Consider the following 140,997-nt stretch of genomic DNA (forward strand, 5'->3'; position numbering starts at 1 on the left):
AGATTATTTAGAATAAGAATTTTGACTGAGTTTGCTGGAGTTCAATTCCAGAAAATACACCCTTCTCAATTTGGCAGTAAGAAAATTATCTTTCTTTTTATTAATTCAAAGCCTTGAGTTTAAATGTTAATAGTGTCAGAGAAAGGTGACATTCAGAGAGATGATACATTTCTACTGAGCATGACATTGGTCTTATTAATCCCATGCTCTGAGCTTTTCTTAAGGGTAGTGACGTTATGCTTTATTACCCACATTCATCTCTCATTCTGAACCATCCGTGTCCCTCAGACATCCTGAATACACACTCCAGATCTTTCAGGAAGTATGTAATACCGTTCTCGGACACTGCTGTCACAAAGTTGGAAGAACAAAATTCTCTTACTTTACTCTGAAAAAAACCCATTCTTCTGTTTTGGTGTTGTTTTTCATTTAGAGCTTATTGAATCTTAAATATTGTACAAATCTAATAGTTTTATAAATTGGAATTCTCACATCAACTTAGAGCAAAAGCAACAAATGCCAAGTGGTGAAACTACTAGCCTCAGTGACCACCTGTGAATATAAAACACTCAGAATGACATACAGCCTGATGTGATCATTGATCTTCATGGTGGTGGCCTTGAGTCATCAAAATGAATTGAATTACGGTCTATGCTGGTTATTTAAGAAAGCATGGAGATATGTAATCATTTCTGGCAAGATTTCCAATTTTAAAAAGTTCAAAAATAATTTATAAAGTGATTTTCTAAAAATCTTGATCAAAACTTTAAAAAGAAACACTGTATCCATAGAAGAGATGTGACAATTTCTCCTTTCCTTTGGCGCGTGTGTTCCCGGGCACCGGTGCACTCGAACAGGTTGTTTACGAAAGGATCTTAGCATCCAGGTGCCCGGTGAGGCTGCGACAGTCAAAGGCAGGCAAGTCTGCACATCTTACTGGTATTACTAGTTCCTGTGTGTTTCAAACCTACCCTCAGACTAAGTCTATCTCGAATTTGTCAATTTAACTTCCTTCCTCAACAAACTAATTTAAAACTCTTACTGGAGAGTAAAACTTGTCCTATGAGGGTCAGATGAAATTTACTTTAACTTCAGTCACATTCTCACCATTTGCAACCCTCATTATGTGAAAAATACGTGCTGGGATTTTTTTTATTACCTCTGGGCTCCAGAGAAAACATTGGGCACGTTTTGAAACTAAAGAAACAATAAATTCATACAGTTTTGACATTGTACAATAGTTGTACAATATCAGATATTATATAATCCTCTTAATATCTGTATAGTATCTGATATTGTACAACATCTACTGTTGTAAAATTGCCTTATTAATATCTGAACAATACCTGATATTGCACAATGTCTGGTTTCAATTAAGACAAAAGGAGAATTTTTACTTAATTTGCTTTATGATTACTAATTCAATCCAGAATGTGAACATATGACCTATGATTACTGTTTCTGGATATAGAACTCCGTAAAGGTTGGTCCAGCTACTCACAGTGATTGCACTCTATTATTAGAATTATGACAAGAGCCCTATAGGGTTTGAAGGTTGGCTTATGGTTCCAATGAATGAATGATATTTGAGACTTAATTAAGGCTTATGGTTCCAATGAATGAATGATATTTTGAGATTTAATTACTCGACGCCATGCGCTGAAAATACAGTTGAAACAATTTCACAATGTTCTGTTCATTCCTATGCATGACTCACCAGTCTCATGTTGAATTGATAGATTTTTTCCAATTCTTCCATTTTTAGATTTTTATGCTGTAACTCATTGTGTCTGGGACAACTTTTTCCAGCTATGTTTGAAACTATGTTTGAGTTCATAAAATCAATTTTTAAAAATAAGGCCATTTTGCAAATAATTGAACAAAAATATTATGTGTCCTCAGTTATCTCAGCATCTTAAATGCATGGTTTCATTAATATAGTTATGTCAACCAAAAATAATTAAACACTTAAGTTGTTGACTTTTTTTTTTTAACTTCTACTGAGCCATCTGGGCTACCAAGATGATACTGTCGAGATTATCTGATATTATGAGCCTCATCGTAGTTCCCCGGAATAAAATGATATAGTATGTATTATATAAATAACCCAAACTATTTTGAGTTGATTTTTCAAAAGCTTATATATATGTATGATAACAGTAATTGTATATGTATTAGATAAAATCGCTATGAATTGCTTAATTTAACACATTTCTATGTATCTATTTCTTACAAAAACTGAACCCTCTCCATGTTTACGAGGCAGTTTGGGATAACAAGCAAAATAAACAAGAGCCTTTCTGAGTAAGCGTGTCCATATGCCAATGCAGTTTAGGTCTGATTCAAGACACAGAACTCATTACCTCTGAAAAAATGAAGGCACATTTATTACTGACCAGGAGAAATTCCACCGTATGTAGAATGGGAATCATATTACACACATTTGTAGCTAATTTTCAGTTTTTAAAAACAAGTCCAAGGAAGTTAAAATATTCTTTTAATTAGATGCTCAAAAAAATGAAATAAGAAAAACTGATGCAAAGACTCCTTCAAGTTAGGATTTGCAATACAAATATTTTCATCTCTTAACAGGGCAAGCTGATGTGTTCACATCTCCGTTCCAAGCTGCCTCTCTCACTAGGAAACATCAGTATTTTTAAAGCACATTTACAATGCTTTCCCATCACCCTTGCTGTGTTTTTGTAGCACCTATAGCCATAACTGGCACCTGGGGGCCCTGCATTGTTGGCAGTTTCTCTCTCATTTCTTTGGAGTCTATTCAACTGCTGTGGTTTTATTCAGAAGTCAGTGCTTTTGCATATATGATTTCCTGAGAGTGTTTGAATAGTCTTTCTCAGAAAACTGTGCCAGTCTGGCTGTGAACAGCTCTTCGAGGAGCTGACAGCAGCCTGGTCGGGTCAGCAGGCTTGGACTGGGGTTCACAGCCTCGCCCTGCCAGCTTCTCTCCCTACCCCCTCTTTTCTTACCCCTGCCTCAGTGACATCATGGCCCACATCCTGCCATTCCTTCCAAGAAGAGAACAAGTCTAGTCCAGTTAGAAAAAAATGCTGCCCAGGGAACCTCTGCAAAGCTCCCATAAAAACCATTCTTATTTGTTGTTTCACTAACTGATATGGAAGTGATTTTAAATAATAAACAAAACCAGACTGAATAATTCAAACTTCCGTAAGGTAATAATCTGTTGCGAAGACAGAAGTCCCTACTTTGGGTTATAGATAAGAAATTGGGAACAAAGGTAACCTTACATTTCTTGATTTGAGTGTATTTTTTAACATCATCATCTTGATGGTGCAGTTTTGAGATAATGAGAGCGAAAGTGGCTTTTCAGAAGCTTTAAATGGCATGCTGTTCCAAGGTGCTAAGGTAGAGAGAAGCATTGCTTTAGGAAGTGGCTCATGTGGGTGTATATGTGTTGGTGTGCTGTGCTACTGGCGATCGCATGGTCTTCATCTGTATACCACTGGAGAGAGAAAAAGAAAGATCAGAATTAGGTAGTCAGTTGTCTTTTTTTTTTTTTTTTTTTTAACCCAAGTGAGTTCTCATGAGCGTACATGGAATAACACAGGATGTTTTAATTCTTCAATCAGTTTATAAACTGAAATGTGATCAAAGAGGGTTTCTCATTTCCTCCCAGAGCTTTTCCAGGGCATGTAGTTCTGTCCTGCAGGAGTCTCTGATCGTCCTTTGCAGGTGCTGAGACAACTCACTGTGAATTTGGCTTCACTGCATAGTGCTTTAAGGATATGTATAATTAAAATATCCAAGTCCATTTTCAAATTTGACTCAAAGGACACTTAGAAACACATCATGCATAGCAGGGAATGTTTATCCTGTAAAGCCCACTTTAATTAAGTGTTTTCAGCTGTTAAATTTCTCCTACACTGCAGTAAGATAAACTATTAAAATAAATGAGTTTTTAGAAAGCCATTTTTCCTAATATATATCACTAAGGCACTAGAAAAAAATGTATTTCAATATTCCATATACATGTTTAGCATAACATATGAAGTCAAAAGTCAAATGTATTATTTGCAAACACTTTTTCACTGGAATTTCACTGGAATCTCTTATCTGCATGTCTGACATTTATGTAGGATGAGTTGATGACCTGAGGCAAAAATTTATCAACTCATCCCACCACGTGAAACAAGTAGAAAGTCACTGCCAGGCAAACATATATTATGGAGACATAAATTACCTTTCAAAAATGGCTTAAAGTATCACGTCTTGTCTTTGAACAGTGGAAGGATACACCTCAACCTCATAAGAATCTAACCCCCAAAATATATGCCAGGTTTTGTGGTATCAAATGACTGTCCCACTTTTACACAGTAGGCGCTGTTTGAACTGAGCACGGAGCAAAGTGTGTACGTTAAAAGAGAGTGAGGGAAAGCAGGCTTTTTAAGCTAAATCAGACAAGAAAGGACTCAACACAAAAATGTTTAGTGCAACACACACATATATATAATCTTTTTTCTTCTTAATCTGAAAAGGTCTAGTGCGTAAAATGAATTTGACTTAATACCTAGAAACATCCTCTGAACAGGCAACAACAGCTCTAGCCATTTCCAACTTTATAAAACCAGCCTAATTGTTTATAACCTGTGGTGTTCAACAAAAGATAACAGGGAAGTTGCAAAAACTGAAGCGCAGTGATTACTGATACCCCACTGTTGTTAGAAGAGCTAGTAACACATCCTAGAGATGGATTTGCATATTTGACCTGAGCTATTATCATGCTGGTTTCACTTTAGAATTACTCTGCCACAGGTTCACTGGGTAAGTGATTAATTTTTAATCAAAATAGGGAGAGACGGGACAATCACAGGACTAGGGTTTTGACCCTCTCAGGATAGGCAGTATTGTGCTTCTTAACCCCCAATTGTATGATATTGAACGTGACTCTTTATGACTCAAGGACATCACTTCTTCAACTTCTCATTGGAAAAATGACTCCTTTTGCTTCCGTCCCTGTCTCCTGGAACCTCTGTGAGGAGAAGTAGTTCCAAGAGGGGAACCAGACCCCACCAGGAAGTTCCCTCCCCTTGCAGGAATCTTTGCTATACCATTGACTGGAAATCCACTCCAGCATCCACCAGGGCTTTGGAGATCTGAGCTGACTGTTGAAAGTGAACGTTATCTGCAGGGAGAGAAAGGAAACATAAAGTAACTAAAAGCCGCTCCACTTTTCTGGTAGGAAGGGTGGGAAAGGCACAAGAAGAAAGGGACTGTTTGAAGTTCTAGGATTCAGCATCCCATTTAGGCCAAGACAAGTGAGTTGTGGAAAGCAACACTGTTTTATTGAAGTAAATGTAACAGTCTTGCCCCTCATGCTTTTGTTTTGTCAGTAGTGAAATTGCAAACCTGTCTGTGATACTAAAAAGTCTAATTAACTGAAACTCACCATCTGCTGTTCCATGAATAAGGAGGTACTCAACTTGTTTAAAATTTTCAGCTCTGCTCATGACTGTTGAATTCTGGAATTGGGAAAAAGAATGTCATTATTCAAAAAAAGATCTGCCATAAACTGATTTTTCACTTCAGTTTACAAAATAAAATGTTTTCAGCTGGGGCCCCCTTTGATACAAAATATAGCAAACCGATATTCAAGCAAATGCTGTCTCCATGCATGGCAGAATGTACAGCATGCCCTGTCCCTGTGAGACAGGACAGGAAAGGGAGGATGCCACATCTTCCCTGCACATGCAGAAGAGGGCATCTGCCCCCCAGGCTGCATGCGAAACCCCTTGAGTTCCAGATCCCAGATTGGCTGTGTCCTATGCATTAGCACAGGGCAGAGTCTCATATTAGCAATGTATGTTCCATGGGCTTATGCTGTAGTTCAGCCAAAAAGTGTATTGCCATGGCAACCATGTGTCACATGGTGCCATACATGCTACATTTCAAAGAGCCTGTACATAGCATTTGCAACTAAACATACCCTGCAATATGTCATATGAACTTTGGTCCACATTGCTAGGCTCTGAATGAGAAGCAAGCATTACCTTTTTTGGAACAGATGTTTAAAACCTAGGCAAATGTAACATATGGGAGGGGAAAGGGGTGAAAAAGATCAAGTATGGCCTTAGAAACTCAGTGGGTGGTTGTTGTCTGCCTCATTCTGCATTGAGGAAAGTGCTGCTTTTGGATCAAGCCAGGACATTAGGAGAAAACACTGGGAGGTCAGGTTTTTGAAGGCTGTTTAATGACCTTGGACAGGTAGGACTTCTAGAATGAGGGTGGAAGCAGTCTTTGGTGGAAAAGCTTTGAAAGTATAGAACTAGTCATCTGATCTTAATTTGGAGATGTTTGCAGAGTTGGGATGAAGGTAAGAATGTCATAGACATTGTAGCAACTTTGGGAAGGGGTGAGCGGGACTCTGCTTCTATTGTTGGGCAGAGGAAGGGCCAGTAGCCTCCCTATGGGTTTAAAATCAGCCAGCTTATCCTGCAGCATCTTGGTGAATCAAAGTCAACTTTATGAGAGGCAAGGTTTGTGTTTTACAGATATCTTTGTAGCTAACATCAGCTTAATATTTTGATGGGAACCCTGAAGGTCTGGCTGGAAGGGGATGGGGCTAAGGTCCTAACGTTTCTATTCTAGCCCCAGCTTCAATATCAGAGAGCTGCGCACCTAGAGACATGCTGCTGAGTGTTGTTTTCTTTGAAATGGGAGGAAGATTAACTCCTCTTGCTCTCACTGAAACAGAAATCAAGAGACATGGCTTTTTTTAAGGTTAAATTACAGTGATGTGAGGATGGTGTGACAGTGTTTCTGGAAAAAAGACATTCTGTCTACAACTTTCAGGACAAAGTCACCCAACATATTTGTGTTGACTGAGGCTATCAAGGTGATCTTCTCCTGGAAAGCTTAGAGCAAAGGCCCTCCTACTCCTGTGCAGGCTGGGTCCCAGTTGTCCTGACCATATGGCATTTCTGACCCAAATTGAGAATTTACCCACGAACTTTCAGAATAAACGCCTAGGACTCATTAAAAGTCACACTTCTATTTTACTTTAAGAAACGTGTTATCTGGTGAGATGTCCCAGATGAATCCACACATCCATCCATCCATCCATCCATCCATCCATCCATCCCAACATTATACTCCATTCATTCTTCCATCCATTCATTTTTTCAAGTCGATCAATATTTATTTGTCATATACCCAACTAAACAATAAGATCCATGAGAAGAGGAATTTATATCATTCATTACTCTATCCTGATCATTTAATAGCTAAATATCAATTAAAGGAATAAACCAAAGAAATGTAGGCACTTATATTGTACTCTTCTCTATATTCGGTCCTAGTTTTGCAGAGGCAAGTGGGAACAGCTAAGGGAGGTGGGATAAAATATTCTCATTCTGAAATTTACCAAGATATGTTTTGCCCAGTTTCAATCCATACACCATGCCATTAGTAATAAGAGCTGATACTTATTGTGTACTCTGTGCCAGTCACTCTGCTAAGCATCTTAAAGGATTTATAAAAGCACCGTTCTATTTAATCCTCATGACATTCCTGCAACATAGGTCTATAGCAATCCCACTTCTACACAGAGACAATAAAGTACACCAGGTTACATCAGGAAGAAGTCGGACCTGGACACAAAGTCTGATGGCAGGACCTCTTTTACCTCCTATGCTGCACTGAGTCTCCACTAAAATTCCAAGCTGCTCATGATGTGGTCTTCCAGCAAAGATACAGGGAGCAAGAAATTGTTACTGAACTGTTCTGGGATTTGCAGTACACAAACACACTGGGTGTTCTTTGCCCCCTGCGTTCTCATGCCTTCTTAGAGTGAATTCATTGGAAGAGAGCTGGCTCGCACAGACCTTCGAGACTTGTGAGGCGTTTTGGACTGTGTGGTTGATGCAGAACCTAATGAAGCAACAGAACCCTGAGCGATGAGCTGCCCTGGAGAGAGGAAAGGGTCAAAATCAATCTCCCAAAAGGCCAGTGTAGGATTCAAAGCTGGCAACAGCAGAGGCTGGGGCTGAGCCACCAACAGTGAACACTGCCAGTCTGAGCCCCAGACCCGGCGCCCTCATCCGGGTCCTCCTGCACCAACCTTTCTGCGGCTACACGGCTGTCTCCTCCACCTTGTTTCTCCCCACAAGAAAACCAGCCCTACGCGTGCCTAAGATAGTCAACTTGAGCACCTAGACGTGGCCCAAATATCCAGCTGTGTCGCCTCCCCTCCCCTCCAACAGCCTCTCGGGCCTTCCTTGCGTGGCAGAGTGCACAGCAAAAGCTGCTCCACGACCTCCCTGAGCCATGAGACAGAGAAATGTCACTGAAACATAGAGTAATAGTTAGGAGACATATAAATACGCAGGACAGTTAGCAAGGAATGTGATAACTACTGGAGTTTGGACCAAAACAGTTTCTGGCTGCCTTTTTTTTCTTAAATGGAGTGAATACAGGCTGAAAGAAGACAATTTTTATAAACAAGTAAAACCCTGAGCCTAAGATAAATGTTGTGATGTACACACTGTAGCTGTGATGAACTAGACATGGTGAGAAATGCAACATACTGAGAAAAAGACGAAAACTGTGATAAAAGTGTCATGATGCAAATTGTTTTACATTAACAATATTACACTACAAAGAAAGAAAGACAAATACTTTAATGCAGCAAGGGAAAAATAAAACAAAAGCTTCCCCTGCAACCACAAGATAAGTGTGTCATTTCCAATGCACGTGTCCCCCTGCTCGCTGGGAGTTGCGTCAAGAGGGACCTCGCAGTGCACGGGAGCCAGGCAGCCTCAGGCATGCACCCGTTTCAGGGCTCGCAGGCTCCTGAGAACGTTTTGCCCTCCTGGAACGATGCAGCTGTGTCACCTTGCCTCTGGAACCACCAGTCATTCCCTACTAGACTGAGCATCCTGGCTTCTCAATCAAGAGAGACTCTTGACAGTCCGCTGTATGGCACACTTTAACCCATGAAAGGCAGCCAAAGTCAGTGAAAGAAATGCATGCACTCAGTTAAGGGAGAATTAATGACCAGAAATAATTCAATTGTGCTATTTCAACCCACCAAAACAGGATAATCCCCATTTGCCTATCGATGGAAACAGAAATAAAAAAGGAAATGGATGACTAAGTTAGAAGCCGAATAGTCTGTCACCAGCTCCTAAAAAGGAAGTTTAGAGTGATAAATGGGCAAGGATGCAATGGTGGTGCAGTTGGCACTCTCCCGAGGCTAGAAACTTCCGGAGAGCCCCGCTGCCAGCAACAGCCTGGCAAAGTGAAGTGGGAAGGATGGGTCCAGTGGCAGTGCTGATCCACAGCATCTCTGCAAGGAGCTTTTCCTTCAAGCCCCAAGAAGAACCATCTGTAGCTGCTCGTTGGATCATGCTGGTTCCTCAGTTACCTTCCAGCAAATAAATCTTTGTATTTTTGAAATAAAAGAGAGAGCTGATAAGAGTGGCGAAGTACTGTGAGAAACAGAAGGTCTGACAATTTTTAAGCTACCCCTTGCGCCATCCAGGAACCATACGGACAATTTGCTTCCTGAGAATAATGGTGGCAGCCTCCATGCTTTTGTAAGCTTATTTCATGGCAGGCATAGGTGTCTCATTGAATCCTTTCAATGATCCCATGAGGTAGCTCTGATTCTCCCCATTATTCAGATGAGGAAACAGAGGTTCCGAGGGGTTTAGTAACCTCTCCTAGCTAATAGGTGGTGGAAACAGAATTTTAGCACAGGTCACACTCAAAAGTCCATGCCTCTTAACATCATATTCTAGTGTCCCTCCACTTCACAGCCAAACAACGCATTGTCATTTCCAAGCTCTGGTAGAAAAAGCCAACAGCCACAGGTGTAATGGACACCCTATCACTTCAGTGAAACAGTACCCCGAGTGTACTGACTTGCTCTGTGCATTCTCCCACTTGTGACCAAAGCCTCATAAATAATATTAAGTGAGGCTGTTTGGGCAAGCCCCATGTGTGCCACAACAGAGGCCACAGAAGATGTTTAAGGGAAATTAATTCAACCCACCACAGCAGATGTTTTACTTGTCCGTATCCATCAAACAACTGTACCGGTGAGATGCCAAGGAAAGAGCTCCCATCCGCCTACAGGGGGCCCTACCTCAGGCCTCACCCAGCAACACTGGCTTCTTTAAAGATCACACAGCAGTCAACATTTTATCAGCACTCAACAAACAAGTTAAGGTTTGGCTTAAATCTGAAGGTCTCTCTCCCTTTGGCATATTCTAGGATAATAGAACAAATGTCAAATCAGTACAAGATGGCATATTTACAAAATTGCACCCTGTTTTGCATAACCTAACGATGCAGCAGTTCTTAAGGATTGAACATTTCAAATCTGCTAGCAGAAGACTGCCAAATCTATGACTGTTTCGTACACTTGCCAAAAGCCTATCAAATTCTGAGCAAAATGCAAAATAAATCTCCTCTACAAGTTAAATCAGTCCCTTCTGTGTGTTCCAGGCTGCCCTCTTCTCTTGGCAACGAGGCTCAGGCCTTGGGCCCCGTTTCTCTTGCCCTTGATCTGATGCTGCTCTCTGGAAGTCCATTCCCTCCCTGGTCTCCCATCCTGCCTTATTAGCCACCATTTGGCCTGCTCCTCCCACATCCCTGCTCTGTGTTATCCCTCGGTTCACCCAACCTGCTTCACAGATCCCCAGAAAACCAGCTCTGCTTGCTGCCACTCATGTGTCGACTGTGCTCCCCTGCCTCGTCGGTCCCTCTGGCAGCCTGTGGAGAGCACCTACGCTCTTCCACTGCATCTCCCAGAAGTCTTCCTTAACTGGCTCCAGATAAGTGCCCTCTCCCTTTCCTACCCCTCAGTAGCTATATCTTATATAACTTTTTGTGCCTCCGTTTCTGGGTCAATAAAATGGAGATAATTAGAGCACTTATCTCAGAGAATCTGAGGGAGAACTGAACCTAATAACCCATGGAAAGAGCTTAGAACAGTGTCTGGCCATAGAAGCAAGCACTTACTAAGTGAATTAAAAAAATGAATGAAATAAATGAAACCAGATCCCCCCAACTGGTTGAGAGGAGTGGGGGGAGGTGAAACCCTAACTTCTCAGCCACTTCCCTTCCCTCCCTACATGCTCAGAAGGCACAGAATTCCTGGGGCTCCAGAGTCACAATTTGGAACTACTAGTCTTTTCCATACATACTGGGCACTTGGTCATGTTCAAGTTCATGCTTTCTTACTACTCTCTTTTGTTTTTTTAAAAAATTTATTTATTATTTTTTTTTTGGCTGTGTTGGGTCTTCGTTTCTGTGCGAGGGCTTTCTCTAGTTGCGGCGAGTGGGGGCCACTCTTCATCGCGGGGCGCGGGCCTCTCACTATCGCGATCTCTCTTGTTGCGGAGCACAGGCTCCAGATGCACAAGCTCAGTAGTTGTGGCTCACGGGCCCAGTTGCTCTGCGGCATGTGGGATCTTCCCAGACCAGGGCTCGAACCCATGTCCCCTGCATTGGCAGGCAGATTCTCCACCACTGCGCCACCAGGGAAACCCTATTACTACTCTCTTTTATTTCTCTTCAAAAATTTTGCCTGTATGTTTTGTCTCACCAACGAGGTAATCAACTTCTGAACAACTAAAACACCAGGCACCTTGAATGGGTGGATGAAAGTCTACCAGGTGTTAATTTTTTTTTTTTTTTTACAGGTTTGACTAAAAGACCTGTGATTGACCAAGAGACCATTCATCAATGTTAGTCAGGAACCCACTCCTCAAGGTGCGACCACGGTTGCTATCTGCTTATCGCTATTGGGGGTGAGGGCTGTCTCATTGTCTATCTGATTCTTTTGCTCAAATCTGTCGCCATTTCTGTCGGCTGTGGACTGAGACTCGGACTGAGACTCACGGCAGTGAGTCTGCTTATACTTCTTATTAGCTACACTGTCATCCCTCCACTCTGCCTGCCTACTTAGAGCTTCTGGGACCAGCTTCTTGGAGTTTCAGGGAGATGAACAGCTTCCTTCCTCTTTGAGTCCCTGGTATCCTTCAACGTGCTCCTGCCCTACCACTCGGCAGTGGGTAGGTGACTATCTACAAAAAGAGTATTATGGAGTCACTGTTTGTGTCATTGCATTGGGTCCAAGCCTTAGTCCCAGGGTCTCCTAATTTATATGGCAGCATTGTGAGAATAAGAAAAGGCCCTCCTTCCGGTTAGATGCAGCCTCAGAGGTGCACACCTTAGAGAATGAAGCATAGACCAGCTTCCAGCAGTGCACAAGCTGAACAACTATACATGACATCCCTGCCTGTTCCATTTGCATATAGAAATGGTTCCTTCAACTTCCTTTCCTAAATAGTAAGTAGGACCTTTATTTCACAAAATGTGCTTCTCTTGCTGTGCTTGTCTAAACTCTTTCAAATCTGGGTCATCAGTGACTTAAAAATGAATCCTCTCCTCATTTGAATTTTATTAAAACTTACATTCTCTTCCAAAGGCTGTAATTCTGGCTACTGATAATGACTCTATAGCTGAAAAGGTGTACAACGATCACAGCACCTTGCTTATTACACACTTCGATCATTCCTATCCTGGATGTGCTGAAGAAAGTCAATAGTCTAGACTACCTGGGACTCATTTTCAAACTATTTCCTCCTGACCTACGGAAATGCACAGAGCAGCGAAAGCCAGTAAGGAATTGTCTCCTTTGTCTTTTCCAAGAGGGCAGAAGGAGGGAGGGAGAGAAGGAGAGAGAAAGGGAGGAAATAAAAACAACCTGGGAAAGAGAAGTAAAAGAAGACAGGGGTCCAGAGGGGCAGCTGGGGCCTTGGAGGAAAATAGAATCTTTGAATGTATTCCTGCCAGAGACAAAAGCACAGGCTCATTTAAAAAACAAAGGAAGGCAGCTTTATTCTAAAGCCTGCTGTGCACCAAATATAGGTACTTAGATTCAGTTCTCCACTTTCTGAGGATGCAACTTACAGGGAGGAAACAATACAGTGAGTGCATTTGCCTCACTTTCTCCTACCCACCTTAACTGTCGCCCACCCAAATAATTCCTCTGAGTAACACATTGGGAACCTTTAGCTCTCTGGTACTGGCAGTTTTAATGTGTCCATTGCCAGCAATGAATTTTGTGCCAAGAAAACCCGACTCCTGGCGTGGAAGGATTAAACAGTCCTCGGGTGCCATCTGTGCAGTGAAGTGAGACAGTGACTTTGTGCTCCCAGTGTTCGTGTATTGCCATTGGTAGGAGGAAGTGACTTCTATTTACATGACTACCTCATGCAGAGAACATCTAAGGGGAGAGATGAAAATGGCCACCTCCGTGGACGGTAGAGTTGGAGAAGAGGGGGATGTGTGTGGGAAGGAGAAGCCTATGGTAAAATCTGGAGAAAGATACAGGTTGACATGGCAGATTAAAACTAATTATCCTCTAGGGGGAGGGCTGGTTGAAGAGGAAACACCCTGTTGGCTGATGTTCTTGAAGTGCAGTAGGGTAGGTGCCACGGCCTTCCTCGGATGTCAAGGTTTAGACTTGACCCTGTGCTTTTAGGTTCAAAGACTTTCAAAATGGGATTTTTAAAATGAACTTTTGACTCATCATCCACCAGGTTCTAGAGTCAGGATGAGGGTCCCGGGCAGTACACCTCTGATGTTTTGGGAGTTTTTAGTACTTTAGGATATTTGAGAATACCCTTTAGCCATGCCCCAAATATGGCACACCACAGGAGGGATCCTGGTCGGGTCACTAGCAAGAAAATTCCAGCTGTAAAATGAGAGAAATTATGGAGACATACAATTTTTATCACAATGTTTCCCTTCCAAAAGTTTTAAAATTAAATCAAAAAAAGGTTTTAAGGTTTCTATTTCATACTGGGTGATCCAAAGAATACAATGTTGAGCAAAGCCTTGAATGACTAATAATACTGCAGAGGGGAAAAAGGAGTACAAACTAACTATGGGTCCAAGATGGATAAATTGAGGATTAAAGATATACAAGGAAAATGTCATGGGAGTCAAGAGAGAATGCTAGTCCTCTGGGCGAGCAGGACAAGTTTCCTAGTGGATGAAGACAGAGGGGAATGACATTCCAGGTCGAGTAACAGAGGACAGAGGCACAAAAGGGAAAAGCCCAGAAATATTCAGAGAACACTGAGCATTCCAGGTAGACTGGGCCATTCTAAGAAAGGTGTTGAACACCTGGTTAAAGAGTGAGGGCTGGACTAGTTGAGTGCACAGGAAAAGTCCATGAAAGTGTTACGGGTGAGGGTTAACCTCCCACCTCTGTGTGGTACAGGCTGGAGTGCAGAGAGATAAGCTAAGGGGGGACCCATGGGGTTACTGTTGTAAAAAGAGGTAGTCATGTGACAGCAGCAATGTGGTTATGGAGCAGGGAAAGGATGTCTAAAGCAGCTTATTGGATGTGGAGGAGAAAGAATGGGAAAAACTGAGTCCAAAGTATCATGTGGGACACTCAGCAGAAATAAGGACAACCTGATTACAGGACTGTTTTGTAGGGGAAGATGATTGGTACATCACACTTTACAGGTTGTTACTTTTCTACCTTGACTGAAAAACAGAGATGAAAACACACACACACCCAGGCACAAACACAAGCATACACCTCCCCGCCCCTCCCCCACAAGCCTTGCTAAATAAAACTGAAAGGAAGAGGTAAAACTAAACTGTCTGTACATATCTTGTAAAAGTAGAAATTTTATTTGCATTTTCTTGTGCTTTGATCAAATGGCTTCAGAACCCATAATAATGATGACATCTTACAAAAATGTACAAATATGGCTCAGAGCGATGTATGAATAGGGGGTCCAAGCATTGAGAGCTGTGGCACAGATGAGGAGAAATTGTGGTCTTAAATTGTATGGGTTATTGTTCTCTTTTTATCCTGGGAGGAGTTTTGAATATCCTCCGGAGAACGTAGACATCAGATGATTGACCTTGTCATCTGTAAGTTTCAGGGTTTTCAATTTACGTGACAGAATCAGGAAAGTTGTTTTTTTTTTCTGGTTGGGGGGCAGTGTGCTAGAAGGGTCGCTAGTACTTTGGCTGACACTTCCAGCTGCAGCAGGCTGCCACCAAAGAGAGGACCCTGGCTTTGCAGTGGCACCCACACTAGCACGCGGGGGTCGCCAATGATGGCTACACCCAGACCATATTTCAGATGCTATAGCTCATCTGCACAGCAACGTGCCCACTGCCTCTTCCATCAGGCAAAAAGCCTGTGGATGCTATTCAGTAATTTGGGTTCAAGGGCTTTTCAGAGTATTACCCTCCTGTACCTACACCTTGTGTGAAAGAAACTGTACATATTTGGCTATGAATAAGAAAATTATAGGCTTGTACATACAACTTAATTATGATAATACCATAAGAAATTTTAATATGTAGTTAAAGGTTTAGAGAGTCTTCTGGGCTCTAAAGGAATACGTTGAATTTGACATGTTTTCTGAACTGAAATTTTTATAATTAAAGTAATTATCTGGTATTGCTTTGTATTTCCAAATGAACGCATATTGTGACCTATATAGCATACGATAAAGGCTGTAATTATGCAGAATATAGTACGGGAAGCTATTGGAGTATCTCTAAACCACCTGTGTTATTTCCTTTTAACAAGAATTTCATTGGAAATAAAAAATATATATTTTCTGGAATAGATACACTTAAAAATGTTCTTATACCACTTATAAATAGGTTATAAAATGGATCTAGTTCACCATCTCTTACCCTGTAATGGTCAAGGTTGTCTTCTGGAGTTGGAAGACCCATGTAACGTTCTGTGTACACTGAGTCTGTGATGGAGAAAAGAAAAAAACTTAATTCATACAATAAAAACGTTTTTCCCTTTTTTGGGGGTTACTTTATATGTTTTCATATTCTTTACTTGTGCCAAGGTCTATAGTGTTACCCTCAGAAGTATCTCCTCCAGATCATCTCTACTTGGCTTTTTAAAGCAGCCAGACTCCTGCCTTTCCATACTCAGCCCTATAGCCCATTCCCTTTTGGGAATTCCTGTGAGGGCAGAGGGAGATCAAACCAGGTGATCTAAATCCCAATCAACAACCCGCCTGCAGAAAAGTCAAATGGGAAGTGCTAAGTGCTAAGGACTCTACATTATCTTCTGACCCTCTCAAAGATCTTGATTAGCAAGTCACGTAATGTCTCAATTGTCTTGAATTTCTTGGTCCTGACATCAGTTAGTATATGCTCTACTTTAGGGTACTCTCTTTCCTACTGGAAACTCCTCATAATTTTCAATTACTAGTTGCTTACTTAAATCGTATATTTTTTTGGTGGGGGGGAGACAGCTCGAAAGGAAAGAATTCAGTTATCATTTATTTGCTGTAAAACCCTATAACGGCTCAGCTGCTCCATCATAATGCAAGTTAAACATCTGTTTTCTCTCATTTTGAGGAGAGGCCTCAATTCTGATGTTATAACTATTGAGTATCGAGAAACAGATTATATTAGTATCTGTGCTGAAGTGACATAAGCTGTTTTATCTATAGATATGGCAGAAAACCTATGCATTGTTGGTTTGGTTATTTTGGATATTTAAACATATTTTTGACCTAATTAAAAAAAATTAAATCATATATCAAATGTATGTGTGTGTATATATATATGTGTGTGTATATATGTATTTCCTAAAATATCAGTGAGAAAATTTACTGTGGCTGAACTCCAATATAACTTTAAAAATCTGAAATAACTGTTTTTGAAACATGACCAGGTTACAGTAACTAAATAAGTATAATACGTTTCCATTGTGCTACATAGGTTAATGGCTTGAATTTCTTGGCGTTTCAGGGAGATGAACATCTTCCTTCCTGTACCAGTATTTCAATATTGATTTAATTAATTATTTAGAAGAATATATCATCAAAACAACAAGCTTAAACAACATCCTAACCCTTTGTGAATGACTGGCATTGGAGATTAAAAACTACATTGATAACTAATGTTAGTTGTTCCATGTGTACTGCTCATGCTTTTCCTATGGAAACCAAAATATTTTCCTCCAAAATGAGTAACAGCAATATTTTATCATTTTGATTAAAGTGAATACAGACTACAAGCAAGTTTACATATCTAGAGGACACTAATATATAAAATATAGTATCTTAAAGTACACTTTTAAAATATAAGATTTTCCTAAAATGCTCATCTTTTAACATTTAAATATGAATAACTTAGGTTATACATTTAATGGAGGGGGGTGGGGGGGAATAGCTTTTAAGGGCAAAATAAAATTTTCCCCAAACAGCTACAGTTCTTCTTGTCCTAGAACATAATACCCCTTTCTTATTATGCTAACCAGGTTTACATGTGTAAGAAGGTCTCAAATTTTAAAAATACTATTTAAAAAATGCTTAGTGTTGTGGTTGTAAACTTTTAGAAGTACGTCTTGCAATACCACTTATGTACTCCTTCAATTTGATTTTTGAGTAATATTGTTCAAATTTGCACATATATAAGAATTCTAGAAAGTTCCCAAGTGTTAGGTTGGTCCATATACGTTTAATAAAGTTCTCTTCTTACCATTATGTGGTTCCAAACTCACAAAGACTGTTTCTATTTTATTGACCACCAGAGGTCTCCAAAAACAAGCCTTCCAATAGAACAATTAATATTAAGCAGGAAAGTATTACATGAAAGCAAATCTATTGTTTGAGGATCAATCCTAACTATGTTCTCCAATTTTTTTTGAAACTAAAAGACAGTGTTGTGTCTTTTACACATTGGCTTCTCTTGACTTGGAGAGGCTTTAAAGAAGAGTTTTCCACAGGACTGGTACTGCAATATATTAGGACATTAAATATTTAATGAGCATATTCATTATGAATGATTCTATCCTTATACTGAATAAAGGACTTGAGATGGGGTAGGAAAAGATACAGGAAAATAATTCATCTTCTCACCAACTCTGGCTCTTCCCCCCCTATCTAGTGTTTCACTGCTTACCCGCTCCCACTTGGGAATTATACCTTACATGTGTATGATAGAACAATACTTTCTCAGCAATGAACAGGATATTCTAGAATGGCTTTCACCTACTCAGAGACAGTGCAAACGAAACCCCCAGGAATTCCCCTGCCCTAGTCTCTTCTTTCCACCCAAAGTCCTACTTATATTTGACTTTTACCTGAAGGGAAAGAGATACATACTTCTCTTATTGTTCTAATATGTGAAGCTTCAAACTCAAGTTAGAATAAAAAGAAGGAAGGGTTTATCTAAAGAATTGTAGCATTGGGGATGTTTTAAAATGTGGAAAACTGAATTTGTTGATAAGACATTTAGAAAACAGAATTGGTTGGTAACTAAACGTGTTAGATGGTAGCATTTACTACCATCTAACATTTCACAATGGCAGAATAAGTGAGACTGTTTCATTACAGGTATCCATAAAGTACTTCTAAGATGAATCAGTTTATTCACTGTAGAAACACTGAAACTCAAAAAGGAATGGTTTAGTCATTGGAATGTGAAGGTTCACATGCAGTAACTCTGTACCTGGGAGTGATCACTTACCATAGTACTCCCACTTTGACACGGGCGCCACGGCTATTCCACACTTGAACACGCCACTTCCTGCTCCCAGGACCATTGAGGTTACATACCCTCCATATGACTAAGAAATGGAAACAGTTATTTTTATGGAGGTAAAGGAATTAAGGACATATGGTAAGCAAGTCACAGTTTCCACATTTCTCACATCTTTATATACTGTGCCTCTTTTGAGATAGAAAGCATGGTAGAGAAGGTTTAAATTGTCCTTAGTTGGGTAGTATCTAAAGACTATACTTTCAGAGCCCTGGTCCCTCTTCTTGGTAGGTGTAAGCGGAAAGTATTGAAAATTTGCTGGGTAGTACTAACTGAAGACAAAAAACAAACCAAAACCAAAACCCAAAAAAAACCTCCCAAAATCATAAAAGCAACAAACGCTAAATCTTTACTGACTTGGACACATGAGAAAAAGTCTCCCTCCTTCCCTCTCTCCTTCTATCCTTCTTTTCCTTTATCCCTCTTTCTCTCCTTTCCTCTTTTTCTCCCTTCCTCGCCTCCCTATCCCATTGTAATAAACAAAAGTGTAAGCCTGGGGGGACTCAACGCCCAGAAATCTAAGACATTGGACCTTCTTAGATTGAAATGATTGACATGATTTTCACCTCCAAATATGTACAAACAAAAGTAAATTATCCTGCTCTGGGTTATATTCACTAAGGAAGGCATACAGATTCGTCAGCCAAACTACTCACCCAGCCCCAAATTGCAATCCGTTTGTCATCCACAAATCCCATTTTTGAAAATTGTCTAAAATACATGGAACAAGTCCACGAATTAGTATCACACTGTGTATAGAAAACTAAGATAACTGCACAAATGTGAGAAACCCTGCCATTTGTTCTCTATTTCATTCTATTAGAAACAAAGATTAATTGCTGCCAGCAATCAAATAAACACCTGAGATCGATGTCTATCATTTTTAACTTGAGCCAGATGAACAAGGTTTACTTGTGTTGGAGTCCATAAAAAATGTGTGTGTGTGTGTGTGTGTGTGTTTCACAGAAAACAAATCCTGGCTGTTTTTTTCACAGCTTTATATAAAAATTTGCAGCCCAGATGCACTTTTCTTTACATAATTGAATTTAAATCTCTCCAGATGTTTTACAGTTTGAGAGAGGCTGTCCCTGCAATGGAGAAGTATAGAGGTGTGTAGAACATCTGGGTAGGGCTTAGAAATGTCTCTGGGCCCCCCTACCTGAGAACTTAAACACCATTCTCTAAATACATCCCTTTTTTTTTTTTTTTTTTGCGGTATGCGGGCCTCTCACTGTTGTGGCCTCCCCCGTTGCGGAGCACAGGCTCCGGACGCGCAGGCTCCGGACGCGCAGGCTCAGCGGCCATGGCTCACGGGCCCAGCCGCTCCGCGGCATATGGGATCCTCCCAGACCGGGGCACGAACCCGTATCCCCTGCATCGGCAGGCGGACTCTCAACCACTTGCGCCACCAGGGAGGCCCTACATCCCTTCTTATGATGGGTGTTGATTAGATAGCTCAGCACTATTAAATAAGAAGCAATTTTTCCTTGATGGATTAAGAAGTCTTTTTGTCACTAAATTGTGTTCAGGATTGGAATCCAGGTAAAGAAAGGAGAAAAAGGTTCTTTGCGTCTATTTCTTTCTTTTTTCTTTTTTTTTTTTTTAGACCATACTTCATTCAGATTTCTTTTGCTTTTTTTTTTTTTTTTTATTTTTTTTATTTATGGCTGTGTTGGGTCTTCGTTTCTGTGCGAGGGCTTTCTCTAGTTGCGGCAAGTGGGGGCCACTCCTCATCGCGGTGCGCGGGCCTCTCATTATCGCGGCCTCTCTTGTTGCGGAGCACAGGCTCCAGACGCGCAGGCTCAGTAATTGTGGCTCACGGGGCTAGCTGCTTCGCAGCATGTGGGATCTTCCCAGACCAGGGCTCGAACCCATGTCCCCTGCATTGGCAGGCAGATTCTCAACCACTGCACCACCAGGGAAGCCCGCGTCTATTTCTTAATCCTAGCCTTATATCAAAAGGCAATTTGTTTACTTTAAAAAAAAATCTAGCAAATGGGGCCCTTAACTTTGTAGTGTCAAGGGAGGAAGGGGACCCTTGCATTGACTTATATGTGACTTTAAAAATCTTTGTTTTCAATTGATGATATATGTCTTAGACTGCCCTGAGTTAAGCAATATTAGAAAAAAATCAGTGTAAATAGTTTTCAACTCATTATCCTCTCCACGCAAACTTTTTAAACTTAGAACACATATGTACAGAAATGTGCACCAAATCATGCCTGTACAAGCTGGTAAACCTTTACAGAGTGAGCATACCTTGAGCCAAAATATAGGGCATTACTATCACCCAGAAGCCTCTGTGTCATTTCTCTCTTTGAAAAAAGAAAAAAAGAAATGTCTTCCTTCTATTGGATTCCATAAAAATTTCACCTGAATTTATACCAATATAAATCGGGTCGTGCAGGATATACACTTTTGTTCCTGGCTTCTTTTACTCAACAGTCTGCGAGATTCATCTGTGTTGTTGTTTATAGTTCCTTTTAGTTGCTGAAAAGCAGCTACTTATTACTTTTTTTTTTTTTTTTTTTTTTTTTGCGGTACGCGGGCCTCTCACTGCTGTGGCCTCTCCCGCTGCGGAGCACAGGCTCCAGACATGCAGGCTCAGCGGCCATGGCTCACGGGCCCAGCCGCTCCGCGGCATGTGGGATCCTCCCGGACCGGGGCACGAACCCGTGTCCCCTGCATTGGCAGGCGGACTCTCAACCACTGCACTACCAGGGAAGCCCCTCATTACTTTTTAAATGGAATTGTAGATTGTGGATAACACAATTCTATCATTTTAGACTTGAGAAGACCTGGAAATCATGCCCTCTCTCACAGAGGACCAATCTGGATAAATAAAAATGCGTTTGTAAAATATCAAAGCCTCATTCCTGAACCAATTTATCCTCTCTCTTATCTAACCTTTTTTTTTTTACTTTCAAGGATAATAGCTAATCATTAACTTTGATGTAACAGACTTAGGGATACTTAATAAATTGTCATCTTCTCTCCTCTTTGGTTGTTCCTTTTTTTAAAGGCATTTTCCTCCATCCATTTAATCATTCACTATTTTTCTCCATTTCCTAGTTTACGGTTTCACAACATTATTTAAAATCACTAACTTACTTTACTTTCCAGACATCTATGCAGTTGGTTATAGAAACTCAAAGACTACACTTCCCATTCACCAGTTGAATGCAATTGAATGTAAGTTGGAGGGAGACCTAATTTCAAATCCTGACCAGTCTTGGCAAATTACCTAACCTAAGAGCCTCCATTTCTTTACCTGAAGTGTAAGGTATGAACACCCACCTCTCAGGGTTGCTGTGCAGCTTCAATGAGAATGCAGGTAAAACACTGCCTGTTACATGTGCATTCCAGGGTAACCATCATTCATGACTAACATCTTTCTTAAGCCATATCACATCTATTTATAGTCTCATAACTGATGTCATTCATCCTTAACGAAGCCCTTATAATTGTGAGTGACGGTCGTGTTCCACAATTTTCCCAAATTGAGGGAGTAACCCTCACTCAGCAGAATGTAGGAGCCACTCCTAGGACTTCATAGCTGTCACCCTCCTCCAAGGTAAATGTACACCGAACTCCTCTACTTATCCTTGACTACAGGGTTGGCTTGCTTGTTTAGTTAGATGTTTACTCAGGGGTATATTTATCCCTGTTTGTCCATGTGTTTGATGAATTCTGAGTCTCAATTCCTAGAAGGTAGTAGCACATATGTCAACTCGCTTTCTAAGTCTAAACATAATATCTTCACTAAAAATCCAGCCCAAGAATGAAAGATTCATCCCACCACACTTTAAATTCTTTACACTTCACAACTTTAAAATATAAATGGAAGGAGAAAGAAATCAAATGACGTTTGAATTCATCTCCTAGTCACTCACCTGGCTGCTTCAATTTGATCTTCAACTTCAAATGTTCCCAGTCTTCTGTTGACTGCGTGCATGATCTTATCTCCTTGGTAACCACTTCCTCTGCCATCAAAGCTAGCTACTATAATGTTTTCTGTGCTTGCAAGGTAAGTAGCCCAGCTGAGTGTGAAGACAGCATCTGCTTTTTGACTACAGGGGCCTGCATATCTGTGAAAAATCCCAAACTGTTAGCCTTTGTGGTTTTCCTGAATCAAATGAGGAGTGCTTGCATTTCTATCCCCTGTGGACAGGAAGTGTACGTCTTCCTGTTCATGAGCCTGAAATCGTGCCAGCCACCGGGGGTGTCCACAATGGGTCCTCTAAAACTTGGCAACATGACTATAATGGCTGTGTGTTTCCTCCAAAGAGGCCCATCAGTTTTATCTTTGAAAACTGTTACCAAACACAGACTTCACAGGCCAACAGTTTCTAAGTCTTATATATCTTGGAGATCAAAGAAGTAAATATTCTAATAACTGGGATAGGGGAGTTGTGTTATGAAAAAACAATGAGGATGACAATAAATTCAGCTTTGAATATATCTTTCTGACTGAGCTTACAAACATTCCTAGACTACAAGTTTCCTTGGTTGGAACTTCCTTAAGGACTTTGACTGCTGTAGGATATGCACTGCATGTGCCTCAGTGCCCAGCACAGTGCTGCTCACTAAGCCTCCACAAGGCACTGTGGAATGGGCCAAAGTATGAATGAACACCATTCCTTAAAACTTCAAAGGAGAAAGAAATAGACTATACTGGAAGATGGGTATACTGTTTGGCATTCTATTTATTAACAAGTTTAACTCCCTTATAGCTGCATTTCTTCATATAGACTACAACTTATCCATACACAGCTGTGTGTACAATCTCCATCAAGCCCTCTCATTTTCATTTGTTAATCAAGAGACACTCCCTACAGCTCATTGGATCTCATGTAAATACGTCTTCTTTGCACCATCTACAGGACTCCTGGACCCAGATCTTCTCCAATAAGTCTTCCCTCCCCAGCCTGTCTCTCCTATTCATCTGCTCACTCTCCCCTCCACAGGACTGGACAAGTCCTGCTTGGACCACTTTGCTAACATTTTCCTCCCTTTCCTTAGGGATGGCAGTCAAAAGAACTTTAGTTTTAAACAAAATATTATATGACTTTAATTTTACACTAGATTTTGCAACATTCTAACTTTAAAAAGAAGAAGGCATTCATGAATATCTTGGGCAAGTAAACATTTTTTAATATGTGAAATGCCTTGGTCCTTTCAGTGGTCTTATATTTGGTAGAGTAATAGCTTCCCTTAATATTAACTATGTATCAAGTTACCTAACCCTGTAAGATTAAACACGTCATTTTTAAAAATAGAAAACAAAGATTTAGACATATATGAAAATGAAGAGGAAAGTCACTGAAGAGAATGGGCACCAAATTTACCATATTTTTTTAACTTTCCTAATGAAGGGGAGATCTAGTCATTACTTACTGGGGAGTCCAAGAATATAAAAATATAACTTTTTTTTTTTTTTAACAAACGCTTGTATCAAAATATCACTCTTTTTTAAAGGTAAAGGATCCTTGTTTAGTATTGGGGCTAAGGCCCAAAGCAAGTGAGTGCTACTGTAGTCAACATTTGACTAAATTAGGTGTAAGGAGAATCAAATAGCATATCTGGAAGTTTAAAATACCTCTTTCTCTTTCTTTGAGCTTTTATGTTTGGTTTACATGGAACTGTAAACACAGCTGAACAAGACCATGCCTGATGCTAGTATCTGTATCCCTTCTTTTTTTTTTTTTTTTTTTTTTTTTTGCTACTAGCAACAGGAAAGTATCCCTGAGTTCTCAGTTTTCCTTTCTGTATAATGGGCCCAACAGAACTTACCACATCGGCTTGCTGTGTGGACAAAATAAGGCAAATTACCTGGCATGAAGCAGCCACCCAGAACTTTTATTGGTTTGTTTTGTTTTGAATAAAGGAAATGAGACAAGTTGGGACAGGAAGAGTGGCATTGTGGCATTATGTGTGAGGTCAGGGCAACTTTGGAAATATTGAAGTAAAATATGTTCCTAGTAATTATCAAAAATATTTTACAAAGATGCCATATTTAGACCTCACATGAGCTCTTATTTACTGCTCAAAGACTTGTGATTTCAGAACTTTCTCTAGGACTTAGAGAAGTTTGAATTATAATGAGTACTTTCCTGTGTCACATCTTCTCTTCACCAAAAAAGGGAATGGAAAATACCAGGCATATTTCAGGAACTAAAGAAACAGAAACCTGACATTGGAATGAATTAAAGGCTACCAATGGGAGATGTTTGGGCAAATTTGGAGATAAGGAAACTGTGAAGACTGTTAATACCCATCTATTGCTTGTTAAAATGTCCGTGAGGTAAGGATGAACATGGGGACTTGAGAATCTCTTTGGAATTCCCTCGGAGTTCAGGGGGGAAAAACAATCAAAACAAACTCCATATGCCATTATGATAGAAGAAGAGTGTCTACCTTCTCTATTAGAAAGATGGTAGAAAACACAGGTTTGGATTTGCAATTACAGAATGGAAGAAGAAATATTAAAACTGCTCTACAATGATTCAGGAAGAGAGAAAGGATGCATTTGGCTCTATTTTTCAGTAAGCTGCACCGGGCAAAAGATGTACAAATGGTTAACTTCTAAATTATTCCCTTATCTTGAATACTTACACATCTATTAGCAGAGGATATTTCTTGGATTTATCAAAATGAGGAGGCAAGATCATCTGATACCAGAATTCTAAACAAACAGAAAGGTTAATTAGTGAATTAAGAACACTTATTAGCACATGATTTTGGTTCCTTATCTTTGTCAGTGATAAATAACATGTAGAGTTTAGCAGTTTGTTAAATTAGAATAGAAAAAGAAAATGAACCGATTTGATTCAGCATGTTTTTCAGATATAAAAATATTCTCTTTCAGGTTAAAATACTAGTTTAAGGTTAAAACAATAAAGTTGTTTCTAATGGATCTATTAAATACATTAGTGCCTTGTAAAATAAAAGGGCATCTTAGAATTGCTGATGTTTTGTTTTTATGATTCTGTTCTTTGGCATCTGATCTACTTATCTAGTTTGTTTATGGCTTATGTTCTAAGTTTTCCTCCGAAATGTTTTCCTCTTCTTGAATTTCTTTGAAGATGTTTAGGATTTTTAGTTGGCCTTAACTCTATCTTAAAATTCTGATTTAATAACATTTTTGTAATTCTTATTGCCATCCCAGACCGTAAAGCTGAGTTCCCATTTTCAGCTCTGTGTTTCACAGAATGAAATCAGGTTTATGTGGGGCAAACTGTTCTGTACGATCTTGTGCAGGTCTGTTTAATTCTCTGTGCTTTATTTAACTTTAACATCAGTTTAATAAAATTTGTTCCTAGATAATAAATCAGTTACCTTTGCTCCTAAATTCAGGCTAATTAGTTAGACTAATCTTTTTTTTTTAAGAGAGCGAGAGAAAGAGAGAAAGAGAGAGAGTTGTTTCATATTTTAATAAGATTATTTCCAGCTTCAGTAGATTTAACCTGTATGGAAAAAAATCCTTATCTCTAGAGCTGTTCTTCCTTATGTTTATCTTTCTTTTGTTTTTTGTTTATTATAATTATTTTAGTTGAGGAAAAAATAAAAGTTTAAGAGTAAAATCTTTATGTAGATAGATTTTTCTTCAATGTGTATTTTGCTGGTTATTTTATGCCTTCTGATTAAATGTGCTTATCAGAACAAAAGTTTTAATCTTTATTATATTTGAGTAGAATGTCAAACTATCAGTTGATAATGATGTTTTTAATAAATATGCCAAAGTCAACACTTGATCTCCCCTTTGTCTGAATCAACACTAGTTGATTGGAAATGTTTTACTTCCTATCTTTTGGAAGATGCACCGTCTCTCCTTTGGCGGGGGGTGTCACATCCTAATATTTAACATGTCACATCTTTATATTCAACACCTTCTGTACCAGGTGGTCCAGATAGCTCTCCAGGACTCTCTCCAGAACTCTAAGCGCTTGCCAGTCAAGCCAGATTCAAGGTCCAGCAGCACTGGCATCACATAGGAGCTTATTACAAACTTAGCATCCTGGGCCTACCCTGACTTGCTGGCTCCAAATATGCATGTTAATAAGATCCCAGGTGATCCATAAGCACCTGCAGTTTCAGTAGCACTGCTTTAAGCTCTTCTTCAAAAGTACCCTCTACTCTCCATGCTTTTCCTGACATTTAAAATTGGATGACCTGAGTTTCTTCCATTATTATCCTATATTTTAAAAAGAATCTAAAATAAATCAGTCTTGATGGATTTCCCCCCCCCCATGGGTTGTTAGCCCTTAATAGAAAAGACAAGCAAACAAATAAAAATGACAACAACAAAATTACAAGATTTCCTACTCAAAGAAACCCCTTGTTCTTAGTCGTCCCTGAGCATAATCCATGATCAGGCCACCAGGCCAGGGCCTATCACGGGGAGGAGGTTAGGAAAAATTCAAGACTTCTGTGCTGAGACTGAAGTTTCAACATTTTATAGCCAACCCTATTTTTTTATACAAGTTATTTTAAATCTGTTTGGGTTAAAGGTAAAATATATTAGGATATCATTAAGTTAAAAACACAATTAATACTTAATAGTAGAATAGAGTTACTAATGGGATGAGACTGAACTAGCAATAATGCATTTTCTCCAAATATTTTCCTCTTAGAATAATATATGTTACATAGAATAGTACTGTATTTTTTAATTAAAAGAAAAGTAAAACTAGTGGTTCTTGTGACAGAACATTTCGTGGAAAAATAACCTTACATTAGATTTACGTATAAAATAAAATACATATTGTCAGATAAACTTATATTTAGTTATATATTTACTGGTGTTTCCATGAAAAGTTATGTTCCAACAGAAATTTAACTTACTTGTTTTGTGCAAATAAATGAAGTCCAGTTTTTTTGAGGGCATCTGGACATCCTGCAGCATTTTATCCAAAGCTGAATTGTCTTCCAGGACTCTCAGTTCTAAACAAATAATTGGGACAGCAGTCATTTGTTACAACGTGAAGAATCTGGATTGTGCAAAGCAATAACAAACAAGTGGGCGATTCACTGATGGGACTACACGTACTTCAGGTTATAAGCCTTGTGTTCAAGTCATTGTTAAGACACTCTAAAGCCAAAGAAAATCCCATTGTGTTAAGTACATGTTGCTTCTATTCACACACACTTTCCTGAAAAGCAAACGAGGGTGAAATATGAGAAAGTACCTTTATCATTGCTGTTGCTATGCAGAGTAGAGAGGGGCAGACCAGGGCCTGTTAACATAATCGGGGAAAAATATATTTTAGAGTTCTGTTTTTTTTTTAAGAAGATAACATACTTTTCAAAAATAGCGTTTGTTACCATTTAACTTTGATATAATTTTGACACCATTTAGCTTTGATAGAATGAATATCACAGTGGATAAGAAGCTTACTGTTAGCTGATTTTCCTTTTCCTTAAAATGAACGCAATTTGAGTGAGAAGTATTACCGGAGAGGCACAGGGCTCTGGAGAATGAAACAGAAAATGCACCTCTGACCCTGCTGGGCGCCTTGCACACATTACTATGCCTGAGTCCAATTTCCTCTTCTGTGGACTAAGCCATCCAGACCCAACGAGAGCCGCTATCCTTCCCAACTCTTAGCACCGAGGTCCAGCGAGTACCACAACCTCTCTCAGGCCCCGCCCCCTTAGGGTGAAGCTCCAGAGCCAGGTTCCCTGGTCCCCAAAGGGCAGATTTCCCTCCGCTGCTGCCCACACTGCAGAGTCCTGGACCAGGTGGCACATCTGCACTGTGCCTGACTTGGATAAGCAATTCCTTCCTGGCATGCGAAAAGTGTTTTTTCTCACACACTCAGATCTTCACTATTTATCCCAACTGTGGTAGTTGCAGAGTAGAAGGTAATGTATAGAAAAAGCTATCTCGTGAGCTATTTAATTTTGATACATTTGGATCATGATATTAATTTTTACATTTGATCAGAACCACAGTGGAGGCATTATAGGGACATGGGTTTGAACCCCTGGCTTTTGTGCTTTGTGACATAAGATAACATACTTATGCTTCAATCTCCTCACATGTAAAATGAGGATAATGATATCTGCATTATAGAGTTTTCTTTTTAAGGGATCAACAAGATCATGAATACAAAACTTGAGCACAGTGCCTAGTATATATAAAACAGGTGCCCAAGAAATGGTGACTGGAAACAGCCATAGTAAAGAACTACAAAGAAAATATGATATTAAAGAAAATGTGCCAGTAAAAAAAAAGGTTCAGATAAATGGTTTGGAGACCTCTTTTTGGCGATTCACAGTTCTTTTTCAGAATATCCAGACTTTTTCTCTCATTTTGAGAAGTAATCTAGCTTAGTGTTAATAGCAGAGGCCTGTGTTTGAATCCCATTGGGCCTCTTATTAGCTGCGTGACCTGTGAAATCACATTGTCTCTCCTTGTCCAGATTTCTTCACTTATAATAAAGAAAACAATAATAACAATAGCAACAGAAGATGAAGCTGTGAGCAGGTTGAGTCACAGGCACCACCTACATACATTTTTCTCATTTCAAGGGGCAAGTGCATAAAATTATAATTTGTTTTAAAAAAATGCACAGCAGGGCTTCCCTGGTGGTGCAGTGGTTGAGAGTCCGCCTGCCGATGCAGGGGACACGGGTTCGTGCCCCGGTCTGGGAAGATCCCACATGCCACGGAGCGGCTGGGCCCATGAGCTGTGGCCACTGAGCCTGCGCGTCCAGAGCCTGTGCTCCGCAACGGGAGAGGCCACAACAGTGAGAGGGCCGTGTACCGCAAAAAAAAAAAAAAAAAAAAAAAAGTGCACAACATGTATGTGTATAAGGATGAAGTGCCTCTGTCATACATAAGCTCTGGGATGTGCTTTCAGTCTAAAGCAAGCCTCTTGGTTAGAAAGGGAAGGAGAGATGGTTAGCTCACCACTTATACATGAGTGAAGGGAATAGGACTTATATGATCTCAAGAACTCAGATTCAATAGGAGAGAACTGAGCAGGGATGAAACTGGGCACTGAAAGGAAGGCTTCAGGGATGGAGACACTGAGCCAGGAGGGTGGTAAGAAGGTTGTCCAGAGAGGGTAGGGGATGCAGGGAGCTACTCGAGAGGGATTTTGGGGGTACCCCCTGCTCTCCCTCCCTGTCCTTCATTCATACTTACCAGAACATCTCAGCTGATAATATTTCGCCTCTTTACTAAATGATACAGAGTAGTACTGACACCTTTCTGGATTCAGGTCACAACTAAGGCACGTCACTTTTGTGTGGTTATTAAGTTGGATTCTGTAAAACCAACGGTGGAAGTTAAGTACTTGATGAAAGGAAAAATGAAAGAAGGAATTGAATAATGCTGTATTCTAGTTTCAAAGATATCAGAATGCCAAAGCAATACTCAGAAACTTTTAAAATGTGAAAAAAAGGCATGAATTAATTCATAATAACCTCAAACCTCCCGTTGTCTGGAAATATCACAAAGCATCTAATAAAGTCATGCTCTTTTGTTGACATGTGGGTTGGTTTATCGAGGAATGAAAGCATTCGATAGTAGTTCCAAGTTAATATATTAGGACTAGGCCAAAAATAAAAATAAAAACACGAGAGCCAGAAATTGTTCATTAGCTAAAAGGTCAAGTCAACAACTCGATAAAACTCTTACTTATAAAGATTTCTTCCACCTGGCATTCCTTTATGTTCATTACTAATGTAGTATCTGGGAAGAAAACAAATGAAATATATTAATTCTGTTTTTAAGAAAAAGTCAAGTACACTCCATTTAACTCAACACCAAGCACTAGTGTTCACACAAGTGCATGTGCATTAGTGCTTGCCCTTCCTTTATCATTCTTCCCTGCCCCCTCATCCTCAGAAACCATTTGACCCCCATCATCTCTAAATAGGGGATTCTTTTTTTAACAGACTAAAATATCTGAATATGGTGATTACTCCCTTAATTAGAGTCACAAGGAAAAACTCAAAGAAAGTCTTCTTTCAGAATAATATGACTGGACAACTAGTCTAAAGTTGACACCCCATTTATCTACACTGTTTTCCATATTTTCTGTTTCATAACACAAACCACACGGCGGCAGGAGCCCCATCCTCCTAAGAGTGGCAGAGCCACTTCTAAACAGGACCTTCAAAAACTGCTTTGAGCAATGGCAAAACTCCTCCGTGGTGAAACCAATAAAGAATTATAAAAAGTGCCTAAGATTCTAATGAAAAACAACACTCCCTATCCCATCAATTCATGCGTGGTAGTTGACAGCCTCTGAAAAGCTTTCCATTCGCCAAAGAGTAAGGCCGAGACATGGACAAATACAATAGCCTCTCCAAGCCTTCCAAAAATCCAGTATCAGTTGAAATTTAACAAAATGCCCCTGAATGCTAGTTCAGTGTTCCAAGACGTTTAAGAAAAAGAGGCTCCAGCTCTTCTAATGTAAAGCAGGTAAGAGCAAGAGGTAGAGCTGCTTGGTGGCATGGTATCAAGTCTGCTGAGCATATGTGAAAATCATTAAGGCTTCCGTATGTTAAAAAGAAAAAAGTCCTGAACACATTCCAAATAGACTACTCTTTATTTGTAGAAGATTTTTCCTTATTTCTGGGCAACGAATGGCATGATTATGACAAATATATTGATATACTACTGATTATTAGAATACTTACAGGTAATCACTGGTAAGAGCTTCTATTCCAATGACCTCCCAGGCTCCTTTTGTAATAAATGTGCAATTCTGATGGGATTTTTTTAAAAAAGAGGTTTATTAGACTCTCTCTCTGATCAAAGTTAAGGGGAGGATTAAATCATTTACATCAGGAATTGGGATAATCTCAGTTCTTTTCCCCATCCTACCTTACTGCAGATACCACTGGGGTATTTGAATTAGTCGGATTATTGGTACATAGTGATCGACTTTACCAAATGATTTCCACTTCAAGTTAGTTTCAAAAAAAGGAGATCAACCTGAAATAAATTATTTAAAAATACTCACTCTCTTATCTGTTTGGAAGTGACAAATGTGTTTGTAGCCCTCTTCGTTGCTGATGATCTTGTAGAAGCTATTCCCGTCAGAGGTAAAATGAGGTTCTGCAGGCCTAAACTAGAGAATAATAGGAAACACGAAACATGTTAAAGCACATTAGCCTCATCTCAGTACAACTTTAGCCTCAGAAAGTCCTCCCAACACCTATGCTCAAAACACATATTTCATTTACTTGCCGATTGCAATCAGAGGGTCTCAATAGAATATTCTCCTCCTAGAAAATGCAGACAAAAGATCTAAGTCCTAGGGAATTTTTGGTGGGGAGTAAATGAAAGAATAAACATGAAGAGGCTTACACAGGACACTCAACACATAGCAGTGGTTATTGTTACCCTTAGGCATCTTCTGTCTATGGAGGATAACGCTATGGTGTCTTGATATGTGTGAGAAAATTAGCATCAGCCTTTCAGTTCTAAGAAGTCAATTTCCTCGATGTCACAATGTGCTTTCTTGAAACAGACTAATATTATTTTTGACTGTTTCTAGTTGGAGGTGGTTTGTAATTTGAGGGCTTTCCCCCTCCCCCCTGTTTCTTATACATAATTTTTTTGAAAGTCAGACTTAGAAACTCTTTAATCATTTCTGGACTAGATACCATAAGGAATGTCTGTCGTATATTTCATACGGAAACATTCATATAGTTATCATCTCTATTATAAGCCTTTCCATTTTGCTAAATAGGATCAACAATTTACCCAAAAAAAATAGTTGTATGGAAATATAGAACAAAATTTCCATTTTTTACAGTTCGATAAAAGATAGTTCTCAGAACATAATGTCGTTTAAGCAGAAGAGGATCTATCCCAGCCTGAAAGGAATATATCTCTTTACGACTTCGATTTCCTTACTACATTTGAGAGCAGGTAGGAGATGGTCTTTTAAAACTGTTGGTTCACTTCACTCTCGCTGTTTCCTCGCTCATCAGCTCCCATTTTGGGAAGAAAAATGCTTCCCTCTTCTATTTAGTGATTCAAAACGAATGCATTTATGGAGCAAGCCGAGGCGTGCAGTACACTTGGTGTTCTCATTACAGAGCTCGGAAACACATTCCCCTCTCTAGACCTGTGTTCACAGCCTTATCTTTTTAATACATTTCCCTGTTTCCCCTGGATGGAGTTGTGCCTAGTAGAAATGTGTGAAAAGTGGCATCTGTCTGGTTAAATACAGAGAGGAAAAAACATATTTTTTTCAAAGAGTCGTGAGGAAGTGTAGCATGTCTCTTGCCATGGAGGAAACCACTTTTCATGTTGGCAAACCTCTCCCCTCTGCCCAATCAATGCCTGAACAAAAAGGATGTGTGAATGCTAGGGGGCTCTGAGCCCAGCTGGAAGGGGTCGCATTTCTGGACCAGGGGGCTGCACCTCTGTGTTCTGGGAGATGAGAAATCCTTACGTTTTTTATGTCACTTTGTTTCCCTCTTAAAGGGGCTTAATAGAAGTGGCCATACAAATTAGGGGCGATTCACTCTTCCTCTTTCACACGAGGTGCCATGAGGGCTGCAGTGCCTTCATCGGTTTGCTTCACTCCACGGGCTTGTAGCATCGTGGCTGGTATAAGTCTGCACAAGGTGTAGCGTGAGGCATGGGAAGTCATGGAGGGTCACGTGCTTCCTTGGAGAAAGTTCTGCATCCAGGGTATAGTAAAGTGTGAACCCACGTGTGTATGATTCCTCCAGAGAGAGGTGCATAGCGGGTGTGGTGTGAGTGCCACTGCGTCCTTGCCGGGGGAAGTCCTGTCCCCTGTGTTTGTGCAGAGGCTGAGGGCGGAAACCATGTTTTCTGCCGGCAGAGCACCTAACTTCGAATGTGAGGTCAACGAGGACAACTGGTATCTTGGCTGCCTTTCAGCAACGGTTGCTTTTTAACTTTCCAGGAGCTAGAATTTGCCTAGAATATGTCTTTTATTTTATCTGCTCTTCTCTTGAATTTTCACTTGTCCTTTTACTTTTTTCAACCAAGCATGTTGTATATTCTCTATAAAAAGACATCTCTACAGGGGGCATTAAAATATTACGTGACAAAAGGTCTCTATTAATAGCAAATAACATAGAGGCCTCGTTTGGTATATCTGCATATTAAATAGCTCTGAGTATATGATCCATACGACAGAAAAACCCATAACTCTCACAACTTACTCTTCCAACCCAGCCAGTGGTACTTATTTCAATGTGCTGCTGTTCCTAGGGAGGGAAAAATACAGAGAGACGTGAGATATGAATTCTACTCTTTAGCTGAAATTTGTGGCAATATAAGCAAGATTGTACTTGTAATAAAATAAAGGAAAGCTATCTCCATTCACATATTTGTATGTATGATAGTACCTTTTACACAGCTACATTAGAACATTTACCTCTCTTGCCTAGAGCTCTGTCCTGGATGTGTAACTCGTAAGCCGTCCTGCAAGCTCCTCCACATTTTCAATTCAGCAAGTCCAGAAGAATCTTTCCCTTATCCCCACCAGCCTGTTCTTACTCCTTCGCTCTTCTCTGGGTTAGTGGCACCATTCACCCAAGGCAGAGACCTGGGAATCACTCCAGACCCCTGCTCTTCTCTCAGTAACCCCCTCAGCCCCTGTCTTCTAGTTCTTTGATTTCTCTTGTTCTCCTCCACCATTATTGCCTTAGTTTGTGTCCTGTCGGGTTTCCCAGGTCCAGGGCCCTGACCTCCTGCTTGGAGACCCTGCTGCCCTGCTCTCCTTCCAGTCTGCCCTCCACCCTGCTCAACCCACAGCTGAACTCATCAGGCATCAGTTAGTTCTATCTCATTATAATTCTTTCCTACTTAAAACCTTGAAATAGCTCTGAGTGTCTTACAAGGTAAGGTCAAACTCCTCACAATGGTGCCTGAGCCTTAGCATATATCTCAAACCTCAGTTCTCATCACCGTGCCTCTGCCTCAACCCCTAGTCCTGTGCACCCCCAGACCCTGCAGGCTCCAAGCTCTTCACCCCAGATGCCTTTGCACAGCCTCTGCTCATAGGGTCCACATGCCTTCATGCTGCCCCGAATATGACAATTTACCCCAGGCTGCTCTAGTCTCCTCCAGGTCATCTCCTGTCCCCTTCTGCCTCCCCCCAGGAAGGTTGATTATCTTCTTTTGTCCTACATTTCCTTTGTACCTTGCTTATACACTTTTAGAGCACATTATGCTGATACTGAGATGATTTAATTGGCAAGAAGCAAAGAGCTTGGTTTTTTAGTTTGGATTCTGGCTGTCACTGTGACCTAAGCAAGCTCCTTGACCTTACTGAGCCTATCTCCACAGTGTCTGGCTACTGTGAGCGTTCAAGAAATGGAAACTAATATTATTGATTTTCATAACAGTCTTCCCTACCAGAAAATAAACATTTTAGGGACAGGCATGCTGCCTAATTTTTTTTTCCCTCCAGTGCTATGCACAGAACTTGGAACAAAATAGGTATTCGATGATTGCTATATAAGTAATGAATGAGTGCCTCAAGATATAGGGGCAGGCGGTGGAGGGCAGGATTTCTGAGGCAAGAATCTGCCGTGTGCCCAACCAGGGTGGAGCAGGGAGAAGAGGTGTGGGCACAGAGCCCATTACCAGAAAAGGGCTTGTCGAGCTGTCCTTGACATATGCCAGCAAGCCTCCCCCAGGCTCTACCCCTCCTGAGGGTCCCAATGGGGCTTTAATTTTGATCCACCCCCTATACCTTGAGGTCTCTGGGCTGGAAACAACCCCAGCACTTCAAGGTTGGATTAACACTTGCCTTTGCCTTAATGTTGCCACCCTCTTAGCCTGGAAGTTATCTATTTACTTTCTAAAGCTGTTTACTGCTGAAAGATAGTCACAGAGTGGTAATAGATTTGTGGCCTCTTGGTATTTGTTTTGCTTCACTCCCCATTTCCTGAAACATGCTTCCTTGACCTTGCGGCCCCTGGCTTTCTTGGGCTTTGTGAATTTTGACATCAAATTCTATTTTCTGCCTTTCCAATCACCACCACCCTTTTCCCAAGTGATAGTCTCCATAACTAAAACAGTATGACTAGTGAGAGCAGATGAACTAGACGTACCACCGGGTAATAGCAAATTATCTAAAAGTCAGTCAAGACTTACTCACTGCCTCAGGGTCAGACACAGAGAAAGAATAGACATTCAAGCTGTATTTCCTGACAGCACTCTCCCTGTTTTCCTACAGCCCTCAGATCACATGTAGCTTTGGAAGCAGAACATCCCGATTCAACTTTACCACTGAGGAAATCCATCTTCCGGTGGACTCATCGTAATCACAGATATCCATGACTGAATAGTTCTGAATCCTCCGGATCCACTGCAAAGAAATCCTTTCTTCGGTTACCCATGTCACATCACACAAGTAGTAATCCCTGAAAGGAGGGAGGGAAGGATGGATGGAGGGATGGAGGGAGGGGAGAAGGAGAATAACTATTTCCAGACCTTGGTACAAATAGACATTCTGCTCAATGAAATCAATCTTAATAGGAATACAGTTTTAAATAGTTGTTGAAGCCATTTAACACCGTAGTATTTTACCCTTTCTTAAAGCTTAAAGTGTAATTTAATTTTGAATGGAAATGCAAATATATCTGACAGGAAGAACAACAGCTAACGTCCCACAGAGGTGTAACATACATGCCTCACACCATGGCTCAGGACTTTGCAAGTCCACAACTGGCCTTTGGTGGTGCCAGGGTGTCAAGGGTGATATTTTCCCATCTCTTTTCTGCTGTCTGGAGGGACCATTACAGGGAACCCAGGGACACTGGTTGAGATTTTATTCTTTTCTGGCAATTTGATATGTTTCTCTAAAACATTCTTCCTACTAGGGAGAAACTACAGTTGACCCTTTTCTCAACTTCATTTTCAAAGGGGAAAAAATGGACTCACATCTCTGCAAAGTTTGAAAACCAAATAATTATATCCTACAAATCTTTTCTCAAGTGTCCAAATATAAATCGTGTGAAGAAATTAAGGAAACTTTTGGTATTTTAACATAAATTTATATAAATAGAGATATCTCGAGCAGTACAGCCTCCTCCAACAAAAACCTTTAGCAGTGTTTGAAACTACATTTTGAGAGATAAGTGAGATGCATGGAATTCCTAATTTACCTTTCTGCTAGCCTCCCTAAATATTTGCTCTGGATAATTTATTTTATTTTATTTGCTCCCCACACCCTCGTGCGATTTTTGTATGACACTTCTTAAATCATTCCTGTCCAGTGTGTGATCAAAACCTTGCTCCCTTTGGTCAGAAGAATTCCAAAGGAAATTCTTCGTTCCACCCCTCCCCATCTGACGCTATGGCCGTATCTGTTCACCCTAAACAGACTCCTTTGCTATTTCCTTCACGGGCTGTGCCCACCCCTCCTCTTGTCAAGGCTCTCCTTGCTTGACTGCAAACTCTCTGAGGCTGGGCCACAGCTGTCTGGTTCACAGGGTATCTCCAGGGCCTAGCAGACTACCTGGCACAAAGCAGGTGCTCAGGAAAATTCTGTGGAAATGTAGCACTGAACAGAGGGGGAAGTCCTGTCCCATCCTCCTGACCTAAGTAGCTCTGTCCTTCCTCAGAACTCACAGATCCCTTCCTGTCCCCACTCCCTTCACAGACACTAAATCAAACAACAAATATTTGTTGAGTGCTTAGGATGGATCAGGTGCTGGATAAAGCACTTTAAGCCCCTCACCACTTCACTATCTCCCTTTGCGGGGCAGGACAGTCATGGTGTTAATACGCCCAGGGGTACCCGGGCCTCCAGGCTGTCTCCGCTGCAGGTGGCAGGCACTGAAAGAAGACCAAAACCCCTCACTGAGCAGCAAAGCACCACCTTCACACAAACAGGGACTCCTCTCCATTTCAGTCCTTTCTCTTGCTTATTAAGAACTGTAGGGCTTCCCTGGTGGTACAGTGGTTGAGAGTCCGTCTGCCAATGCAGGGGACACGGGTTCGTGCCCCGGACCGGGAGGATCCCACATGCTGCGGAGCGGCTGGGCCCGTGAGCCATGGCTGCTGAGCCTGCGCGTCCGGAGCCTGTGCTCCGCAATGGGAGAGGCCACAACAGTGAGAGGCCCGCGTACCGCAAAAAAAGAAAGAAAGAAAGAAAGAACTGTACACTGTCCAGTCTGGCACGACTGGTGTCCCCTGAACACCCTATGAGGCTTTCCACATGCCTCCCTTTGTCAACTTGCCCTTCGGTCTGAAATAACTGTCATGCTTCAACTTCTTCAGGATTTACTCAAATATCCCCCGCCCGTGAGGCTTTCTTGAAGACCCCCTCCTTCTACACCGCTATCACGGGTCTCATGGTGCTTACACGAACCACCAGGCTGCGGAGTCTGAGAGGGAGAATGCTGCTTCACCGGCCCAGGAGCAAGGGCGCCTCATCTAGTCTAACTGCCCGGTACTGAGCCCAAGGCAGAGGCGTTAAGTGAGAAAATGGAAAGGCGAACCGGTCATCCCGGGGGGCAGGGGATAAATACTTGCAAAGGGAATGGAAGAATGAAATACAAGATAGAAAACAAAAGTTTTTGACATGAACTCTCTAGACCTGGGGTCAGAACCATTTTTCAGAAAACGGCCAGCCAGTAAATAGTTCCAGCTTTGCAGGCTACATGCTCTCTGTCACAGCTACTCAACTCTGCCTTGGCAGCACCAAAGCAGCCAGAGACAGTGCATAATGTGTGAGTGTGGCTGGGTGCCAACGAGATGCTGAGATTGGAAGTTCATGTAAATTTCACCTGTCATGCAGTATTATTCTAATGATTTTTCTTCCCAACCATTCACAAAGGTAAAAACCGTTCTTACCTGGCGGACCATCTAAAAATGGGTGGGGGCAGGATTTGGCCGGCAGGCCCAGGGGTGCTAAGCCCTGTTCTATACCAGTAGTTCTTATTGTTTTATGTACCTGTCTCTAGGGGGAAAAAGGGTAGCATGGAGTCTGCGGCCCGCGTTGGCAGGAGGCCCTCTTACCTGCGTGGTTCATTGAGTTAACCACTCCACCATACGCAGTTGCGCTTAGTAGTGGTTTTCTTTGCAGGTAGTAATAGGTACCTTATTTTAAGTATCTTTAATATACCCAAAGAAACATTTACACAAATTAGGGGAATTAATATCACACAACAGACCTTTATTACATGCCTACTCTTTGCAAGGCAGCAGCCACTTTACAAAGGGATACCCTGTGTCGTATGACTCTCAAGCACAAGTCTCTCCCAGTGCATTCAAATACGATTTGCTTTATAAAATTCAGTTATTCCGTCTATATACACTCTCGAGGAACAAATAGATTTCATAGAGTGAGGAGTTTTATCCTGAAAAGAATTAAAAGGGTGAAGCTAACCAGCAATGTTTACCAGAGGGATGGGTGGAGGCTCTACAGAGGGAATGACTGGGAGAAGGAAATCTGAAGCCAACTGCTTTTTTTTTTTTTTGCGGTACGCGGGCCTCTCACTGTTGTGGTCTCTCCCGTTGCAGAGCACAAGCTCCGGACGCACAGGCTCAGCGGCCATGGCTCACGGGTCCAGCCGCTCCGTGGCATGTGGGATCTTCCCGGACCGGGGCACGAACCCGTGTCCCCTGCATCGGCAGGCGGACTCTCAACCGCTGCGCCACCAGGGAAGCCCCTAACTGCTTATTTTGAATCCTGATTCCAACCCTGTCCAGTGTGTGACCTTGAACGAGTTACCTAACCTCTCTACACTTCTGTTTACTTGTCTGAAAAACATGAACTCTAACATTCCTCCTGAGTTCCTGGCCCAGAGTAGACTCCACATGGGTGTGAACTCTCCTTATGTACAGAAATTACTTCATTGCTTTAGTATTAAAATCACTCGTATTCCTCTTGGACTAATCCTGTTTCAGAAGTTAGAAGATCTTGTTGAATCACTGGGTCTAACCTGGGAAAGGCAGTCAGTGGCTCAAGGGAAGGCCAGGCTGCCTGTACAGTCCCTGGTTCCTCTTCCACCCCTCCCCCAACCACTCTAACCAGTCTATTCAGTATGTGCCTCTCTGTTTTTACAGAATAAAATTGGCATGTTGTGGAAAGTATACTTGATGATCCTGCTTGTTGGATTTTTCTGGTCTTAAGTGGGGACTTAAAACTTCCAGTAAAGACTACAATTAAGCCCTTGGTTTCCTTATATCTTTTTCATGACTCACTGACATCCTAGCCTGGTGTGATCGCAGCTCCAGGCTGGGTTACACACTCTCATTCTGTCTCCCCTCAATTCCAAATCCTAAAGAGAAACTGATTGAAGAGAAGCACTCCACTGGTGAACCGCCTTTATGGAGCCCTCACAGGGTGCAGAGTACACCTTGGGCTGTGGAGAGTGACAAAGGTAGTGGAGGATACAGGTTCATGAACCTTTGATCTAGAAATGGGCAGGGAAGATGCCAGAGGCATGTGAGTTTCCTGGCAGACTTCCCAAATTCCATCGCTCAATGTTTTCAAATGGGGAAAAGTTACTTTTATGTGGCTGATTGCTGAACCTGAAGCATAATGTTTGGCTTTTAGTAGATAAAGGTATTTAGGACCAGGAGACCCACTAATCATGTTAAAGCGTTTTCTTCCCACCTCACCTGCCCCTTTCCACTAGGCCACTTTAGAAAAGAAGAAGGCTATTTGGAGTCCACTTTCCTAAAACAACCCTTGGAAAACGTGTGCATGTGTGGGGAGAGCCTCATCTTCCTGTAGGATTTCAGCTGCTGGATGCTCTGTGATGAAAGGATGAGGCCTAAGGAGAAAATGAGTGATGGGTGCGCAGGCAGAGGAGGGCCTGTCTCCAGGAGTGAGTGAATTACTACAAGACAGAGCAGAAGGTGCCAGGCAGCTGAAGAGGCATAACTTGCCCGCATTAACTTGGCCCTGCTGATCTCTGTGTGAGGCTAGAAAACGAAGCACCGCCGTGTACGAGAACATTTTTCTCCAGAGGGGCCCTCAAGCCTGCTTTTAGCAAAGCTGCAGCTGTACTGGTGCCAACAGAGACCAGAGCTTGGTTTGCAGTTTCATACACAGCACATTCCTGTAGCATTTCCAGAGATGCTTCTTTGGTGAAATACGTTCCCCAGAAAATACCCACAGCGAGTAAGGCAACCCTCACCATGAGTGTGGCGTAAAGAACTGCAAAGAACAAAGACTTAAGGATTCATTCATATAGGGTGAAAAATAAGTCCTCAAACTGCTTAAGTTTCCCGAGCTCCGAAATTCACAACTGTGCCTTGGAAAGTGATTTCTAAGTGGGAAAGATGCCACCTCTTCATCTGTGAAATGGCCGTGAAAATGACACCATAAGCAGCGTGTGGGTAATAAATGAGACAACGTGAGCAGAGCGCCAGGCACAGTCCCCCACACAGGAAGCACCCAATACTCTTCAATTCGACTATTCTATTGCTCTGGCCCAGCAAGTGTGGGCCTCTGTCCTATTCCCAAGCTCCCATGCTAAGTTGCTGTGTGATCTTAAGCAAATGGGTCTACCTCTCTGAGCCTCAGGTCTCTCATCTGTGTGTCACAGAGGTGTTCTCAGTGTGTTCTGGAACCCCGGTAGGTTCTGTCAATTCTGAGACTCCTGGGGGAAGGAGAAGGCACAGGGGCTGGGCCTGTAACCTGAGCAGCCACCTGCCGTTTGCTTACTGGCACCCCACCTCTGTTGTCTCTCACTTGCACAAAGGTTTCTCGTTCCTTAAAAACATTTGTAAGGTCCAAAGCCCCTTCCAGATCTAAAATCTTTCAGTGTGGGAGCTCACGGCTCATCCTCCCTTCAGACAGATGTTGGGCGTAGACCAAGAGGGCACGCAGGGCCTGCTGCTCTTTCCTGGGCAGTCCCGAGCTTGTGTACGCTCGGTGATCCTTCCACTGCAGTCCTCCTCCCCCCCACCGTGCCCTGTCCAATTCACTCATTCTCCAGGATGCTTTCTTTGATCCCCGGGGTCACGGAAAACCCATCTCCCCCTCCTCAGAATGCCTCCAGCCTTTTGTTTATGCCTCTGTCATAGGCACTTTGGGAGTCATTTATTGACATGTCTTATATCCTCCACCCCATCATAAGTGCCAGAAGGCAGACTCAGCCCTACAGGACATCTGTGAGTGTAAATAGTGGGTGCTTAATCAATGCTGATGGAAGAGACGGCTGGATGGGACCAAAGAGCAGATTTTAGAACCTAAAAAAACACTTTTTAGTTGACTGATAATTAATTTTCCCTAGGAATAAACAGGTTAATATAGATATTTCTAAGCCCTCCAGCATGCCTGATGTAGTAAATGCAACCCTGAGAAGGAAAATGCTTCCATATGGCTCTGATGATAACTTCAGGCTTCTGAGGGCACCAGCTGAATTCACACAGAGGGAGAGAGAGGCACCTCGAAGAAGAGTGCTTACAAGCTCCTTCTTTCAAGTCAGAAAGATTTGAATACAGCCCCCTACTGGGTCATTTTCTTAACCTCTAGGCCTCATTTTCTTATCTGTAAAAGAGTCATATAATAATAGTTGCTGGAAAGAGTTACTTAAAGACTAATAAGATAAAGCATGTGATGCCCTGTGTCTGGCACACAGAGAGTGCTCAATAGATGCTAGTCATTATTTAGAAGCAATGATAAAACCAACATAAGTAATGGAAAAGAAGAGAGAGCAACCTGATGGCCAAAAGTTTCATGCAGTTTGGTGTTTACAGGAAAATGAAGGAGGGGCTGAGAGTTTCAAACCACCAAGGATCATTCAAGCAAATGACATCTGGAGGCCCATCGGTGTTGCGGGGGTGCTTAAAATTAATCCACGGTTTCCCTGAATTACTCTAGGTCTTACCAGGCCCCGCAAAGCCCCGTGTGATCTGACCTTCCTCCCATCACTCCCCTCTCCACTCAGATGCTCCAGACTATGTGGCCTCCTTGCAGATGCAGGTGCCTCTATTGCACCAAGCACGCTCCCTCTGCAGGGGCTTTGCACCTGCTCTTCCTCTGCCCGGATACTGCTCCCCCAGCTCTCCATGTGGCTAGATCTTCCCCTCTTCCTTCACATCACTGCTCACAGGCCTCTTATTAGAGAGACCTTCCCTGGCCTCCCCCCAACCATCAGCATCACGGCTGCCTTCCTTTGATCGTCTTCACAACATTTCACGTAACTTTATTTGTTTACCTGGTTGTTGTCCGCCTCCCCTACTTGAGTGGAGGCTCCATGACACCAGAGGCTCTGGCTGCTCTATTCATTCTGCACCCTCACCCCTGGAACCATGGCCGGCCTGAAGGCATGAAGTTGGAACTCAGCAGAGTGTGTATGGGTCAGGCCACCCAAGATGGCTCTTCTCTTGCTCTCTGTACATCCCCTGCTCGACCAGTGCCTGCTCCACCTACACCTACTCCCCTGAGTAACCTTCCTACATACTTGCCCCAGGCTCCAGCCAGTGACTATTCTTAACAAAGGGGAGGTGAGGGGCGTGCCTCTCCGCTGGTTTCCTTGGTAAATAATGAGCCAAGGGCTTCCCTGGTGGCGCAGTGGTTGAGAGTCCGCCTGCCGATGCAGGGGACACGGGTTCGTGCCCCGGTTTGGGAAGATCCCACATGCCGCGGAGCGGCTGGGTCCGTGCGCCATGGCCGCTGAGCCTGCGCATCCGGAGCCTGTGCTCCGCAAGGGGAGAGGCCACAGCAGTGAGAAGCCCGCGTACCACCAAAAAAAAAAAAATAATGAGCCAACCTGATGTAATCCTCCCTGTAACTGGCAATCTCCTCTTCCCCCTGGGAGTGAAGCCTGCTGCCATGTCCTGCCCACTGTACGCAGCAGCACACTGTGCGTTGTTGCTCCAGGACCTTGCTTCAGATGTGTAAGCTCCCTCACCCATTAAACCACTGATGTCTTTGTTGCTCTCTCTGGGTTCTTTCTTTGGTCTTAAAGCTGGGCAAGTGCAGCCCAGCAGAGTGGTTGAATGGAAGAATGAATGACGGGCAGGGCCAGGTGACACCATGAGATACTGCCATTGATTCTGCCATTCATTTTGAAAGTGTTCTCCCGGGGAGCTGTGGAACTGTTTACAACACAAGCATTTGGGTCAAGAGTCTTACCCTATTAACACAGAAGCAGGAGGAACGATTTGCTGGGAAGTTGCATTGATGTCTGGGCTGAGGGTGGTGGTATTTACAACAAAGAAATTTACAGTTGGGTTCACAGCTCCTGCCTAGGAAAAAACAATCACAGAATTGGTATTGACAAAAGATATATACATAACATCATCACACAAGTTTAAAGCTGTACAAAAATGTCTGCATTATGGCCATAAAATTATAAACAATCAGACACTTTCAAACAATTTAATACAGATAAAATGAACATAAGGGAGAGTCATGAAATGCAACCTTCTCATGCTCAGGCAGAAATACATATATGACTCCTGTTTAAGTAATGAATGCTCATAATTTATGCACTTTGAGCAAAAAAGGATAAACTTGTTAAAATCAATTCTTTTAATTTGTAAATATACCCTGACTCCCGAAGACAGGAAGACTGATGGCTGACCACTAGGAAGAACACCCTGGGTTCAGCCAAAGACACAATCCCCCAGGAAAATTAGTTTACCTGAGCCGAGAGCCAAAATGCTAATTAGGAAGCCATCACTTCCACTCCAAATTCAGGTTCAGTACTTTGGAGTTTTACAATCAATATTATGACAGAAATCTATAAAATCGTTTTATATATACACATAGATTTTCAATTGACAAATTAGTTAGAAATAATATGATATTTTTAGTGAGAACACTCTATGGTATTTCTTTGCCAGTTGCACTCTTCAAAAAATAACATTCCACTGAAAATACATCTCCATATTTAGTCTCTGATTTTTTTTCTTTTAACTTCCTCTGTCTCCCTAAAATGGCAGCTCTTCATAAAGCAAATTGAGGGAGTCGGTAAAAATAAAAATCCCTTCTCCCAAATTGCTTACAGCAAAAACACTTTCCTATTAGATTTTCCTATAGATGATACTGTGGCCATTGTTATTATGACACTAGTGAAGTGAAGAATCCTGGTTCCTTCCTAAACCTCCCTCTTCCTTGGTTTATACTGCTTAATAAGGCTCTTCAGTTTTCATAAACATGCATCCCGGAGGGGGAAACAGTCTTGAAAACCAAGACATGACACTATTATTCCAAATGTAGGATGGGTGAAATTTACATTACTGCCAAATCTATAATAGAACTACTAAAACTCGTCATGTATCAGTTAGTAATACAACCTGATATATAACCCCACTCTTCAACTTTATCTAGGGCACAATCCAACTTCTACAAATGAGATGAGCTTGTGATTCAATCACAGCCTCTCTTTTCCTCCTTTCAAACATTTTCATTCCCCCTATTTCTTTCAAAAGCATTTTCCCCATCTTTTTCGGCTTGTCATTCTTCAAAGTTTTTGGAGAAATTACAAAACCTTAAATCACACTCTTTCCTGGGATAATAAAAATACTTTAAAATTGCCACATGCTGTTGACTTCAGCAAGAGTAATCACACAAGCTGTTGAAGAGAGACTGACAATATTTTCATTAGCAGGAAAGGATTAAATGAAACCATTCTCTTCCCATCAAATCACGGAACCACTATATGAACGGAGCACAGACCTTTGGATAAGGAATACGCATGGTCTTTGGGTACTGCAGTGACTCATCAGAGTAGAAGGAGTATTCAATCAGCGGGACTTCTGTGTCGTTAAATTGGGCATATGCTAAAAAAGTGCCGTTTGGAGACCACCACAGAGCGGAGTAAGTACTGAAGACTTCCTCTGAAAAAAGACAGAAATTTTTCTGTTACAAGAAGTAGCTGATAAATTGGCTTTGGCATTCAAAATATTGTTCTCATTAGCTTTAGTAATTACAGTAGAGTTCAACTAATGAACCACTTTGCATTTGCTGGGCTTCCAAAATCAGAGTAATACAAACGAATAAAAATAAAATCTTCAAGGATAGAGCTGGATTGTAAAAATAAGTAACCCGTTGGACCATTTTTGAATATTTTAGCACACAATATTTAATATAAACTCTACATTTTTTTCTTTATCTTATAATCCTCTAAATTTATGCCGCAAAACATACTAAAAGTAAATTTCACACAAGGGGCTGATTCTCCTTTCTAATTTTCAAACAGTCAACATGCCAGCATACGCTCCCCCAGTGGGCTCAGTTTGTACTGAGCCCGCAGGGTACTGGTGGGTGGTGTGTGGCTCCAGGCTATCAAACCAATATGGTGCCCAGAGTTTACTACTCTTGGCACAAAAGGCGTGAGAATGATGGATTTCGAATGGAAGGGAGCTCCATGAGACCCCTACCAAGAAACATCTCCTTTGCCTAGTCTAGAAACTGAAGACTCCCTTGGATTAACACCCTCCTCTGGTCTCTCAGCTGATGGGTGAGGGAAGACGGTAAGATGGAAGCAAAATGAGAGGAAAGATTTTTCTTTCTTGAACAATGTTGCACTTTGTTCTCAATTTCTGGTAAAGGCAGCTCCTTCCTATGTTTATTATGGAGTCTATTCATGGGACTTCCAATCTCTGCCTCTTAAAATGCCAAAACCTCTTTTACCAACTGGGAATAGAGGATTCAAGTAGACTTGATGGAACCTCCTAATCCTTTACACGGAGTTAATCCACACATTTCATGTTGTGCTGCAAGAGGAAAGGTAAAAGCAAAAGCATAAAAACTTGAATATTAGAGTTAGGAAATCATTTATCCCAATCATTTTTCTGATTCTTACGGCTTCTTGACAAGTTTCTTCCCAATGCTTGCTTTCATTTATGACGATGGTAATGGTAGTAGGAGTAACAGTAATAAAAATGACAACAATAATAAAATATAATAATTATAATGATCAGCAGCTGCCATTTAATGCCTGCTGACCATACACTAATAAGTAACTGACATCTATTATCTTGGTTAATCCTCACAATAACTCCTATGCAGATGAGCAAAGGGGCAGGCAGGCTTAAAGAGAGTAAGTAATTTACTCAGGAGCACATGACCAACAGTTGCTAAAATCAAGAATGAATCCAGATTTGTCTGGTTGGAGTCCATCTTCTACTGTTCCTTCCTGCCTATTTCAGCACTTCTAGTGACAGAAAACCTTCTACTTGATCAGGCAGGCTGCTCCCCCTTTGATTGCTTTATATGTATATCACTGGGTTACATTTATGCAGCAATTTAGAATTTACAAAACACTTATCTAATTGAACCCTGCATGAGTCTATTCATAGGCTATTTTACAGAGAGGACAACTAATGTTTAGAGAGATAGAGTGAATTGACAGAGACAATTCACTTGTGATTCTAAGCCAAGGGAGTTTCTCACTAAGAACTTCTTCATATACTGAGTTAATGTCTCATTCCTTATAGTTTCTACCCATTGGTTCTAATCTAAGATCAAGATGCAATTACATAAAATGAATACAATGACAGCAAGGTAATGCTTTGTAAAATCACTTTTAAGTACAGGTTGCAGGTAGGAGTCTATGTTTTGGATTAGTAGTTATTTAGAATACTGAACACTTTCTATCTATCTATCTATTTATTTATTTATTTTTCTTTTCCATTATGGTTTATCACAGGTTATTGAATATAATTCCCTGTGCTATACAGTAAGACCTTGTTGTTTATCCATTCTATTTATAATAGTTTGTATCTGCTAACCCCAAAGTCCCAATCCATCCCTTCCACACCCCCCAACCTTGGTGACCACAAGTCTGTTCTCTATGTCTGTAAGTCTGTTTATGTTTCATAGCTAAGTTCATTTGTGTCATATTTTAGATTTCACATATAAGTGATAGCATATGGTATTTGTCTTTCTCTTTCTGCCTTACTAGAATACTGAACACATTTTTCCATATCAATGATGTGTCAAAACCATTATTGTAAAACTACACTGGTCAAACTCAAAGCCCTAAGAATGAAGGGATCATGGGTAAAGAGAAGGAAGAACAAAGAAAGAAGGAAAAGATAGCCAGCCCTTCCTGAAGTTGGCTATGAACACGACGGGTGTCTATGGCACTCCCACCACCGTCCTGGGATAACTCCCATCCTACCAATCACTCTGAATTTCCTTAGGTACCCCTGGGACCTAGTTTCCTCCCTCTAATAGGATACTTAATTCACTCCATGACAGTTTTTCTTGGCTTCTTTGTCTCTCTCTGGGCTGAATTCCCTGAGAGCAACAGTTAGGTAGCATTTGTCTCTATGTCCCCAGCACCTGGCACGGCACCTTGTAGGTGGTTGACACTCAATGTGAACTGTACTGAATTAATCACAACCCCCCCACCTCTGCCACTGTCAACACTACTGCCTCAGGGGGGTAAGGAGTGCTCCATCTCCCTAAATTATTTCCTTCTCTATCCCCTCTCATCTCACCAAAATTCTCATTTTCAGCTCTGGGTTAGGTAAACTACATTCATACTCAAAAGTGACTGTAACGTAATTAACTTCATCCTAGGAGATAAAGTATTATCCTTTTTTCTTTTGAAAAAGAAAACACTTATTAACTAAAGTAAAATAAGAATCAATTAGAAAATCATAAAATAAAGTGAAAACAGAGAAATTGAGAGAGAAAGCTATCTGGGGACCCAGGGTGGGGTGGCAGCCCAAGTCCCAGAATATAGGCTCCTCTGTGAGTGTCCCTCCCCAGTGTGGCACGTGGCCCTGTTTAGACCTTGCACCTTTGTTTGTCCATTTACTTATGAACCTACAGATTCTCAAAATGTACTCTCTTTTGATCCCAACAGGTCTTCATGGCTACAGTGGAGAGGGTGGCTCCAATAGGAAGGTGATCCGATATACGGAGAAGCAGGTATGCCCTTTTCTAAGTATGGAGCATTCGTAAATGTACAAAACCAATTGTAGGAATTTCCCTGTAGGGACTAAAGTCCCATTTTTAGAGACAGGCCCACATTGGAACTGTGAAGCCATTCTTCTGCTTGTGAATGGCTTAGTCATGAACAGGCAAAATGAGATTCCTCCAGCTATTATCTACCTTAGAAAGAACCTTAGTGTCGGAGTGTTTTTATCTTAGAGCTGCCCAGCTGTTCCAAGGAAGGGTCAGTCACAGCTTTGGGAAGAGGCTTTATCCGGCTCACGTTGGGGATCCTGGAGGTTGTGCTGTGCTGTCCAACAAGTGTTAAAGATGTTTTTCAATATCTAAGTGACAAGTGATGGTAAATTTCATTGTAAGTTTTAATCAAACACTTGTTTCTGGGCCATGGGAATTTATCTTTCTTTTAAAGTGTTTCCTGTTGTGGTTCTTATAATGTTATCCACTTAACTGAACTCGATTTGAAGTAGTAAGAACCGAAATTAAGTCATGAAGAAAAACTTTTTTTTTTTAAGTATGAAGAAGAAATAACAGGCTAAAATAAGGATGAGTCTTTAATAAGCATGAGGCAATCTTATGAAGGGTTTGGAATAGCCTCAAAATGCTTTTTACCTTGGCAACTATAGACATGAATAATGTTTTCCTAATATTTTCTAAAACTCTTTATCCTTAAAGAGAGAATCATTCTTTTTAACTTTTTCAGTTCTGTTTTTTGAACCCAGTTTTTCCTAAGTCTTCTTAATTATTTTTTTCTTCTTTAGAAACAGGAAATGCTAATTTGTTCAAGTTCCAATGAACACAAATCCTCTATAAAAAAAGGCATTTTCTTACCCTTGACTCCCCAATCTCCAGACAATATTTTGTCATCTTATGGAGTGTTCTGGGAGTATTTCATTTTCTTTAGTGACTTCTGGGTTAGGTAGGCCCGGTTCGAGAAACATCTGATATCAATCTGGAGGCTTTTATGCCCCAGTAAAGCAGAAAAGCTACCTACACAGAAAGGCCCTTTTGTAGCCCTAGAGCAAAAACAATAGGAGCATTGAAGAGACAGTGAGGATGTAGCAGCAGTAGCCACTGTGAAGAGATTCTTTGTCTATGAGATACCTAGTGTTATGAGTGCTAAAGGAGATTTGATGACATTTTTCAAATGCAACTTATTTTGACTGCCATTGAATTTCCCATTTTAACTGTTTTTGAAAATGTACAGATTTTCTGATTTGAAAAAGCTGTAATGTCTCTACCTTCATAAACCCAGTCAGTTATTCCATTATAGATTACATCTTCTTTCCCAGTCCATGTGATCCTCTGACTTGGCAAATTTGGTTCATTTTTGACATAAATATCATTTTTCCAAACGTACGCCTAGAAAGATTGGGAAAAAAAGATTGATACATAATATATTTTATCCTGGATTTGAAAAAACTTATCAATTATTTTATCCTCAAAAAATATTGGTATGCAAGTGTAATGATTACCTAAGCTTATTCCATTGAGCAGGAGGAAGAGTCATTTACTCCCTCCTCTCACATTCTTAAATTATAAGTATAGATACAGAAGCCCAAGAAGCAGCTCACAACCATGCTATTTGGATACTAAAGTGTATGCGAAGCCTAGGAAGACTGACCACTTCTATAGCATGATGTGTGCTATGCATTTCTCTCCAGGGAAGGTGAGTAGATGTAGGGCAGCTGCACGCCCAGAGGGTGAAGTCAACTACAGATAAACAGTCTGTCTTCCTGTTTAGATTCTTCTGGACTTCTCACATTCTCCTAAGACTATAGCACATGAAGGTATATCTACACACAGAACTATCAGAAAGCAGGAATGCCTCAAAAAAACAAAACAAAACCCAAAGTGCAACAGAATTAGAATTTAAGAGTTTAATGAACATTTTCCCAGTAAATAAACAATTCCCTAACAGTAGTTCAGAAACTTTCAGGAAGTGTATTTACTCTGTTAGACTAATAAAATATTATTTTAGGCAATAAAACTCTATTTGATAATAATGTACTGGCTTCCTAAGTATCTGCTCTGTATCATGGTTAGCAGCTTCTGCATATGAGAGATTTGAGCCATTATTTTTCTGACAAGGGGAGAGACTCACTAACCAATTTATGACCCACTGGTGACCATGTGATGCACTGTGTATTGTTTGGGATTCTCTCTTCTGTAATTAGCTGCCTGGAAAAAGAAAAAGAGAAACATTTCCAAGTGAATAAATCACAGTGGAATTTCTTTTCTTTTTAAATTATTATTATACTAGAAAAGCATAACAGATTTTGGGAGGAAGTCACTGACCTTTTATTTAAGTCATAAATGTCATACGAAGCTGTGTAGGAATGCCTCCATTGCTGCAAAAGAAAACAAACATTTCAGGCTTCTGTGATTCTTGGTAGTTTGACCACTTGCTATAGGAGCCCAGCTGAGAGATAAAGCCGTATAACATTGTATAATTCTCAAATTTTATACCTTATAATTCCCTATTTAGATTCTTAAAATTTTGGAATTAGAAAATATCTCAGAAATCATCTAGTACAAACTCCTCTGGACTTCACCTATAACTTTCCTCTGGCCTCACCTCTGCAAACGAGACTTCCCAGGACCACAGTGGGCTGAGGTGCCGCTTCCTGTGGCACACATTATTCCCAGCACTTACCACAGTAATGTTAAGTTCACCTGTTTAAGAAAATGCAAATTTTCCCTTTTTAACCATCTTATTGGCAAAATATCTTAAAGATCTCTAATTCTATTGCTGGTAGTGATGGGGAGAGATGTTTTACTTTCCTACATTGATCATGAAAATATAAAGTGCTACAGATTTTTTGAAAGCCACCTGGCAATGTTTTAAAATTGAAATACATATACCATCAATATTTTAAATAACCATCTCAAGAATCTAAAAAATGAAAAGCAAACTAAATCCAAAGAAATTAGAAGAAAAGAAGTAATAAAGGTAAAAGCAGTAATCAAATAGAAAAAATACAATAAAACATCCAACAAAGCTAAAAGCTGGTTCTTTGAAAAGACTAATAAAATTACTAACATAGAGTAAGAAAAAGAGTATGAATGAATAATATCAGAAATGAAAAATGGGATACCACAATGGGCTCTACAGACATCAAAAGATTATAAGACCTTATTTTAAATGTTTTTTACCTATAAATTTTAAAAGTTAGAAAAAAGGACAAATTCCTTGAAAAGCAGGTTATCAAAAGTGAGACGAAGGAGTGAATCTGAATAGTTTTACATCTAATAAACAACTGAATCCATAAATAACCTCTGTACAAAGAAAACTCCCAGCTCAAATAATTTTACTAGCAAACTCCTTGTCATTTATCCAAATGAGCTGGAAACTTATACCCACACAAAAAACCTACACACAAATGTTTACAGCAGCTTTATTCATGTTTGCCAAAACTTGGACATAACCAAGATGTCCTTCAACAGGTGAATGTATAAACAAACCATGGTCCAGGCAGACTATGGAATATTATTCAGTGATAAAAAGAAATGACCTACCAAGCCATGAAAAGAAACAGAGGAAACTTAAATGCATATTGCTAAGTGAGAGAAGTCAATCTGAAAAGGCTACATACTGTATGATTCCAACCACATGACATTCCAGAAAAGACAAAATTACAGACACAGTAAAGATCAGTGGTTGCTAGGGGTTCGGGTGAAAGGAGGGACGAACATGTGGAGCACAGGGGATTTTTAGGAAAAGTGAAAATATTCTGTATGATACTATAGTGACAGATAAAAGTTATTATACACTCTACATTTGTCAAAACCCATAAAATGTACAACACAGAGAGTGAACCCTAATGTAAACTATGAACTTTAGTTAATAATAATGTGTCAATATTGGCTCATCAATTGTAACAAATGTAATACACTAATGCAAAATGTTAATAATAGGGGAAATAACAGGGTTGGAGGTGAGGTGGGGGGGTGGTGAGGAAGTATATGGGAACCCCCTGTACTTTCCACTCATTTTCTGTAACCTAAAGCTGCTCTAAAAAATAAAGTCTATTAATTCAAAAATAAATGAGCTAGAGCCATAGCAGATGACTTGGAAGAAGTTCCACATGGTACCACTGAGTGAGAAATGCAATTTACAGAAAAGTATGGAAAATAGGATTCTATTTTTATAAAATAAACAATAACTAAAAAGAATCTCTATCTTCCTAGAATTATATGAATAGAGAAACAAATATAAAATATGGAGGGGTATACAATAGATTCTCCACATGGGATACCTGGGGAAAAGACAGAGGGGTGAGGAGTAGGGAGTCAAGGAAAAATGGTAAAAGAATAAGACTGAAGATTTTTAAAATATATGATCACAGATTTGCATTTATGAAATATTATGTTTATATGTGGATACATATATAAATTAAAGATTTTTTTTCAAAATTACTTGTCTGTATATCTGTCTTCCTTACCATATTCCTAGAGGTAAGAAATTGTGTCTTATTCATCTTTAAATACCCAGAGTCTGGTCTAGCACAAGCCACATAGTATGTATTCAAGAAACAGACCAAACTAAAATAATCGAAGTTTACCTATGAGGCTGAAATAGATGAAATAGGTAGCCCAAGACCCCCAGCTGTATTAGCAGAGCTGAGACACGTCAGGTCCCTAATCTTGAAAAATATTTCCCACTTATCATTTATCACCCTCCTGTCCTCTCATGTCAACAAATATTTATTGTCTCCTCTTTTTTGCAAGTCATACATTCTTTTTTGAATCCTGGATTATTCTGACACACTCCATGCTTGTTTCTGGAAAGCCCCTGAGTATAATACTCGCTAGAGCCAAAAGTTGTGGTACAGGCTAAAAATATTAAGAGATTTAAGAAGTTCTGTGATCATTTCAGGGTGACAGATCATGGGTTGTAAAGGGAAATCCAAGATGTTTGTATATTCACTTCATCTTCTGAAACAGACTCATCAGTCTATTTAGGCTACAAACACTGGCACCTATCCTCTTGATTAGGCATTACTGGATAAGACAGGCTCCCTCTTTTTGAGGAGCTCATAGTTGAATGGGGGATATGGAGACATAAACTACAAGAAAAAATCACAGCGCATGCAATGGAGATGGGTGGGGAAAGGCGGGAATCATAAATTAAGAATTAGGGAGGGAGAGAGGCTTATGGAAAAGGTGATTCTTGGACTGAGTCTCAGTGGCAGAGGACTGCCACACAGAGAAGGGCAAAAAAGTGTCATAGCAGAAAGAGGTTCAAGCACGAAGATAGGAAAGATCATGTTTAAGAGCACAAACTTTGGAGTCTTCTAACCTGGATTCAAGTCTTGCTATAGACTGAATATTTGTATTCCCCCCTTACCCTCAATTCATATGTTGAAACCCCCAATGTGATGGTATTCTGGAGATGGGATCCCTGGGGGGGTGACTAAGTCACGAGGGGGAAAGCTCTCATGAATGGGATTAGTTTCCTTATAAAAGAGACTCCAGAGAAATCCCTTGACCCTTCTACCATGTGAGGACACACGGAGAAGATGGCCAACTTTGATCCAGGAAGTGAGACTTCGACAGACACTGAATCTGCTGGCACGTTGATCTTGGACTTCTCAGCCTCCAGAACTCTGAGAAGTAAATTTCTGTTGTTGAGCCACCCAGTCTGTGATGTTTATAGCAACCCAAATGGACGAAGGCAAGTCTCCAATATGTAATATCAGGCAAGTTTCTTTCTAGACTTCAATTTTCTCTTTAGGAAGATGAGGATAGTGACAGAAACAATCTCAGGAGCATGAGAATGAATGTGAAGTACTTAGCAGGACTCCTGGACGTGGTCAACAAGTCACAGATGATGCAACTATTATTATCTGTACAGCATTAAGCAATGAGGCGAGATGCTATGAGAACATCCATACTAGGCTGTATGGTACTTACTTATTTATGTTTTCTTTTTTTTAATTAATTAATTTTTTAAAAATTATTTATGTTTTTGTTCACTGACTCACTTACCTTTTTTTGTAGCTACACCTTAAAACTAAGAATTGACCTTTCTGAATGCACTAGCTCAGTCATGGAGAAACCATGCAGTAGGATCTAAAGAGCACTGGAAGTAGACCTCCAGGGAAATGGAATAAAAGTAGACTTTTCTTTGTTCTTGTTGTGTTTCTTGAGAGTTGATTAGTCAACACATTTATGCTGTATAGAAAATTCTACTGGATGCTCCGGGAAGTAAAATAGAATTAGAGTTCTCTATTTCAGTAATCTTTTGATTTAATGCTCGGCAATAAAATGTATGAAGAGAGTAAGCTAATGTGATAGAGAGTGAATGATGGGGGAACAGAGTAGCATCAACAAAGCCTGGACCTGAACTACTAAAAAGGGAGAGCATATGATGAGCAGGGGAAGAAGATGCCAGGATGAAACAATAGCAAATGCTTTGGCTCTTAGATGGGAATGAAAGTGATGCTTGAGAAAAATGAAGAGCTTTGCACTTAAAGGGTCTTAACTTTGGATCACTGAATCACTTGGGAGTCCTTAAAACTACCCACGCCTGGGCCCCATCCATAGCTATGCTGAGTTAGTTGGTGTGCAGTAGGCATTTGTACTTTATTTTATTTTTATTTATTATTTTTTTTATTTTTTTTTTGCGGTACGCGGGCCTCTCACTGTTGTGGCCTCTCCCATTGCGGAACACAGGCTCCGCACGCGCAGGCCCAGCGGCCATGGCTCACGGGCCCAGCCGCTCCGCTGCATGTGGGATCTTCCTGGACCGGGACACGAACCTGTGTCCCCTGCATCGGAAGGCGGACTCTCAACCGCTGCGCCACCAGGGAAGCCCTAGGCATCTGTATTTAAAAAAAAAAAAACTTCCCCAGGTGATTGATCCTAAGGAGCAGGCAGGGGTGGGAAGCACTGGCCAAGCATGGTGAGTACAGAGAGGGAGGTGCGAGGTGGGTTCAGAAGGGCAGAGCGGCAGGCTGAAGGGGACAGAATGAAAACAGCAAAAGCAGTTAAATGCACATGAAAACTCCACTGATACAACAAGTACAAATTACCAATGATGGTTGTCCAGCTAAGGTCTACCAGTGAAATACATCTGTTAGTACACATCATATGGCACATGTTGAACTTGGCTAAATAGTAAATTGAGCTGGTATTTACCTTGCTGTTTCTACCTTAACCTCATAGTCTTTATATGTTCGTCTTTAACATGGGAAATTGTTAATCTGTGGTTCCCAACCCTGGCTGCTCATTAAAATACTCTACGTGTTAAAAAAAACAAAACAAAACAAAAAACTGATGACAGCTTCACCTCAGAGACTTCAATTTATTGATCTGGGGACTGGACCTGGACACTAGGAATTTTTAAAAGCTCCTTAAGTGATTTTAATCTGTAGACAGCAATAAGAACCACTGAATTAAACAAACACTAATTCATTAATTGGGAACAGATGTGTTGAAGTTGGCTTAGGCTTCTGATTCCTTCCTGGTGGATTGGTTTAGCAGAACATAGTCAGCAAGGTTTCATGTCCAGGAAATGGACCAGCACAATGAATCAGGGCAAATATTATGAGCGGGAGTCACCACCCCAAAATGGGAAACGGAGTACGGGATGGTCGGCATGGCCTGAATACAGCAGCGCTGGTGTGTGGGATAAGGTCACTCAGTATTTACTATTTATTCTAGAGAAAAAAGGCAGAGGTAGGGATTCCCAGCTTTGTATTTTGTTTTCAAGCAGAATCTCTCTACAGGTTTTTAATCTTTCCTGTATGTCTCAAAACTTCCTTATACTCAACAACCATTGTCAAATCCAAGAATAATCAAAAAGCTGCAGTTAAAGTCACTGGCGATCGGCAGCCACCCTAAACATGAGAAGGATGTGTGATTAGGCTGTAACCTTTCCTCAATGTGTGAGAATTTGATGTTGGGCTGGGCAACTGGAGGAAGCTGAGTGCTCCCTGCAGGGCACTGATGACCGGTGCTGAGGCTGCCCCTTTGGAACGGTTGGGACCTGGGGGCTGGGAGGTGGTCTGAGTCACCGTGCAGAGTCTCTTCTAGAGGATGAGAAGTTTAACTGTTTTTAAAGCAAATACTTGAGAGTTTTAATATATGTCGAACTGAGACAAAGGAAATAAAGTGTTCTATTACTGGATGTACAAGTCAGACATGTACACATACTTTTAAATTATAAGTTCTATTTTATTAACTTATGTTTTTAGTATCTATGTATAATATTACTTTAGCTTTTTAGTATTTGAAAACCCTGAAAATGAATTTCTTTTAAAACATTCGTTAAACTTATCTTTTATGAATGAGAATGACCATTTCTCCTTTTGATACCGAATTAATGAGTTTTTAGCGCCTACTGTTTTACTTAGGTATCAATCCTAAATAGTCACAGACTTGAAATCAGTTATAAAATAACATACTCATAGTATTCTTTAAATGTCACAGTAAAAAAGCATTTCTTTTACCTTCACACTGTTGTATTCCAAGAGAATATATTGTCTATCGGGAGATACTGAATAATCATTCATAGAATATCCAAATTCATTCTGTCAATCAAGTAGAAAAAAGAACAATTGAACGATTCCATTTAACTGCCGTTATTGAGCACTTACTGTGTAGAGGGTATGGTTCTAGACTTGTGGCTGGTAGCTTAAGAGGTTCCGGTCCAGAAGAGGGGGCACACTCCCTCACACAAATGACCATGAGGCAAGGTGGGTGGTGATCAGGGTTAGAGAATCAGGGAGGGAAGGATTTATTTTAATGAAGGAAAGATGGCTATGCAGGTGGGGATCAGGAACAGAGAGAGAACTTCCTCAGGAGGGGAAACAGCAGGAGTAAAAACCCAGATGCAGAAAGGGCATGCATATTTAGAGACTGCCTAAAGGTTAGTTGTAACCTGAATACAGTATAGGGTGTGGTCAGACAAAGAGAAGACATAAAATTAGAAAAATAGCCAAGGCCTAGATATAAGAAATGGACCTATGAACTACTTTTTGCACATGGATGTGATAGAATCTTATCTGGCTTTTACAAAGATGCTCTGGTGACCCAGTGGCTGAGATGAGACGAGAGGGAGGGGTTACATTAGCCCTGGACTTGGGCAATGCCGAGGTCCGATTTACAGAATGGAGAGAGGGACACTCGTTAGAATACTGTCACAAGATTAATCAAGGCTTCGAACCAGGACTATACCGTGGAAATGGAAATCTGAGAGACACTTGACATTGCAAGGGAGGACAGATAGGGTTTGTTGAGTAGCTAAGTAAGGGGAATGACAGAGGCATCAAGGATTCTGAGGTTTCTAGCTTAAGTGACTTTGAAGAGGGTGTTATTTACCAAGATTGGGAACTCAGGTAGAGGACTAGTATGCCTTCCATTTGCTAGGAGAGGGAAGGGAAAATAACTAGTTTAGCTTGGGACACTGAGTTTGAAATGACTGCAGGCCATCCATGTGCCAGAACCGGCAAGCTGTTGCAAACAGAGGTCTAGATCTTGGGAGAAGGTTAGTGTTACAGGCATGTTTTTGAGAAACACCTGTGCTGTGGAAGTGCATGGAATTCACTGAAGGGGAGCATGCAAAGTGAGGAGGGAGGGGAGCAGTGAAGACACGGCCCTGCGGAGCACTTACACGTAAGAGTATGAGCAGAGGAGGAGGAATCGTCAAAGGAGACTAAAAAGTAGCCAAGGCAGGGAGCATTCCAAGAAGAAGAGAAAGATCCACTGTGCCATATGCTGCAGAGAGAGTCCAACAGGATGAGAAATGATAGTACTCGTGATTTGAAAGGTTATGAAAAAGAAAATCCCCAGAATTCCCTTAAAGCATGAATTAATTATGTGATTAAACATACTGTACTGTTCTCCAAGAACATGGATCTGTTTCCATATTCAGCATTGAATAGAAAGATATTATTTTCTTGTCTGTAGAGATATTCATGATCTAACGAGAGAAAACAGCCAGATCAGTATTTCAAGTTGCTTTTAAACATCTTTATAAGCTAAAAAACCATGCAATAAAAATTTAAGACCAATTCACACAAGTACTAAAAAGGCATTTCTAAGTTGGAAAAACATGAACTGATGACTATTACACCAGTACGCCTTCATTTTTCCATCATTATTGTAAAGGGTTCAATTCACATTTAACTTTTTATAATACATATCAAAGAAATACTCAAGTTTCTTTCTGTCTTATCTCCCTTTCCACCCTTAAGTAGAAAAAAACACTTTCCCATACGGTTAAAAAAAAATAAGAATATTTTCTCAGTGCCATAAAAGTGCCCCACAACCTAACCAGAATGAAAATAACCATAAAAATCAGCCCCTTCTCTGCCAAAAATCCTTACCTGAAATCCATCGCAAGGTGTAGAACTTCAATCTAAAAGTATTTTTTAAATAATCGGTTAGAGTGTAGGTTCTGCGACTATCAGCTGTAGCATCATCTGCTGGTTGGAAAAAAGAGCCAAATGTTCAGTAAGACGGGATAACCTGTTTCACATAAAAAAAAAAAAAAAAAAAAAAAGGATATCTACAATATACACTAGTCACAAAATACAGAAATAAACTGACAAAATGCAAAACACATTTTGAAAGAGTTCAGACTGAGAAAAAGGGTAAAAATGCATTTAGCTGTTAAAGTGGATGCGAGAGTGTGTTTTTCACGGTGCTACATTAGTGAGCTTCATTTTGAAGGTCTAGATCAACAATGTCCAAGGGAAATATAGTGTGAGTACACTTTCTAGTAGCCATATTTAAAATTTTTTAAGGTGAAATGAATTCTAATTGCATATTTTATTTAGCCAGTATATCAAATATTTTATCATTTCAGTGTGTCATTGGTTTTTATATGTTATTAATAGATCTTTCACATTATTTATTTTCGTACTCTTTAAAATCTGATATGTAACTGATGATTACAGTATATCTCAATATGAATAGGCACCTTCCCAGTCAATGCAGTCATGCAGTGGATGGCACGAGGCTAGATTATCCTTTCATGAGGCCCTGAGGTCCACTTCTAAGCACTCTTGCTTCACAAAGACCTTTAAGATATGCTGATCACCCAGTTCAGAGATCTTTGTTTCTATCATCACTTTTCCTTGAATTTTTTTTTTTACAGCTTTATTGGAGTATAATTGCTTTACAATGATATGTTAGTTTCTGCTTTATAACAAAGTGAATCAGTTATACATATACATATGTTCCCATATCTCTTCCCTCTTGCGTCTCCCTCCCTCCCACCCTCCCTATCCCACCCCTCTAGGTGGTCACAAAGCACCAAGTTGATCTCCCTGTGCTATTCGGCTGCTTCCCACTAGCTATCTATTTTACATTTGGTAGTGTATATATGTCCATGCCACTCTCTCACTTCGTCCCAGCTTACCCTTCCCCCTCCCCATATCCTCAAGTCCATTCTCAAGTAGGTCTGTATCTTTATTCCTGTTTTACCCCTATGTTCTTCATGACATTTTTTTTCTTAAATTCCATATATATGTGTTAGCATACGGTATTTGATTAAAGTTTACATGAAACCTTTCCCTTGGATTCTGTGACAGCCTCAGTCCTTCTCCTAACTCTGACCATTATTTTTCCATCTCCTACTTTGACTCTATTTTTCTCCACTGACCTGTAAGGCAGAAATGCTTTGATATTAGTCTTCAGCTTTCTGCTCCTCTCTCTCTACAGTTTTCCTTCCAGGGAACTCCAGAGAACGTGAGTTCCTGGGCTTCAGGCATACTTACCATTTAGATGAATGACAATATCTGCTCTAACTACCATAGTCTACAGCACCCACGCTTACATTTCCAGTGCTGTGTTCAGCCTTCTTAGTTGACTTGCCCCACTCTAACCCTATACATACCCTGTCTAAAATAATTGTCTTCCTTCCAAAACTAGATTCCCATAGGAGATTTGTGTGGTTTTATATTCTGTTACTGAAGACGCCAATTCAAAGGCTGAAGATCATTTTGATGTCTCCCTCTTTTTTACCATTCCCTACAACCAATCAACCCTATTGACTCTTCCTACGAAATCTCTTCTTCAGATATCCCTGCCATCAGGTTCTCCCAATCCAATTCCTGCCCTGCACCATCACTGGAATGATCTTTCTAAAATGCCACTTGATCTCTTCCTCAAAAGCTTCCAGTGAGTCCCCACTGTCTACAGGGAGATTCAGACTGCTTAGCCTGGCAATTGCAGCCTCCACAGTCTGATGTGAGACTCTTTCCAGGCTTATTTTCACTCTCTCCCTGCAAGAACCTTCTAACCTAGTCACACTGATCTGCCTACTGAGCCCAGCAGATCTTCTTAGGCTTGCCTGACTCTACTCCTTGTCCTAAGCCACTTCCTGGCATGTCCTCAACTGCCTCCCCATCTGTCACAAGCCTCCCTCCTCCATTTCCCACCTCTGTCATGAAGACTTCAATTTGGCCTCTGACTTTTGCCCCCATGCTACTCATTGGGCTCCTGTCACTTACTAACTTGTGTTGATAACTGTTTTTCCATGCCTGCCTGTGTGATCTACTCAGCTAGGCCATGTATTCTTTTGAAGACAGGGCTTTGGGTTTTTGTTCGTTGGTTTGCGGTTTTTGTTTTTGTTTTTCATCAACCTTAGCATCTAGCACAGTTGTATGGCATAAAAGAGACACACACAAAAAAGTTTTTGTTGATTGGAGTAGGGTATCATCCTATAAGCACAGTCAAGCCAGTGTGATTCCTCTTCCTCAATCCTGGAGCCTCCACTGATGACAAATACCCTAAAGTCTTTTTCCAAACTCTCTACATTTTCCACGTACGTGTAAACATACACTCACAAAATCAGCCACTACCATAACATTCCTATAACTGCAATTCTTTTTGGGGATTTCGAAGTCAGCAGTATCTTCTCGTGTTAATTTTTTACAGCCTGTGGAGAAGTAGATCTCGTACAGGAAATGCTCTTTCAAAAAATGTTCTTAAGATTTTATTTCTTTGGATTTGATCTGATAACACAGTCTTGTTTCCGCCTATAAAACCTTCAGCTTCGATAGATAAAGTTGTTACCCTTTATTTTATTATTTTATTGATTTTGTTTAAGCCTAGTTTGCTAAGTAAAATATTCTTTTAAAAACTTTTGTTTTTCAATTCAATCCTGCATTTCTCCCCTGAAAGTTAATTAGATATTTGTGTTTGTTAGCAAAATACAGCAAGTGAGTAAAGCCAGTCCTTGAGTTTAACCTTTAAATAAGAAGTAAAGCCTTGTGCTACAGAAAATAATATTTGAAACTCATGTTGGACTACAAAATTACAAATCTGGATTTGTTCATTAAACACCCTCAATTGTTTGTATTCAGCCAATCATCCTATTATATAAAAATAGTTATAAAGTGAGTATCATTGTTGAGGATAAATACCCTGCTATCAAGAGCTATTAGTCTAAAATGAACATAAAACACACCCCCAGGGGGCTTCCTGGTGGCACAGTGGTTGAGAATCTGCCTGCTAATGCAGGGGACACGGGTTCAAGCCCTGGTCTGGGAAGATCCCACATGCCACGGAGCAACTAGGCCCGTGAGCCACAACTACTGAGCCTGCGCATCTGGAGCCTGTGCTCCGCAACAAGAGAGGCCGCGATAGTGAGAGGCCCGCACACCACGATGAAGAGTGGCCCCTACTTGCCACAACTAGAGAAAGCCCTCGCACAGGAACGAAGACCCAACACAGCAAAAATAAATAAATTAATTACTAAACTCCTACCCCCAACGTCTTCTTAAAAAAAAAAATCCCCAAATTAGTACAAATCAAGGTATCAGTGGTAAGAGACATTCACAACCCAAATATTATCTGCTGATGTAGATGTTTAGATAGATCTGTAAATAGAAATTGATCAATTTATACACACACACGTATATCACAACCAACTAAATGTCTGTATCCCCTCAAAATTCACATATTGAAATCGTAGCCACCATATGATGGTATTAGGAGGGGGAGCCCTTGGTAGGTAATTCGATCATGAGTACTAATCCTCATGAGTGGGATTAGTTCCCTTTAGAAAGTGACTCCAGAAAGCTCTCTCACCCCTTCTGCTATGTGAGGACACAGGAAACACTAAACACCGAATCTGCTGGCATCTTGATCTCGGACTTCCTAGCCTCCAGAACTGTGAGAAATAAATGTTTGTTGTTTAAGTCACCCAATCTCTGCTATCTTTATAACGGCAGTCCACACATACTAAGACATACATATCTATAATAAGACAGACATATCAACATAAAGTGTCTATCACTGACTCTTGACTTTGTGAGAATGAACTGCATACCTACAATATAGATCAGATACAGTGTTATCTCACACGGGGGTATTTGCCCAGGTTTTAAAGGACAACACACTTCAATCTGGAATAACAAAATAACTGAGACAAAAATCCCCTGTGAGGTCACCTGCTGCCCTGCATGCTGCTCTTCCTTGCTGGGCACTTACCTCTCCTGCCTCTTCGCCTCAGATGTCACTGGGCTCCTCCTCTCATCAGGCCTCAGCCTTTCTAAACCCATCATCTCTGCCAGATTCAGACTCCCTTCTGCTCATAATGGGCTCAGCGTGATTTCGATCCATCTGCTGATGTTCAGATATCAATACTGATGCCAGGCCGCGTTCTTGCTATGGCCCAGGACATGGGTGCAAGGCCCGGGCCACCCTTGGCTTGTGTTACCCTCTCTCAGCTCCTTTACAACGACCTTCAAGCCGGGTTCCCTATCCTGGCTCCCCAGACCCCAAACACCACTGCAAAACTGGAACAAGCAGAGCAGCAAATGTTTCTTGTTTTTTGCCTTGTCATTTGAAAAGCAGCGCAACTCGAAGACTCTTTCGAAACATCTAGATAAGCGAGTTCTGTGAGACGTGAATGCCAAGTCCAGGTTTTGACCTTTAGCAAGTTCATAGTTTGCTGCCAAGTTACAACCTATTCTGTCAAACACCAGAGGACTCGCCCACATTTCTCTTTCCTTGTCTGATTGCTCCCTGACAGGGCACCCGTGCAACAACAGATGAAGGTCTTTGGCTGCTAATGTGGTCTTCCTGGTGGGCCTGGGACATATCGTTTATTTGACTTATCAGTTTAAAGCATTATGCTAGCCAAGCAGAGCAGTTAATCATATGTTACCCATCAGTTTACACAGAAACTCCTAGATTCATGTCTCCTTGAATTTAAAAATCAAAAAACAGTTAACAACTTTATACTTTACTGTTTTGGTGAGACCAACTATTAGGTTGAACCATACAAAAATGCCATTTTTATCAGTCGAAAATGGCAGGATAACAGCTTTTAAAATGGTTCAACTTAATAAAAATTTATCATGAAAGTGTATGGTATCTTAATGAGTCCTGGTTGTAGGATCAGAATCATTTCTGAATAAAAGGAATTCCAGAATGGTGAGATCTAAGTAAGAGAGTGGTGTAGTTCTACAGAATAGTCTTGCTTTAACCAATGGTTATTTTATGATTACAGGATATTTTGAATTTTTTAATATTCATTAATAATAACCTTTTTTGGTCTGCATGAAACTGTGATATAAAATATTTCTACCTCAGAAAGATAAACTGTTTTGGTAAATAAATGGCTAATGAAAGGCAACTAAAAGGAAAAGTGCTCTTTACAGCTCATAAACTCATAAAGTTGTTAAACATGGGGAATAGATATCTGGTTATAGAGTTCTTGTGTTCCATATGGTAATCAGTTAACATTTTATACTGATGCTAAGGAAATAAAATGAGTGTTACTTTAGAATTTGCTCTAGCAAAATAGCAGCCTTGACATTGGGACAGAGGAAGAAAAATCAAGAAGGCAGAAGAAATTGACTGGAAAGTTGCTCCCATCCTTTATTCTCCAGCAGCACATGCGGGCTGCCACCCATCACCCATGATTCAACAAATACCGATAAGGGGTTGGGTCCCTGGTGGCTTTGAAATCAGAGAGCCTGAATTTGAACCCAGGCCTAATTCTTGCACAGGAGCCTTAGGAAAGTTACTGAATCTTTCAAAACCTCAACTTGGTAATCTATAAAATGATAATAATAGCACTATCTAGCCCCTAGCGATCTGTCATGATGAAATGAGATAATGTATGCAAAGTTCTTAGCTCAGGATTTAAAATTTAGGAAGCCCTCCAGATAGGTTAAACTCTTTATTATTATTTTGTTCCAAGCATGTGCTAGGCAATCAGGATCCAAAGATGAAAGAGTCTCTCCCTTGGAGTACCTAGCAGTGCTGCTGAGATGAGGAATTTCACTGCAATAAAATAATAGCTAATTAACTTTCACTGTGTTCAAATCCCAAATGATCCTAACAAGAAAGCATAAGAGCATCACGTTGAGAAAGCATCTAGGATAAGTACTATTGAATCATTTGCTAAGTACTGACGAGCATCACTTCCTCCTTCGACAAGTTTAATACCATCCACAGCGGGAATACCATCACATGGAGGGAAAATGGTGGACTTGAGAGGAATTAGAGGAATTGTGAAAAGTGATACTTCTCTGATTACTATACACAGGAGGCATTAAAATATAATCACTATCACCGGATTTCCCTTCTCAATAAGAGAAACATCCCAGGGACATCAAGTGCATCTGAAAAATGCATTGCCATTGAGCTGGAGCCCTTGAATCTGGGGCTGTGTACTCTAAGCATTTACTCTAAGATCAGAGTGTCAGATGACCAAACTTTTGTTAGGGATGTAATCGCTGTATTTTCAAAGGTCTACTCTGAAAGGCCAACCAACTGGTACCATGCACATTTTCCAGAATAGCAAAAATTTGGAAAAAAGGAAACAATGAGGGGTTATCGGTGTCGTGACTCTGCCCTCCTTCTCCTCTTTTCCCTCCACTCCATCTGCTCTGGCCTCCCCGCTCTTCCTCAGACACACTGGGCCCACTTCTGCCTCAGAGACTTTGAATTTGCTACACTCTCTGCCTGGAATATTCTTCCCCTCAGATGTGCCCAAAGCTTGTTCCCCACCTCCTTTAGGTCTTTATTTAAATGTCACCTTCCTTTCCTGGACTAACATTTACAACCCCATGGTTAAGAAATTCTCTTTGTATCGCCCTTCCTGGCTTGACACTTTTTTCCTCAGCAGTGATGCCATCTAACGTACTCTAGTTTTTACTTATTTATCGTCTGCCTCTCTTGACTGTCTGTGAGCTCCAGGAGGACATTGATTGTGTTTTGTTACATTTTGTTTGCTAGTTTTCTCAGTACGGCCTAGATGGTGCCTGGCCGTAGAAGGCACTTCATAAATATTTGTCAAATGAAAAGATAAAAGCCAGACAACATAAACAGGAGAGCACAAACACAGGAACACAGCTCTAAATGTGAGCATCGTGAACTCCAAGAGGCTGGTAAGTAGGAAAGCAGTGCACTGGGCCAGGTGGGTCTAAATAGAGCGAGGACAGGAGCCTCAGGTTCCAGCCTTCCACTCGCTGTCACCAGGCATTCTCACTTCTCTACGCCTGTGACCGTCATTTACCTATTGTCTATCAGCTCAAACACACACTTCTATTCTTTGCTCAGTAATGCTGGGAAGGGGGTCTACAGCTGTGTTTCCCAGACCCCTTCACCTGTAGGCTTCCTGTTAGGTCCTGCCATTAGGGAAACACAGAGAAGGAGTGGAGTCAGTAGGAGAACAGGAGGGACACCTTTATCTTGCTGGTCCTGTCAGCAGGTGCCCCGAGGAGCACCTGTCCCAGCCTCCTGCTTTTCTTTTTATACCTGAACCTGTTGCATCCTGCCTCTCAGTTGCCTGCCTCACACACCTTGGAGCTTAGAGCCCAGAACTTCTATGTCCCTCTTCTCCTTTTTCCCAAGCCCTAGAGATAGCTTCTTCCTACAGCTCCTGTCTCTCACTTATCTCATATTTTTTTCTTTTGCTCTTTAATGTGTGTAACCAATTTTTATATCAAATTTCTCTGCTGAAACATCTAGTGCAATTTCCGTGTTCATCACGTCTCTGCGAGGATTTACACAACTTACCTGTAAAATAAGAAGGTCTCTTTCAGCTGTAAGATTACAATATCTAGACCTGGGGTTGGCAAACATTTTCTTATAGGACCAGATGGTAAATATTTTAGGCTTTGCAACTCCTCAAGTCGGCCACTGTAGCCTGAAAACAGCCACAGACAACATCTAAATGCATAGAAAAGGCTGTATTCCGAATAAAACTTAATTTACAAAATTAATCAGCCAGCCCTGATTGTAGCTTGACGACCCTATCTAGACATTCTTCAGAATGGTCAGCTACACACACACACACACACACACAAAGCTCCCAAGACCAGTTTGAAAGACAGATGCTGAGACTGAAATTCTAACTGCCTTGAAAAATATGACTACCAACATAAGATTCCAATATATACGGCAGAGAAGTGAAAGTGGGCAGAATATTCATGTCTCAAAGTTCAGGTCAAGATGAAGATGTCTATAGCCACTGGTGAAGAAAGGCAAGGCCAAAGGGACTGCCTGAACTAAATCCAGTTCACCCTGCCCAGTTCACCCTGCCCTCACCCCAGTGAAGAGCCAGGAGATTCAGCACACATAGGAAGCCAACACTAAACAGGGCATCAGGATGGCTTTATTCCCTTTTGAAATGGAAATTGCCCTATTTTTTTATTCTGATTATAGTTACTCCCTCACCCCTTGTTAGGACTCTTCTGGGAATAATCAGGACTGGATAACAGTGGCCATAATTAATATTGACAAGGCTTTTACAACCCACTATGTCAACTGACATTAAGCCAGTGTAATCCAAGGGGATGAGAAAGAGCTGAAAGGTGGAAACATCTTCACTGTATAAATAAATGACACACAGGCCCGTGAAACAAGCAACTATTTTAGCAAAGGGCTGGTTTTTAGCAGTAGTAGTTGTAGTGAGACATCACTGGGAGGTCACGGTGCAAGCTAGAAATGATTAGTTTGGAAAGAAAACTGATTAGAGAACATCAGCATTTGGGGAAGCTGAAAGTTCTAATACCAAGTCACTGAAGAACTTTCCAGAAAGATTTACAGGCATTATTAACAAGGCTACTCTCTGTGACAACTGTTTGTCTGCCAGGAGGTGAGGAAACTGATCACTGGAAAACAAAACTGCCATAGAAATTGCCCTTTCCAGCATTCACCCAGCAAAACTTTCAGGAGTGTGAAACAAGTATTATTATAATGCCTGTCTCTGGGACTGTTAAAAAATTTTTTTTAGGTTAAAAATATATAAAGAGTAATCATTACAGATACTTATAGTGACCTTCCAATGTGCTGGGCTATTCTAGGCATTGTACACTTATTAACTTATTTTCATCCCAATTTTACGGGTAAGGAAACTGAGGTGCAGATAGTAACCAGACTCAAGTTTCATGACTAGTAAGCCCTAGGCAATAGGGTTCTGAAGCCTGTGGTTATAACCACTGCTCTAAACTACCGAAGTATGCAGCAGAGTGAGGTACATGGTAAATGCTTGTTGGCAGTTTTTTGTGAGTTAGCATAGATGGATTAGACTTTATGGAAGTGTCTGGATTCAATCTTTGCAAATAATCTAAACAGGCAGCTTGGTAGTATCATTTGGACCTGGGACAGTTGGTAGGTTACGTTAGAACATAATTTGTTCTAGCACTCCGAAGTCAGAGGGGCATCAATTCTTTCTGAAAACCCTAGAATTTTCTCTCTGGAGTGTTATTAAGGATGGCAACTCTGTGACTTCTGGAAAGAAGGTTGTACTACCCTCCTCCTCTCTTCCATGGTACAGCTGCTAACTCTCATCATCTTTTCCCTACACTCATAAAAAGTAGCCATGCAAGCTTTATAATAGGTTTCTTTTCTCCCCGCCCCCACCTTTTTTTTTCATGTTTCCTAGATCTTAAACATGACAAATCTTGAACAACTCAGGCCCTGCAGTACACATTTTCAAAAGAGTGGGAACTTGTCCAGTGAAAAGATTCAGCGATTCCTCCTTTAGAGCCACCACAGGGGCTTGTTTGTTACTCTGCTTTCCACTTCTGTCTGTCCCTTCCTCCACTCTTTAACCCTTTCCTCAGCACTCGGATGCAGATGCGGACCTGCCCCGGGCCTCAGATCCTGGTCCTCTTGATTTCTTAGGGTCTCTGTTTCATCTCTTCTCCCTCAGTATCTTCATTTTGTTTTCACTGCTTACTTCTGCCCTCTCCATAAGCATGCACAGGGTGTACCCATATCAAACAAATACTTACTGACCCTGTGGACTCTGGCAGCCATCTTCCCATTTCTCTTCTTGTATTTATCAGCCTACTTCTCAAATAAACAATCCGCATCTGTGGCCTTCAGTTTTTCATGGTCCTTCCTCATGCCTCTGGAACTACCCCTCACTCCGTACACTACACTTTGCTACAACATCATCTTCTTTTTTTTTTGTTTTTCTCTTTTTTTGTTTTGTTTTGTTATTTATTTATTTATTTATGGCTGTGTTGGGTCAGGTCTTCATTGCTGTGCACAGGGTTTCTCTAGTTGCGGTGAGCGGGGGCTACTCTTCGTTGCGGTGCCCGGGCTTCTCGTTGCAGTGGCTTCTCTTGTTGCGGGGCTCTAGGTGCGCGGTCTTCAGTAGTTGTGGCACGTGGGCTCAGTAGTTGTGGTGCACGGGCTTAGTTGCTCCGCGGCATGTGGGATCTTCCTGGACCAAGGCTCGAACCCGTGTTCCCTGCATTGGCAGGCGGATTCTTAACCACTGCGCCACCAAGGAAGCCCCAACATCATCTTCTTCAATGCTTATTTTCTATACCATATAGTTTGCCAATTAATCAAGTAATCTTCTATCATTAGTTAAATATTTAATCTGAACAGTCATGTCTTCACTGGTCTGTAAGTAAGCTGAAAGGATGAATTTATTTTATCAAACAGCTGCTGGCACTATACTCTACGAATAGGTATGCGTGATCTAGTAGTGGATGACTTGACCCCATATTTAGGAATATAAGAATTTTAATCAGAATTAAAGTAAATGTTCATCAAAAATATGTTTTTACATGAGCTCTAAGACAATTTCTTTAATTCACCAAATGTTTGTCAAGCTGTACCGGGTTGAATAGTTTCCCCACCTCCCAAAATTCATGTCCACTGGGAACCTCAGAAAGTGACCTTAGTTGGAAATAGGGGTTTTGTAGATGTAGTTAGTTAAGATGAGGTCATACGAGATTAGGGGGTGTCCTTATAAGAAGGCCATGCAAAACATGCTTTTGCTGACTTGGAAAATGAAGAGGACCATGTGGAGACAGAAAGGGAAGAAGGCCATGTGACAATGAAAGGAGAAATTGGAGTCATACAGCTACAAGTCAAGGTGGTTGCCAGTAACCACCAGAAGCTGGATGAAGCAAAGAAGGATTCTTCCCTGGAGGCTTCAGAGGGAGCGTGGCCCTGACGACACCTTGATTTTGGACTTCTGGGCTTCATAACTGTGGAAGAATAAATTTTTGTTGTTTTAAGCCACTCAGTGTATGGTATTTGTTACGGCGGCCCTAGGAAAGCACCCACTCTGTTCTTCAATGTTCTGAGCACTAGAGATACGAGTGAACAAAACATAAAAAATTCTTGCCCTCGTGAAGCTTACATTCTAATGGGGGGGGAGACATAGGAGCAAACAGTAAATAAACAACGCCTTATGTTAGGAAGTTAAGTGTCACAGTGAAGTGCTAGAGAAACTCTGCTTTTCTTTTTTTTTTTTTTTGCTGTACGCGGGCCTCTCACTGTTGTGGCCTCTCCCGTTGTGGAGCACAGGCTCCGGACGCGCAGGCTCAGCAGTCATGGCTCACAGGCCCAGCCGCTCCGCGGCATGTGGGATCTTCCCAGACCGGGGCACAAACCTGTGTCCCCTGCATCGGCAGGCGGACTCTCAACCACTGAGCCACCAGGGAAGCCCAAAACTCTGCTTTTTAAGGGCTCATGTGATTAGATCAGGCTCACCCAGGTCATCTCCCTTTCTTAAAGCTGATTATGCCATCATATAACATCACCTAACCACCAGGATAAAATCCATTATATTCATAATCTCAGTGATTAGGCAGAGATTAGCACACGGGGCAGGGAGGAAACCTGGGGAATCAGTTTAGAATTCTGCCTATCACAGTCATCTTGCCAGCTGTGTTGAGAATACACTGCAGGGAGTAAGAAGAGAAATAGGGAGATTTTTGCAATATTTCAGGTGAAAGGTGATGGTGCCTTGGACTAGGGTGGTAATAGTGGAGGTGCTGAGATACGGCCAAATTCTGAAAGAACATGAAGGTAGAAGTGATAGGATTTGCTGACCAATTGGATGTTGAGTGTGAACAAGGGAGAGGAGTTGAGAACTGCATGAATTTTGGCCTCAGTAACTGAAAAACAAATGAATTGCTATTTGCTGAGACCAGATGTATTAAGGGAGGAATAAGTTTGAGGGGATTAAAAGGTTTTGGGAGATGTTACTTTGAGATGCTAATAGCATCAAAATGGAGATGTCCACTCAATGGTTGCACATATGCATGTAGAGCTCAGGAAAGAGGTCTGGTCTGGAGATATAAATTTGGGTGTTGTTGTCAGGTTATAGATGGTGTTTAAGGCCAAGGGAGTAGATGAGATCACTTGGGGGAAAGAAGAAGAGGTTCCAGGATGAAGCCTTGGAGTCCAAGGTTAGAAGTCAGATATGATACGGGGAGGGGGAAGGGTAAGCTGGGATGAACTGAGAGAGTGGCATGGACATATATACACTAACAAATGTAAAGTAGACAGCTAGTGGGAAGCAGCTGCATAGCACAGGGAGATCAGCTCGGTGCTTTGTGACCACCTAGAGGGGTGGGATAGGGAGGGTGGGAGGGAGGGAGACGCAAGAGGGTGGGGATATGGGGATATATGTATACATATAGCTGATTCACTTTGTTATACAGCAGAAACTAACACACCATTGTAAAGCAATCATACTCCAATAAAGATGTTAAAAATAGAAGTCAGACAGGAGGAGGAACCCCTAAGGAGAATGGAAGGGAGCATGTGGAGGTGCAGAAGGAAAAACTAGGAGAGAGTAGAAACCCAGAGGAGGGGAGAAGAAGCATGATCAACTGACAGGGAATGGGAGACTCGGAGGGAGAACTGAGCCCTGGACTCAGCAACACAGAGGTTAGGGACTTTGACGCGAGCACAGCCAAACATTTTAGTGATGGGTGAGGATAGGCCTCATGTCAGTGAGTTTAAGAGGGAGTGGGAGAGAAACAGCAGACAAAGAAAATAGAAAACTCTTCCAGGAGTTTTTTGGTAACGGGAGCAGGGAAAGGGACTGGGAGGTGGGCAGGGATGTGGGGTACAGAGAGGATCTTCCTCTCTCCCTCCTTCCCTCCCTCCCTCCCTCCCTCCCTTCCTCCCTCCCTCCCTTTCTTTCAGGATGTGAGAGATTTACAGCATATTTATAGAAAGAGGGGAAAATGACAGTGCAGTGGACAGAGGAAATAGCTGCAGCCACATCTCTTAGTAAGTGAAAGGGGCTGAGGTCAGTGTACAAAGAAGGGTTTTGCCTTGGGCAGGTGCTGAGAGGGGGCTGGTGGGAATTGAGGACCTTCTCTTCTAATAGCCTTAGTTTTCTCCTTAAAACAGAAAGCAAGGTTGGCTGTCAGCTAAGAATGACCGTGGGGAGGTGCTGGAGGCCTGGGGAGAGGAGATACGTGAGTAGGTGAGGGAGCAGTGGGGGAGCACGGGGTAGGGGTCGGGGCATGGGGATCACCAGCTAGTATGAAGGGGCTGCTTGATTTTTTTGGAGTTCTGGATTTTCTTTTCAGTCCAGTCAAACCATTTTCATCTTAATGAAATCATTACCATGTAGATTATTTCAAATGCTACTTTCCTGGGTCAACTTTTACAGGTCTAACTTTTACCATGTATTTTTAAACTTCTTTATGTTGACTGTTTTGTTTTATGTTAACTGATTCCTGCCACATTTTCCCATTATGAATTGGATAAAATACAACAGTTTATATGTGCTTTTAATGAGAAAATTGAGAGTAGTTTCCCTCAGAAATTTCTGACCCCCTCCATTTTCTCAGATTTGTATCTTAAATGTTACAAACTCAATTCTTCCCTATTCTCAATCATTTTGGATAATAACAGAAAGCAAGTGCTGGGCTCAAAATGCCTTCAGGATCAAAAAGACAGCGTCAAAATACCCTGCTTTACAATAAACTCTTTGGTTAGGAAGGAAAGTGAGAAGAGAGGGAGAGAGTTATATGATTGGATTCTTTGGAGATCAGAGCTGGCTTGACATCTATTTTCTTTTGCTAGTAAATTAAATTTTTCCAGTGTAATGAAAAATGAGCAATCATAAAATATCTGATACACTTGCATAGACCTCCCATTTCTTCATTTTAGAATCCCCAGTTCAACTTAGGTAATTCTTTTTCCCCTTCCAAGGGCTGAGGAAGGAGCTCCCTCCTGGTCCCAGAAAGGTTAGTCTTTGTTAATCTAGTCCAAGCTTGGTAATCCTTTCCCCTTGCCAGAGATGGGTTTAGAATGGACAAATGACACAAGTCTGGCCAAGGAGACATGAGGGAAAGTCTGCCTTGGGCCAGGGAACTTGTAGAAGTAGTTTTCCTCCCTGATAGAACAGACTATGAATGAGGAAGAGCATCCTCCCTGCCTTGTGAAATGGCTGTGTGACGAATGACACATAGCAGCAGCAGCTATGCTCGACCTGAGAGGACAAGCTTGAGAACGAAAGTAACAGTGTGAGACCAGCAGAGCTGAAAGACGCAGAGACCCTGGGCCCTGGAGGAAGCTGTGGGGCCACTGTTTTAACAAACTCTAGAACTGCCTACCTCTGCACTTCCAATTACGGAAGATGCTAACAATAAGAGTCTATAGTTTAAACAACTTTGGGCCAGGTATTCTGTTATGTGCAGCCAAAAGTATTCTCTCTGACATAAACTGCATACAGAATCGGGGGTCGGGGCTGTAAACTGTTGAGGGATAAACACGTAGGTGAACTGCATGCCTGGGAGCCAGTCTGATGGCTCCAAGATCGGAAAGGTTGTATTCAGGCCCATTAATTATTAACCCTTTAAGCTTGGTTGGTTTCCATATATGAACTTCCCTGAGCAGCATTTATCATGTTCTCTTTAGAACTTCCACAGCACTTTGATCATTTACTAGAGGGACACTTAGCCCTTTTTATTGTAGTTAATGTTTATGTTTCCTTTAAGATTAAGAATTATTTGAGGGCAAGGGCCATATCTATTATTTTTATATTTCCAAGGACCAACAAAGTACCTAACGTAGAAAATGTTCAATAAATATTTGCTTTTTTTTTTTTTGCGATACGCGGGCCTCTCACGGCTGTGGCCTCCCCCGTTGTGGAGCACAGGCTCCAGACGCGCAGGCCCAGCGACCATGGCTCATGGGCCCAGCCGCTCCGCGGCATGTGGGATCTCCCTGGAGAATTACTTTCTGCTGATATGCCGAGTGCAAGATGTAGAAGGCCCTCCCGAGACCTGCCTTGGAAAGAGGAAGTGTATCTAGTAGGATGAGGGAACTGGAGGGACCACTGCAGATTAGCTCTTCTGGGAAGGATAGAGCCATGAGGGCAAGAAAAAGGTTTCCACTCGGGCTAGCCAGCCGACTGTTCAAGGAGTCATCTTTATCTCTCCTCCTTCTGGTGCTAACACCCTGTCCAAGCTGGCATCATTTCTCACCTGGATAATCCACTTCCCACCCTCCACCATTATCTATACCAGAGTCAGAGGCACTTTAGAAAGAGAAACAAGATCATGCCACACTCATGCGTGAAACAGAGAAACTCCTTCTTGTGTCCCTCCATCCTCTTGACCACACTTTATTTTTGTCCTAGCCTGTATCACGGTCTGAAAGTACTCAGACAGTACTCAGCTTGCCTGCTATCTGTCCGCCCCATGACTGTAAAGGCCCACGGGAGCAGGCTCTTTGCCTCTACTGTTTAGAGCCTCATCCCTTGTACCTGCAACAATAGCTGCCATGCAGTAAGCATTCAGTACACACAGGAGAGTTCACAAATATCGCCTCTGGCCCATATAGGACCTTAGACCTTCAGAGGTTTTAAATCTCATACAACAAGAGTTTCCTGCCTGGAATAAAAGAATAAAGGAATATAATAGGGAAATGGGAGCCATTCATGATATTCATGGACCTGAGCAGGTCTGGCTTTAAAACAACTGAGGAAAATAAGAAGATGGGGTCCCAGCCCCACAGAGATGGTGTTAAGGATGCAAGGGCCACCCAGCCAGTTTGGGGGGACCCACAGTTAAGTCAGGGAAGGGGTGGGTGGTGTTACCCACTTAATATTCACCCCCCTTGCCCTTCTTTCTATGTTGCACATCCTACGCCACCTTGGCCCTCAGGTTGCTGGGAACAAAGTCCCTGCTGGCTTTCGCTCTGCCTTAAATTACCTTGGCTTCCTGGGCCTTAGATGCTGAAACACGTGACCTAAGCTCATGGGTCTACTTGCTTCTCCAGTGGACGAAATAATGAAGAAATGTGCTCATTAATGTGGTCAGTTAACGAAAGCAAATGGTTTATCATTAAGTTTGAAGAAATTTCCCAGGAAGTTATCATTTTGAAGTATCATACAAAACTGCAAAAATAAAACAGCTAACACAGAAGTGCTAATTTTGTGGTTTCAGTTTGCTCTCTGAGAGATACGCCCTTTTTGGGAAGTCATAATGGACCTGTGAAGACTAAAGGTGAAAATACTTACAAGATAATTGATTTACAGTAATGCAAGGGTTAGCATCAAGCCATAAAGCAGTGATTAATCTTTAAGTTACAAAAGTTTCCACCAAAGCATTTCTCTAAAACAGTTATTCATGGAAACCAGCAGACTCAGAGAAGACTAGAAGTTACAAGATTTGAATTCCCAAGCTCTAGTACTTCCTCACAAAGCACTAAACTTTTATACCTCAGTTTCTTAAGTGTAACTGGTCAGGAAATTAATACCTCCTCTGACGTGGATTGTTTTGTGAAGATCAGATGAAATAACACAGCATACATTGGAAACAAAACAAGTGTAATCCAGTGCAAGTACTAAATCTGGACTTACTACTGCCACTGAAAACACTTAATAAGACGAGTCAGAAGAGTGGGATGTCAGTCCTGGGCTGGAAGTTGTTGCTCCTCTACAGCTCTGTGTAGGAAAACAGGCAGCAGCAGGCACTCTTCCCCAGAACACTGGCATCCAGGGATTAGCAGTCATGAAATTAAATATAGTCATATAAATAGGAAGTTGTAACATTTATGCTAATATGGCCACATTAACTTTATACTTGATCACAAAGTACCAGCTCTAGAGGCACGGTGCCTGAGCGTGAAACGCCAACTCTGTGGAACTTCGATCAAGTTCCTTAACTTTGGTAGCCAGCCTCCAAGATGGCCCCAGTGATCTCCACCCCAATATTCATGCCCTTGTGTAATGCCCTCTCACTTTGTATCAGGGTTGCTTTGTGTGACCAATAGAATACAGCAGAAGTGATGGCACATCACCTCTGAGGCTAAGTCAAAAAAGCTCTGAGGCTTCTACTCAGTTGCTCTCTTATAGGCTTCATTCTAAGGGAAGACAGCTGCCCTGGCACCCTTTGGAAAAACCCATCCTTTACAGGGAACTGAGGTCTCTGGCTAACAGCCACGTGAGAGAGCTTGGAAGGGGATCCCCCAGCCCTAGTCAAGCCTTCAGATGATATCTTGACTGCAGCAGCATGAGGGACCTTCAGCCAGAAACAGCCAGCTAAGCCTCTGACAAATTCCTGACCCATAGAGACTGTGAGAGAACAAATATTTGTTGTTTTAAGTTTGAGAACAATTCATTATGCAGTAATAAATAACTAAAGCACCCTCTCAAGGTTTCTGTAAATCTTCTGTAAAAGTGGAGATAATAACCGATCTCAAAGGGTTGCTATAAGGATCAAATGAGAAGTGTATTGAAAGCCCTCAGCCCAATACCTGGCACAGAGTGAATCTGTGTTGGTTATTATTACACCTTTGTGCCTTCTCTTCCACAAGGAGGGGAGTCCTTCAGGTACTTACAGTTACATTCCTTAGTCCCAGCACTTTGTTAAGTCTTAAAATTTCAAGTACACTGATCCAGCTCTAGCCAGTCTCTTGATGTCATTTTTCTCTAAGCATCAGTTGGGCAAATAGTCTTCCCTTTTTCTCTCTGATCCCTTTTAAGATGAGAGGCAAGATGTCTAAGATAGAGAAATTTAAGGCATATGCTATAGCTGGGGCACCAAAAGCCAAAATAGCTGGCCTGAAAAAGACTAACCCACTGACCTCAGGAGCACTTGACAAAGCTTGATAACTGAGTGAGCTGGAGTCAACTCGAGCTTTTACAGGGCTCTCTGTTTAGAACCTGTCCTCTGAAATATACAAAGCTTTCATTCAGGCTCATTTCTGTGCTTTTAAACCTGGAATAGATCCTGGACTTCCTCAGGCAAACTTCATAGATGTTATCTTTTCTTTCTCTGATTATTCCTGTCTCCTTCACATTTGGGTTTTCTTTTATTACTGGTGGATGGCTGAGCAGTCAAATTTCCTATGTGCTGAAAGAAGGTATTGAGGAAATTTACTGCTACAGCAGTGGAAAGAACACAAGAAGAACAGATATGTCTCTGTCCCATTACAAAACCCAATAAGAAAACTCTCTGACAAATGACAAAACTCAATAATGAAACTATTTGACAGTTATTTTAAAAACTCAGCCTAGGGCTTCCCTGGTGGCGCAGTGGTTGAGAGTCCGCCGGCCGATGCAGGGGACACGGGTTCGTGCCCCGGTCCGGGAAGATCCCACATGCCGCAGAGCGGCTGGGCCCGTGAGCCATGGCCGCTGAGCCTGCGCGTCCGGAGCCTGTGAAAAACTCAGCCTATAATATAATGTAAAGAGGGAATTAAAGGGATCACAAATGCTGAGTGAAAAGGTTTTATTGCCTCTAGGCCAGGAAGATTTCTACAATTCCAATGTGAGTAAATTATTTTTGTACATTTTATTGCTGATTCTCTAAGAAACTGAATGTCCAAATATGCAATATCCTTCTCTACTAGGATACTTGAGGGATTTAAAACAAAATACAATCCTTTATTATATATACAGAAGGAGATGAACTTTTAATTTTGCTTTGTGAAATGCATAATCCCTGACCTCGAAGAGTTTTTATTCTAAAACAATTCATTAACAGTATTAAGCTTACACCTCCATCTCTCTCTGTCTTGGTCTCTCTCTCTCTGCTCTGGGTGTGTCCAGAGTTCTGCTAAAGTCAGCTTTTCATATGGAAACACTTAACCTTTAAACCAACCCCTCAGGGGATGAACCTGGGTTTGCTCATTTCTTCCTCTTTTTTTCTTGGCTCTTTATTTCTTTGCTTTCCACATAATCTAGGACTGTTTTGTTCTATCAAAATCTTTCTTCCTTTCCTCCTTCCTTCTTTCTCTTCTTTTTTTTAATCCCCCTTTCCTTTCCTTTCCATTTATATTTCCTCTCTCCCACCTCCCTTCCTCTCTTCCTTTCTCGTTTTGTTTGACTTGAAAACCTAGATTGACAATATGAAGGACACTTCTTGGGTGATGACTCTGGATCCTTTGTAAAAAGACTGTCCCTCATTGTGGCACAGCCCAGGAATGGTATTGCTGATTTAGCAAAAATACTGCATTCCTGAGCTTTTATCTTTGTTCCTTATGATAACGCTGAAGTTGAAGCAAGATAACTTCCCTTTTCTCCTCAAATATACATACATTCCTGTTAAGAAATTCAAGAAGAGAAATAACTTATTGTGTAAGTGTAAATAAAGCACACAGTGAAACCACATCTCCACCCAGTAGTCCAAGAGGCGTTCTTAGCCACCCTACCCCCTTACTCCCTATGTTTCCAATTACGGAAGTCTAATCATTCACATTTCTGAGTAGCTCTATAGCTTCCAAATTCTGCTCTGTGCCATCAGTCTCCAGGGATACTTCCCTTGCTTCCTCTCCAGCCTTGCCCTATGTCAGCCCACCTTCCCAATGTCATGCCCCACAGTTCAGGCATGCTAGAATTCTCCATCATCTACCGGTTAAATCCCTGCTGCCCACACTTCTCTCTTGCTAGGAGTCCTCTTATGTTCCCAGATAGAGGATGTGATCTTGTGTCTCTATGATGACTCACAAGTCGTTCACATTTTCTGGAAAAACTTATCTCCAGGAACTGATACTAACTCTTCAGGCCTCCCCACAAAAAAAAATCTCTTGTGAGAAGTCTTCCCACACTTTCCCAGAAGTGATCTTTTTAACCCCTGAGAAAGTTTGCTTAAGCCTCCCTAAATTTTCTCACTGAATCATAATAATAGTTAGACCTAGACATGTGAACCTCTCTGGAAGTTCCTGTCAAGAGAATGTCCTTGAAATCTTTGTTCAAATTTCATTTGGAGAAGTGACTAAGTATGGTTTAAGGGAAATGGTAAGATAGCCCCTCCCAAGTCTGTATGCCCCACCCAGCCAAACAAAATCCCTGTAGTTAACTTAACCAAACCCCATGGAAGGCAGATAGATGACCCAGGCCCCTAAGCCATTTCATTGCCATCTTAAGTGGCTTATTTATCCAAGTTTAGTGTTCCTTTCAACTTTCCAAAAGGGAAGTTCTGATAATTACAGTTTTACCCATTCTTCCAAGGATGCCTGGGTGCCTCAGCAATATATTAGAGATGAATGGACTATCCAGGTTACTTTGATTTGTTTGCATATCTGTTTCCCACTAGATTATAAACTTCCTGAGGTCGGGGATCTTTTTATTTATAAAATTTAATCTTTGGATTTGCAGCAGCTAGCACAGTTCCTGGAACATAATGTAGGTCATGTGCATATTTACTGATTGTATGGGTGACCCGTCCTTTTCCTACAGGAAGGCTTTGTGTGTGTGGTTGTTGAAATATACAAAGTACCACTTTATGAAAGCAGTTATATTTTAACAATTCACAACAAAGAGTCAGAAAAGTGGACAGATGCCTGCCATTTCATAGTGTAAAATGGTGGTAACCATGGCTTTCTTAAGTAACTGAAAATCATTATCAATAGGTCAACACACTCAGTTATTTAACCTTTGGCACCTTTGCCCTGACCCTGAAATTGCCGGCCAAACATGATTTTTGATGGTTCTACAAACTAATTCTGAATGGTCACCTGAAATCTAGATAAGACCCCTCAGTATATAAGCACTGTCTACACATTCCCTGGTTGACTAGACCATCAGAGAAAACACCTCAGTTGGCTGACGAGAATGTGAATACTTACATGAAAGTTACTATTTAAAAGGAAAGTAGGGCCAGACCCAAACTAGTTATTCTCACTTGTTTGCATCCAATAGTGTGTATTTCATTATATGAATGTTTTATATTAAGAGCTAGGACTAAACTGGAATAGTGAGACAAGCTAAAAGAAACCAAGGTGGATATAAATGAAAGAATCCACCAAACATCACTGATACCACCTCCTCTGAATATTACCATGGATACCAGCTTTATGATTTAACTCTGAAATACTTACTTCTATAAGTGGTCAAATAGTTATTTTCCTGCATCCCAACTCTCCAACTGATGGATTTCCATCATCCCTGAAGGAAAACCCCCTGGGCTCCCCAAGCACTGTCTTTTCTCAAAACTGTATTTGGGGACTTGCTTTCTTATTTTTTCCCCTCCCCTTATGACATCCTTACTGCTGTTTGGGATCTTTGAACGCTGCCTCTTTTCCTTTGAAAATCACAGCCACGAAAGTTGGTTTTTTTAAAATTTACATTCAAAAGGTACTAAATTCAAATTTAACATAAAGAAATCTTAAAAGTTCCCCTTATTTTCAGGAAGTATGTATTTGCCATACACAAGACGTGGCAGGTGCAAGGCTCTCGTAGCCTAAACACTGGATACCAACGAAGCGAATCTAGCGGCTACACTAGAAGCGGCGACCACGCCAGCGAAGCCTCAGCGACGACCTGGCACACCGACCCACCCAGTCCCCAGCAAAATCCCTAGGTCTCCTTGGTGTGGTAAAATAGAACCTGATCCCGGTCTCCAACTGTCTTATCTTTTTCAAATGTTTTAAACTTACTGCCTTTGTTCAGCAGAACCACAGGCACGGTGATGACGGTGACGAGCGCAGCGATCCCCAGCAGTCCCAGGAGCACCTTCCACGGTGTCTGCAAGCCGGGCAGATCACGTCCAGTTAGAGCCAGCCGCTTGGCCCCAGTCTGGGTAAGAGTGTCGGGGCCTGGGCTGCACCCGAGGCAGCGGGGTTTGCTGACGGGCGCGCAGTGGGAGAGAGGCACCGCGGGCTGGGAGGGTTTGGAGCGCGCCAGTCGGAGGGTGCAAGAGCGGTCTCCCTTGAACTTTTGGCCTCTGAACACTTTAATTGTTTGCTTCTCTAGGCCTGCAACTCAGAAGCCAAGTGAGGGTTCAGGCGTGCGTTATGCGGGTGGCCCTCCAGGTTCTCCAAGGCTCGGTGCCTGGGTTCTAGCAGAAAGCCCGCGGGTCCGAGAGCCAGGCGAGAGCCCTGGGGCGTCCCTTCACCTGTCAGAGCGTGGCCCTGCAGCTTCCGCCTAATGAGAGCCCCTGGTTTCGATCCGCAAGCTTTGGGGGCAATCTGGGGAGAGTTTGGTGAAAAGGCACCTACAACTCGCCCCTGGGGCTCTGGGGGCGGGGGCGGGGGCGGGGGAGGCCAGCTACTCACTCACCTTCATGGTCGGCGTCTCCTCGGAGCTAAGCTTTCGGAGCGGCAGCGCAGGCAGAAGTCAGGCGAGCCTCCCGGACGCGCGTGCAGCTCCGCAGCTCCGGGCGCGCAGTCACTCGGCGCTCCCAAGTTTCAACCCCGAGTTAAACATTAGTGAGCGCCGGTCCGGCTGGGTATAAAGGACCGCGGGCAGGCTGCGAGCGAAGGCGCGGCGGGTCCCGGCAGTGGCGTCCCGGCCGGGGGACTCCCGAGAGGCACCTCCCCACGGGCGCGCCGGGCACGGGGCGTCTGCTGGGAGCGCAGGAGGGGTGTGACCGCCCGAGCAGCGTCTAGCCAGCGCCTGGCATCCGATGCCGAGCCCTGAGGCTGCAGACCTGCTGCAGCCCGGCGGGAGACCATGGTCGGCCTTAACTGAAAGGGACCTCTGCGCTCAGTTCCCACAACCTCGCGTGGGCAGGCAAGGGGACCTAGCCCAGAGAGGGCACGGGGTTCTGCAAACACACAGCTCACTGCTGGCAGCTGAAGCTAAAACCCAGGCCTCTGTCCTTTGCCAGTGAATGGTATGTTGGGGAGTTCTGGGGTGTTTAAAGTTTCTGAAAGGCCAAGAGGGAGAAAAAGTGATTGTTCACTTGCGGATGGCACTTAGAGGCTGTGTCTGGATTCATTCTCCGCAGGGGGTTTCTGGCTTGTCTTGCAGGCTTACCTTCTCATCAAGATGCCAAAAATAATAACACTAACACTTACGTGGAACTTACTTTTTCCCAGGAGCTGCTCTAAGCATTTATGTGTTTATTTTACAGGGAGGAAGCCTAGGCACAGGAGGTTAAGTCACTTGGCCAAGGCAAGGCAGCTAGGAAGTTGTGGAGCCTGAATTCAGAGTCCATGTTCTTAACCACTACTCCACAGGGCCTTTCATCTTTCAGTCTTGTAAAGAGGATTTGGAAAAAGGTAAAAGGTGAGGTGTGGCTTCTTCCTCCCTTCCTCCAGGATGCCCTGTAGGTTCCTTCACTCATTCCTTTTTTTCTTCATTCACTCATCCTCACATCCTCCTATTTATTTCACCCATTCCACAAATTTTTGAGTGGATACAAAGTGCCCGAGTCTCATCTAGATGCTGGAGATAGAGAAGTGGGACAAGATAGATGATATTTGTGCACTTGGCACTTTCAGTCTGAAAAACACAGGTGAACATTTGCAGTTAGGTTCTTCTTCTATGCTTATTTCCTCTCTTGTGGATTAAGTATCTCTACTCCCTAAAAGGTCTCTTCAGCTTGCTCACTCAGCTGCAAAACCTCTCTGTCCAAAGATAGAGGTAAAATATTAAAAATGCAAAGTCCTATGGAGCATTAGCACATGATTCTGAAGAAATTCCAGTTTCCATCCTTTATCTCCAACCCAGATGTTCCTTCTGAGCTCAGGGATCTTTTCCTCTCTGGCTACTAGTTGCTTGTGACACATACCCTTATTCACACAGAGCTCCAGAGGCTGGAACTGAACTCTTTCTCCTTTCCATCAGCCTCACCCCTTCTCTGATCATCTCTGTCTTCATTATATGGGGATGTATGCATATGTAGAGCTGATTCACTTTGTTATAAAGCAGAAACTAGCACACTATTATAAAGCAATTATACTCCAATAAAGATGTTAAAAAATAATAGAATAAAAATAAAAACACAGCTCAAAAATAAAAAAAGTGACCCCATTCACCAGCTACAAAAACTAAAGGCTTGAGTCGTCTCAGTTTCTCTTCTCCACTCTCCTGCTACATTCATGTGGCCATCAATTCCTCTCATTTCTGCCTTCACAAGTATTTCTCAAATCCATTTCCTCCTCCCTCTTGCAGCTGCTGGGGAGGTGAGTCAATAGTGTTATTGTAGCCTGTGGGCTGGGAAGAGAGGCCGCCCGACAAGAACAGGGAATGGTGCCATATTGGGGGCTCAGTGTTGGTCTCTGCTTTCACCAGTTTGTACACTCAGCAAAATGCAGGAGGCAAGTCAGTACAGTTGAGTGCATGCTTGACCTCCATACCTGCACTGTTGACACTATACTTTCAGCAAGCCCCCAGGAAGCTGGGGGAAGTTGGCTGACATCCATGGGGGCAGATCATCTTGTTCTCTGGAAAGCATTCCACAAAACACAACTGCCAACTTCCAGAGATTCTTTCCTAAATACACCCCTCACCGCCCCGACCTCTTTGTCACTAGTCTTTCAATCTTGTTTTCTTCAAGTCCCTAAGGTACCAGCTGGCCAACACATCAGCTGCCACCTATGATTCAGTGTAAATCCTATATTAGGCCATCTCTTGTTTCATGAAAAATGGAAAACAGATGTACTACTCCAAGTTCTGTCTGTCAGGATGATTTCTCTTTCTACTAGATTTCAGAACATCCCTGAGAGGGGCTGTAAGGTAGCAGCCATCACTTTTGACTGGTGCCAGCTTACTTTGCATAAGGCTGCCTCTTCCCTCCTCTGTTGCCTGGCTGTGGCGAACACTTATGAAGCTATAGGTGTGTGTTGAGGGAGAGACATCGAACAATGGGAGAAGCACCATGGAGTCTAAGTTCACTGCTCATGGGATTTTTTTTTTAATTTTTTTTTTTTTTTTTTTTTTTTTTTTTTTTTTTTTGTGGTACGCGGGCCTCTCACTATTGTGGCCTCTCCCATTGCAGAGCACAGGCTCCGGACGCACAGGTTCAGTGGCCATGGCTCATGGGCCCAGCCACTCCGCGGCATGTGGGATCTTCCCAGACCGGGGCACGAACCCGTGTCCCCTGCATCGGCAGGCGGACTCTCAACCACTGTGCAACCAGGGAAGCCCTTAACTTTTTATTTTATATTGAAGTGTAGTTGGCTAACAACATGTATCTATTCTTTTTCAAATTCCTTTCCCATTTAGGTTGTTACAGAATATTGAGCAGAGTTCCCTGCGCTATACAGTAGGTCCTTGTTGGTTATCCATTTTAAATATAGCAGTGTGTACATGTCAATCCCAAACTTCCTAACTATCCCTTCCCCCCACCCTTCCCCTCTGGTAACCATAAGTTTGTTCTTTTTTTTTTTTTTTTTTTTTTTTTTTTTGCAGTACACAGGCCTCTCACTGCTGTGGCCTCTCCCATTGCGGAGCACAGGCTCCGGACGCACAGGCTCAGCGGCCATGGCTCACGGGCCCAGCCGCTCCGCGGCATGTGGGATCTTCCCAGACCGGGGCACGAACCCGTGTCCCCTGCATCGGCAAGCGGACTCTCAACCACTGTGCCACCAGGGAAGCCCTCATAAGTTTGTTCTTTAAGTCTGTGATTTTCTTATGCCGTCTGGACCACTTGTGCTCATCTGCTGTGTCTTATAGATACCATTTCCACTTAATCATGGGACATGGCTGAACATGCCCAACTTTATCATTTGGTAGATCAGGTAACAACCAGTTCATTATCATAGCTCAGGTTGTATAGTTATGAGTTGAGTTTGTGTCCCCTCCAAAAAAGATATGTTGGAGTCCTAATCTCCAGTGTTTCAGCAAGTGACCTTATTTGGAGATAGGGTCTTTGTAGAAATCATCAGGTTAAAAAGAAGTCATTAGGGTGGAACCTAATATGAGTGGTATCCTTATAAAGAGAGAAAATTGGAAAACAGAGAAGATGATATGAAGAGAAACAGGAAGAAAACAATGATCTACAAGCCAAGGAGAAAGACCTGGAACAGATCATTCCCTCATAGGCCTCAGAAGGAACCAACCCTGCTGATCCCTTGATTTCAGTCTTCTAGCCTCCAGAACTGTCAGAAAATAAAATGCTGTTGTTTAAACCATCCTGTCTGCAGGACTTTGTTATGGTGGCCCTAGCATACTAATATACTAAGGGTTCCATGATCGTGCTTTCGGTGTCTATCAGGGCCCTATAGAAAAGGAGGAGCTGGTTTTCATATAGTGAGTAGTCATTGACTATTGTAGCTTGCATCTAAGATGGGTCCCAAAGTTTGGGGATACCTTATTATACATCAATAGATAACCGACAAATTGGCAAAGGGCATGACTTTGTTCTAAAAACCCTAAGCAGATCCTCTGTGATTCTCCTATTGGGGCTCACCAGAGGCTTTGGCTACCATAGGCACTATTGTCTGCTAGGTCATTAAGATTCAATATCAGGGAAGCTTGCACTATAGCCTAGACCTAGGGAGCCCTCTCTTGCTACAGGTTCCATTAAAAATACACACCCTTAGGTGCTACTGAGCAAATAGGTTGGAGAAACACATCCAGTTGTGGCATATGGTATCTCCCAAATCCAAAGAGTTCTGGTAAACATTGTTGCTCTTTGTGGTGGGCGTACAAGGTGTAGTGACTTATCTTTCATTTTAAGGGGGATATCCTGACATGCTCTAGACTGCTGAATCCCTTGAAACTTTGAAAAAATTTTCATGGGATTTATCCTCTATTCTGTGGTCATATTTGTCTTGCTAAAGCATATAAGGAACTTGCTACTTACTGTTCCTGAGGTCCAATTAGCATAATATCACCAATGTAATGGCCCCATGTGATGTTCTATGGGATTTCAAGATGATCAAGGTCCTAGGAGATTATATTATGATAGAGAGCATAGCCCTGAAGTAAGATGGTAAAAATATACTGCTGGGCTTCCCTGGTGGCGCAGTGGTTGAGAGTCTGGCTGCTGACGCAGGGGACACGGGTTCGTGCCCTGGTCCGGGAAGATCCCACATGCCGTGGAGCAGCTGGGCCCATGAGCCATGGTCGCTGAGCCTGCGTGTCCGGAGCCTGTGCTCCGCAACGGGAGAGGCCACAACAGTGAGAGGCCTGTGTACCGCAAAAAAAAAAAAAAAAAAAAAAAAAAAAAAAAAAAATATATATATATATATATATATATATATATATATATATATATATATATATATATATATATGTATATACTGCTGATTGTTCCAGGTGATGGCAAACAGTTTCTGATGGTCCTCAAGGAAAAAAAAAAGTGTTCTTCAGGTTAATAACCACAGATACTAGGACTGTATTGTTTGATCCAGTAAAGTTACCACACTGGAAATGGCAGCTGACATTGTTCCATAATCCATCTTTTTAACGGGATGAGCAGGGAAGTTAACTGAATATAGGATAGGGAATCAGCACTGTTGATTCTTTCAGGTTTTTATATGGTGACACCAATCTCTATGCTTGTCCAGGGACGCAGTATTACTTTTGGCTCACCGTATGGATGTGGAAGGACAATTCCAGGGGCTTCCACTTATCCTTTCTTACCATCATCTCTCTCTATGGATCAGGGGAGAAATGAGCCAAGGAAGGCAGGCTGACTCTAGAGGCTGGAAGAGCAAGGAAATGAATTCTGCCCTAGAACCTCTAGAAAGAATGCAGCTCTGATGACACCTTGACTGTAGCCGCTTAGGACCTATTTCAGACTTCTGACCTCCAGAACCATAAGACAATACATTTGTGTTGTTTCAAGCTACTAAGTTAAAATAATTTGTTACAGCAGCAATAGGAAACTAATATACCACTGGGCAACAGTGATGTTTTAACTCCATAGAAATGGATATAAACCTAGGGCCAGGATTTAATAACTCCTGGGAGGTCTGGGCATATCCCTTCTCACAGAACATTTTCAAACGTAGCTGTATGTCACATGTCCTTCTGAGGAAGGCTTGGAAGAAGATACAAGGAATGTACTGTGGGAGCATTGCAGGCTCTGGCCTCCATTTCAAACAAGGCATTTTGAGTGTATGAACTGGTTTGAGTCTGGAAATGATGAAAAGCCATGAATTTCTATTATGGCAACTTAAGTGAGATTTCTGACCCCGACCTAGAATTTTTCTGAGTTCTGAAATCAAGCCATAGCTTAGAATGCTGCCTGTATACTTTGTTCTTAAGTACCCCATGATAAATGAAACACCACCATCGCAGGTTACACATTTTGATTACGATGTGAAATCAAAATGTAGCTATTTATGGTAATAGCCTCTTTTAAGAACCTGAGTTTTGGAAGCAGGGTCACCTAAAGTGAGCTGTTGCTTTGGAAGGATGCAGTCAATGTCAGATTGCAGCGCAAAGCAGATAAAAAGCAGATGGAATAAATACTCTTCTCTCTTTCTCCTAGTCTTGTCAATATCTTGCTGGTGTCTCCCTTTGGTGGAACTCAGCTAAAGGCAGAGGGCAAAGGAGTCTGGATGATAGAGGATGTTACCTGCAGGGGTCAGCTTCCTAAGGCACTGGGCAGGGAAGATAAGGGTGAAAGATGGATAAGAGGGTCCAAATGAAATATAACCAAATAAACGGCCCAACACCATGAGAGTACATATTATTTGCTAAATTGTCTCCTCAAAAAGATTGGAGATGTTCCATTTATTCTTTTATCTTTCTCTTCCATCCTTCTCTCTCTAGTGCCTAGTAAAATGCCTGGAACACATCAGTAGTCAATAAGTGTTGGTGGAATAAATGCAAAAATTAAATCATATAAAGAAAACATAACATAAGATCTTTTCCTTCTTGTCTGCTGGAACTGGAAGCGAGGGGAAAATGGGATCTCGCCGCGTGTGGAAAGAAAGGAGAGAGGGAGGATGGCAGGGCTGGGGGTTGGGAGGAAGCTGAACAGAGCTTACTCTTTGCCCTCAGCTCTGCAGGATAAGTAAAGGAAGTACAAAGGTATTTATTCTTTTGCTCAGCACCCTCCTTGCTCTCCACCTAATCAGGGAAATCTGCCCACTTGTGTGGAAATGAATTTTTTAGCATGTCCTTTGGAGTCCAGATCAAAAGTCACTTCTTTCAGATTACCTTCAAAAATAACCCCGTCTGGAGGCTTCCCTGGTGGCGCAGTGGTTGAGAGTCCGCCTGCCGATGCAGGAGACATGGGTTCGTGCCCTGGTCAGGGAAGATCCCACATGCCGCAGAGCGGCTGGGCCCGTGAGCTTTGGCCGCTGGGCCTGCGCGTCCGGAGCCTGTGCTCCGCAACGGGAGAGGCCACAACAGTGAGAGGCCCACGTACCGCAAAAAAATAAAAAATAAAAATAATCCCGTCTGTTTCCATTCCATTTTCTGCTTTCCCTACCAACTAGAGTTTGCAAGATTATTCTGCTTGTGTTATTGACAACAAAATTAATTTCTACCACATGATACAGAGATGACAGACAAATAATTCTATGGATTTAGACGTATGGAAAGAAGAAATTTCAGACCAAAAGAATAGCTACACGAAGCCTGAGTGACAAAGCTGGAGATCTTTAGGGAAAATCTATTAGTTCAGTTTCACCAGGAAATAGTGTTGGTCTTGGACATATTCTTCAGTCTTAAATTCAGTATTCAGTATGTACTAGGGAGCCACTTAAATTTTTTTCCAGAGAAAGGAACACAATCAGACTTGAACTTTAGATATAAGAAACAGGCAATAGCATAGGCTGGATAGCTGAGAAATGGAAGAACTAAAAATAGGATGAGAATCATAAACTTCATGTTGCAAAATTAATTGGGCAGGTGCTTCTCTGTGTGGAGCTTGTCATAAAAGAATTTAAATCATGTTGATTTGTATGTGTTTACATACAGATCTCTAAAAACTGTTTTCCAGCTGTAGTTTGGGGGTGTTTTCCTTGCCCCAGTGATCAGTAATACCAAGTAAGGAGTTCTTCTTACACTCAATACCCAATAAAGTTCTCTTGCTACCTATTAGAACAGACATTAGCCAAAGAGAGAGGAGACTTTTGTGCTCTTCTTTGATTAGCATCCTTTGGCTAGTCTGTGGGTTTTTAAAAATTTCAATGATTTACTCGATTTACTTATATTAGCTCCTGACTTAAGAAATAATTGTATGGGCCTCCCTGGTGGCGCAGTGGTTGAGAGTCCGCCTGCCGATGCAGGGGATACGGGTTCGTGCCCCGGTCTGGGAGGATCCCATATGCCGCGGAGCGGCTGGGCCCGTGAGCCATGGCTGCTGAGCCTGCGCGTCCGGAGCCTGTGCTCCGCAACGGGAGAGGCCACAACAGTGAGAGGCTCGCATACCGCAAAAAGAAAAAAAAAAAAAAAAAAAGAAAGAGAAATAATTGTATGACTTTATGAGAAAATGTGTTTAAGGTCCTTGGAGCCGGCTTCTCACAAAATGGCTGTGGCTATGATGACCTCTCCTTTTTAGTGTTTTCCAAGCTGTAAATGTGAGGTGATGTGATGGTGGTGGTGTATGTGTATGAGGTTGGAGTAGTGGAGGAATGGAGAGGCTGGACAGTGGTTACTCTAATTTAAGGAAATAAGGAGCAAGGACCAGTAGAACAAGGCTAGGGACCTCTAACTAAACTGAGAGATCTAATTTGCCATGGTGGGGGGGGACGACTTATTCTCTTTTGAATGGTAGCTCACAGAATCAGAAAGTTATATGTGGAAGGGCCTTCAGATTTGTTGGATGCTGTTTTATTAAGAACAATAATAAGGGGAAAAAAAGGTTCATGCTTGGCATCAGACTAGAGGGAAAAATAAGGCTGTCATTTTTTAAAATTGTGGTAAAATATACATACTATAAAATTTACCATCTTGGGACTGCCCTGGTGGCGCAGTGGTTAAGAATCTGCCTGCCAATGCCAGGGGCACGGGTTCGAGCCCTGGTCCGGGAAGATCCCACATGTCTCAGAGCAACTAAGCCCGGGCACAACAACTACTGAGCCTGCGCTCTTTGACCTGCGAACCACAGCTACTGAGCCTGTGTACCACAACTACTGAAGCCCGGGTGCCTAGAGCCTGCACTCGGCAACAAGAGAGGCCACCGAAATGAGAAGCCCGCGCACCGCAACAAAGAATAGCCCCCGCTCGCCACAACTAGAGAGAGCCTGCGTGCGGCAATGAAGACCCAACGCAGCCAAAAATAAATAAATAAATTTATTTTAAAAAATTAACATCTTAACCATTTTAAAGTGTACAGTCATTTCTTTTTTATCTAGAATAGTCCAAAGTTTGTAATGTAATTTCAGCAGATTAAACATACAGCTTAAAATTATTTATGTAAGGGTCTCCTTTTTCTTGACAAGACGGTGGAATAAAACTTGACTACTCTCATAGTATACTTTTTGGATTAGCATCTGTTTACTGGGGCTTGATTTTTCTTCTTAAAGACGGTATAGGGTGGAAAAGAAGGACTACATGGGAATTGGATCTTTTTAGTGATATTACATGGGAGTCTTTGCTATGGGTGTACACAGAGACCTTTATTCTGGTGATATTCCTCGTGCTTTAAGAGAAGGGTCAGTAGTTATAGTATTTCAAACAGAAACTAAACCAACTAAGGAGAACTTTGAAAAGCCAGAAATTACAAGGTAAATGCAGTCCAAGAGGGATGGTCCAATGCTATTTAACTCCCTGGGTGAAAAGCACAGTTTTAGGTAGAAGTATTTACCTAGGCTCTACAGCTTTTTTCTCAAATGTTTTATTTCCTTATTCTCTATGTTCCCCCATCCTCACTTCTATTTAGATATTTTTTTCCTAACCAACACCCACATTCAACTCGAATATCACAGATATACTGTACTTCTGTTTATGTATTATATGTTCTATATAAATCTGTGCTTTATACATCAGAAAATAATTTTTTTTGCCCCCAAGAACCACTCCCTAGGGGGCGATATTGCCCTCATTGAGAGTGCAGGCTCTATAGTTGCACTGGTTCCAACATGAAGGTGACAATTACTTAGCAGAATATAACTACTCTTTTCTTTTACTTTATTTTTTTGAATTTTATTTTATTTATTTTTTTATACAGAAGGTTCTTATTAGTCATAAATTTTATACACATCAGTGTATACATGTCAATCCCAATCTCCCAATTCATCCCACCACCACCACCACCACCATCCACCACTTTCCCCCCCTTGGCGTCCATATGTTTGTTCTCTGCATCTGTGTCTCAATTTCTGCCCTGCAAACCAGTTCATCTATACCATTTTTCTAGGTTCCACATATATGTGTTAATATATAATATTTGTTTTTCTCTTTCTGACTTATTTCACTCTGCATGACAGTCTCTAGATCCATCCACGTCTCTACAAATGACCCAATTTCGTTCCTTTTTATGGCTGAGTAATATTCCTCTGTATATATGTACCACATATTCTTTATCCATTCATCTCTCGATGGGCATTTAGTTTGCTTCCATGTCCTGGCTTTTGGAAATAGTGCTTCAGTGAACATTGGTGTATGTGTCTTTTTGAATTATGGTTTTCTCTGGGTATATGTCCAGTAGTGGGATTGCTGGGTCATATGGTAATTCCATTTTTAGCTTTTAAAGGAACCTTCATACTGTTCTCCAGAGTAGCTGTATCAATTTACATTCCCTCCAACAGTGCAAGAGGGTTCCCTTTTCTCCACACCCTCTCCAGCATTTGTTGTTTGTAGATTTTCTGATGATGCCCATTCTAAATGGTGTGAAGTGATACCTCATTGTAGTTTTGATTTGCATTTCTCTAATAATTAATGATGTTGAGCAGCTTTTCATGTGCTTCTTGGCCATCTGTATGTCTTCTTGGAGAAATGTCTATTTAGGTCTTCTGCGCATTTTTTGATTAGGTTTTTGTTTTTTTAATATTGAGCTGCATGAGCTGTTCATATATTTGGAAGATTAATCCTTTGTCCGTTGATTCGTTTGTAAATATTTTTTCCCATTCTGAGGGTTGTCTTTTGGTCTTGTTTATAGTTTCCTTTGTTGTGCAAAATCTTTTAAGTTTCGTTAGGTCCTGTCTGTTTATTTTTGGTTTTATTTCCATTACTCTAAGAGGTGGATCAAAAAAGATCTTGCTGTGATTTATGTCAAAGAGTGTTTTTCCTATGTTTTCCTCTAAGAGTTTTATAGTGTCTGGTCTTAAATTTAAGTCTCTAATCCATTTTCAGTTTATTTTTGTGTATGGTGTTTAGGAGTGTTCTCCTTTCATTCATTTATGTGTAGCTATCCAGTTCTCCCAGCACCACTTGTTGAAGAGACTGTCTTTTCTCCATTGTATATCTTTGCCTCCTTTGTCATAGATTAGTTGACCATAGTTGCATGGGTTTAGCTCTGGGCTTTCTATCCTGTTCCATTGATGTATATTTCTGTTTCTGTGTCAGTACCATATTGTCTTGATTACTGTTGTTTTGTAGTATAGTCTGAAGTCAGGGAGTCTGATTCCTCCAGCTCCATTTTTTTCCCTCAAGACTGCTTTGGTTATTTGGGGTCTTTTGTGTCCCATACAAAGTTTAATATTTTTTGTTCTAGTTCTGTAAAAAATACCATTGGTAATTTGATAGGCATTGCATTGAATCTGTAGATTGCTTTGGGTAGTATAGTCATTTTCACAATATTGATTCTTCCAATCCAAGAACATGGTATATCTCTCCATCTGTTTTATCTTTAATTTATTTCATCAGTTTTGTTTGCTCTTCTGGTTCTTTTAGGTATAAGGTTAGATTGTTTATTTGAGATGTTTGTTGTTTCTTAAGGTAGGATTTTATTGCTATAAACTTCCCTCTTAGAACTGCTTTTGCTGCATCCCATAGGTTTTGGATCATCGTGTTTTCATTGTCATTTGTCTCTAGGTATTTTTTGATTTCCTCTTTGATTTCTTCAGTGATCTCTTGGTTATTTAGTAACGTATTTTTTAGCCTCCATGTGTTTGTGTTTTTCACGGTTTTTTCTCTGTAATTGGCTTCTAATCTCATAATGCTGTGGTCAGAAAAGATGCTTGGTATGATTTCAATTTTTTAAAATTTACTGAGGCTTGATTTGTGACCCAAGATGTGATCTATCCTGGAGAATGTTCCATGCGCACTTGAGAATAAAGTGTAATCTGCTGTTTTGGATAGAATGTCCTATAACTATCAATCAAATCTATCTGGTCTATTGTGTCATTGAAAGCTTGTGTTTCCTTATTAATGTTCTGTTTGGATGATCTGTCCACTGGTGTAAGTGAGGTGTTAAAGTCCCCCAGTATTACTGTGTTACTGTGGGTACCTCTTTTATAGCTGTTAGCAGTTGCCTTATGTATTGAGGTGCTCCTATGTTGGGTGCATACATATTTATAATTGTCATATCTACTTCTTGGATTGATCCCTTGATCATTATGTAGTGTCCTTCCTTGTCTCTTGTAACATTCTTTATTTTAAAGTCTATTTTATCTGATATGAGTATTGCCATGCCAGCTTTCTTTTGATTTCCATTTGCATGGAATATCCTTTTCCAACCCCTCACTTTCAGTCTATATGTGTCCCTAGATCTGAAGTGGGTCTGTTGTTGACAACATATATGTGGGTCTTGTTTTTGTATCCATTCAGTGAGCCTGTGTCTTTTGGTTGGAGCATTTAATCCATTCACGTTTAAGGTAATTATGGATATGTATGTTCCCATTACCATTTTCTTAATCGTTCTGGGTTTGTTTTTGTAGGTCCTTTTCTTCTCTTGTGTTTCCCATTTAGAGAAGTTCCGTCAGCATGTGTTGTAGAGCTGGTTTGGTGGTGTTGAATTCTCTTAGCTTTTGCTTGTCTGTAAAGCTTTTGATTTCTCCATCGAATCTGAAAGAGATCCTTGCTGGGTAGAGTAATCTTGGTTGTAGGTTCTTCCCTTTCATCACCTTAAGTATATCATGCCACTCCCTTCTGACTTGTAGAGTTTCTGCTGAGAAATCAGCTGTTAACCTTATGGGATTTCCTTTGTATGTTATTTGTCATTTTTCCCTTACTGCTTTCAATAATTTTTCTTTGTCTCTAATTTTTGCCAGTTTGATTACTGTGTGTCTTGGCATGTTTCTCCTTGTGTTTATCCTGTATGGGACTCTCTGTGCTTCCTGGACCTGGGTGGCTATTTCCTTTCCCATGTTAGGGGGAGTTTTCAACTATAATCTCTTCAAGTATTTTCTGGGTTGTTTTCTCTCCCTCTTCTCCTTCTGGGACCCATATAATGAGAATGTTGTTGCACTTAATGTTGTCCCAGAAGTTTCTTAGGCTGTCTTCACTTCTTTTCATTCTTTTTTCTTTATTCTGATCCACAGCAGTGAATTCCACCATTCTGTCTTCCAGGCCACTTATCTGTTCTCCTGCCTCAGTTATTCTGCTATTGATTCCTTCTAGTGTATTTCTCGTTTCAGTTATTGTATTGTTCATATCTGTTTGTTTGTTCTTTAATTCTTTTAAGTCTTTGTTAAATATTTCTTGCATGTTCTCGATCTTTGCCTCCATCTTTTTCCGAGGTCCTGGATCATCTTCACTATCATTATTCTGAATTCTTTTTCTGGAAGATTCCCTATCTCCATTTCATTTAGTTGTTTTTCTGGGGTTTTATCTTGTTTCTTCATCTGGTACATAGCCCTTTGCCTTTTCATCTTGTCTATCTTTCTGTGAATGTGTTTTTTTTTCCCACAGGCTGCAGGATTGTAGTTCTTCTTGCTTCTGAAAGAAGGTATTTTCAATTCAATGTATATGGAGCTTGTGCTAGTGATGAAGGGTCACCTGCCGAGGCGGGGAACAGCTGTGGCTCACTGCGGGGACAAGGGCACTGGCAGCAGAAGTTCTGGGAAGTACTCCTTTGTGTGAGCCCTCCCAGAGTCTGCCATTAGCCCCACCAAAGGGCCTGTAGTCCATAATTACTCTTTTAGAGCACTGGTTCCAGCATAAGATAGAAATACTGAGTTCACTCTGGGAAAGCTAAGCTCTGAAATCTTAATGCTGAGAGACTGAACATGCAAAGAAAAAATGGCCAGACAGTTGGATTCTCACTCACAACCTCTACAACAATCTGCCCAAAGTGGTCAGGACTTGGTCAATGATTGCCAGCTTTGCTATTTTTGCCCTTTTTTCCAACACAGTACCACTCAGAAAAAGATGAATATGCTCCTTAATTCAATCTTTTTAGATACTCCACTTCTAGTTAGCCCACCTCCTGTTTTCCCATACCAATAATCTCCAATTCGAGCATACTGGAAGCCCCACTTCTTTTCACTGTAAAGCGTTCCCATTCCCCTGCCAGCCTTTGAGTCCAAATGTCAAACTATGGTGGCTGACTCCCTTGCTATATTAAGCTCTGAAAAAATAACCTTTGCTTGTTCTCATTTGGGTAACCTTTGTTTATTTCCATAATATGGAATGAAGATTGCAGCCATAGAAGAACTTACATGCTTAAAAAGACACCATAGATAATAACCACTTCTCCATTCCAGTGTTTGTGTAGCATGAATGGCTCAACCATTGGTCTCTGTTTTCTTCAACCACCCCAAAGGCTGTTATAACATTCTCTATCTTGTCCTTTATCAGCACACTATTTAAATAATTCAAGTGATTTTTTTGGCCATTTGGCTACAGCAATGATAACATTCAAAGATGTCTGGAACTGCAGGCAGGTGCTAAAAGAATTAGATAAGTCACTCAATAGGAGTCTTATACATACAAAGACTCTATTACTTAGTTTCTTGAATACTTACATGTTAACTTTGATTTTGATACAGTCCAGAAAAAGGCTCAGTGTTCAAGTGACTACTTCTTGAAGATTTTATTACAAATGTTTCTCTTTAGAGTTAGGACTTTCTGTCACATCCACCAGTATATTAGCATTAATATGTTGCCAGATAAACTAAAAAATATTTCACCAGTAACAGAAAGATGAATTGTGAATTTGTTTAGAAGATTGATTTGAAATCAGGTCATGTGGTTCTGAATAACAATGCAAAGACCACCCAAAGTCTTTTGGATAGAAACTAGGTGATGGCCATGAATATTGAGAAGAAAACTTTATCAAAGGCTCCTCAATGGGTAACTTATGAGTCTGGTTTCTACTAATGGAAGACCAAAAAATTTCAATATGCTAATTCTATTATGTAAAATACAATATATATATATTAGATTTTTATTTCATTACTTATTTACTTAGTTTTTTCATATTGTTGTTGACTTCTAATTTAATTTTGTTATGATCAGAAAACAGTTTTTAAGTTTTTAAGACATTTTATGGCCAAGCAAGTGGTCTATTTTAGTGAATATATAATAGGAACATCAAAGAAATTGGGTATTTTCTAGTTAGCCAATATATTGTTCTAAAAATGTCAACTAAATCAAAGATTTGCTAAACTTGTTCAGATCTTTTAGACTTATTTTTTGTAATTTTATTTCATTAATTGGATGCTAAACTATTCTACTATAGATTTTTTAAAAATATTTTGAGTGTAATTAGTTATTTACATTTAGCTTTAATTCAATCAAGGTTCATACTTCTTGAGATGCTACCTCGCCAGGCAGTGTACTGGGAACATCACAGTGAACAAGTCAGGTCCAATAGGGGGATCACAGTGTTTACAAACAAGTTGATCATTGCAAATCCATCCAAGCTTGTTACCAAAACCCAAGACCAAACGTCAGAGATGATTAAGCTTTACTGGCCCTCAAAAAGCATTCTGGGGGGGAGGCGGGGGAGATTAGACCTCCCAGGGGGCACGTGAATGTGCTGGGCTATGGATCTGATGTTTAGAGTTTGGTAGTCAGTTCTCTTGGCTCCTTCCTGTAAGTACCCTTCTTTCTGTTTCCCTCCCAGGTCTTGCTGTCTCTTCTTTTCCACTGTCTCTTCTGTGTCACGGTATCCCCTTCAGGAATATCTCTTTCAAACCAGTCCCCAGAGGTGAAGTCCCCACCTCCCCACCTCTTTCTCCTCTCTCAAATTCCATCTATTCTGTAAACAACTTTGACTGGAGGTTGACAGGATTGCTATATGCATTTTATCAGGACTTTTGGGGCCAGAAGCCTTTACTTGATTCTTAAAAGTTTTGCCAAATACACCTGGTGCATACCTCTGTCATTCTTCTTACCATGGATGAAATAAAAATTCACAGTCTAAGGCAAGTTAAGGAAAATTTAAGCATAATATTTTTCTCTGTCCTTTGGCCACTTCTCTCCCCTCTACTGTGCATTGTATACCTGCATATGCATCGACCACAGTTCCCCATCCCCAGAAAATACCTGCTCAACTATAAAAGCAACATCTTTTTAACATCAATAAGATAACTCCTTAGGAGATAACCTTCTTAATCTTGTAGGGGACCATGATGACCCATGACCCACTACTCACTTTGTACTTGCAGATCTGGATTGTGCAAACTATCGACATTTAATGTACAGCCCTCTATCTCAAAAAGCAATACAACTGTGCTTTGACCTCTAATGGGAGGAACAGTTCTTGGAGCTTTCTGAGAGGCTGTTCCTGGTTTATAATTCTCAATTTGGCTCGAGTAAAATTCTCTATTTCTTTCTTAGATCAACTAACTAATTTTTTTTCGTCGACACCATATTACATTAAAATGATCTCTTGACTTTCTGTCTCTCTTACACTGCTTTGACTGTGACAGACATGTGTTATTAATATTTGTATTTCCAGAAACTACAACAGTGTTGGACTTGGGTGAACTCAGCAATGTACCAAAGTTATAAACATAGAAACACCAGCTTCTTCCAGACAATCAACATACAACCTGGAAGGCAGCGTGGAGAAGAGAAATGAGCAAAGATTTTAAAGTCTGACAAGCCTGGGTCTGTCATCCAATTACTATATGCCCTGGGTCTTTTTTTCTTAAAGCTACTTCACAGAGTTGTGGAGATTTAATGAGATACTATCTGAGTAATCTTGGCTACTCCTTGAAGCTTTCAGATTTATCTACATGCTGGTGTATCTCTTCAGTTGGGATCTCTCTGCTGGATTCTGAGCCACCTGGAAGTCCTTGCCTGGATGACTCAGAGGCTTATCAAATGCAATTTAGCCAAGAGTAAGTTAATTATTAATTATTGCTGGCACTACCCCAGCTCATCCCTGAACCCTCCACATAGTTTCATCCTTTCCCTCATGACCCATTTCAGTGAGAGGTATCGACACCACATTGCCCAAGCCAGAAACCCAGGGGTCCTCCTTGATGTCAACTCACTCCTTACTCCACACAACGACCTTTTTAGCATCTGTTTTATTGGTCCACATCCCTCTAAGCTCACTCCACCTTTTTTTAGGCTTTCCTCTCTTCTGGTTCAGGCCACCCTACCAGCATCCTCTGAACGGCCTCTTGTCTTGTAATTTCACTCCAGTGCAGCCTCTATTACTTTCTTGTTTCAAATTAGTGGCTTCTCCTGCTGCAGGATAAAGTACAAATTCCTTATTGTGAGCTGGTCTCTGCTTCACCTTCCTTCTTACCTCACCTTCCCAACCTCCCACCTACACCAAGAGACTTGCATTTCTAAGCATTGCCCTTCTCTCCTTTTCTTCCAGATCTTCAAACACAGTACTCCCTCTGCCTGGTATTCCATTCCCTGTGTTTTTCATCTGGCTAAATTCCAATCAACCTTTGAGACTCCAGTGTCATTTCTTCTAAGAAGCCTTGTCTTCCACCTGTCCAAGTGAGTTGCTTTGCCTCTGTGCTCCTAGAGAGGCTTGTGTCTCACTTCTTTTTAACAAAACACTTGTCACTCTATAATGTAATTATCTAATGTAATAATAGCTAAGATTTATGGACCCTATGTTATGTGCTGGATGTTCTTTTAAGTACTTTACTTGTATTAGCTCATTTAATCTCATGATAATCTTATGCAGTAAGTGCTGTTATCATCCTTACTTTGCAGATGAGGACATGGAAGCACAGAGAAGTAAATATTTCTCTCAGTATCACACAGTCAGCATGTGAACCCAAGAGGTCTGACTCCAGAGTCCATATGATTATCCACTCTGGATTTTTGTATCCAATAATCTCTGAGGATTTTGTCTATGTTGTTTACTGAGGTAATTCCAGGGCTAAGAATAAAGTCTGGCATGTAATAGCTGCTCACAAAGTGTTTACAGACTCACTGAATAAGTAAACACTAATTCATTTGTGTCTCTTCCTTCTGAAGGGCTGGGGACTGGGTTTCACTCTGTGTATGCCCAACAGCTAGCCTGGTACCTCGTACATAAGAAAATCAGTAAGCTTGTCTCTGCATAGGTTCACTGCCACTCGGAGTTCCAAGATTCCACTTCTCCTTTGTGCTTTTTTGAGACCTTGCATCCACTCTGTCACGCCATAGCACACTTTGCTGCATGTCAATTTTCAGCATGTAGAAAAAAATCTGGTCAGCTGCTGCTTGACAGCTGGAAAAACAGAGCTACACTGGAGCCAAACAATTTTGTATCTAAGGGAAGCAGGGAGGAGAACCTCCTACCTTGTGTGGGTATGTGGGTGGAGGGCTGAATCACTGAGTTCTTTGAATTCCTTGGAAAAAGATAACTCAAAGGAATATTACACGACATGGAGAAATAGGAAAGAATAAGCAGAAACATAAAAAGGATTTAAATGTTGAAAAATATGATCTACAAGGCTAAAAATAGTTGCAATCAAATTTGGAGAGAAGAAAGCTGGCGTCAGCATTCCAGTGCCCTGAGGGGCCATGCATGACAGAGCTCCAATTTGAAAGCTGCTGAGCAGATGTTCCCAGGCCTCATGGAGGAGAGGACTGTGCAACAGGACTAGACTGACCTTGAGAGGCTGAGACAGGGGGAAAGGGACAACTTTGCTAGGGGAACGACAGCCTGAGCTTCTGCAAAACGTTATAAAAGAATATCCTCCAGTTCTTTGTGACCCCACCCAGAAGGAAGGGAGGTGACAAGTAATGATGGTATTTCCTGGGTAGTAGGTGTATTTTGCACTTTTCCACCTAAATGAGTACTTTAAAATTCCAATTGATTTTTTATATGCATTGCAGAATTTCTCTAGAAACTTTGAAAACTTTGGGTGGAATAGGGGTGGGGAGCAGGTCAGACTTTCATAGTCCACCAAAACCCCCCAACACTTTTCATGTCTTATCTCTGGCTCATTTGGTAGTTATTAGAGACAAGTTGGGATAGTGAGAGAATGGGCAAGGGCTTACTCAAGTTATGCCTCTTTGTCTTTTTAAAAATTTTTTTTTGTTTTGGCCTCACCACGTGGCATGTGGGATCTTAGTTTCCCGACCAGGGATTAGACCTGCACCCCCTACATTGGGAGCACAGAGTCTTAACCACAGGACCACCAGGGAAGCCCCTCTTTGTCTTCTTCTGAGCAGTACTTTGCAAGCTGTATTGTAAGGATGATTAAAGAGGTATCGAAAATAAATAACACACTTATGAAAGGGCAAGTGGTAGGCTCCACAAATGGGAGTGGGTTTATCATTAGTATTGTTTTTGGCTAGCATTATTTTCTTATTTTTCCAATTAAGGTTTCTGAGGTATTGCCTCACCATGAGGAAAATTGAGTAAGGTAGATCCCAAAGTCAGAGGAGCTTATGATTAGAATGAAGACACTGAATTGATTTCCCAGGTGGGCTCACTGGCTAAAAGGGGATTGTGAGAAGTGTGTTTTTCAAGTTTGTTCCACAGCCAGTGTTTGGGCTCTTGAGAAGGGAGGTGCCATAAGTGTATTGTAATCATTAATGCCCTAAGGGAGAAGGGGAATTGTATGAGAAGATGTATTCTCTAATTTTTTTTAGTACAGTTCATCTTTTCTGACCAAGAAGAATGGACACACTTTATGGGCAGGGACAATGTCTTCTAATTTGTATTTATAACATTTCTTTTTCTTTCTGAGTTTTCAGGAACTAAGAAGGGACTTACTGATAAGCCAAATCCAGAAATTCAAGTTACTTGTGTTGCTAAACATGTGTAAAATTTCATATAAATGTAATTCATAAAATTATATTTGGCAAGAATTTGATATAATTGTCAAGAGTTTCTTTCTATCCAATAATTTTGTGCAACACCTGGTATACCCCGCATAGTGGCAAAATATAACAGCCCTCAGCCCTGCAGAGACCTCTACCCTGTAGGTGGAATCTCCTTCCTGGATCTCAGAGTTTCAAGGATGCAGTGTGCCTGCTGCTCTACCCCTGAGGTCCTGCTATCCTCTTCAGACATTATAGCTGCTTTGAGAGAGGTGTGGCCAAGGCATTCTCACTTATGAAGGGAGTGAAATAAATCAACCTGAAAAACCAGGTTCTCTGATTAAAGTCCATGTTTTCCAAGAAGAGCCTCTGTTTTTCCCTGCACTACTCTATTGAAGGCATTGCTGGTGGACAATTTTCAGTAACTTTTTCCTCTCTTTTGTTTTGAAAGGCGCTGTAAGAGATCGTTTATGTTTAGCAATTGCCCTTTGAAATTTCAGTCAAACACAGAATTTACTATAAAACAAATTAGTCTTTATTATTTTAGTGAAAATCATAAACTTAACTCAAACATACACAGAATCGGATTTCTGGATCTCTCATCCACCCAGTTTTCCCTGTGGGTAGTTGATTCTTATGGATGGGTGAACTACTTTTAGCAAGTGGTTAATGAGCTACGTGCTGTATAGATATGACTTTCTTTGAGCATTCACTTAATGATTGGGTGACCATTGCTAATTCCTCCGATAATGAAAAGGGGTTAGAAAACAGGTATGGAAAGATAAGATTTGAACCATATGATATTGCTGATCCTTGACCATTTTTTTTTTTTTTTTTTTTTTTTTTTTTTTTTTTTTTTTGCTGTACGCGGGCCTCTCACTGCTGTGGCCTCTCCCGTTGCGGAGCACAGGCTCCGGACACACAGGCCCCGCGGCCATGGCTCGCGGGCCCAGCCGCTCCGCGGCATGTGGGATCCTCCGGGATCGGGGCACGAACCCGCGTCCCCTGCATCGGCAGGCGGACTCCCAACCACTGCGCCACCAGGGAGGCCCCCTTGACCATTTTTGACCCACGTTATTCTGATTTTACATAATATAACTTAATATTTCCAAGCCTTATTCACAAAACAATACATTCTATACTATGTCCAATGTAAAACTGACATTCTAATAGTAATAGAGTACACTTCAAAAAATTCAAAAGTTCAAAAATTGTTTTAAATACAGCTGCAAAATAGGAACATGATACCATATTCCATATGATAATAAACCAGTAGCTGATGAAAGAACATACAATGATGTCATTTTATACCCAGTAATTAAAAATGAGACTTATAATTATGAAAAATATATTAGTTTACTATAAACCCTTAAGCCAATAACATTTCGTGAAACAACTCTTTATTGTGTTCTTTGAGTCAGAGGTGAATGGTATTGAGGACGTTTGGGAAATCTTCCTTTATCTCACTAAAGACTGTGTTTTTAAAAAAATGCTTCAGTTTTTTTAACTACTCTGTACAGAATACAATGTGCTAACACGTAACATTAATCAAATATGATTGATAATTTTGATGAATTATAATAGTGGGAATTTCAAGAAATATATGAAACATTTTGGAGTTGAAAAGTTCTGACTAATGTTCAAAAGTAAACCCCCTCCTTTATATTTTGGTCCCAGTACAATGAGAATTCGCAACTCTGAATTATGCAAAAGAGCTAATGCTCTTCTTCTGTTTGTGTGCATCAAATAGACAGTCTTAACGAAGGAGATAATGAGTATCTGACGGCATGGTGAAATGTAAACAGAAGGAGGAAACTAACAGGCTCACTAATTATGGAGTAAATCTTTTTATATGGAAAGCAAGAGAATGTTTCAAAATCATAGCAAGACTGCATCTTGACTAGAGAGGGAAGAATTGCTCCTTTCCTAAGATAGGAAGTTAGATTAAGGCCTCTAGGCCCTTCAAAGATAAATACCTTAAAATTCTTGAGTCTTTCATTATTAGAGATTTTCCCTCTCGATGCTGCAGTTTAAGGTTTTTAAAGGAAGAGTTATACTTTAGAGCTCCTGAGAAGTCTCCACTTTCATCCATGGGGAGTGTTCATTTATAATTGTGTCCTATGGGTTTCCATGTGAGGGGAGTTGACCAGATTAATTGTTTTAGTTCTTTCCTCTCAATATTCCTGAGAAATTTAACAAACCTTCATGGACAGCCCATGAGGTGCTCTCCCTACCTCCCCACGAGTCCTCAGACTCCAGCCTTCCCACTTCCCAGTACCCAGAACCATTTCAGAGTGCCGGCCACCACCACTTCTCCTGGCAGCCCCCCATACCCCTCCTCTCCACCAGCTGTCTAAACTCAGCTCAGGGAGATTGTCCTCAAATGCAAGAATGGTCCTTTCGCCTCCAATCCTTTGAACGTTGCCTATAAATTCCTTTGTAACATCGCTTCCCTTCCCCTTCGTTCCCGCCACCTTCTCAGTGTGGCCCTGTTCTTCATTTCAGGCCTTTGGTCTTTCAGTACCCATTTCCGAGCACTCTCTCCGCAGCAGCATCTTCCATTTCCTGCACCTGGGTAATCCCTGCTTGTTTGTGAAGTCTCTGCTTAGATGCTGCTTTCTCCAAGTTGCCTTCCCAGATCCCCCAAATGTGAATCCCTCACATGTCTGCTCCCCTCTCCCTGTAGCAGTGACCACACTATATCACCACTGCCTTTCTGCTTTTCTGAACCCTCTATGGTCTGCAAGCTCCTTAAGGGCAGGACCCCTTGTCTGTCTTGTTCACCATTGTATTCCCAGGGCCTAGCACAGTACCTGGCTTAGAGTAGACACTGAATGTATGCTTATTGAATAAATGAATGAAGCAGACTGACAGATCCACAATGGTGCTTTGTGCACAGCTCCTGTCTTTGAAGAGCTTGTAGTCTGTAGTATTTCTGTACATTGAAAGACTATGTGGAATAACAAAAAGAACACAGTTTTAATGAGATCTGGATTTATATCCCAGCATTACAATTTACCAGCTCTGTGAATTTGGATAACTTACCCAACCTTCTTGAGACTTAACATATGAATCAGTATAGTGATAAAAGACTTCTACTTCATGGGGTTCTTGTAAGTAATAAAATAAGAGACATTAAACATGTACCATAATTGGTACTGGATAATGTTGGCTTCCCTTTTCTCCCAACACACAGCTGTGCTTCCATTTAACATAAATCTCTGCTCACCTTTCCAGTGGACTCAAGATGCTCCTCCCTCACGTGTATGAGCACAAGCTCACACGATTAAAAAAATCATATTGAGAAGAGGGTAATAGAGTTTATATTTATTAAAAAACATTCATAAGGGGCTTCCCTGGTGGCGCAGTGGTTGAGAGTCCACCTGCCGATGCAGGGGACACGGGTTCGTGCCCCAGTACGGGAGGATCCCACATGCCGTGGAGTGGCTGGGCCCGTGAGCCATGGGTGCTGAGCCTGCGCGTCCAGAGCCTGTGGTCTGCAATGGGAGAGGCCACAGCAGGGAGAGGCCTGCATACCGCAAAAAAAAAAAAAAAAAAAAAAACATTCATAAGTATAACACATTAAGAGAATATATATATATATATATATATATATATATATATATATATATATATATATATATCGAGGATTTATAAACAGTTTAAAGCACTGTGTGTCAAATATCCTATCCTACTGTATAGGATAAGTAAATTTAAAATTAGATTTTAATGGGCAGAGCTCAGTTTTGGTGTGAGGCTCAAATTTTAGCCTGTTATTCAATTTTACAGTGCATTATTTTAAATATTGTTTGTAACTGAGTAAACTCCTAAAATTTAAATTTTTGAATGTAAATTTAAAAAGACAATAGAATTGTATTTTTATACTTGGTAATAGTGACATAAATTTTAGATCAAAATTTTTCTCTAAGTAATAGTATTTATTCATTTTACTTGACTGTGTAATGATTTAAGAGATATGCAGAGATTTTTGAACTCCTTCACTGTTATTATTTTTTCAGTGAAAGCATATAACCTAAACCAGTTCACAACAGAATATGCTGAGATAGCCTTATTTCCACAAAATTTACAACCCAAGGGCTAGTTTTATATGTTTTCTTTGCCGGCTGGATTGTGGCTAATCATGGCCAAGTGTTTTGATGCTGTTGGTTTGGCTCTTAAATGAAACTAGATCCTGACAGCAAAGTTCAAGAATTATTGTCAGCTTCTCTGCATAACTTAGAAGCATCTTCAAAGGCATATGTACTATTGCCCTGGCAGACATATATACACGAGTACGGTATAACACCTCCATCCTCCATGCTTGGCAAGTTAACGTGGATGTTCATTTTTATAGCCGCTAACTTATTAGCTGTGGATTACGTTGTCACTCTGTGTGTTACATTTCCAAGCATAAGAAGTGTGAGTGAGTTCTAAGACATGTGAAATGAAGGATCAACTCGCAAAAGCTGGTCTTGAAGGCATCAGAGAGTAGGGATAAAGATTTCATCATGCGGTTCATAGAGCTTGCCAATTCCTTGATTGACAGCTCTCTGTATGGCAAGTCTTGAGGGATTGGGTATTTAAATCTTAATTACAAAAAAGTGTTACAGAATACTAAAAACCAGTCAAGGAAACTGGAAGGCTTGTAATGTAGCATTCTTCTATTAATCTCTTATACAGAATAAATTTGATTGACAAGATCTATACAAATAGTGTAAAGGAACTTAGGAAATCAGTACAAAACTGAAGGGAAATTTTTAAACCATGTGCCATAAATGTGTCCTGTTTTATAAATTAAAATTGTTCCACAATCATATACACAAAAATAAAGCAGATTAAAATGAGCTTTATTATAAGACAGTCCTAACTGGCTTAAAGAACTAAAATCTCACTAACAAGATTCAAACAAACAAAAATACAATACACATAGCTGCTTTACTTAGGAAAAAAAAATCACAAGAACTTATTTTAGGAAAAAAAATGGATTCCAAAAGATAGAAATAAAACAACAACTGTAGAGAAAAAAATTTTAAAATAAAAATTGAGGAATATTCAAGAACACCAGTAACGCTCTTAGTGTTCTCATCTATGTCATTCCCTTATTAATTCATCAGTTCAATAAATACTTATTGTGAGATTACTGCTGTCCAAATCTTTTGCCAAGCGAAGAGAATATAGAGATATTAATGGCAGGGTCAGAGTCCTGTGGGAAAGCACTCATGAAAACAGGTCATAGCAATGGAATGTCACTCAAGTATAACTAAAAAACCTGGATATCTTCTGTTCCCTCACCCCCATATTCCTTCTCTGCTTTGCATTTTTCCCTGGAGAGGCTGATCTGAATGGACTATATCAATGGTTTCCTTTGCCCTTTGGCTTCTGCTTAAGCACAACCAGTGGGGACACCAGCAGATCAGAGGAAGGGATAAGCATGAGGTGAGGTTTTGAATCCCGCTGCTCCTTCCACATGGAGTTTCCTACATCTGTGGGCCAGTCACAGCTCCTTTCAGGAAATGTCCTCAAATTATTCTTTTTACTGTGCCATCTGTTTCCCGTCAGGCCCTACTGATACGCTGTGGGAACACAGAGGAGAGAATTCTTTGGGGAATCCAGATAGACTTCACAGAAGAAATGGCATTTAAGATGGGTCTTTGAGGAAGAGGAAGAGTTACTGAAGAGATGGGGGAGAACTTCAAGGTGGCTAGAACATAGGGCAAATGGATAAAGGGAAGAAAGAAATCAAGATACTTTTGGGATGGGTTGTGAAGGACCTCGCATTTCCTATAGAGGCGCTTGGACTTAACCCAAAGGCAACAGGCGACAGGTTATTTTGGGGGGTTGTTAAGTAGAAGGCAGTGTTTCTCAACTCTGATTATTACAGGCATCCTTTTAATAGAAATAGTTTTTGAGGACTTTTTCAGGATTGACTTACATATTTTTATTATGATATGTACCCTCTATGTATCAGCTTTAACTATATATAAATTCCTTTTGCTTATAATTTTTATACAACTAAAGAACAAAAATTGATTTATATAAGAAATAAAAACAAAACCATATGAATTCTAAAATTCAAATTATCATTAATTTAATGTGAAGGATTATGGTTTGCTAAAATTAATTCATGAAAAAATGAATTTCTTTAATCATAAGAGAGTTCAACATGCCTATAATAACTCATTTTAAGATAATCCGATTCTTCCACTTCTTTCTGTTGCTCAAACTATTGTGCATCTTTCATCTATACCACATGTTGTGAAGTCATTTGACTTTCATTTGATATAAGTTTCTCTCAAAATTTAGCCGTGTAAACAGCCATTTTATTATGCTGATAGATTCTGTGAGTCAGGAATTCAGACTGGGCTGGGAATGGCTTCTCTTTTTTCCAAGATATCTGGGGCTCAGCTGAGAAGACCCAAGGGCTGGAGAAAACTCGACATCTTCACTCGGGTAATTGATGCTAACTCATAGCGAGACCTCAGCTGAGTGGTTGACTGGAGCTTCAATACATGCCTTTCCAGGCAGCCTTGGCTTCCACATAGCATGGAACCCTCAGGGCAGTCAGCTTCCTTACATGGCAGCTCAGAGCTCCCAAGTGTCCCACGTCACAAAGTAGAGCTTCCCTCACATTTTCTGACCTAGCTTCAGAAGTCACACAAGGTCATTTCCACTGCATTCTATTGTACAGTGAGGTCACAAGTCTACCCAGAATCAGGGAGAGGAAGCATAGACTTCGTGTCTTAATGGGAGGAATGTCAAAGAAGTTTCAGCCACATTTGAAAACTACCACAGGCTTTGAGAATAACACAAAAACAAACATGGGACACTAAAAAAGTATCTTTTGTTATATATATGGTGGTCATCTGGATAATCCAGGATATGCTTATTCATAGAATAATAACCACGTTTTTTTTCCTTAGGCTCTAAAATTAGCAGTTAAGTTCCAAATCTGAGGACAAATGGGTGGTAAGTGTCTCTCATTTTGGAGGGCTTAATGTTAGGCATTAGATACACCATTTAAGACAAAGGAAATGGCCCAAAGCCTTTGTTTTCTCCTTTCTCATGGAAAACGGAGTGCCGTGAGGTCCCCATGGAGAAACATATAGCACTTGTTACTCTGCCACCAAATTGCATACTCAGCACGGCCAAGGTGGCCCTCTGTTGTCTAGACATCTACCTGTCTACTTCACCAGCCAGTTGCAAACTATCCATCCTGGACAAAGTGCCAATACTGAGCGCCATTCACATTTTCATAGCAAATATTAATATCAGATTTGTTAAGGGAAAAATGCCTTTTAGATGATTTGTAATTTCAGCTGTTGGAAATATTTGATTAGTTGCAAATAAATGATTTTAAATTTCTTATATACTTAGGAGAATTAAGTTTTTGTTGATGTCACATCCCAAGAATGTGAAGAGATAATATTTCAAAATCTTATTCAGGGCTGGGGAGGAATGAGGAAGAATAGGGGGTGATTGCTGATAAGTATGGGGTTTCTTTGTGGGCTGAAGAAAATGTCTTAAAATTAGATTATGGTTATGGTTGCACAATTCGTCAGTATTTTAAAAGCCATTGAGTTGCACAATTTAAGCAGTTAAATTATAAGGCATGTGAATTATATCTCAATAAAGATGTTATTCAGGCATAACTAATCTATGAGGTTAGAAGTCAGGATGACAGGAGGAGGTACAGCGCAGGCTCTGATGTTGGATTTTTATCTGGCTGCTGGCAGCATGGATGTTACACTTTATGAAAATCTATCAGGCACTTACAATTTGTGTGCTCTTCCATATGTATGCTATACTTCAATAAATTTTACTTTCAAAAAATCACACAAAAGAGCCAAAATGGTATTATGTGGCAAGAGGCTGTGGGGTAGACCATTGAGAAGAGGAGATGAAAATTGTGGACATTCTAGTAAATACTAATAAATGTATAACAAATGGCCCTCCAAAAGAAAAGAAGAATAAAAAAACAGAACTAGTTTGTAGTTTTTGCCAATTTCTATATCGTGAATTATCCCACCATGGCTGATCTCAAGCTACCATTTGGTTCTGGGAATAAGACATCTGATCCAGCTCAACTTATTCCAATCCCTTTATCCAGTTGTCTGCTGAAGCCAGCTCATACTGGCAAACTGTTAAATTTTCAGAAATTTTGTGAGCTAGTTGTTAATCCATTGCTTGACCCATGGCCTGAAACCTGTAGGGCACAAGAGGACCTGTGGTACTCACCTTTCTCTGATTAGCTCTTGTTCCCTGGGAAGCATGGGTGAGTGGGGGAATAGGAGTTATGGAAAGGGATGACTGGGTCCTATCTGAGGATGCTGTTGTGGTTCTCTCTTGACTACACTGGTTACTTATCCACTCCCTCAATATGGCAGGAATCCAGTTGATGCATCTTTAGGGGGACAAAGTGAAGTTCACTTCAGGGCACATGGGTGAAGCAGTATGAGCTAGAAGTATGAGGGAGGGAGCTCTATGAGAATAAGGTTTTAGCTGGATTAAAATGGACTGAACTGGAAATTATCTGAAGGTAACTGGAAAGGAGGGTTTATCCTAGTATAAATGAACGTGGCAATTGGAGAAATAAACTGTTTCTGGTATAAACTCCTATCAAGTGCAAACTATTTGATAAATCTATTATGCTCATTATGAAATAATTTGAAGTTTGTCATTGAAATAAGAACCAAAAAAATTAATCTTCTATATATCTCACAGAAAGATACTCTATGAATAGACTGAAATGGGGAGATGAGTTAGGAAATTATTAAATGTCAGAATTCAAAATTGAAGATCTGATCTAAGGATGTGGTAGATGGATGGAAGATGGAAGATGGATGGATGGAACTTTGATGCCAGATTCAAGAGGCAAAGTTACATGATTGGGTAACCAGTTTTTTATGGTAGGTAAGAGACAAAAGTTGTCAAGACTGATTCTTATTTTCCAGCTTGGAGGGCTAAATATAGTTTCATGGTTTTGAAACTAAGAGTTTTAAAAATTGGCATGAATTTAGAAGACATTATTTTACATGTATGCTGAAGTTGGAAGAGTCCTCTCTGAATAATAAGCTAAGATAAAGATGATGAATATGTCTCATAGTGTTAACATTTATTAAGATTCATGCTAATAACCTTGTTTTGCTTGTTTTAGAGCTTTATATAAATGGTATCATATTCAGTTTGGTGTTCTGGGACTTAATTATTCTACTCATTATGTTTCTAAGATTTCCCCACATTCAGTTGTGTGCTGCTGTAGTTCATTCAATCCCACAGATGAGTATTCTATGGAGTGAATATTTCATAATTCAGTTATCTACTCTTTGTTTGATGGGCATTTGTGTTATTTTCAGTTCTGTGCTGTAATTATGTGTGCTACGATGCACATTCTCCTGGCACACATATCAGGGATACAATGAGAAAGAGGACAGGATATTCAAAATGTTTCAATTCTTAAGCTGTGGTGAACTTTTATTAACATGATTTATCATTTACATATATATGTATATTGTTTTGTATGCATCAAATATTACATTTTAAAAGAATAAAATAGGACTATGGAGAAAATAAGTGGAAAGAGGGAATAGGGAATGTTGGTTTACAGAGGAAAGGGCTGCAATTTTAAGTGGGGAGGTCAGAGAAGTCTCATTGGAAGGGGCCATCTGGGCAAGACTGGAGAGAGGTGAGAAAGTGGCCAAGAGGAGATCTGGGGAAAGAGTGTTAAAATACAGACATTATGTCAAAAAGTGAAAAAGAAGACTAACAGCTAGTAAAAGGAATCTTTGGGGAGGAGTGAGGGGCATAGTATCAGTTATAATGGCTGTTTCCATCTTTCCTTTTGAGTTTCTCCCCAGTTGTCCAGTTGGAGCAGCTGCTACCAGTGGGATTTTATAGCATCTAGAAACAGATCTGTTCCCTCGCTTCACCACAGTGAGAAAAATCCCCTTTCCTCTTAGTGTTTGAGAAACACACACACACACACACACACACACACACACATGCACACGGCTCTACCAGACCCTTAAACATAAAAATGGATCCAATTACAAAACACAGTTAATTTGTCCTGGTCTCGGTATCACTTCTGTACTGCACGTCAAACCTGTTTGGCAAACTGTACAAGTTCCTCCTCTGAATCGTCTCCTGTTCTAATTTCTATTCCTCCTCCTTTTCCTTCAGGCTTCACCCTCTTCAGGGCTAGGGCAAGTAACTAAATTGTGGGCCCACTGCTTAGATAAACAGGTGCTTAGTGAGTTTACAGAGACCTTTCTGAAGAAGGTATCTTTGCCCACAAAAACATCAGAAATGTATCTTGGTTTTTCCTCCACATCTCCCCACATCACCTGCCTTGGTAAAGATATTTTTTCCAACCAGTTAACTCTTAAAAGATTGATATTTTAGGGTTTTCAATAAACCTTACAGAAAATGAGATTTTAAAATAAACTTTAAAGGGGTTACTAAAATCATAATGGCTCCAAGAAAAAAAAGAAAGAAAAGCCAAAGGGTAAGTAATTTTCCATAAAACTGTAAGTGATACAGTTTTGTTTCCTTATAGATGTTAAAAATGTCCTCATTATTCTCTTATAGCAACAGTGCTTCTGTTGAGAATAAGATAAGGGAAAACTCATGCAGCTCAAAGTCATAATAAGGAGCCCATGCATTTATTTGTTGGTGGTAGAAAAATACTTTTGTCAAGAAACCACCTGCTATGGCAAATATAATCAGTGTATTAAATGAATAAAATGTAAACTGTATGTAATGTTTCTCAGGCCACACCAGCTTTGGAGAGGATAACCAAGTTGTATCCCACCCAGTGGGATTTCTGAGACCCTCAAGCTCCTGTCTCCCAGCTCCCAAGCTGATTCTTATCTTTGCCATGAAATCTGGGGAACTCAGGATTTCCTCAGCAGCCACAGTTGATGTCCTGGTACAGTTCATGACAACAAAAGACTTAGAATATTACATAAACTCAGCTGATAAAGCAGCAGTAGGGTTTGAGAGGATTGACTCCTATTTTGAAAGAAGTTCTACTGTGGGTAAAATGCTATCAGACAGGATTTCATGCGACAGAGAAATCGTTTGTAAAAGGAAGAGTCAATCAACGTGGCAATTTTCATTGCGGTTTTACGTTTAGAAATGGCCACAGTCACCCCACCCTTCATCAACTACCAGCCTTATCAGTCAGCAGCCATCGACATCGAGGCAAGACCCTCTACCAGCAAAAAGATTACTACTTGCCGATGGCTCAGATGATGGTTAGCATTTTTTAGCAATAATATATTTTTTAAATTAAGGCATTACATTGTTTTTTATACATAATGCTATTGCACACTTAATAGACTACAGTATAGGGTAGGCATAACTTATATGCACTGGGAATCCAAAAATTGCATGTGTCTCACTTTATTGTGATATTCACTTTACCGCAATGGTCTGGAACAAAACAAGCAGTATCTCCAAGGTCTGCCTGTAGACTGGAGAACTTCCAACCATGGGAGGGGGAGGATGAGATTGGGAGTGGATATCTGCCTACAACTCCTTCAGCTTTTTGGGGCCTGCTGGAAAGCCCAGGGGTGCTAAACAAATGTTGCCTTAAATGGGATGGATGATCTTTCAGCCCCAGGATTTTCACTCACTTACTTTGTGCATCAATCACCTTAGTCTAAATTATGTGACAGCAAGAAATGACCCACAAATAAACATGGTGTTATTTCTTGCTCAGGTTACATGTTCATTGTGCATTGGCTGTGGCTCGACTCCACATATTTGATCAATGACTCAGCAGCTACCTGGGACATGCAGGTCTATGGCAGGGAAAAGAGGGTGGAAGAATTGCTTTAAAGTTTGCATTAAGAATTGGCACCTGGCCCTCTACTCACATTTCATTGGCCCAAGCAGGTCACAGCATCAAGCCTGATGTCCAAGATGTGACAAGATCTAATCTGACCATGGTGTGGGGCAGCCAATGCTGGAGAACAATAATACAGCTTGATATATTGCATGAACTTGAGCAAGGCATTTTACCTCTCTGAGCCTCAGCTTTGTCTCATGTATAGAGGATGACAATAGCATTTACCCCTCAGGGTTTTTTAGAAGGTAAAATGAAATAATGCATTCAAATGCCATGTAAGTGTGAGAGCAAAAAAGATTTAATTGTTCCCCCAAGATTGCTCTTTCTCAGATAGTATCATCTCAAAAAGCTGTGCAATTTTTCCCTCTTCAATTTTTTATTCACTACAGAAAATAATCATAAAAACTATACATTTTTCAAAAAAGTTATCTGCACATGTAAAAAGGTGTCTTGTCAATATTGACATTTTTCCTTGTTTTACTTTCAAAACAGTTGTGTGATTTAGTAATTAATGTATGAGTCTTCCTACATCTTTTGCCCCCTATTCCCTTCCTCCTATAGAAGAGGTTCAGCTGTGATTGCTCGGTGTCTTCTCTTCCTGTTGCCCACCAGGCATGTGGAATGTGGGTTGAAGAATTTGAGACAATTTCTCAAATGAGGACAGGCAGCTAGAGCCTCAGGGTCAGGAGGAAAGGAGAGGGTGGAATGATGAGAGGCTTCCTTGTCATCAGAAACATAAGATGTTTTTGTCTTGGGAAAGGAAAGAAAAGCCTCTGGGGGCTGATATTCTGGAGACTGCATGTAGGGAGGAGTTTTTCCTGGGGATTTTAGGAAAGGAAAATACAGAGATGTGGAATGTAAAGGATTGGAATTACTTAAGATTATGTTTGGCTGCAAGCAAAGAAAAACCTCTGAATAACAGTAGCTTACATAAGATAGAAGATTGTTCCTCGATCACTTTAAAAAGTCCAAGTGTAGGTAGTTCTTCACCTTCATGGAAGTTCAAGGACTTGGGATCCTTTTCCTGTGCCATCAGCCTCAGTGTGCTCTCCCATGGTCTAAAATAGGTGTTTCAGTTCCAGCCAAATCATCTATATGATTGCCGGGGAAGGAAGGAGGAAGGAACACAAAGGGCCTGCCTACACTGTTCAAGGAAATTTCCCAGGATTTACACCCAACATTTGTACGTAGTCACATGGCCACACCTGGGAAACATTTGATTTTATTCTAGGTGTCCAGCCCAATCAGGAGTTCCACTTCTAATGAAAAAAAGGAAAATGGGTCTTCCCTGGTGGCGCAGTGGTTGAGAGTCCGCCTGCCGATGCAGGGGACACGGGTTCGTGCCCCGGTCCGGGAAGATCCCACGTGCCGCGGAGCGGCTGGGCCCGTGAGCCATGGCCGCTGAGCCTGCGTGTCCGGAGCCTGTGCTCCACAACGGAAGAGGCCACAGCAGTGAGAGGCCCGCGTACCGCAAAAAAAAAAAAAAGGAAAATGCATAGTGGGAGGGAGGACTAGCAGACATCCCACAGAGAAAGGAAAGCGAATTTTAAAGTGGTGCTGTGGATTGTGGATTTCAATATTTTTAACAGTCCTTGAGATATGAAGTGAAGAATATGAGTTATTTTGAAATAAAATCTTGGTTTCTGTACTGTATGTCATTGTCTGCGACCTAGATTTGAGGTTGAATCACATGAGCTATGGCTCAGTGCTCATCTGGCCACTATAGTCACCACTAAGTTTGTGATTCTGGTTACCATGAATGGGCTCCTCCCACTGAAATGCCTTCTTGTTCCCACCTATATAACCATCTGAGACAGGAAAGGACTTTTTTACCATCATTATTCCAATTTATTGGAATCCCCAATGGACGGTCTTGCTCTCTTTTTCTTATACACTGTGGAGTCATATGTATATATCATATTTACTCTTTCACTTTCTTTGATTCTTACGCTCCTTTTTGCAAACTTGGGACAAACTCTCTTGGAACTAGTTCAAACGGTATTGCATAAGTATCATGGTCACAGCATTTCTCTCCTAAAAAGAACTTCAGAGTTCCAGGACAAAGCCAGAGACCTTGGACTCTTTCTTTTGTCAAGATGTGGTTTCTGCCTATAAGAGAATTTGGGAAATATCCTGTGGCTTTACTGCTCATACATAAGACTGTTAACATGGAAGTCCTGTGAACCACAGGACTGTGTCCCTGGCCACCTTGTAACCTTCATTTTCATTTTTTGCCAAGTACTGCATTAGGATTTTATGCTAATTTGCCTTCCTCTCTGGTAGTTTTGGAAAGCCCAAGTCCCAGAAATAAGTATAAAGATTAACTGTTCACTTTCCTCTTCTCTCAGCATATCAGTTATAAATGTATTATAATTTTTATTATTAAAGCAATACATGTTCATTGTAGAAAATGTGTAAAAGTATAAAGAAGGGAAAAAAACCCACTCATAATCTAACCACCTTAACCATGTTCACTGGACTCTTCCTGTTTCTATGAGTTTATATGTGGACGTATGTGTGTGTGTGTGTGTGTGTACATGTGTGCTTTAAGCAAAACTGAAAATATTCTACAAACTTACGTTGCTTATGTGTTCTGTTTTCCAGTGAACTTGAGCACTTTCCATCCATAAATATTCTTTGAAGGTATGATTTTTAATCGCTGCATAGAACTTAGTTGTATATACCATGAAAAATTCACTTCAGTAGGGATTTCAGTGAAGTCTTTTGTTGTTTAGTTTTTAAAGGTGAAATGGCTTTGACACTAACATGGCAAAGCCAAAATTAGTAGTCAGAACTACAACTCTTATTTCAGAGTGTATTTATTTATTTTTAATATTTTTTGAAGTTTGTTTACTTATTTATTTATAAAAATTTATTTATTTTTAATTTATTTTTGGCTGTGTTGGGTCTTCATTGCTGTACACAAGCTTTCTCTAGTTGCGGCGAGCAGGGGCTGCTCTTCGTTGCGGTGCATGGGCCTCTCATTGCAGTGGCTTCTCTTGTTGTGGAGCACAGGCTCTAGGCACATAGGCTTCAGTAGTTGTGGCTTGTGGGCTCTAGAGCACAGGCTCAGTAGTTGTGGTGCACGGGCTTAGTTGTTCTGAGGCATGTGGGATCTTCCCGGACCAGGGCTCGAACTTGTGTCCCCTGCATTGGCAGGTGGATTCTTAACCACTGCACCACCAGAGAAGTCCTCAGAATGTATTTAATGACTATAAGCTTCTGGAGGTTAGGGACCATGCTTGTTTACCTTGGCTGGTCTCTAAAGAGAGCCCCCAACAAACCATACCTTCCTGCATTCAGGATCTTGGGTAGTTCTCTCCCACAGTGAATCCAAGCTTGTCCTGTGTAGCCAATAAAATTCAGTGAAAGTGACTCTGTATAACTTCTGAGGCTAGGAGCCTTCCAGTGTCTACCTTGGTTTTCTTGTGCTCTGGAGGAAATTTATGTCTGACTACATGGGGCTGCCTGGCTGTAAGGAAGCCCAACTTGGCTACATGCATAGGCCACATGGTGAGAAAGACAGAGATTTTGAGAGAGAAACAGACAGACAGATATACAGGTAGACAGACTTGGCCAGTTACAGCTGTTCCAGCCATCGAGGTGCAAACAAATACCTTGTACTGGTCTGGTATGTCCAGACCGGTCAAGCCTTCATGTGACTTCAGCTCCAACAACTATCTGATTGAAACTACATGAAAGACCTGACTGACAACTGCCCAGCTGGGCCCAGTCAACCCACTGAACTATGAGACATCGTAATGAATTATAGTATTAAGGTGTTAAGTTTGGGGGTGGTTTGTTATACAGCAATAGACAGTCAAAACGCTGTTATATTAGCTACTATATCTTCAGCCCCTAGAATGAGCTGGCATACTTGGTATACTCTAGATAATTGGAAAATACTTGCTAAATGAGTAAATAAACTTATAAGGTTACTTGCTGGTATATTGTTGATGACTGGAAAATATTTGCTAAATAAGTAAATAAACTTACAAGATTACTTGCACACAAATTCACACACACACGTTTGTGTGTGCATAATTGCGAGATTTCCTTATAATTAGAATGCTAAAAAAAATGAGTCCCTTTTTATTTTATTTTTTCAGCCTCATTTCTCACTGGACTGGCTCAGTGAAGATTGATTTGCTATTTGTAAAACAGAGTAAAGGCAAATGTCGTAAATGGCTGATTGAAAATTTCCTTTCAGAATTACTTGTTTCTGTGGTTTGGGAAACTTGTTTTTTAATAAGTACAATTTGGTTTTGCTTTGAAACTCCAAAATTAAAAAGAATTGAGCATCCACATGGTGTGGAGACGGTGTCATGTCTTTGCTCGTGTTTCCATCACAGCTCAGGGAGGACGGGTGAGGTGGGACAGCAGAGGTCTCATGAAGCCTGTGCAACTATGGCAGGTGCTTAGGGACATTGAACACGGGAAAAGGTGTGGTTTTGGATGGTTTCTGGAACTTGAAGGAAGAAGGAAAGAACTAGAATTGTTTTTAAATATTCTTTGCCCAACCCTCCTCTTTACCCTCCTGTGGCCAAAGATGGGTTTTAGAAAAAGAGCCAAGAAAATAAGGGTGGAGGAGGAGAGATGTAGAGATGAGAACAGGACACTCTCTTGCAGCTTGTAGCTGCTCCAAGGAGGAAACCATTGCAGCCATCACACGAAAAGCCGAGCACTGGTTCCTCTTTTCTCGCACTCCTCCCCTCCCCCATCACCAAAGTACAGGATCCACTCCTCGTGAGGACTGGCAGAATAAAGAAAGACATTAGCCTTCCCACGAGTTGTAGAAAAGAACCAGGACTCTGGATGAGGGACAGGAGTGTGTTCCTGCTGTGTCCTGAGCCAGGTGCCACGGGGACAAATTTGCAGGCGTGGCAATCAGGGTTTTGGTATTTCTGCAACGTGAAGAGGCCAGCACAGAGCAAATACTCAACAAATCTTTGTTCCCTCTTGTTAGCGTTCAGAGTGCGGCACCCAAGAGCCTTGGGGTGCAAGTAGTCAAACCCCACAATGTCCAAGGAGGTGATTTGCAAGTATGAAGTATTGAAAATAAGGAGCATTCTGTGCTATCGGATATCAAAGGCCCTCTGGATGTTTGAATGGGCCCTGTCATGTTGTAGAGGGCATCCCTTCCACCTTGAACTTGTGCTATCTTGCTCCAAACACTCAAAAACGTGCCAAGAATAAACCAACCTTAGAACTCCTACAACGTATTCCCAGGACTGCAAATTTTATCTGAAGGAAAATCTTAGTGGAAATTACCAGCACCCCCTTGAGACTTCTGTATGTGTTTCGACATGAAACACACTGAAAAAGTGAACCTACTGAGGTTGCTGCCAAATTTCTAGTTCACAAAGGGGTGTGCTTTTCTCAAGATTCTCGTGGAGGCCTGGCTGCTTGCTGTGTACAATTGGAGATACCTCAAGAGGTTTCTTCTCACTTTAAATGTTTTCTAACTAACCTCATTCTGACTTTTGCTTTGATCAGATTATCTACTCTGCTCAGATTATCTACTTCAACAGACAACTCTCTTCTCTGTTCTCCAGGGAATGTGGGTGCTGAGTGGCTTTCTGTGGTATGTACTACTTGGTCTCACCCGGGAGCAGAGACGATTTTGCCTTCTGCACCTCCAAAAAGCTTCTTTGAAAAGGTGATTTCAGTTTCTTACTTAAATAGTGAACAATCCAGCTTATTATCACTTCTAGTTTGTTTTTAAATAAATATTTTTTTATCACACCCACTAAATTCATCCAAAGAATGTCCAGTTTCTCCTTAAGCAAATTAGAAAAGCTACCCTGAGTATTAGCTCCAGGAAGGCTGAGAATTGTGGTCAGATGCAATGATACCACACCTGTTCAGGGGTCTTGTGCCTTAGTTCCACCAGGCCAGAATAGTCAGCTATGAGGCAACCTGTGGAGTCTTATTGCATAAATGAGCCAGATCATGTCCAGCTAATTCTGAAAGATCAAACTCAGCAGACTCATTGGTGAAACAGTGAACCAACTTAAATAAATTATTTACAATGAATGGAGTGCTAGGTCAAACCACAGGGCAGCTGCTGCGAATTGGGATATTCCATCATCTACAGGATATTTATTGATATTAAGCCAAATATTAGTGATCCTTCAAGCATAGCTTGAGAAGTGCTGAGTCAGACAATGTGGATTGAAACGGTTTCACTAGATTATCTCTACTTCAGGATTCAGACATGGATCACCTCCTCCAGGGAGCCCTGTCTGACTCCACAACAATTTTCCTCTATTGTACCACTCACTCTGGAATGCATTATTCAAGTTCCCTGTCTGCTCCCCACGGGACTGTGTGCTCTTCAAATGTATTAACCACAAGTTTGGCTTTGAGGAGTTAATGAATGAGTAAATGGATGGATGAGTGCAGTGTCCAATGGCTGTCACATTGGAATCGTGTTGTACACACAAGTAGCTGTAGAACACAGGACTTTCTTCCTGTGGGCGATAGTATCACCCATCTCGCATGGTTGTAGAGGACACAAAAAATGAGATAAGCAATATGATTTTATTTAACAAGCTTATAACTGAGTTCCACTTGGAGCTAAACCTGGGAAAGCATTCCAAGTCCTTAAGAAAATGACATTGTTTCCATTTATATCATAACAGAATTTGGTTGGCCACTGTCTCTAACTGTACATACACCACTAGGCAGGGCAGGTTTTCACTGTTCTCAAAAATCCTGTTTTTGGATTTTCCAGCAAGGAGTTCACATTTCCTCATAGTTTACTGCTACTTCTACTTTGCAGTGCTATAGCGATATGGATGGTCCCTTAGGGAATCTGAACTGTAAGCATTTTGATACTCAACTTTATGATCCTGCTTGGTTTAATTTGGACAGGGTCCAGGAAAAAGAAAACAGAAAAAAAAAAACTTCACAGATTTGTTTTTTAATAATGAAATATAATCCCTTAAGGATACAATCCCATTTAATTTTAATTTTTATTATGCTTGGTGTGTTCCAAATAATCAGAGTGTACTTTGGGTGTGGAAAACAAGTTTGACAAAAATCTGAATTTATGTTTGCTTGGCACCTGGATACCAAAGAGAAATGTAAGAAATCTTTTCAAGATTGGAGACTATTTAGATTTTTTTAAAGTATGTGTTATGTAAGTTAATGTTTACATGGCTTTGAAATGGTACATGCACTAATATATGACTGACAGGAGAAGTCAGGGAATAAAAGGCATCTTCACTAAGGAATGGCTAAATTTGGGAATTATCAAGAGTAGAGCAGATAGATAATTCAGTAAGTTGTTGCATGGAATAAACTTACTATAGTAAAAACCCCATCTACTTTGAGAACATTCCTATATTTTTCAAAATAAGTCATGACATCATTTTGTATAATGGATGAGTTTCTTTCTGTGGTCATGGTTCCATAATTTGTAAAACCTAAAAAATATTTAACCTTCTAGCTGGAATCTTTGTTTTTGTAGTTCTTTTCTAGAGTGCAATAACATTAAATTGCTTTGGGTTGAGTGTTTCAAATTCCAAGAGATATGGCTCCCAAAGGCACTCAGATAAACGGGCGGAATGACAGAGTCATAGTCCTCCGACAGCTATTTAAGTCAAATAATGGATTGCACGTGATTACAGACTGGACTGTGGTTTTTAACTAATGAAAAAGTTGGGTTTCAAAACTTTGAGGTTGGGACTTCCCTGGTGGCACAGTGGTTAAGAATCTGCCTACCAATGCAAGGGACATGGGTTTGAGCCCTGGTCCAGGAAGATCCCACATGCCGCAGAGCAACTAAGCCTGTGCACAACAACTACTGAGTCTGAGTTCTAGAGCCTGCATGCCACAACTACTGAGCCCCTGGGCAGCAACTAGTGAAGCCTGCATGCCTAGAGCCCGTGCTCCACAACAAGAGAAACCCCCACTTCCCGCAACTAGAGAAAGCCTGCATGCAGCAATGAAGACCCAATGCAGCCAAAAAAAAAAAAAACCAAAAACAAAAAAAACCTGAGGTTTAGCTCTCAGACCCTCATTTTCATAGAAACTCTGATATAAATATAACTAAAAGCCCCTGATATAAGTTCTGAAGCCACTCCATTGGGCCAGTTTAATGTACATGGTTGCTGGAAGGGTAACCCCAAATCTGCAGTTGGGGAGTTTGTCTCATTGGTGAGTGTACCTGAAGGGCTGCCTGTGGAATCAGGGCTGGGTGGTCTCAGTGGTCCCCCTGTCCTGAGGCTGAAGCCCTGCGAAAGGAGCTGCAGACCCTATTGTGGAGGATGATTAAGCTTTGATGCTGGCAAAGGTCCCAAAGACAGGAACGGTTTCAGGAAAAAGGGGAGGCTTGGGGTCCTGTCACCACACTGTTGTGGTGGTTGAAGCTTTTTCAGCAACACATGGGAGGACTCTGGTGTCTGAGGAGACAGCTCGTGGGCAGATGCTTGAAGAGCATAGAGAGGGCAGGTGTGACTGGGCTGCATGTCTTTTATAAATCGTGTCTATAAATCATGATGTTGTAGTTACCATGGCTGTGTAACAACCTCCAAGCATAGTGGTAGTGGCATAAAAAAAACTTTAGTAATGTTAATGGATTCTTTGGACAAGGCACAGTGAAGGCAGCTTGGTTCTATGAGGTCTGGGGTCTCATCCAGAAGACTGGAAGGCTGGGGACCGGAATCGTCCGAATGCTCCTTCACTCACATTTCTGGTGGTTGACTTGGTTGTTGGCTGAGGCTCTTTCTAGGCTGTCAGCTGGAAGAGCTACAAGTGGCTTCTCTGTGTAGCCTGGGCCACCAGGTGGAGAGAAAGCCCAGGCTATTATTCTGCTTAAAATGAGTTTTATTTTATTATTTTTCTAAAATTATTATTATTTTGTTTTGAATTTTATTTTATTTATTTTTTCATACAGCACGTTCTTATTAGTTATCTATTTTATACATATTAGTGTATACATGTCAATCCCAATCTCCCAATTCATCACACCATCACACACACATACCCCCGCCACATTCCCCCCTTGGTGTCAATACATTTGTTGTCTGCATCTGTGTCTCAATTTCTACCCTGCAAACTGGTTCACCTCTACCATTTTTCTAGATTCCACATATATGTGTTAATATACGATATTTGTTTTTCTCTTTCTGACTTACTTCACTCTGTATGACAGTCTCTACATTTATCCATCTCTACAAATGACCCAATTTCGCTCCTTTTTATGGTTGAGTACTATTCCATTGTATATATGTACCACATCTTCTTTATCCATTCATCTGTCGATGGTCATTTAGGTTGCTTCCATGACCTGGCTATTGTAAATAGTGCTGCAATGAACATGGGTGCATGTGTCTTTTTGAATTATGGTTTTCTCTGGATATATGCCAAATAGTGGGATTGCTGGGTCATATGGTAATTCTATTTTTAGCTTTTAAAGGAACCTCCATACTGTTCTCCACAGTGGCTGTATCAATTTACATTCCCTCCAACCGTGCAAGAGGGTCCCATTTTCTCCACACCCTCTCCAGCATTTGTGGTTTGTAGAATTTCTGATGATGCCGATTCTAACTGGTGTGAGGCGATACCTCATTGTAGTTTTGAGTTGCATTTCTCTAATGATTAGTGATGTTGAGCAGCTTTTCATGCGCTTCTTGGCCATCTGTATGTCTTCTTTGGAGAAATGTCTGTTTAGGTCTTCTGCCCATTTTTGGATTAGGTTTTTTGTTTTTTTAATATTGAGCTGCATGAGCTGTTTATATATTTTGGAGATTAATCCTTTGTCTGTTGATTTGTTTGTAAATATTTTCTCCCATTCTGAGGGTTGTCTTTTCATCTTGTTTGTAGTTTCCTTTGCTGTGCATTAGACCCCATTTCATTAGGTCCCATTTGTTTATTTTTGTTTTTATTTCCATTACTCTAGAAGGTGGAACAAAAAAGATCTTGCTGTGATTTTTGTCAAGGAGTGTTCTTCCTATGTTTTCCTCTAAGTATTTTATAGTGTCCAGTCTTACACTTAGGCCTCTAATCCATTTTGAGTTTATTCTTGTGTATGGTGTTAGGTAGTGTTCTAATTTCATTCTTTTACATGTAGCTGTCCAGTTTTCCCAGCACCACTTATTAAAGAGACTGACTTTTCTCCATTATATATCCTTGCCTCCTTTGTCATAGATTAGTTGACCATAGGTGCGTGGGTTTGTCTCTGGGCTTTCTATCCTGTTCCATTGATCTATATTTCTGTTTTTGTGCCAGTACCATATTGTCTTGATTACTGTTGCTTTGTAGTGTAGTCTGAAGTCAGGGAGTCTGATTCCTCGAGCTCCGATTTTTTTCCCTCAAGACTGCTTTGGTTATTTGGGGTCCTTTGTGTCTCCATACAAATTTTAAGATTTTTTGTTTTAGTTCTGTAAATAATGCCATTGGTAACTTGATAGGGATTGCATTGAATCTGTAGATTGCTTTCGGTAGTGTAGTCATTTTCACAATATTGATTCTTCCAATCCAAGAACATGATATATCTCTCCATCTGTTTGTTTTATCTTTAATTTCTTTCATCAGTGTCTTATAGTTTTCTGCATACAGGCCTTTTGTCTCCTTAGGTAGGTTTATTCCTAGGTATTTTATTCTTTTTGTTGCAATGGTAGATGGGGGTGTTTCCTTAATTTCTCTCTCAGATTTTTCATTATTAATGTATAGGAATGCAAGAGATTTCTGTGCATTAATTTTGTATCCTGCCACATTGCCAAATTCATTGATTATCTCTAGTAGTTTTCTGGTGGCATCTTTAGGATTCTCTATGTATAGTATCATGTGATCTGCAAACAGTGACAGTTTTACTGCTTCTTTTCCAATTTGTATTCTTTTTTTTCTTTTTCTTCCCTGATTGCCGTGGCTAGGACTTCCAAAACTACGTTCAATAATAATGGTAAGAGTGGACATCCTTGCCTTGTTCTTGATCTTAGAGGAAATGCTTTCCATTTTCCACCATTGAGAATGATGTTTTCTGTGGGTTTGTCATATATGCCCTTTATGGTGTTGATGCAGGTTCCTTCTATGCCCACTTTCTGGAGAGTTTTTATCATAAATTGGTGTTGAATTTTGTCAAAAGCTTTTTCTGCATCTCCTGAGGTGATCATATGGTTATTCTTCTTCAATTTATTAATATGGTGTATTGATTTGCATATATTGAAGAATGGTTGCATCCCTTCCCACTTGATCATGGTGCATGATACCTTTAATGTGTTGTTGGATTCTGTTTCCTAGTATTTTGATGAGGATTTTTGCATCTATATTCATGAGTGATATTGGTCTGTAATTTTCTTTTTTCGTACTATCTCTGTCTGGTTTTGGTATCAGGGTGATGGTGGCCTCATAGCATGAGTTTGGAAGCGTTCCTTCCTCTACAATTTTTTGCAAGAGTTTGAGAAGGATGGGTGTTTGCTCTTCTCTAAATGTTTGATAGAATTCACCTGTGAAACCATCTGGTCCTGGACTTTTGCTTTTGGGAAGACTTTTTTTTTTTTTTTTGTGGTACGCGGGCCTCTCACTGTTTTGGCCTCTCCTGTTGCGGAGCACAGGCTCTGGACGCACAGGCTCAGTGGCCATGGCTCACGAGCCCAACCTCTCCGTGGCATGTGGGATCTTCCCGGACCGGGGCACAAACTCGTGACTCCTGCATCAGCAGGCGGACTCTCAACCACTGCGTCACCAGGGGAGCCCTGTTGGAAGATTTTTTTTTTTTTTGGTGGTATGCGGCCTCTCACTGTTGTGGCCTCTCTTGTTGCGGAGCACAGGCTCTGGATGCACAGCCTCAGCGGCCATGGCTCATGGGCCTAGCTGCTCTGCGGCATGTGGGATCCTCCTGGACTGGGGCACGAACGCGTGTCCCCTGCATCGGCAGGCGGAATCTCAACCACTGCGCCCCCAGGGAAGCCCATGTTGGAAGATTTTTAATCACAGTTTCAATTTCATTACTTGTGATTGGTCTGTGCATATTTTCTATTTCTTCCTGGTTCAGTCTTAGAAGGTTATACCTTTCAAAGGATTTGTCCATTTCTTCTAGGTTGTCCATTTTGTTGGCATACAGTTGCTTGTAGTAGTCTCTTAGGATGCTTTGTATTTCTGTGGTGTCTGTTGTAACTTCTCCTTTTTCATTCTAATTTTATTGATTTGAGTCCTCTCCCTCTTTTTCTTGATGAGTCTGGTTAAAGGTTTATCAATATTCTTTATTTTCTCAAAGAACCAGCTCTTAGTTTTATTGATCTTTGCTATTGTTTTCTTTGTTTCTATTTCATTTATTTCTGCTCTGATCTTTATGATTTCTTTTCTTCTACTAACTTTGGGTTTTGTTTGTTCTTCTTTCTCTGGTTCTTTTAGGTATAAGGTTAAATTGTTTATTTGAGATGTTTGTTGTTTCTTGAGGTAGGATTGTATTGCTATAAATTTCCCTCTTAGAACTGATTTTGCTGCATCCCATAGGTTTTTGATTGTCATGTTTTCATTGTTATTTGTCTCTAGGTTTTTTTAATTTCCTCTTTGTTTTCTTCAGTGGTCTCTAGATTAGTTAGTAACGTATTGTTTAGCCTCCATGTGTTTGAGTTTTTCACGTTTTTTTCTCTGTAATTGATTTCTAATCTCATAATGTTGTGGTCACAAAAAATGTTTGATATGATTTCAATTTTTTAAAATTTACTGAGGCTTGATTTGTGACCCAAGATGGGATTTATCCTGGAGAATGTTCCATGCACACTTGAGAAGAAAGTGTAATCTGCTGTTTTTAGATGGAATGTCCTATAAATATTGTTTAAATATATTTGGTCTATTGTGTCATTTAAAGCTTGTGTTTCCTTATTAATGTTCTGTTTGGATGATCTGTCCATTGGTGTAAGTGAGGTGTTAAAGTCCCCCACTATTATTGTGTTACTGTCAATTTCCTCTTTTATACCTGTTAACAGTTGCCTTATGTATTGAGGTGCTCCTATGTTGGGTGCATACATATTTATAATTGTCATATCTACTTCTTGGATTGATCCCTTGATCATTATGTAGTGTCTTTCCTTGTCTCTTGTAACATTCTTTATTTTAAAGTCTATTTTATCTGATATGAGTATTGCCATGCCAGTTTTCTTTTGATTTCCATTTGCATGGAATATCTTTTTCCATCCCCTCACTTTCAGTCTGTATGTGTCCCTTGACATGAAGTGGGTCTCTTATAGACAGCCTATGGGTTCTTCTTGTTTTTGTATCCATTCAGCAAGCCTGTGTCCTTTGGTTTGAGCGTTTAATCCATTCACATTTAAGGTAATTTCGATATGTATGTTCCCATTACCATTTTCTTAATTTTTTTTTTTTTTTTTTTTCTTTTTGCGGTATGCGGGCCTCTCACTGTTGTGGCCTCTCCCGTTGCGGAGCACAGGCTCCGGATGTGCAGGCCCAGCGGCCATGGCTCACGGGCCCAGCCACTCCGCGGCATATGGGATCCTCCCAGATCGGGGCACGAACCCGTATCCCCTGCATCGGCAGGCGGACTCTCAACCACTGCGCCACCAGGGAGGCCCTTGGGTTTGTTTTTGTAGGTCCTTTTCTTCTCTTGTGTTTCCCACTTAGAGAAGTTCCTTTAGCATGTGTTGTAGAGCTGGTTTGGTAGTGTTGAATTCTCCTAGCTTTTGCTTGTCTGTAAAGCTTTTGTTTTCTCCATCGAATCTGAATGAGATCCTTGCTGGGTAGAGTAATCTTGGTTGTAGGTTCTTCCCTTTCATCACTTTAAATATGTCATATCACTCCCTTCTGGCTTGTAGAGTTTCTGCTGAAAAATCAGCTGTTAACCTTTTGGGACTTCCCTTGTATGTTATTTGTCATTTTTCCCTTGCTGCTTTCAATACTTTTTCTTTGTCTTTAATTTTTGCCAATTTGATTATTATGTGTCTCGGCATGTTTCTCCCTGGGTTTATCCTGTATGAGACTCTCTGCGCTTCCTGGAATTTGGTGGCTATTTCCTTTCCCATGTTAGGGGAGTTTTCGACTATAATCTCTTCAATATTTTCTGGGTTGTTTTCTCTCCCTCTTCTCCTTCTTGGACCCACATACTGCTAATGTTTTTGTGTGTAATGTTGTCCCAGAAGTCTCTTAGGCTGTCTTCATTTCTTTTCATCCTTTTTTCTTTAATCTGTTCTGCAGCAGTGAATTCCACCATTCTATCTTCCAGGTCATTTATCCATTCTTCTGCCTCAGTTATTCTGCTATTGATTCCTTCTAGTGTATTTTTCATTTCAGTTATTATATTGTTCATCTCTGTTTGTTTGTTCTTTAATTCTTCTCAGTCTTTGTTAAACATTTCTTGCATCTTCTCGATCTGGTTTTCTTTTTTTTATTCCACCACAGAGTAAACAAGTAGGTGTCCATCAGGCAGGATTATTTATGGGCTCACCATACACTTCATAAGGGTTACATGCAGACTCGACCACATCTGTGAGGAACATGTATCTTCTTGAGAAACCCAAACTGGACACCACTTGAAGCCCCTTGTCCATCACCAAACTCTCTCAGAGGCCATGGGAAGGAATCTGTTCCAATGGGACCAGGACACACTTGATTCCATCCAGGGAAAGAGAGGGGAGGTGAAGAGAGCTGCTTTTGGAGTTGACCACTGCAAATGTTTGGATTCAGTCAAGATGGAGGGCTTATATCTCCACATTTCAAAGGAGCCAAATAATATTTTCTGTGCACCAGAGAAGTGAGTCACTTGGATGGGTGATCAATGTGAGTTTATCACTGGCTCTGCCTAATAAGTTCCTAAAGGAGTGATGGACCAGAAGCCAGGTGTTGGAATTGATACCAGATTAATGAAGGGCTATAGAGCACCCACGACTAGGGTGATCCACCATCCTTGTTTTTTCCAGAACTGAGGGGTTTTCCAGGACATGGGCCTTTCAATGCTGAAACAAGAATACCACCTAACACACTGGAATGGTTGGTCACCCTACCCTTGACAACACATAATAGGATGTATCTGCCCAACTGAGACAAAGGAATCCCAGGGGAGGCATCCAAGGAGAGACCCTACAGGAGACCTATGAAAGTGTCCATGAAAGAAAGACTCATTTATAAACATTTTGAATATTTAAACAAAGCCAGTTCATGAAGGACATTTCCTAGTCCTTTATCATTTCTCTCTCTTCTGGCTGTTGCTGTAAACCAGAAACTGGCTGGCAAGCTGTGGGGAGAGCACCAGGAGGGAGGAAGAAAAGCACAAGGTGGAGACATGGAGAATAAGCCACCCACAGAGAAGCAGCCCAAGCAAGGGAGCAGGAAAAGGTTTAGTGCTAAATCAGTTCTAGTTTCTGATTATGTAAGATATTCACATTACTGAATTTAACTCTACTTGTTACTGAAGTGACTGCAGATGTTCTTGTCCTGATATAGATGCCTGAGAATGTCTAGGAAAGTCCCGGGGTGTGCCTGAGTGTGACAGGCACTTCCCTTCCAGGGGCAAGGGAAGGTCAACTCCACTCAACACATGTGTAGTGGGAGTGGATCATAAAAACAGAGGTGTTGTGATTTCATCATGGATCATGTTTATTCAATATCTGTTACACTTGAAATTACATGACAAATTGAATGTCAAAGAAAGAATTTGTCAATTCTCTGTTTGACTGTTCTCCCTAACCCAATCTCCTAATGACTACAGATACCAGTGCAATTCCATTTCAACCAACACTCTTCTCCCTTCTGCACTTACAGCAGTTCTACAGAGGAAAACCAGGAGAACAAAGTATTCTAGAAGCCAGGTGAAAAAATCTGTAAGAAGGAAAGAGTGAAAGATCCTATCAAATTCAGATAATCAAAGAAGATGAGGACTGAGAATGGATCATTGGATTTAGTAACATGTAAGTTACTGGTGAGCTTGATAAGAACAAATTTGGGGGAGTAATTGTTACAAAATCTCAGTTAGAGTAGGTTCAACAGAGAACAGAAGGAGCTCAGTTGGAGGCAGCAAGAATAGAGAGCTCTTTCAAGGAGTTTTGTTGTTGTTGTTGTTGTTGTTGTTAAGGGAAGGAGAAGAATGGGAAATAGCTAGACAGAGAAAGAGGATGAAGAGAGTTTTTAATCAATGAATATAGAAATAAAAGTTTGTAGGATGATTCCAGTAGAGAGGAAGAAATGGATGAGACAGGAGAGAGAGGAAGAATTGGTGGAGCAATGGCTTGAGTAAGTAGGTTAGAGAGGATGGGTTCTAGCATATCATTGGAGGGGTTGGTCTTTAGGAACATGGAAGGCTCAACTGTACTGAAAGAAACAAAGTGAAGCACAAGCACCCATGCAGTTGTGTGGGTAGATGTGAAGGGGCTCTTCTGCTTGCTATAGTTTTCTTAGTTACATAGGAGGCAAAGTCACCATCTGAGAATGAGGGTGGAGGAGGTATTGGAGTTTGAGGAGAGAGATGGTAAACATAGTCACTTAGGAGAGTAGAAGAGTAAGTGATCCAGGGAAATGCAATATAATTGCTGGATGGCTTAATCACCCACATAATATTGGTGATCATTAATCTACATTGATGTCGTCTGTGGATTTTTCTCTAGGCCTGTTCATCTCTGTGTGTGTGTGTAGGCACAGAGGAGTCAGAATGTTAAATTTAACCAGGATGGGGCTTTATCCTAGAGAGTGTGATGAAGCAAGAGCAAGGCAAAGATGTTGGGGACAGATTTACAGGATGATTATAATAAGTGACCATGGAAGGGAAAGTGAGTGAGGATACAAGGAGAACCAGTAAAAATGTTGTAGGATCAATGGATTGGAGGTGTTTGTGGAGTTTAGAGATTGTTAGAATTGGAGTATAGGAAGTGAATTGGAGGAAAAAAAGGTAGTTATAAGCCAGAAAGTAAGCTGTTTAGAACTGAGATTGTGGAGGGTTTGCAGTTATTGATATAAGTTCAAGGCTACATCCATGGGAATGAGTGGCCAGGGTGAAGGGGAAGACAAGATCATTGAAAGAAGGGAAGGAAAGGAATTGAGAGGACAGACATGGAAAACATCACCTATTGGATATTGAACTCATTGAGAAGTATGAGAGGAGTAAAATTAGAAAGAGTGAATCTTAAATTATCTTCAAAGAATAACAAGGGGTAACCAAGTAGTGGTGTGGGGCAGTGGTGGGGTAGGGCTGGGGTAGATGACTTCAAAGAACCCAGTCACCTCTAGAATGACACACAGGTCTAGCTTAAAATGTTCTTGTTCCATGTAGTCAAGTGGACAATGAGGGACCAGGTTTTATGCTAGTATTCTTACTCTCATCATCATTTTTCCATTTCAGCTGAGTACATGAGTATTATAACAGAGAGAGGAAATAATTTGGAGTAATGATAATTCCATTGCTTTAATACAGCTAAGTAATGAATTTCAAAGTGTGGACTGGAATTCCTCAAGAACTTTTTCAAGTCATAACTTTTCACTTAATGATACTAAGATGTCACTTGCCATTTTCACTTTTTGTCTCGTGAATGTACAGTGGAGTTTTCCAGAGGCTATGTGATGTATGAGAGCACAATAGATTGAGTTCAGAAGCAGACATGAGAATCCAATTGTCTTCTATTAAGCTAGAAATTAAAGAAATTTCAAAAAATGTAAGACAACACCATTTTGGGGACTATTTTATTTTGTTTTGGAAAATTTAGGATTTTTTTCTCCATAAAAATTGTTATTTATGTTAACTTGTAACGGGCTTTTGTTTTCATTTTATTTATTTAAAAATTCACCAATTTATTAAACAGATTTACTGATTATCTACTATATAATACATGTTGAACATCCTGAGATAATTTGTACAGCTCATTGGCTGATAGAGAAAACAGACACAGAAACAAATAAAGCTCAAAGTTATAATACTATGATAACATGGTCTCTCTGTGTGTATAACTACATTTCCCACTTTCTGTTTCTGCTTGCCAGAATGCTCCTCACCTCCAGCTTCTCATAGCTGATTCTTTATCATTTGAGGTCTCAGGGAAAATATCCCCTCCTCAGGAAGAATTTTCCCCATTTTATCAGATAAATTATTTGAAGTATTCTACAGCCAGCCCCCTCCATAAACATATCTGAAGACACTAACCAATAGAATATGCCAAACGTGTAGGATATAGGTGATTGTGTGATTCTCTTACATAAGACTGCAGTGCTCATTTTTCTGGAGGTGCTTGCTGTCTCCTTTGCTGACTTTGAGGAAGCAAGTGGCCACGTTGGGGAACCCCATGTGGCGAGAAACTACAGGTGCCTCAAGGAGCTGAGGGTGGCCCTCAACACACAGCCAGCAAGAAACTGTGTTCTGCCAACAACCTGAGTGAGTTTGGAAGCATATCCTTCCCTAGCAGAACCTCAGATGAGGCTGAAGTCTCAGACAGAATCTTTTGTTTTTTTTTGTTTCTCAGCTTTCTTGAGGTATAATTGACAAATAAAATTGTAAGTCTACAATGTGAATATTTGATATATGTAAACATTGTAAAAGGATTCCCTCATCAAATTAATTAGTACATCCATAACCTCACATATTTACCTTTTTTTGGTGAGAATATTTAAGTTCTACTCTCTTAGCAAATTTCAATTATACAATTACAGTGTCAACAACTAGAGTCACCAAGTTATACATTAGATTCTCAGATCATATTCATCTTATAACTGAAACTTTGTACCATTTTACCAACCTCTCCTTATTCTGCTCACACTCCAGCCCATGGCAACGATTTTTCTACTAGCTGTTTCTATGACTTTGTCCTTTTTTTTTTTTTTTTTAATTCCACATATAAGTGATAACATGCAGTATTTGTCTTTCTGTGTATTGTTTATTTCATATAACATCCTCCAGGTTCATACATGTCACAAATGACAGGAATTCCTTCTGTATTAAGGCTGAATAATATACATATACATATACACATATATATATATTTTTTATAAATTTATTTATTTATTTATTTTTGGCTGCCTTGGGTCTTTGTTGCCTTGGGCTTTCTCTAGTTGCAGAGACCAGGGTCTACTCTTTGCTGCGGTGTGGGGACTTCTCATTGAAGTGGCTTCTCCTGGTGTGGAGCTCAAGCTCTAAGCACATGGGCTCAGTAGTTGTGGCTCGTGGGCTCTAGAGTGCAGGCTCGGTTGTTGTGGTGCATGAGCTAGTTGCTCCATGGCATGTGGGAACTTCCTGGACCAGGGCTCGAACTCATGTCCCCTGCATTGGCAGGCGGATTCTTAACCACTGCGCCACCAAGGAAGTCCTATTTTTTTTTCTTTATTGATTCATCCCTTGACAGACACTTAGGTTGTGTCCATATCTTGGCTTCATATTATATGGTAGTTCTATTTTTAATTTTTTGAGGAAACTTCATAGTGTTTTCCATAGTAGTTTGTATTCCCACCAACAGTGTAAAAGTGTTCCCTTTTCTTTGTGTCCTTGACAACATTTGTGATTTCTTTTCTATTTAATAGAAGCCATCCTAACATATTTAAGGTGATAGATCACTGTGATCTTCATTTGCATTTCCCTGATGATTAGGGATGTTGAGCATCTCTTCATGTACCCTGTTGGCCATTTGTGTGTCTTCTTTGGAAAACTGTCTGTTCAGGTCTTTTGTCCCTTTTAAAATTGGGTTATTTGGTTTCTTGCTATTAAGTTGTATGAGTTCCAATATATTTTGAATATTAACCTCTTATTGGATATGTAGTTTTCAAATATTTTTATTTTGTTGATGGTTTCCCTTGTTGAGCAGAAGCTTTTAAGTTTGATGTAGCTCCACTTGTTTATTTTGGCTTTTAGTGTCAAACCCCCAAAATCATGGTCAAGACCAATGTCAAGAAGTTTACCCTCTATATTTTTTTCCAAGTGTTTTACTGTTTCAGGTCTTACATTCAAGTCTTCAATCCATTTTGAGTTGATTTTTGTGTATGGTGCAAGACTGGGGTCCAGTTTCGCTCTTTTGCATGTGACAATGCAGTTTCTTCAACACCATTTATTGTAGAGACTCTCCTTTCTCCATTGTATGTATTTGGTTCCTTTGTCAAAAATTAATTGACCATATATGCATGGGTTTATTTCTGGGCTCTCTAGTCTGTTCCATTGATCTATGTGTCTGTTTTTATGCCAATACCATACTGTTTTGATTACTATAGCTTTGTAATATAGTTTCAAATCAGGTCATGTGATGCCTCCAGTTTTATCCCTCTTTCTCAAGATTGCACTAACTATTTGAGGTCTCTTATGGCTCCAAACAAATTTTAGGATTGCTTTTTCTATTTCTGTGAAAAATGCTATTGTCATTTTTATAGGGATTGCATTGCATCTGTAGATCACTTTGAGTAGCATAGAAATTTTAACAGTATTAATTCTTGTAATCTATGAGCAGAGAATATCTTTCAGTTTATCTGTGTTTTCTTCAATTTCTTTCATCAACAACTTAAAGTTTCAGTGCATAGATCTTTCACCTCATTTGTTAAATTTATTCTTAAGTATTTTATTCTTTTTCATGCTATAGTAAATGGGATTGTTTTCTTAATTCCTTTTTCTATGGTTTGTTGTTAGTGTATAGAAATGCAACTGATTTTGTATATTTATTTTCATATACTGCAATTTTACTAAATTTGTTTATTAGTTCTAACAGTATTTTGGTTGAGTCTTTAGGATTTTCTATATATAATATTATGTCTTCTGCAAATAGAGACAATTTTACTTCTTTCTTTCCAATCTGAATGACTTTTATTTCTTTTTCTTACATAATTGCTCTGGCTAGGACTTCCAATATGATGTTGAATAAAAGTAGTGAGAGTGTGCATCCTCCAGGCATGATCACAAACATTTCCTAGATGTGTATTAAATTAGAAGGCTGACCCTCAGGCAGCTGCTTTCAAAGTCTGCAGGTGGACCCCTTTTACAGAAAGACTGGGAAATGAGCATTTTTCCTTGCTCCCTCTGTGCTGAGCCCTGGGGAGATAGCTGCAGTGAGTGCTTGCCTGTCCCTTAAGAACTGTTTCTTTGTTTGCTGTAGTCTTGAGGGTCTCAAGGACGCAAGCCTCATTGGCTTTCAGAGCTAGGTGTTTGGGGACCCATCTCTTGAGTGGGAGTCTTAAAAATTGGAGCACTAGATGTGGGGTCTAAATTATTCACTCCTCAGGGAGAAGCTGGGAGTTGGGAGTGCCCTCAGGATTGTATACGCTATACCAGGGGTGAGGTTTATGGCGAGAGCGTGTCTCAGCCTTTCCTACCCAATTCAATGTTGGTACACGTCATTCACTCAATGTGTAGGGTTTCTGGAGTTCTTTCAGAGGTAATTTCTCTGAGTGTAGCTATACTTTCTGCATGTCCATGGGAGGAGGGCAGTTCAGGAGCCTCCTATATCATCATCTTGGTCGAGCTCCTCCTTATTCTTTTATTTTAAATGAATTAAAATAAATATGTAGAAATTTCTGTTTTAATTTTGAATATGTTGAATATTAATAGATATAACCTAAATAAACAAAAGCTCTTTGGAGTAGTCAATAATTTTTAAAAGAGTAAAGGGGCCTTAAGACTGGAAAGTTTGAGACCCACTACTTTTTAACACTTACTAGAAGATGAAGACCTACTCTCAGGGAAAGGTTGAAAGGTTGGATCTGTGCAAAAGAAGTCAAGGTGGAGAAGCTTTCTGGAGACTGTGACCTACAACTTGAGACAATGTCTCCACAGGAATAGCAGGGAACATATGGAGAAAAATATCACAAAGTAACTTTTTGAGCTATAGAAGGCTTCTTTGAATACTGCAAGAATATTTCTATGAAAAATTGGTCAATAAATCAATCTGTATGTATAGGTATAAAGAAAATGATATATCTTTGCAATCTCCATGAAGTCTCTTTGTTTTAAAGATTTAGAAGTTTTTTTTTCTGATTATGAAAGCAATACACGTTCACTGTAGAAAATACAGAAAATTCTGAAAAGTGTTAAGAAAATATGAATTAGTTGCAATTCTACCTCTTAGACAGAATGAGTTAGCATATATTCTATTTACTTCTGTCTCTATTTTTAAATTGTTATATGTAAAATTTCATATCTACTATATTTACTTAACCTTCTATTATGAGCATTGTCTCATTTGACAATCATTTGAAATCACTATATGTAGTGCAGCAAAATATTCCATTGAGGTAATACAATAATTTATTTAGCCCATCTGCTACAGTTGTACATGAGGAGTTATTTTTCTCCTTTTATAAAGAATATTTGAATGTGTCCCTCTGTATGTAATCATTTATTCTGTACACACACACACACAAACACACACACTTGCATAGGCCAAGAACTCTGCATATGTTCTTACCTACATCACTGGTTCAAAAGCATTCGTTATACTTAATGGAATAAATATTGAAAAGATGTAACCTCCTCCAAAATTAACTTCAAAATTATTGTCAAAATTATTGTTAATTCCAATAAAAGTGCCAGTAATTTTTTAAAGACAATGAAATGATTCCAAATTTCATGTGGATAAATTAATGGATTAAAAAGATTTTGAAATTGAAGACACAGTTGAGGAGTAATGGTAGTGACAAAAGATATTAAAATGTATTGTAAAACTAAAGTAATTAAAACAGCATGGTGTTGTAATAAGAATTGACAGGTAAAATAATAAGATTGCCTGGAAACATGTGTAGCACATATAGAAATTTAGTATATGATTAAAGATAGTATTACAAATAAGTAATGACACAATGAACATTCAATAAATGGTACAAAAAAACTATTAACTCTTTGAAAAACAACAGACAAAAACAAAAAGCAAATCCCATTTCTAAAAAGCTAGTTTGAGATCAAATTAGAAGGAAAGATGTAGAATGCCATCTAGTGGTGAAATAGGTAACTGCACACATATTGCTTAGCGTAGCATCTATTGGCAGAAATTTAAAACAAATGGAGACTTGAGGGAAGTAAATTATTCATTAATAAAAAGGCTTATACCTCATACTTCACAAATTTAAAGAAAGTTTTCTCAATACTGATAAGATGATTTTACTGTTTCGGAGAATATTATAAATGGTAACCTATATAGTGATCCTAAGTTAACATGTAGGAAATTACGGTGGCAGACATTCACATAAACAAGCATACCAACCTGTCATACTTTTTTTTAGTAACACGATGAAACAAAAGAACAATTTGAGTAAAAGTGTGCTGTTTGGACATTCACATATGAGAGTAGAACCTGCCAGTAATTATAGTTTTGAATAAGAACACATTCCCAGAACCTGTTCTCTGGATTGTAGTGCTTGATGGAGGTCCAGAGCTTGCTCTGAGCGTGTGGCTCATGTGGCTGCATAGTTCCTGGAATTAACAGAGACTTCAGTTCCCCTCACTGACCCCAGATAACTTGGGGAAAATCTGCAAAGCAGCCCTTGCAGTTCTGGGAACAAGCCCTCCTTCCCCATCCAAGTGGCTGCAGCTCAGCTGCCCTGTTGTCTTGTACCTCTGCTCCCTGGCACGGCTCTTTGGTCAAGAGATGAGCTTCTAGATTAAAGATGAGCCTGGAAGTCCCCTCCATTGGCATTTAGGATTTAGACATGGGAGCACTGGACCAGTCTGAAAGCTTAAAACTCAGGAGCTTTTGGAGACCATTAATGAAACTGGAGGAACAGAAAAAGCAAGTGGAAGGGATGAAGCTCAAAAAAGCAACAATAGGAGATGAATGAAGCACCACTTTGCTCCCACTCCTGTCTCGGTATCTCCCAACAAACATCTCTGCCCTTTGCTCAGCTTGGACGGTCAGTTCCTACTTGGATTCCTTATATTCCTAATATCCTTCAGAGAAACAGTTCCTTTTGCTAAAACAAATGTCAGTATGTTTTTCTGTCCCTTGGATTTAAAACTGTACCATATGGGACATCCCTGGTGGTTCCTGTGGGTAAGGCCCTGTGCTCCCAATGCAGGGGGCCTGGGTTCGCTCCCTGGTCAGGGAACTAGATCCCACAGGTGTGCCGCAACTAAGACCAGACGCAGCCAAAAAAACAAAAAACAAAAAAACAAAAAAACACAACAACAACAAAAACTGTACCATAATAATGCTTTCAAAAGGACACACCTGATCTATATCTTTCAATTGTGGCTCATTACCATTGCATAAAAGTCCAAATTCTTTAGCATGGTTATGAGGCCTCTCATGATCCCTCAAGCCTCATCACTGACTTTCTCTTGTTCTCTCCTTCTTCCCATCCACCTTTCACCCTCCTCTGCTGCCCTCCAAGCTCCAGCCATATGCTAAGACTCATTTCCCATACCATGGCATTCTATCCACCTCTTGTCCAGGCTCTTCCTTCTCCATGAAATACTCTCCACCACCCTTTCCCCCAGCAGCTCCCATTTATCCTTCAGATCCCAGCTTAGGCATCATTCCCTCTGGAAACCCTTGTAGGTCCCCTCAAACTGGGTTGGTTACTCCTCCTAAGTTTGCACCATGTCCCGAATCCCATTATAGCTTTTATCCCTTTACAGCAAAATGGCCTATTTATTTGTCTCCCCCAGGTGACTCTAAGTTCCATGAGGGAAAGGCAGAGTCTGCCTCACTGTTGCATCCTAATGCCTTATATATAACCTGGAATACAGTCAGCACTCAAATATTTGTTCAATGAACAAATGAACATACATAGAGAACTGTATCTGTTACTTAAGTGCGAAACACTGAGGCCCAAGTGAGCCGTGAATCTTTTCAGAACACAGTGTCCAATTGGTCTAATTTCTGCTCTGATGAGGTTCTGTACATTTTTCATAACATTTTAAAGAGCTACCACTTCAGATTTCGAAACCAGACAAATACTTCTAACATATGCAACTTTCTTGTGTTAAATGAAAGCTGAATGCACATGAATCAATGTAAGGATTATCTGTATTTTGTGGACATGGGTGGTCCAGACACCCACGAGGAGATAAATAAATGTTTGAGGTGGGTCCTTCAATGATTTTTACAAATGATGCCAATTTGGCAAGCTTGACCAGGCCCTACCAGTATGAGGAACCATGATTTTGGTATGATGTTGGGGAATTTGTGGCTTCCATCTGCTGGTTATCTCACAAAATGTGGAGCTGAGAAAAATCACATACTGATTAAATCATAGAATCCCACACTTGGAAGGGACTTCATGAGATGATCTGGGCCCGCCTCCTGAAGGTCAATGCATAAATCATCTTGTGCAGATGGCTGTTTATACTATTTTTAAAGCTCTTTAAGGATGGAGATTACACAGCTTCCCTTGGTAGTCTGATCTTCATGGTCAAGAACTTCCTTTTTTAAAAGCCCAGCTTCTCACTGCAGTTTGGCCCATTTCCTCTTTTTCTCAGCTCTCTGTGAATATGGAGAGTACAAGATCAACCTTTCCTGCTAAGTATCTCAGGCTCACATTCCATACACCCACAATTAATTATTAAGATTTATGCTACCCCCCCCAAGCTACACAGTTGCAATTCATTTAGTTTTCAGAAGACTTATTGTTTTCCCTCTACAGTGATTTTTGTAATTAAGATTTTTCTCCTTAGAGTCTATTCTATACCTCACTCTATAAAACTGGTAATGGCATTTCTTCTCAAATCCAAATCAGCTGTAAATAAACAGCAAAGTTTTCTTCTTATCTTACACCAGCATCGTATTTGCTGTTTAAATTACAGCATTTCCTTTTTGTTTCTGGCATAGATTATGGTCCACGATAAATCTCAAGCCTTTTACTGTCAAACTGCTATTTTTTATATGTCATATCTGTATAATTTGTCTTGGGTTTTGTGGTAGGCTAAAGAATGTCCTGCCAAAGATGTCCGAATCCTGATCCCCAGAACCTCTGACTATGCTACCTTACATGGAAAAGGGGACTTTGCAGATGCTATTAAATTAAAGATCTTGAAAGGCAGAGGTTATCCTGGATTATCCAGGTGGACCCAATGTAATTACAAGCGTGCTTATAAAAGGGAGATAGGAGGGTAAGGCGACAAAAAAGATATGACAGGAGCAGAGATTGGAGACACTTTGAAGACAGAGGAAGAGTCAGGAATGCAGAGGAATGCAGGCAGCCTTTAAGAAGTTGGAAGAAACGAGGGAACAGAGTTTTCCCTAGAGCCCCTGGAAGGAGTGTGGCCCTGCCAATACCTTGATTTCAGCCTATTGAAACCCATTTTGGGCTTCCGAACTGCAGAAGTGTAAGATAATAAATTCATGTTGCAATGAGCAACTAAGTTTGAGGTAATTTTTTACAGCAGCAATAAGAAATGAATACAGCTTTATTCATGAAAATATCTGTGCTCGTCTTGAACTTCATGGTTTTACTTAACAGACCACTTTTGGGTTCATAACGGTTATTTAGTACTATGTTCCCATCACCCAAAGCCACAACAAAACTAGTGGGTATTTAGTAGACTATTGATAACTTGAACTTCTTATCAACTGTTTTAAAATAATTTATGTAATAGAAGATTCCATTTATTGAAAGGGTTCTATTTGCCAGGGACTACAGCGCGAGCTTGGAATGTGCTCTCACTTAATGAGGTAGGGATTATTATCCTCATTTTATTCACTGATAGAACTGACATTCAAGCCTCAGTATGCCTCATTTTAAAGCCCATCTTCTCTCAACCCCACCATGTTGACCTGCCACCGCCTTCTGCTCCATTTCTCTAGCTGGGGTATAAAATTGTTAAGAATGTGAAGCACCATGAATTTTCAAGGAAGATGTGTTACTCTAAATGTAAGTGTTTTGCAAAAAAAAAAAAAAAGAAAAAGTTAGTTCCCTAGAAATGCCATGCGTTTGTTCCAGACGTCAGATAGAAATTATTTCAAACATCAAATGAAATGATAATTATTGGAAAAGTGAGAGGGATCACTCAAAAACATCCGGGGGAAGGCAAGAACTCTCTCTGTCTTGGCAGGAACATGTGATTTCCCTGGGGAAATAGCATTTGTAAAGAGAAAAACTTCAGAATTAGTTTCAAGCAAAGTTATTGTTTAAACTCATATTCTGCCCTATGAAAGTCTCTGAACTCGTGTTGTTCTTCAGTCGTTGTTTTTGGTTATCTACATAATTTGACATGTTAGGTTATGAAGGGTGGTATTTTATCTCTGTGCCCTGTTCCTTCTCTTACTTCTCTCTGCTTGAAAGAGAAGAGAGTGCAATTTCATTTGAATAGCAACCTCCCCCAATTCTGCTTTCCATGTGGTCTGCCCAGGCTGGGAGGGAGGGGATACAAATTTCTTCTCAAGTCATCTCATCTTAACAAACCAACCAACAAATATTCAATCAACCAACAACCACTCCTTAGTTCTACTAACCAGCCCTCTCTCTCCTCCTTTTTCCATCTGAACAACTGGTAAGTTTTCTCCATTCTATATAAAACATTATGCAAAGATAGCATCAAATCCCACCCGTCTTGCAACCATACTGTTCCTATGTCCTTCTTATGTATAAACATTACAGCTGTTCCTACCCTTTTCCTTTAGGGCAAAACTTGAAAGACCACAGTGGTTTATACTTGGCGTCTGCACCCCTCATTTTCTTGTCTCTTCTTAATCCACTATAATTCTGTTGCTCCATTGCTCTTTGGTGAGACAAGTTTCAGTGGGTTCTCACAGGGTAGGGGTGGGTGTAGAATTCAGCTGGATATCTTTTATATGTTCCAACTAAACCCACCGTTTTCTCTCCAGTTTCTAAAACCTGCTCCTCAGCCAGTATGTACTCTTTAGTGAAGGACACCACCTAGATGCCAAACCAGAAATCTAGAATGCAACTCTCTTCTGTCTTCTTATATTCATGCCACCTCCTTAAGATTTTGCCTACATCTTCCTTTCTATTCACTATCAGTTCTTCAATTCAAGTCTTCATCATTTTTCAACTAAACTGCTGAAATCCTCTTCAACCTGCTGCTTCCCTCTAATCTTTAAAGTTGTTTTATGAGATTCCACTTCATTCCTGATAAAAGAGGAAAAAAGAAAACAGAGGGCATGGCTCATGTGTAGGAAACATAGATATCTGTGTCAAAAGCCAAAGATATCCAGAGCAATAAGATGGCCAAAGGAAGAATGGAAGAAAATAAGGAAAGAAATTGAAATTAGACAGAAGATATGGGCTAAAATGTGAGGGTCACAGTGACTGGTCTAAAATACATGTGAGCTAGTGTGCTCCTAAACACGCCTGTGTCCTGGAATATTATGTCTAATTGGACATGAGTAGATGAAATATAGTCTATGTATGCGTATATTATGCAGTGAGAGTTGTTAAGGTGATGAGAGGAGCTCAGCTTATAGAAGTGTAATCAGAATCACCAGCCATGGCTACAAAATAATAGATTATTGTTATTATTATTTATTTTTATCATTATTTTGTCTTTATGGGTATTTTATTGAGAAGTTGGAACACAAT

The 140,997-nt window shown here is 40.7% G+C and overlaps 1 protein-coding gene across 2 annotated transcripts; it reads right to left on the bottom strand.

The window, feature by feature from the left end:
- Positions 1-2,364: 2,364 nt before the first annotated feature.
- On the bottom strand, positions 2,365-81,403 carry DPP4 (dipeptidyl peptidase 4). Of its 2 annotated transcripts, none has more exons than XM_060106551.1 (26): positions 81,132-81,403; positions 80,510-80,597; positions 58,765-58,860; positions 58,270-58,358; positions 56,887-56,967; positions 50,729-50,781; positions 50,539-50,611; positions 49,672-49,792; positions 45,203-45,363; positions 43,655-43,767; positions 35,840-35,975; positions 33,765-33,809; positions 31,580-31,687; positions 31,254-31,321; positions 30,247-30,300; positions 29,752-29,873; positions 27,789-27,836; positions 27,445-27,543; positions 25,216-25,285; positions 22,494-22,688; positions 19,257-19,311; positions 18,529-18,628; positions 15,724-15,788; positions 5,426-5,498; positions 5,088-5,161; positions 2,365-3,481 (listed from the first exon to the last, which is right to left on the bottom strand). In XM_060106551.1, exons 1-26 carry the CDS (start codon positions 81,135-81,137, stop codon positions 3,380-3,382), a joined length of 2,295 nt encoding a protein of 764 aa, XP_059962534.1. In that variant the 5' UTR covers positions 81,138-81,403; the 3' UTR covers positions 2,365-3,379. The 2 variants fall into 2 exon arrangements, with proteins under 2 accessions (XP_059962534.1, XP_059962533.1); XM_060106550.1 differs by having other exon boundaries at positions 58,765-58,863.
- Positions 81,404-140,997: the final 59,594 nt, after the last annotated feature.

This window comes from Mesoplodon densirostris, chromosome 8, assembly GCF_025265405.1.
Source record: "Mesoplodon densirostris isolate mMesDen1 chromosome 8, mMesDen1 primary haplotype, whole genome shotgun sequence".
In the NCBI taxonomy this organism is placed as follows: Eukaryota; Metazoa; Chordata; class Mammalia; order Artiodactyla; family Ziphiidae; genus Mesoplodon; species Mesoplodon densirostris.

What these genes read in the sequence shown, in the direction of transcription:
- DPP4 (XM_060106550.1), bottom strand. An exon ending in TGTTCTTGGAGAACAGTACA is followed by an intron (nt 56,968 to 58,269) that starts GTATGTTTAATC and finishes CTTGATTGACAG; the next exon opens with AATGAATTTGGATATTCTAT. An exon ending in CCTGCTTCTGTGTTAATAGG is followed by an intron (nt 35,976 to 43,654) that starts GTAAGACTCTTG and finishes CCCTCCTTTCAG; the next exon opens with GGATTACTACTTGTGTGATG.